This window comes from Xyrauchen texanus, chromosome 17 (genome assembly GCF_025860055.1).
Source record: "Xyrauchen texanus isolate HMW12.3.18 chromosome 17, RBS_HiC_50CHRs, whole genome shotgun sequence".
NCBI classification, from domain to species: domain Eukaryota; kingdom Metazoa; phylum Chordata; class Actinopteri; order Cypriniformes; family Catostomidae; genus Xyrauchen; species Xyrauchen texanus.
In genome coordinates, this window is record NC_068292.1 from 2,268,065 (window position 1) to 2,405,662 (window position 137,598).

The window sequence follows — 137,598 nt, forward strand, 5'->3', positions numbered from 1 at the left end:
AGTCTGACTTGAAGAACGAACGACTCGAAACCGAAGAGACGAACTAATCATTTCTCTTTCCGGTACTGACAGCAGCATAGTCTCTATGGGACTGACAGGAAGAACGAAAGACTCGGACCCGGCCGAACCCGAAGACTCGCGAAAGATGAACTAATCATTTATGACTTCATGTACCTTATGCGATGTTGCGCGCATGCGCGGTCAACACAAAATGAACGAATCACTCTCTGAGACAACTCGGTAGTCTCGAGTCATATTAAAGATTCGTTCAAAATGAACGAATCGTTCATGAACGACACATCACTACAGTTTATACAGTGAAGAATACAACACAGATATGCGTTACTAAGTGTTCAAATGTGAACTAAGGGATCTCAATTTGTTTTTAAAGATTGAGTATTAAACTATATTTAACTTGACACAGTGACCTAAACATTTAATTTTTATGACGCAACACACCCGAGACGCAACAAAAGCATGTCTGACGCAGGTCGTATGGTAGGGTGACCACCTGTTAAGATAACTACTATTATTGTACTAGGTGAATAAATATTGATTTTATATTAGATGTATTTTTGCAGTGATGTTAAATGTTAATGACTGCGCTGTGAACGTCACAAAGTTTGGCATAAGGTCTACAATACAAACTAACTTTAACAGCTCAGACCTACTCAATGTAAATAATGAAGTGAAAATAATAATCTAATCGTTAAAAAGCACATTTCCAAATAAGCACATCAATTCCATTATTAAAGACTAGAAAGATTAAATGCGTTCTTACCAGATTTAGTGCATCTTGAATAAAAACAATTTTGTCTGATCTGGCTGCTTTGAGTTGGGCCTTCTCATTCATTATGACTGTAGAACTCCTGGCAGGTGTAGGTGTTCACTTTCACCAGGAGTTCACTTTGATGAGGTCCACAGACGCTCAGTTCCTTGTCTCTGTCCACGCAGCGGTCATCAGTGAAAACACGAACGCGTTGGTGACAGGAATGCTCAAAGCCAAAGATATCAGAGCTGTCATGTTTGGGGCACTGAAATGCTTCACAGAGCTGTCTGTGAAACTTCGGTGGCATACCCTGCACTCTCCTTTTTTAGGGTCACCTGTAACTGGTTTTAACCATGTAAATATTTTCTCCAACTCTTTATTATACGAACAAAGACACTTTTTCTTCTCGGGAGCTGCGGATAGACCCATTTTTCTGTTGCAGTTTTTTTTTTTCAGTGTTTTCCCGCTCTGGCAAGAAAAAAAGGCTGCGCTGCGCATGTTCAGTGTTTTCTTATTAACTTTTTTTTATGGTGATTTTGTAATTGAAGGACGATGAAATAAAATGATGCCGAAATAATAATAAAGATAACAAATTATACAGACAAAATTGAAATGCGGGACACTGCATATGACTTGCGGGACATGGAACAAAGCTTCCAATTTTGGGACTGGGTCACCATACCATACGACCTGCATCAGACATGCTTGTGTCGCGTCTCGGGTGTGTTGCGTCATAAAAATTAAATGTTTAGGTCACTGTGTCAAGTTAAATATAGTTTAATACTCAGTCTTTAAACACATATTGAGATCCCTTAGTTCGCATCTGAACCATTAGTAACGCATATCTGTGTTGTTTTCTTCACTGTATAAACGAAATGAAAATTTGTTGTATAAACTGTATAAATGAAATTTCACTTACTGCCCTCTGGAGTAAACAGGTGGTACTACAAGCATGCAATTAAATGCGTTAATAATTTTAACGCGTTATTTTTTGTATAATTAATCGCGCGTTATTAACGCGTTAACTCGACAGCCCTAATATATATATATATAATTTTTGTATATTTGAAGATAACTATGTATAATTATTTCATCATTATGTAATGAATTATTGTTATATGAGGGGCTTTCTCAGCAAATATTTGTATTTGCGATTAATCGCGATTAATCAATCGCCATGTAATTAATTTGATTAAAAATTGTAATCGATTGACAGCCCTAGTATATATACATATCCATCATGTTGTTTTTTTTAAGGCTAATCATAATAAATGCCTTGACTTGAATAGCATTGAGATGTTAATGTTTAATGTTAATGCAATTTGGTGATGGTTTTGTATTTGACAAAGTGTTTTGTGTAATATAATATAATATAATGTTAAGAATAAGGTTAATTTAATGTATTCTCACATCAGACATCACTATTAGAATACAATCATATATGATCTACAATCAGGATGCACATTTAGTGGAATATAACTATTTTAAAAAGTATTTATTATTTCATAACAACATAATAAAATGTTAAATTAATGTTTTATGATTAGTTTACCCATATTGTCTTCTCTTCGGTGCAGCTGCTTCCTGAAACAGAGAGTCACCTCATTAAATATTTGTATCTAGTTTAAGAGTCTAATGCAGGTGTCTTTAAGTGGACAGAGAGATTGAACAGGGCCCTTGCATATTGTATAAAATCGAGTGATGAATTAAAAGCCTGCCCAATAATAGCATGCATATAATACCATATTAATGTTTTTGCATACTTAGTTATAATACATTACAAAGCCACTAAATGCATATTTAACTTTTGAGATCAAACAATAAAACCCTGTTGATGACCTCTGTCTAATGATTTAATGACTACTAACTTAACACCAGAGTAGTTGATGTTGTTTTTTCATTCATTAATGTGATTATTGATTTGAAGTCATACCTTAGAGCCACTCTCCTGTAGAGACAGGCCTGGCTTGGGCACAGTTAATGCAGGGGGGTCAGAGAGGCTTTCAGTTGCATAATGACAGAATGGCAGTCCATCAGTAAATGGGATCCCCTCTGGGTTCTGTCTCTCAGCCTATATAACAGATACTGTCACATCATTGCCTGCAATACTCTTCTCTACCACCAGAGGACTCAACCCTCTGAATATTTCCTATTTCTTTTAAAGTGTGTAATTTCTGCACCACTTGCGTCAACAAATGAAATTGCAAAAAATAAAATAAATGAAAAAAATTCACTCTTTTCAAATGGATTCCAGAAAACTTCCTCCATCTTCCACTAGCTGTACAAACAGGTTGTCTCAACCCAAACTCCAATGTTGAGCCAATGATGCTGTGCTGGGATGGTTGGGATGCTCGAAGAATGTTTTGAAAGCACCACAGAGTTAAACTTTTAGGTGAAATTATCCTACAAATAGCTTACTAATACAGTAGTTGACTCAGGAAATCAAAATAATAGTTTCAAAAAAATTATGTCATAATTTACACATCTTCATGTCATTCCAAACCTGTATAACTTTCTTTTACATCCTAAAAAAATGAAAATGAATAATTGAATGAATATTCTAGCCCATCTTTTCAATACATCGACAGCTGATAAGGGCTCACTTTAAAGGTTAAAAAGGGACCCAAAGGTATCATAAAAGTAGTCCATGCGACTCATATTCCAAGTCTTCTGAAGCACTCATGAAAACAAGGACTTACTAGGTGAGTAAATGGCATAATTTTTTGGTGAACTTCTCCTGTAATTCTTGTCCGTTTTTGTTGCACTTCTGAACAGCTGTCTTAGCGTAGCGTTATTCTCTTGGTTTGTGGATTTTTTATATTTGTTCTGACTATTTGACTATTTATGTTTTTTTCTTTTATAATTGGATTTACAATACTCTGAGAACAAGTTCAGAATGGCATACTACCATACTACTTGGTAGAAATAGTAAGAGTAGTATGAGTAGTATGCAATTCCGAACTCAGCCACTGTCTACATCCTTAGACCCTTGAGTATCTTAGCTATGTTCGAATAGCATTAGCATTAGCATGTCGCTACATGCATATTCTGAGTAAATTAGTATGTGAAACATTATAGAATGATACATTTCATGTAGTAGTATGTTACATTGTTGTTTTATCATCATCATTACCTCCAGTTATTTTGAAAATAAAAACATTTTACTTTATTATGTAAAAATGTCTGTATTTTGTCTGAATTTTAGATGGGGTTGCAAATAATGATCAAATCAAGAAACATATTTAAAAAATCGCAGCAGATATTACTTACAGTTAGTCACAGTCGAGAGCATTGCATTGTAGGATACAGTATCCTGTGCAGTGAGCTCTGTTGTACACTGTAAATTTAGTTAATTTATTTAAGTGTCACTATTCCGAACACAGCCTCTGACTAAAAAAAATTTTTCCCTCAATATTGGACAATACGTTTAAGGTTATCAATTCCTTATTTCATAAAAAGCTTGAAGTTCTTACCAGAGAAACATAATTCCTATAAATATATAATTTAACATTTATTTTGTGGTTAATATAATTGTGATTTTGGATGATAAATTAACGATAAACCTCTGTTAACAAAACAAAAACTATATAAAAAAGAAAAAAAGGGGTGAAATTATCTTTTCAAAATGTATTTATTTACACTTGAATACAGTGTTATTCTTAAAATCGTATTATTTTTTAAACCAGTATCTCTTAGCAAAAACATTCTTTTACCGGTTAATATTTCAGATTTCTTACAACTTTTATTTATATATCCTTTCTTATATTGGCAACAATTCAAAAACCTATACTTCATCTTTTTCTTCAAACTTAATAGCAAGTTAGTAAAACATGCAACAGCCACATATTTTTACATATTCAACATAAAAATAAAATAAAAATAAAGGTCAAGTACTTTCAAAAGACAGGACAATACATTGCATAAAAACAGGCAAAAATCCCAAAATGCAGTTTTGGCACAGAAAATGTCAAAATGAAAGAAAAAATGAAACTGCCATACATTAAATGAACCTAAATACATTGCAATCTGTATTTATATGTATAATGTAAAAAATGTAATCTTTAGAAGCAATGTAATAGAAGGGGTATGCATTTCTAATGCATTGTGTGTGTTATATAAAATATGAGAAGTAGAACTTAGGGATTCTACATAAAAGTCCACATTAAGATCAATCAAATGGATCCAATACTTTGATGTTTTGAATTATTTAGTGTGTGCAAGTTAAGTCCCAAGTCCAACTCCAAGTTGATGTGAAAGGAGGAAAGCCACAGTGAAGATCTATAAACAACAAAAAATATACTATGAAGCAACAAAAGGACAAAAAAGCCAACAAAACAGTGAATGAAGGGAAACAAAAATGTACTTGGTATCAAACATACATTTCTAAACATTTCAAAAACAATATATACCAGTGAAGCGACAAATATGAATGTACATCACACTACCTGAATGTCTAAGGATGTCGGCTGCCGATCAGTATCATTTATGTCGTGATCAAAACCCAAATGTGCAGCATCATCAAGTTGTCCACAACTAATATCGGATGACCTCTGTTGGAACACATAAGTCATTGCACAAACTATAAATGACACAAGCACAAATATCATATGGCTTAAAGGTGCACTCAGTAATATATTGTTAATGTTGGGCTGGTCAATATTGTAGTCACCTTGGACTTATTTTGCAATGGTGTGGCTGCAGCATCATGTAAAAGCAAACATTTTCAGTTACCGGTGACATTGCAGTACAGTGCAATGGGCTATTTGCAGTCAGCCATGGTTCATTTATTCAGAGAGTAAAAGTGTCCAATAACATGGGGTTAGCAAGATAAAGTACGCAGTATTTGGCTGGTCATGTGATCTAAAATGAAGTCTTATCAGCTAGCATGTTTACATGGACACCAGAAAGCTATTTATTGCGAGAAAGCTGCTTAAGACTCTAAAGCGGCATTTGCGTTTACGTGCACTCTGTTAGCGGCTTTCTCTTTACTATCGAATACATGCAGCCCGGTCAGTAAGCAGCTTTCTCCACAGCAACGTAATTTCCCTGCAATGCTGGAGTGAATAACAAACATGCTATCTGAGGAAGACTGCTTTTTTTCCAGAATTTCCAGAGTTGATGCTGTGTTTGTTTCCTTAAATTTCCATTGCAACCTGCAGCAGAATTTTGCTTCAATAGTGGGGTTTCCCTCTTACGTCAAACTCCGGGATTCCCCCAATGTACTTTAGCACATATACCCATATGTGAGGTATACTAGTCAATATTTTAAATTGGTGTGTATAAATTAGTACAGTTTATAGTGTGTGTGATTTTCCCTTTTCCCACTGTACTCCCAGAATAGTGAACTCTTTCCACTACGTTAACTTGTTGACATGATGTACATCCTGTGACATTAGTTATCCGGTATGTTCCATGCAAATGGAAACTCCTTAAAAACCTGAAAGAACACTGCTTATTAATTTATATGGAAACATAAGCTGTGTTCTCTGGGAGAAACCCAAGTGTGTAAACTGCTTTCTCTTAAAAGGTGTAAGGAAAACAGCACTCACGTTTACATGACATCTCAGAATGGCGCTTTCTGCAAAAACCCTGGAATATACTGTTCTCTTAAGTGTGTGTAAACAAGGTCTGTAAGATCTGTATGTGGTCACCACTATAAACATTTTATAAGTAGGCTACTATACAAATGTGTAAAACTTTTTATTAAAAAAATACTGAGTGCATCTTTAAAGCCTTTAGGAAAAGCAGAAATATTCAATTCAGCTCATAAAAAAAGAGGCTGCGCAAAAATGAATACATTTCTCCTAAATATTACAAAATCCACAGAGATAGAACAGTGTAGGAATAGATTTGAGACAATAAAGAGGGCCTTGAAAAAGAAACCAGGCAAAAGCTGCAATACATGTAAACTTACAAGTATTAAACGTCATCCAGATCTGTCCAGATGGTATGAGAGAGGAATGGATCAGACACCTGAGACATCTGAAATCTTCATTGGACAACAAACCAGCAGGGGACTGACCGTTAATATGGGACTTGATGACTCTTTACAGGGAAATCCGGAGTAATGAGTCATTTTGCAATGGACTTTGGAGATATATTGGATCCAGTAATTGACAAATGAACTTCCATAACAGAAGATCCAGTTTCAAGGGACAAATATATTGGTGTTCTCTCCTCCTGTGTTTGTGTATAAATGTAGTGTTTTGTTTTGCATTCTGTAAAAAAACTTGTATTTTCTATGACGGAAATATTTTCTACAAATATGCAAAAATAAAACCATAAATCTGCACTCTTTGTTAATCTAATAAACATTTCTACAAAAAAGAAAATGGGTATATTTATCTGATTAATTAACTTGGAAAACAAAAGTATAATTGTTTTTTTTTTTAATAATGTAGAATGTAGAAATATATGTTGTTAATAATATTATATCAAATCTAGTAATCTCCAAAATGCTGAATGTATCAAGCAGTGTTCTAGGTTTTGCTGTAATCAGATGTACTAATGTATACAAATAAGAAAAGAAAAAAAAAAAATCACTCTCAAGATACATAAAACATATATTTGAACTGAAAAAAGCTAAATTATGTAACTATGAAATAAGCTAACCAGGTAATTTATAATTCTTAAGCATCCAAACTACAAAAAAATGGGAACATAACTGTCCCCATAAAAAGATACTGGTAGTTTTTGGAATGCATAGTCCTATAGCAAAACATGCAAAGCAGAATAAAGTAATTCTTTTTTAATTAATTAATTTAGTGTATTATGTAAATGTAGTGTGTAGAGTCAGGGCAGATGTGAAAGCCCTTTTTTTGAAAGCTGCAGAACAACATGTGGCAAGTCCATTGTGGGGTTCAGCTTTAAAATCTGCGACTATAACCAGAGGAAGTGTAGGAGGACGAGGAGAAGTTCATCGTGAATCCAGAAGCAGTGGCATCAAAGCTACCTCTTCTTGATCCTGATCTAGAGCCTGTCCTGGACCCAGACCTAGAACCAGAGGCAGACGCAGCACCACTGACATTGTAGGGACTATATAGACCTTTACTGGATGTTGATGAAGCTTCTAGAAGTCTAAGGCCAGTTCCCTCCTCAACCATGCTTCTGTCCATGGCATCTTTGTAGGAGATCTTCAGTTTTGTTTTGGGACAGGTAAGGTATTTAGTGTAAGCACTTATATCTCTTAGCTTTTGGGCTGTACGGCCATCAATAGAACCTTTCCTGATTGCCTCTTCTAGAGAGATTCGCTCCTCTGCCTCTGGCTCAATAAGACCACCAGTGAGGTACTGCACCTCCAAGAAACGCTGTCCTGCCTCATAATAAAGCCAGCCTTTCTTCAGGGCCTGGGCAGCAGACATTTTCACTTTAGTTCGAGGATCATCAAATCCATGGAAAGCTTTCTGGGCTAAGTTTAGCCTGTCGACCATTATTTTATCCACAAGCCCTTTCTCAGTTGCTTCGGCAACTGAGAATTTTTCTCCAGTAGTTGGTTCTATTATGCCACCAGTGCAGGCCTGTGCTTCTAACAGTCTCTGGCCACTTATGGAATCCACTAAGTTCCTATGCATGGCTTCAGTGATTGAAACTTTCTCTAGGCTATCTGTATCAAGGATTCCAGCCACAGGACCAGTCTCCTCAGTTGGATCATTCCATACAGTTGCAGGAGTTTTGATAGAAGGTATGGGGCTCATTGGATAAGAGGAGGTGGATCCAAAGGAAGATGATCGGGAACGGGAACCACCCATGTTTCCAGATAACATATCAGCAAATTCTGTGATAGAAATGGTGCCAGAACGGTATTGGTCAAGTGTAGTCTGGTCAATAAGGCCTCTTGCAATAGCATCATCAATGTCATACTGTCGACCTGATCTTCGGTCAATGAGTACAGACTTTTCTACTCCATCTGATGATGTCATTGTGATTTCTTCCCATTCGCACTCTTGCTCTGAAAGTTCAAGGTATGTCTGATGGTCAATTAGCCCTTTGCGGTAGGCTTCATACACAGACATCTCTTTGCCTGACTCAGGATCTACGATGACAACTCTACGTTTGCGGACAGAGGATTTGGAAGAAGTCTTTTTCTCACGTTTCTTTTCCTTCAGAAGCAAGAGCACAAGACCTGTGTCTGGGTCTATAATGCACCTCTCCATCAGTTGCAGGTAGGTAAGATTCTCCTCTGTGTTGGGGTCAAAGAAGCCTTTGGTGTCATCTGATGGGTCACTGAGGATTTCATTCATCTCCTCATCGAAAAATCCTCTGTTGTAGGCCACTTCAACTGGTAAACGGTGACTTTCCTCTGGGTCAATGATTCCTCCAGTGGCAATCTGAGCCTCAAGAAGACGAATTCCGTGGTCTCTCAAAATCAGACCCTTTTTCATAGCCTGGAACAGCGAGATTGTTTTGCCTGTATAAGGATCCCTATAGCCAGTCACAGCCCTCTCAGCAGACAGAAGCTTGTCTTTGAACTCTGGGCCAACAATTCCCATTTTAACAGCTTCACTAACAGTCAACTTGAGGTTCTTTATAGGGTCAATGATATAACCTGTAGCTGCTTGAGCTTCCAACAGTTCAAAAGCAGTACCTGGCCTGATCATGTTCTTTTTCATGGCTTGGTAGATGGATAGACGGTCTTTTGTGGACTCCACAAACACGCCAGAAATACAACTTGAACCCTGAATATATTTATGCAATCTACTGCTCACCTCCTCCACTGTTATTAGTCCCTCATTTAGTAGAGTGACTGTTTGTTCATCAATAATTTTTGAGCGAAATAACTCCTCCAATGTAATTTCTTTTCGGAGGCCTTTGAACAGCAGCCTTCTGTCTGCTAGAGACAACAGATATAGCCCATCTTTGTCAACCTTGCATCTTTTGAGAAGCTGAGCATACGAGACCTTCTCGTCAGTTAGTGGGTCAACATAGCCTTTAACCTCATCTGACAGCTTTTCATATGTCTCTTTGTTGATGTATCCACGTTGTGTGGCAGTGTCTGTTGGCAGGTGGAAGTTAAATTCTGGATCAATAATACCACCTGAAGCTATTTGAGCTTCAATAAGCCTTAAGGCATAGTCCTCAGGGACAAGGTCCTTTTTCATTGCCTGGAAGAGGGAAATAACTTTTCCACTGTATGGATCCTTAAATCCAGTGACTGCTCTCTCTGCTGACAGAAGCTTATCATGAATTTCTGGACCAACCACACCTTTGCGCACTGCTTCATCCACTGTGAGCATTTCAATATTAATGGGATCAATGATGAATCCAGTGGCTGCTTGGGCCTCTAGAAGACCAATTGCAATGTCTGCCTTCATTAAATCTCTCTTCATTGCTTGATAAATGCTGATCTTGGCATTTGAATCAGTCACCACTCCAGAAACACTGCCAGTCCCATACAAGTACTGCTTAACACTCTGCATCTCCATGATATCACACATAGTCTTCTTCTCTTTCTTCAACAAGTTGAAGGTTTCAAGGTTAATGATTCGGGCATTATAGAGATCTTCAATTGTGATTAGCCGTCTCCTTGTGCTGTCACTCTGAATGTTCCCCCCTTTTACAATTTCTATCTGCTCAAGAATCTCAATTATAATGATTATCATGCGTTCTTTTGTTATGCTGCCAGAGCGATATTCATCCAGAAGCTGAGCCCTCTGCTCCTCAGGCAGCAGATTTGAGTTCAAGACATCCCAGAGAGACATAGAGCCATGATCTTTAAGGGGTAGATCAACCTGGGTGGTGGATAGATCACTTTGGGTTTGTTCTTCATTGTAAAGATAAGTCTTTTCCACAATGGTTGGGGCCTGTGGTTTGGAGAGTTTTAACAGATTTAATCCTGTATCAGTGTCTGTCATACATTTGTCTTTTAACTGTTTGTATGATATGTTCTCATCAGTTGCAGGGTCAGAGAAGTACTTGCTTTCAGCAATGCTGCTGGCCAGCTGTTTACTAAAATATCCCTGCTGGATTGCAATATCCACAGGAATGCGATGACTGTTTACTGGATCAATAATTCCACCTGTTGCCAATTGGGCCTCCAAGAGTGGCATGGCATGTTCCTTGAGGATAAGGTCTTTCTCCATGGCTTGGTATAGGGAGATCTTATTGCCTGTAAATGGGTCGTTGAATCCAATGACAGCTTTTTCAGCAGCGAGAAGTTTCTCATGAAGCTCAGGACCAACAAGGCCTGCTTTAACAGCATCATCCACAGTGAGAAACTCATTTCTTGATGGATCCACAATGAAACCTGTGGCAGCTTGAGCTTCAAGCAAGGCAATACCTGTGTTCTGTCTGAGGAATTTCTTTCTCATTGCTTGGTATATGCTTACTTTCTCTTTTGCAGGTTCAAGGTAAACGCCAGCAATGCTTTCGGAGCCTTGGAGATACTTGTTGACTGAAGTGTTTTTGCTGACCTCTTTTGGAGTCTTTTTACCTTGTTCCAGCAAATCATATGTAGATTTATCAATGATTTTGGAGTCAAACAATGACTTGGATGGAACTGGAGCCCTGAGCCCCTTGAAGCAACCCTCTTCTTGTTTCTTGGCCTCTTTCTCATAGACAATTGTAATCAAAATCTTTGTAAACTTCTCAATTGTTGTTTTCCCAGATCTGTATTGTCTTATTAAGTCAAGCCTCTGCTCCTCAGTGAGATAGTCAGAGTTGATGAGCTCCCATATGGTAACTTTTCTCCCTTTAAAAGATCCACTCTGAAGTTCTACAGTTGCCTGAGTCATTGCATCTTTGGTCTGAGCCTCAGTGTACTTCAGCTCCTCCTTTGCATTGATTGCTTGCTCAGACAAAGGCAAAAGTTGAAGGCCTGTCTTTTTGTCAGTAACACACCTTTTATGAAGCTGCAGATAAGTGACATATTCCTGCATGTTTGGGTCAAAGTATCCTTTAACATCATCAGCTAGACTGGTCAAGAACTTGTGTGTTGCATCATCAAAACAGCCCCTCATGCAAGCAATGTCATGTGGAATACGATGACTTTGAATGGGATCGATGATGCCTCCTGTTGCCAGCTGTGCATCAAGTAGTCGAAATCCTTGATCTTTCATGATCAGATCTTTCTTCATTGCCTCAAAGAGAGAAATCGTTTTTCCAGTGTAAGGATCTTTGTAGCCTGTGACGGCTCTCTCTGCAGACAGTAGTTTTTCATGAAGCTCTGGACCAACAATACCTGCTTTGACGGCCTCATCTACTGTAAGTTTTAGATTTTTGACAGGATCTACAACATATCCTGTGGCAGCTTGTGCTTCCAAGAGATTAAAAGCAGGCCCAGGTCTCATCATGTCCCTTTTTATGGCTTCGTAGAAGGACATTGTTTGTTTGGTTGAGTCAATAATTACTCCTGCAATGCAGTTATTGCCCTTCAAGGCTTTGTGCACATGCTCCATTTCAGACACTTCTTTTATGGACATTTGTTCTCTTTGCAACTTGTTATACACATCTTTGTCAATAACTTTGCATTCAAGTAGTTGTGTGGCGGAAACAGATGCTCTCAATCCATCAAAGGCAAGTTCATTCTTTTTCTCTTTTTCTTCTGCCACAGTAAGAACAATCCTGATTATTTTTTCAACTGTAATCTTTCCGGTTTTGTACTGACGGATAAGATCTTTTCTCTGGTCCTCAGTGAAATACTCAGAGTTTATTATCTCCCAGATGGTGACAGTCTTTCCTTTAAACCTGCCAAATGGCACTGACACCGTTGTCTTGTCAAACACATCCTTTGTTTCCTCATCAGTGAATGTTCTGGCATTAAGAGCAGCCTCCTCTGAGATGGGCAAAAGAAGCAGCCCTGTTTCTGGATCAGAGATGCACCTTTCCATTAGCTGATGGTATGTGAGATTTTCTTGGATGTTTGGATCATAAAAGCCCTTTACATCATCAGAAGGATTTTGAAGGATTTTATTGGTGGCTGCATCAAACAGACCCTGCTTATAGGCTCTTTCAACTGGCACACGATGACTGTTGATTGGATCAATAATGCCACCTGTTGCTATCTGAGCCTCGAGCAATCTGATAGCATGATCCTCCCCAATGAGACCCTTCTTCATGGCTTCAAAGAGGGATATCTTTGCTTCTGTGTATGGATCCTTGTAACCAGTGACAGCTCTCTCTGCAGACAGCATTTTGTTGTGAAGTTCAGGCCCAATTATACCCTCTTTAACTGCTTCATTTACAGATAGTTTCTTGTTTTTAATTGGGTCAATTATGTATCCAGAGGCTGCCTGTGCCTCCAGCAGCACTAGGCCTGTCCCAGGAGCAATCTTCTTCTCCTTGACAGCTTGATAGATAGGCATTTTTTTATTTGGATGAACAAGCAGGCCGCCAATGCAGTTCTTGCCCTTAAGAATCATTCTAAGTTTGTCTGTCTTGCTAAGTTCTTGGACTGTAGTGTCACCTCTCTGAAGCTTATCATAATCCATTTGACTTAAAATTCCTATCTCAAAAAGTCTGCTTGCAGGCACCTTCTCACGAATGCCATCAAAAGGTAATTCAGGGACACCAGGTTTACCATCAACATCCTCACAAATACTTTGACCATTAAGGACTTTTTTGTATTCAGTCTGAATCTGAATCTCCTGGGTGAGTTTTTGAGCAACCTCAAGGTGCTGCAGTTTCTCACGCAGTCTCTGGTTTTCTTCTGCAAGCATTCTCTCTTGTTCAAGCTTTTTCCTCTCAAGGTCTTGCATCTGTTTTTGCTTGTTGAGCATCTCTTGTTCAGCCTCTTTCTGTCTCTTTAGAACGGCATCCATAGTGGCCTGAAGTTTCATTTTTTCATCCTCCATCTGTTTTCTTTGACGCTCCTGCTCGTCTTTTAAGGCTTTTGACTTTTTGACCTCCTCTTCAAATTGGCTCTCTAATCTCTTCTTTTCATCCTCAATTTCTTTTTCTTTCTTCAACAGCATCTGCTTTTCTGACATGAATGTCTGCTGGAGAATGGTTTTCTCTTGTTTAATTTGTTCTTGCTGAGCATTTGCAATCTATTAAAAACAAAGAATGAACATGGTTAAAACAATGTTGATGAAAATAAACACATCCAGACTGAACAATTTAATTTAAACAAGTAAATATCTATTTTAGTGGAGTGGACACTGATTTGAACATATTAGAAAAAAAGGAATAAACTGAACTATAATTCAAGGGAAACTGAAAGTGGCAAGTGAAGGGTTTTCTTGACATGGTAATCAAAGCAATGTTAGTTTTCAGAAAGGGGGTTAACAATGACATAAGCAGCAAATGTATACAATCTTTCACACAATACCTCTTTGGACTTTTTCTGTAAATCTTCAGCCTCTTTTTTTAATTTTGCCTTCTCATTCTCAAGATCAGCAATGGCTTTGCGTAAATCATATGCTTCTTTGTTACTGCTCAACCTCTGTATTTCCAGTTTTTCAACAACTGTCATTTTCTCTTTGGTGGTGAGCTCAGTCTCATGAAGCCGGGCACTAATCTCATCTGCCTGCTTTTTGAATTTCTTGGCTTCCTCTTCAGCTTTGGATTGGGCATCACTGAGCTGTGACACCTGAAGTCTAAGTTTCTCTGCCTCGGCTGTAATCTCCAACTGTCTCCTGCGCTCAGCTTCTAACGATTTTTGGAAGCCCTCCATTTCCTCTTCAAGCCGTTGCTGCATCAACTTTTTGTCTTCAAGCAGCTTTTGTGCTTGCTCTTGAGCAAGGTCTTTTTGTCTCTGTAGCATTTCCGCCTCTGCTCTAAGCTTAGAAGCCTCCTGAATAGCTTGTAACTTTTCTTTAAGCATCTTTTCAGCAAGTGCTCTCTGTTCAGCGAGGTCAGTCTCTGCGATATGCCTCATATGAGCGGCCTCCTGGGCCTCAATGCTGAGTCTGGCAGCCTCTTCAGCAAGCTTTTTCATGTTCTCAGCCTCCTCAGCCAATAATTTTGGAGTATTATCCTTGTCCTTCTGAATAAGACGTTGGTTCTCCTCTTCAATTCTGAGCTTAAGTTTAATAAGCTCCTCCATTTGTATTTTGACTTTGAACAATTCATCTTCTACTTGGGCCTTCTGTTTCACAGCGTCACTGACCTCATCTTTTAGGCGGTGGAGCTCGTCATCAAGGAGAGACTTCTGTTTGTCTGTTTCATCCAAGCGCAGTTTCACTTTAGCAAGCTCTTGCTCAACCTGAGATTTCTGCTTAAGTGTCTGCTCTGCAAGTTTCTTGTGTCTAGCCATCTCTTCATCAGCCAACTGTTTCTGTTTCAGTGCTGCTGCCTCAGCCTGAGCTCTCTTTTCTGCCTCTAGCTCTGCCTCTTTTCTGAGCCTCTCAGCATCCTCCTGGGCTATAGCCTGATTGGCTGCCTCAACCTCGGCAGCCTGCCGCTGACGCTCTGCATCTTCTGCTTGTTGGCGAAGTAGGGCAGCCTCTCTCTCTGCTTTTTCTTTGGCCTTTTCTGCTTCTTGGGCAAGCTTTTTGGCCTTCTCAAACTCCTCCTTGAGCTTTTTCTGCACAAGGATGTCCTCTTTCTGCTGAAAAAGAACGCTTTGGACTTGCTGTTCAGCAGTAATCGCTTTCTCGGCAGCCTCTTTGGCAGCAAGTATTTGCCTCTCAGCCTCTTTATCAGCATCTTCTTTCTGCTTTCTGGCCTCATCAGCTTTTCTTTTTAGACGTTCCACTTCTTCTTGGGCAGCCTGGCGCTGTCGAGCTGCTTCTTGCTCTGCAGTAGTAATCTTTTTCAATTTTTCTTCAGCCTCCCTTCTCCTGTTCTCTTCCTCAAGGGCAAACTTGCGGAACTTCTCGGCTTCCTCCTCAGCTCGCAGTTTGCTTTGTTGGGTTTCCTCTGCAATATTCTTAAGTTTATTCAGTTCAAGCTCCAAATCAAGTTTGCCAGACGAAGCCTTCTCAAAGTTAATTTTCAAGATACAAATTTCCTCTTCAACTATTCGTTTCTGTTTAAGAGTTTCATCCACAATTGATTTCTGTCTTTCTAATTCCATTTCGGAGGTCTTCTTAAGTTGGTCTATCTTCTGCTCAATGTCTTGTTTGTGCTGGCTTGCCTGATCTTCAAGAGCTTTTCTCTGGTAAGCTTCATCATCAGCTTTTCTTCGAAGACGTTCATTTTCTGCTTCTTTCGCTTTAAGTGCTATTTCTGCTTCAGTTTTCAAGCGAGTGGCCTCATTGATGGTGGCAAGTTTTTCTTTGAGAATTCTCTCTGCTTCAGCTCTCTGTCTCGTGGCTTCCTCCTCAGCCACCTGCCTCTGCCTTTTTGCCTCTTCTACAATGGCACGGAGCTTGGCTGCTTCGTCCGCAAGATCCCTCAGTTTAGCAGCTTCAGCTTCCAAGAGCTGTTTACTCTTTTCTGTGGTAGACATGCTATCCTTTTCGGCCTTAGATTTCAGCTGCAAAAGTATGTCCATTTCACTTCTAACTTTGGAAAGCTCATCTTCAAGCTGCTTCCGCTGTTGCTCTGCAGCAATGACCTCATTCTTAAGACGGTACAGTTCATCATCAAGCAGGTATCTCTGCTGCTCTGCATGTTCAAAATCAGCTCTTAAGCGGATCAGCTCATGTTCTGCAGAAAGCTTCTGTTGTGCTGTGCTTTCTGCCAGCTTTCTCTGCCTCTCTAGCTCTTGTTCGGCCATGTCTTTCTGTTTTAGGGCAGACTCCTCAGCTTTGGCCCGCTTCTTGGTCTCACGCTCAGCGTCTTCTTTGTGTTTTTCAGCCTCTTCCTGTGCAAGAGACTTTCTGTGGGCCTCTTCCTCTGCCTGGAGCCTTAGACGAAGGGCTTCATTGGCTTTTTGCCTCCATTTTTCCAGCTCTTTCTCAGCCTCCTCCCTGGCCTTGTCTGCCTCTTCCTGTTGTTTTTTGAGGCTTTCCGCCTCCTCCTGCAGTTGAATGACAGTGCCGTGCTTTTCTCTGAGTGACTCCTCAAGTTTGGATGTCTTCTCTACAAAGGACATACGCTTGCTCTGCATCTCAGCTGCGGCACTTTTCTGAGCAGCATCTTGAGCTAGCTTGATTTGCCTATCTTTTTCAATCTCAGCCTGTTTCATGTGTCTCTCTGCCTCCTCTGCCTGCATCTTAAGTTTCTCAAGGTCATCCAGGGCTTTTTGCTTCTGCCTAGCAGCCTCTCTCTCTGCTTCAGACTTCAGCTTTAACTCTTCCTCCGCCATCCGCTTTTTCTGAGTCTCCTCGTTAACCTGCTTGCGGAGTTTCTCTGCCTCCTCCTGAGCAATTTTGCGAAGTCTCTCTGCCTCTGCAGCTTTGTCCCTTAGCTGCCTCAACTCTTCCTCTGCAGTGGACTTCTGCCTTACTGTGGTTTCCAACTGAATTCTAATAATGCGTATTTCCTCCTCTATTTTGGCCCGGCTCTGCAGAGCCTCGTCCACTTGTTGACTCTTTGATTTGATCTGTTGTTCCGAGAGGTTTTTGAGCTCATGTAGCTCCTGCTGGATATTGTGCTTTTGCCTTTGAGCATCCACTGCAACAACCTCTCGTTTGTTAACCTCCTCTTGCATCATGAGCTTGAGTTCCTGAGCCTCTTGCTCTGCTTTGGCAATGGCCTTGGCACGAGCTTCAGCTAGCTGTTTCTGTTTCTCTAACTCTGCCTGCATCTCAGCCATTTTTTTCCTCTCTTCCTCTTTAAGTTTCTCAGCAGCTTTCTGTATTAGTGGAAGTAAATGGTAAAGAAAATTATGATTAGGATCAAGCATGACAGGCTGTTAGGTGTTATGGTTACTGTATAGCTCAAAGAAAGACAGGTTTAAATGCATACATGACAAATAGTGTTAAGGTAAATTTAGCAAATAATAAAACAAAATGTGCAGTTATTTGAGTTATGGTCACATAATATAATTAATGTATGGAGACACAAGAGATTGCTTAAAAAAACTCCACTCCACTCCACATTCTCACTACATGCGAGGGAGTAGCTCCCGAATGGCAGCTACCTGAAAACTACTAGATGCATTCCAATTAGACCAAAATATTCCAATGTTGCTCTGATAGCAAGGAAAATAAATTAGCCTGATTATTAGCTATAAACTCTTCAAATCTGATTGGATGAAAACTTAGCACTTAATTAAAGGTGATATGTTTTTTGTTTTTTTGGATGTTAAATCACTTTCTACTAACCCCGATTCATATGCAGAGACAACTAAAAGCCATTTGTAGGTGGATACCCCTTAAAAGTGTAAGTACACCGGTTCTTTCACGCTATTAAAACATTGATCTGTGAGCATTTTAGTCAGCCTGACACTGCAATATTGGCACAACCAATGGAAAGAGTTTGGGGCGGGACTACCAGACTACCTCTTTGTCAGACCAATGGAATACGTTGGGAGTTCTTAGGAAAGCTGTTTTTTCTTCTTCTCCCTTTTTCTCCTTAATTTGGAATGCCCAATTCCCTATGAGCCATCCTCGTGGTGGCATAGTGACTCACCTCAATCCAGGTGGCAGAGGACAAATCTCAGTTGCCTCCATGTCTGAGACGTCAATTTGCGCATCTTATCATGTGGCTTGTTTAGCGCGTTGCCGTTGAGACACAGCACGTGTGGAGGCTTCACGCTATTCTCTGCGGCATCCACGCACAACTCACCACGCACCCACTGAGAGCGAACCACATTATAGCGACCACGAGGAGGTTAACCCATGTGACTCTACCCTCCCAAGCAACCGAGTCAATTTGGTTGCTTAGGAGACCTGGCTGGAGTCACTCAGTACGCCTTGGATTTAAACTCACAACTCCAGGGGTGGTAGACAGTCTTTACTCACTGAGCTACCCAGGCAACATAGGAAACCTGTTTGATAATTTATGTTACTTTTAGTGGCACAGAATTTACACACTTCACCTTTAATGCAAACTATACAAGTGTTAAAAAAATCTGTTCATTCTAAGGATATGTTACGAGAGGAAAATTTTATTTATTTGGTGGCTTGACAAAACAGTGAGAAGAACAAGAATTTAATACCAATAGTATTAGCAAATACCTAACAGTTAGCTATCAGTAAGCTGTAATAGTCAGCTTTGGAGAGTAAGCTTTACTGTTAAAGGCAGTGATTCAAATTGACAAGTCTCCATCATGCCCAAAGTGAGGAAAGTTGCAAATAACTTAAAAAAATAAAAAGCAGTAGGAGTCTGATTCTCAAAGATTTGCATATGCAAGAATTATTATATATAAGAATTATCATGAATCATGATGTTATGTTTAGAACAAACTAAATTATTGCATATTCAATAAATGAATACTACTTTAATACAATACTAAACCTACTTGTGTTATGTAGTATGGAGACAATTTAATTTCAACAGTTAAGTAAATGGGTTGTCATGGGCTATGAGAATCAGAAAACCACTATCACATTTAAGGAGAAAGACTAAACAATATAAGCTTAAACATGAGAGGAAATACAGAATGAAGAGGGATATAGCAATATGGATATGTAATTAATAGAGCATTGTGAAAAGTTTTACCTCTTTAGAGCCCAAAAAAGTTCAAGCAATCACCAAGACAAAGCACTGACAAGCAGTTAAGAGAAGCAAAGAAATCAAAGGTTAGGGTTTCAAAGACATAGGGAGAGAAGAGAGAAGTATGTAGGTAATGTGGGCATCATACAACTTGCTTTCGCAAATATGTTTAGGACACTACCTTATTTAATATGTCCTGTTCTGTTAAAATACCTGTATGTACCTCAAATGTACCTCAAACCAATGAATGTATACACTGTATGTATACATACATTTATTTAACAATCCAACCAATGCGTGTGTGTATATATATACATCTCTCTCTCTCTCACTCTCTCTCTCTCTCTATATATATATATATAAATTATTTGTATACTAAATATTTCAAGCTGTTCTATGACATATTTGTAAAGAAAATAACATTTGTAAAAATTCATACTATACATTTCAAAAGAGAACTTCTTAATTTCTAAATGTACAATATAAAAATGTCTTATCATTTAAAATGATTACCTAATGATTGCAAATATTTTTATTTAATTGATGTTTTAATCAAGACAATAAGGAGATCTTTAAACAATTAAATAACCTTGGATTTAAGTGATTCCACTTTTCCAAGTGGGAAAATTACATCACAATCTGCCTGTCACTTATTTCTGAAATACTTGCAGCTATTTGTTTCAAAATTACTCTAGTCAACCATACATTAAGTATATGTAAGTAAATGTTTCTTTGATGAATGGTGGGTTGGGTTGGTTAATGTTAGTGTGTTGAATTAGTTTGGTATGATTAGGGACCTATGATGATGTCACGCACCTCCTCATCCTCTAAGCGGCCCTGCGTGTCTTTGATGAACTTGATGTATTGACTAGTCAGCGTCATTAGTTCACTGTAGCGAGTTCTCAGAGTTACATACTAGGAGGGAAAAAACACAACATTTTCATTTTGAAAGATTATCATTCAGATGATTTCAGCTTCTAGATTCAATGGATAGAATTACTATTTACTACACTTTACTATTATACTATTTTTTTATAAAATATTATACATTGAAAATCATAAAAAAGGGAAGAGTATGACAATGACACATAAGAGTGAATTATTAAATAATGCACATGTAAAACATTTTGCTGGGGCCTGTACCATAAAGCCGGTTTTGGTGGCTAGCCAGGTAAGTTTCAGTTTAGTATGTGTTAACCCTGGGCTTTAGGTACCATGAAGGTGGGTCGGCTTTTACTGGTGTTCATCGCCATAGTAACTTAAGCTACATGGCTAACCGGCTCCATAGCAGGTTTTGCTCTGGATAACAGATAGCAAATAGATACTGAACCAATCAGCTGTGAGTAAAGTGATGCAATGAAGTCACTCCCCATCTCATTTAAGTGCACTTTACACAAAACTCTTTATGATAAATGATTTATTGGAGAGTCTAAATATAAATTTACGGCAGTCTTTTATTTGATTTAAATACACTATAATTGTTGTTCATTTACCTACTCGCCATACAAATAAAATATCTATGAAAATATAAACATACATTTTATATTAGGGTTTCTATAAAAGAGCTAGTAAGATGGCTTAAAATAATGCCAGCCAATAATAATCCATTTTAAAATATTTAAAGCTTAATCACTCTACAAGATGGCTATAAAAAGGGATGAATGCCTCGCAAACTCCTTTGTTTAATCGACTAGAGTACACGTAAACATACAGTATTTCATATGATAAAATAATATTTCAAAATAAGCGGTAAACAAAATACATCTTAAAAAACAACAAATTTGTCTTAACTAATTATTGTATACAGTATTCCAAGTGTACACTTTTTATTTATTCAACAGCCTATATTAAGATAATTGTAATAGTATTAAATGATGTTAAGCTAAAATATTTTTTAAACGAATATAAAAACGTTTATATTTTAAATGAATTTTAAGCTTTTAAAATGAATAAGCCTGTGTGTTTTTGTTGTGGATCTATATGAATTCACTTGTTTTATATTTTCATCCCATTCAGAATTTGTTTCCAGCAGTCCTCTTGAGCTCTCGCAGCAGCCGATGTGTTTCATCTCGCTGTGTAAATGTCTTTAATTTCTTCATAATTGTACAGTGATCCTTGTGCTGTGTAAATCACGTGATTTAATGCATCATGATTTCATGGTGATCTTGTGCAGTGTAAATGCTTTTTAAGTTTTCATATTTTTATAAAAAAAAAATTGTGCTGTTTAAATGTATTTAAATTCTTCATATTTTCATAATGATGACAGCAGACAGGTTAATCCCGCCGACTCTCTCACGAGAAGTAAATCTGAATCGCGCTCTTTCTCTCCATGTTCCACACAATTGGCTGTTTGCTGCAAATGTCACTCATTCATGTGCATGAGCGTGTGAACGAATTTTAAACTCAGGATCAAAGCCTGAGTTGTCATAGAAAGTTGATATTCAGCATCATGGTACGAATTAAGCATGTTTGGATGGATTTGGTTTTTTCAACTCAAAACCAATCTTGGAACCCTGAATAAGTTCAACTAGCTTCTTGGTACAGGCCCCCAGAGGGGTCTAAGATCTATGACCATTTTCTAACCTCCTGAATGATGTTATCTGAGGCAGACTCCATCTTGGTTTTCTTCAAAGGGGATGTCAAAGGTTCTACCTGGGCTTTATAAGCAACCAACTGCAGTTCATAATCCTGAAAAAAATCAATGACTGGTTAAAACAAAACAAAACAAAACAAAACAAAACAGACAATCTCTATGAATCAGTCGCTCTTACCTTGATGGTATCAATGTAAGCTTTGGCATATTTTTGACACTCATCAACTTTATCTTTGTTTTTCTCAATCTCTTCTAGAAGTTTCTGTGGGAAAAAGGAAAAAGCATGATATACTTCATTTGTACTTCGTACTACTTCAAGGAATTACACTTTTTTTTAAAGCCTATTAGGACCTTCTCCTGGGCTAGTTGTTCTTTCAGTGTCTTGCTGTCAATGATCGGCACTGCCTGGATCTTCTCCTGCCGCTGTTTGGCATCTGCGATCCAGCAGATGAGCCAGTCGTAGCTCTCACGGTAGTAGCCTTGCTGACGGCCCAGCTGCTCCAGCTCACGTTGACGGAGACCAATCTGAGCGAAGACGGCACGCCAGCGGTCCTGCAGGCTGCCCAGCAGCTGTCTGTAGTGGTCCAGTTCAGTGTCCCGCTCAATGTGAATCTGCACCATACGCTGGCTGACCGCTGTGGCCTTGGATATCTCTCCCTCCATCCCGTCAAACACTGGCTGCTGGGTTTCTGCCTCAGCTTGCATTTTCTATAAAGGTGAAGAAATTTACAAGTTTTCTGTTGAGTCCTAAAATAAAATTCAATTCAATAAAATTTTATTTGTATAGCGCCTTTCACAACACACATCGTTTCAAAGCAGCTTTACAGAAGATCAGCATTAAAGTCCCCGTGAACCGGAAGTTGCAAACGACTTTTCTCCATTGTTGTGACGTATTTCCGAGAGAAACGGAATACTAAATGAGGCAAAATAGTGTCCGTGGCTTTTTTTTTCCAACTAGCACCTGATTGGATCTAAAAAAGTAGGTGTTTCATTCAGAAATGGAGGCAGATCTTAACGCAAGTTTACAATCGGTTGTTGAGGATTACTCGCCGCCTGAAACACCGCCAGCAGTCCCCTTCCAGCAGCAGGAGGAGGAGGAAGATGAAGAAGAACAGGAACACACGGAGGATAATTTCGTCACGGGGGGAATCAGACCTTACATGTGTGAGCCGTTACATGCGGAGAGTTCGAATGGTAAAAAGTGTTCCGTGAGTGTCACAACCAAAAATGCACCTCCTCGCCATCTCTCCTTTCACACGCTGTCAATGCTCGCAAACACACAGGCAGCCTGTCTACTGTCAGTTGGAGGGGCGTGGTTACGGATGTTAAGGAGACACCTAAACCGTCAAACCTACGTCATCAGGCCAGGTCCTCCAATGCAGAGGCGCGGGGAATTTTCAGATTTTGATTAAAGATTACGAAGCCAAAAAATGTTTTTGTGTGGATTGACTTGCATGGATGAATTGTTCACCACAAAACGATCAATTTAGGCAAACAAAGTAAGTATGGTCAATTTTGAATTCATGGGGACTTTAACAGACGGTAAAAACTGTAATGTCTATAAAGTCGATGAATTGTGTAATTTAGATAAAATACGATTCTTAATCGTGTTTAAAAATAATTAAATAATTATTGTATATATAACCCCATGTTTTAAAATTATTAAACTAAGTGTTAAGGGTCAGTGTTTAAACATCAATTGTGTTTGAACTGTAAGTTTAATGACCAAGTCTTTGAAGTCCATCTTGATTAACTGCAGAAGTTCACATAGATGCAATTGTCCTTGTTAATTGGCTGATGAAGGATTTTGTTGGCAATAGTTAGTCTATGCATTCCATTTCAAGATCACATTCACACACACTTGCCGAAAAGCAGCCATCCTCCATTGCTAGTTATAAAGTGACGATTTGCAACAAAGGCTTGAGCTGTATCAAAGCTAGATATACTTGAAAAATAAAACTTCTATATTAACTGAAATATCTGTGGGAAACACCCTCGCCCCCCTCCCCATCTCTTTACACACACTCCCACACATGTGGACACTTACTCGTGAGCGAAAAACAGAGCTGTCATGTCAGCGCACACCTGCATCTCAGTGCAGTTGAAATCAGTTGTTAAGGTTTACAAAGGAGTAAATGGTGACACTTGCTGCTGCTGAGAAGTGCTTAAACTTAAAAGCGATGTTACATCTGACGAGTGTAACTCTAACTTTTTACTCCAGCATGAGCCTCGCAATCCTTCGTTGCTAGTTCTAAAGTGATGTTTTCAAACTAGCAACTAAGGCTTGAGCTGTATCAAACTAGCAACGGAGGATGTTTGGCATGTGTGTGTGTGAGCGAGAGAGAGGGGGAGGGGTAGCGCCAGACTTTCCACTAGAGTTATGTGAGGCTGATTAGGGTGAAATACATAAAAGTTTCACTTATTAGAAGTTATTTTGGATAATAGAAATTGTTGTACTGATCAAGTAGCGGGGGTGCGACTCTATTTTTTGGTCACACCACGAGTCTCAATGTGTGTGTTTGTGTGTATTTATGCGTGTGAGCATGTGTAGGTGCGGGGGAGACGAGGGAGCTTTTCAACCAAAATTGAAATAAATGTAGGATATTACAGACATTATTTGACGTTATAAAATGATTTACTTTAACTAATGTTTTTGTTTTAATTGGTTATTTTGTTGTGGTAGTCTGTAGGGCTCTTTGAAATAATCTGGCAAAGTGATAGGGAACCGTTATGTGGTTAAAACTGGAACTACTTCATAGCTGTGAGTAGCTGTGTGTTTACTTGAAAAATAATTGAACAACTTAAAATGTCCGTCAAACAATCAGAATCAAGCATTCAACATACTCGTGGTAAAAGTAAAAATAATTGAAGAAAGATTGAAGTTTCACCCATTGTTATACAAATGTTTACCCAGTGAACATCCCATATTACATCCCAAGTTACCTTGAGCTCAGAACAGTAGTTCTTGACTTCCTGGACATTTTTAGGAACTGTGTGAACATCACGGAGGTGATTCTCATATTTCTTCAGAACCTCTTCTGCCCCTTTTGTGTTCCGGATCACAAATTCTATTGTCTTAAGCCTATAGAGGGAAGAAAATCCTTGATCTTATCTTAGGCCAAAAGAAAGTTTACTTGTAAAGGATAAGCATATTAATTGAACACAAAACATAAATGAAAAGCTGTGTCCTTGACACTGCCATTCTGAATAGTGGATCTGTTACGCTAAAGACACAAATACAGCGTAGATGAAAGTGAGTTTTACTTCTCCAGGTACACAGAGGACAGGTTATAGGTTTGGTCCATCTTCTGCAGGGTGATGTCCAGCTCTGAACGCAGGACTGGAGTGCTGGTCTGCTCTGGAGATGCCAGGAGCTCCTCAGTTTTCTGAGACACTTTATCCAGGGTCTTCTTTATTCCTTCCAGCTCAATGTGCACTTTCTGTTTGAGACAGCGACACAAAATCTCATCAAATATAAATCTTCTTATATTTGTCTTATCTCAGAAACTCTGGATAAGACAAATATAAGAAAAGGGGGAGACGGAGATGGTGAGATTTCAGTCGTACCTTCTGTTCAGCAGTCTTCTGGATGCAGTCTTTGAGTGGATCTTTTTCCACAGGTTGTCGGATTCGGGCCACCGTGCGAGACTCACAGCCTTCGATCTGCAGACGCAGGTCTCTGATCTGAGTGATGTATGTCTTACATATTGACTCATCCTGTTCACCTGTGAAGAGAAGAGAATTGTGACTACAGTTTTATCAACAATACAGGAGGAAATACGACAGTTTATGGTAAACAAATTAATAAATAACTTTATTTCAAAGCGCTTTACACTGCGTCTCATTCAAACACACATTCACACACCAATGACAGCAGAGCTGCCATGCAAGGTGCTAGCCTGCCATTGGGAGCAACTTGGAGTTCAGTGTCTTGCCCAAGGACACTTCGGCATGTGAAGTCGTGTGGGCCGGGAATCGAAAACCAACCCTGCGATTAGTGGCCAACCCGCTCTACCACCTGATAGTGGGTGAATCTCATGAAAACATGCCCAGGTCACATGTCACCACAAAAGAGAAAAATAAGAAATGCTATTTTGCACAAGGAAAATTAAGCCTAGCTTTAAGACCATTAACCGTGACCATATTTCTGCAGTGTAATGCATCCCGACATTTTGTTATGACATTTTGTAATTCTATGGAATGATATTCATCTCATTTTTATTAATGAATGCACACACAATTATACATGTACCGTAATTTCCGGACTATTGAGCGCACCTGAATATAAGCCGCACCCACTGATTTTTACAAAAAATATGATTTTGAACATAAATAAGCCGCACCTGTCTATAAGCCGCAGGTGCCTACCGGTACATTGAAACAAATGAACTTTACGCAGGCTTTAACGAAACACGGTGTGGCAGCGGGGGCGTGGTCAAGCGCCCGTCCGGAGAGAAAAGCGGTAAGGCGCTTACACCTGAGCTAAATTATGTCTAACACCGGTGTCTAATTTCAGTAAGCATGGGGAGAGCGGCATAAAAAGGCAGCAGCCACAGAGCTGAGAGAGTGACACATGTCAGTCTAGTGTTGGCGCATAGAAGAATTGAGAAACTTTATAAAATTGATTGTAAACATTGCTGTGGCCATTAAAAGCCTTACCTGGAACGTCAAGTGCCCTCCTGAAAACTGTCACACTGGTGCCCGTGTGACAGTTTTCCCAAGAAGGACACGCGAAGCAGGGCACTTGAAATTAGACACCGGTGTTAGACATAATTTAGCGCAGGTGTAAGTGCCCTTACAGCTTTTCTCTCCCGGACGGGCGCTTGACCAGGCCCCCGCTGCCACACACGGCTTGTAATAAAACATTTGCAGTAAACAGTAGCCTACCAAGAAAGTCATTGGTCATTATCTTCCTCGTCCTGTGCACTGAAACCACTGAAGTCATCTCCTTCGGTGTCGGAGTTGAATAGCCTCAGAATAGCCTCAGCTTTAGTTTAGAGTCAATTCCTCACGCTGCTGTTTCCAGCGTCTTATCATCGACTCATTAAGACCAAGCTCCCGTGCAGCAGCTCTATTTCCTTTTCAACAGCCAGATCAATCGTCTTCAACTTGAAAGCAGCATCATATGCGTTTCTCCATGTCTTTGCCATGGTGAGGGTGACACAATTACTACCGTAATCAGAATGATGGGAAGTTTGAGCGCGCTCGATTTAATCTAAACAGTAAACAAAAAAAGTTGTTTTGACCTTAACCCGTTCGGCAATTTCATTGGTCTAATGAAAGCTTCACGCTGCCAAAAAACTGAGCACGTCACAGAATGTTTTTTTTTTTTTTTTAATAAAATTTGAAAGCGGGAAAAATCCATATATTAGCCGCGTCATTGTATAAGCCGCGAGGTTCAAAGCGTGGGAAAAAAGTTGCGGCTTATAGTCCGGAAATTACGGTACTAGATACATTTTGTGAATGTATTTTACTAACCACAAACAAATGCCATTTGATTTGAATCTGTGGAATTCGGGATTAAATGATTGTGCAGTGATTTGTACAAATACAGACATGTTTGCTAATAAACATGTTCTGTTCTACATTAATAAATCAAAAATTGCTCATGCAAAAATGAATCCGTGCATTTGTGGATCAGAAGACACGCGTGCATTTATTGACATCTTGTTCGAATCGATCCTGTTCGGTTCAGTTGGATTTTGAGACTTCCTTTTCACAGTTTACAGCATTCCACCCACACATACACACATATACACACACACAACTAACGAACAAGCCAGTGCTCTTCATTAACGTGAACACGATTCGTAAATGGGTGTCACTATACAATGAAACAAATGCTTTTCAACCGGTGTCTGTAGAATTAAGAATTACATAAATGTATAGCAATTTGTACAAATAAAGTCATGTTTGTGAGTAGGCCTATAAATGTTCTGCTTTGTATTAAAGTGTGACAATTTCCGCGTGCAAAAATGAATCTGTGCATTTGTGGATCAGGCGACATGCGTGCATTTATTGATTCCTTGTTCGAGTCGATCCTGTTCGGTTCATTTGGATTTTGAGACTTGTTTTCCGCACTTTCAGCATTGAGGATCCACACGCAACTGAAAGGCAAGGCAGGCAGCTACCACTAGATGGCAGTCGCAGAGAATTACAGAGTTGGCCTGCCCTGGTTTGAGAACAGATGATAATGGACATTGTTCGCATTCTCCCGAAGAACCTTTAAAACATGGATAATACCATTTTAAACCAACAAGCTGGTTGGGTAAGTAACACTAATCTTTTTTTCTTTTTTTTCTTTTATTGCATACTGAAAAGAAGAAAAAAGTAACTTCCTATAGACTAGCAAGTTAAAAACAATGTACATTTGATATATTTGACATATTAATTATATTTTATAAATATTCATTTGATGAGATATTAACAAAAACATGTTGGCTCTTCATTATGTATGTTAGATTATTGTTTAGAGTGCGAGCTGATCAGGGAGGAGAGAATGTTGGCGTGGCTCGTCTGATGTTTTCTGTACGTGGAGAAACTGCAAGAAAAACAAAACTAAGGACACTTGTGACAAATGTCAAAAGGTAGTGTGTGTGATCTACACATGGAAGGTAGAGAGTACATGTGTTGACTGTGAGTAATCGATCCACAAGCGTCAGTGAATGATGTGCGGGGTTTGCCCCCAAAACAACCAGATGCCTTGTTCAAGTGAGCCCACTTGAAATATGACGACAGACATTAGAAGCTTCATTCTAAAACCTCAATAGAAGTTTCGAATGTAAATATGACATGACATTTGGTCCAGTCTAGTATGAACGGTCAGAATGACCACTATGGCCATTCTAGTAGTTCTAGAATTCCAGTAGTTCTCGTGTTAAATGCAAGTACAAGTCTATTGCTTGATTAGTGTCCTTTGGAAGATCAAAGCGTGTCTCAGCCATGACAGTATTACAAATGTCATAGACAGTAATGTCTTTGAAGGCCAAGTTTAAAATATATCTCTATAAATTCATGCGCATCCATGCTCTCAGTCTCTTTGAGTAAATGAATGATGCAATGACACAATCGGAAAAGAGCTATACACACACCGGAAACTGTAACGCGTGCGCACGCGAAAGTCTCTTTGATTTTTTTTTTTTTGCACAGGTCACTTCGGGGGCTCCGACCATTAGGAAGATGCTCGTGGAAATTCTATAACTACTAGAATGGCCATAGCGGTCATTCTGACCGTTCATAATAGACTGTACCAAATGTCATGTCATATTTACATTCGAAACTTCTATTGAGGTTTTAGAATGAAGCTTCTAATGTCTGTCGTCATATTTTATGACGTCATCACCCTAAAAAATGTCAAAATCCTCAAACAAAATCCTCAATTAGAATAAAATAGAATAATATGGATTAAATGGAGCGCCAAGCGAACGCAGATAGTCCAATATGATACAATCTTTTTTTGTAATATATAATAGTGCTAGACTATACAAAAAATATATGTATATTAGCTGCTAGACTGCCCCGGAAGGTGCGTGCCTCGCTTTGTGTCCAGCAAGTTTTCACCACAGTGAAAATGTTTTTGAATGTCTAAACGCCAACAAACATGGATTGAGGCGGAATATTTCGTTAGATAAAAACATGTTGTGAATTTAGGAAATTATTAAATCTATCCTTTTTCAAAACATGTTGACTTTTGGACTTTACAATGCTCTGGAGTTATTGGAAATGTTTGGACAACACGAATTGGAAACAATCCTATGCAGCCACCACTGGAATCGAAATCCATGAATAAATTAATCTGTTATATTAATAATAAACACCAGGACACGAAATTTAAATTCTAATGAATGTGAAAATGTATTAGTTCATCGAAAATCACAGAACTTGCTATTGTAGCTGATTACAGATGCAACTTTGATTATTTATATTAAATTATTCTCTTTGTAAAATAAAAACTCTTTTAGCTTATAAAAACATCACCAAAGTGTATTTCAATGCATAGTAAAAACCTTAGACATGTTTTAAACACATATAGGCCAAACCCAAAATGGCCAAAACAGTTAATAAAGAATATGAACATTCGCTAAACTGTGGGAAAACTGATTTAGAAAGCAATATTTGTTTTACTGTGAGCAAAAATATCATGCTGTAAAACTATAATGAAAATAATATGCTATAAAATCATTATGAACGAATTCTCCTAAAAGTGGGCTCACTTGAACAAGGCATCTGGCTGTTTTGGGGGCAAACCCCGCACATCATTCACTGACGCTTGTGGATCGATTACTCACAGTCAACACATGTACTCTCTACCTTCCATGTGTAGATCCCACACACTACCTTTTGACATTTGTCACAAGTGTCCTTAGTTTTGTTTTTCTTGCAGTTTCTCCATGTACAGAAAACATCAGACGAGCCACGCCAACATTCTCTCCTCCCTGATCAGCTCGCACTCTAAACAATAATCTAACATACATAATGAAGAGCCAACATGTTTTTGTTAATATCTCATCAAATGAATATTTATAAAATGTAATTAATATGTCAAATATATCAAATGTACATTGTTTTTAACTTGCTAGTCTATAGGAAGTTACTTTTTTTTCTTCTTTTCAGTATGCAATAAAAGAAAAAAAAGAAAAAAAGATTAGTGTTACTTACCCAACCAGCTTGTTGGTTTAAAATGGTATTATCCATGTTTTAAAGGTTCTTCGGGAGAATGCGAACAATGTCCATTATCATCTGTTCTCAAACCAGGGCAGGCCAACTCTGTAATTCTCTGCGACTGCCATCTAGTGGTAGCTGCCTGCCTTGCCTTTCAGTTGCGTGTGGATCCTCAATGCTGAAAGTGCGGAAAACAAGTCTCAAAATCCAAATGAACCGAACAGGATCGACTCGAACAAGGACTAAATAAATGCACGCATGTCGCCTGATCCACAAATGCACGGATTCATTTTTGCATGAGCAATTTTTGATTTATTAATATAGAACAGAACATGTTTATTAGCAAACATGTCTGTATTTGTACAAATCGCTGCACAATCATTCAATCCCGAATTCCACAGATTCAAATCAAATGGCATTTGTTTGTGGTTAGTAAAATACATTCACAAAATGTATCTAGTACATGTATAATTGTGTGTGCATTCATTAATAATAATGAGATGAATATCATTCCATAGAATTCCTATTATTCTCAATGGTAATTCACAATAGATTCTTATTACTGTAATACAGTAGGCTACTAAAAAAATAAAATACAAAATAAAATGTAATAAAAAAATGTTTTATGTGAGTAGTAAAAATGTAAGACAATTTAAAATAAATAAATTTAAAGGTAAAATAAATACTAACATGATCAGCCCTCTACATTGCGAGTAATTCACTCACATACAGGTGAAACTCGAAAAATTAGAATATCGTGCAAAAGTTCATTAATTTCAGTAATTCAACTTAAAAGGTGAAACTAATATATTATATAGACTCATTACAAGCAAAGTAAGATATTTCAAGCCTTTATTTGATATAATTTTGATGATTATGGCTTACAGCTTATGAAAACCCCAAATTCAGAATCTCAGAAAATTAGAATATTGTGAAAAGGTTCAGTATTGTAGGCTCAAAGTGTCACACTCTAATCAGCTAAACACCTGCAAAGGGTTCCTGAGCCTTTAAATGGTCTCTCAGTCTGGTTCAGTTGAATTCACAATCATGGGGAAGACTGCAGACCTGACAGTTGTGCAGAAAACCATCATTGACACCCTCCACAAGGAGGGAAAGCCTCAAAAGGTAATTGCAAAAGAAGTTGGATGTTCTCAAAGTGCTGTATCAAAGCACATTAATAGAAAGTTAAGTGGAAGGGAAAAGTGTGGAAGAAAAAGGTGCACAAGCAGCAGGGATGACCGTAGCCTGGAGAGGATTGTCAGGAAAAGGCCATTCAAATGTGTGGGGAGCTTCACAAGGAGTGGACTGAGGCTGGAGTTACTGCATCAAGAGCCACCACACACAGACGGGTCCTGGACATGGGCTTCAAATGTCAAACGTCTTACCTGGGCTAAAGAAAACAAGAACTGGTCTGTTGCTCAGTGGTCCAAAGTCCTCTTTTCTGATGAGAGCAAATTTTGCATCTCATTTGGAAACCAAGGTCCCAGAGTCTGGAGGAAGAATGGAGAGGCACACAATCCAAGATGCTTGAAGTCCAGTGTGAAGTTTCCACAGTCTGTGTTGGTTTGGGGAGCCATGTCATCGGCTGGTGTTGGTCCACTGTGCTTTATTAAGTCCAGAGTCAACGCAGCCGTCTACCGGGACATTTTAGAGCACTTCATGCTTCCTTCAGCAGACAAGCTTTATGGAGATGCTGACTTCATTTTCCAGCAGGACTTGGCACCTGCCCACACTGCCAAAAGTACCAAAACCTGGTTCAATGACCATGGTATTACTGTGCTTGATTGGCCAGCAAACTCGCCTGACCTGAACCCCATAGAGAATCTATGGGGCATTGCCAAGAGAAAGATGAGAGACATGAGACCAAACAATGCAGAAGAGCTGAAGGCCGCTATTGAAGCATCTTGGTCTTCCATAACACCTCAGCAGTGCCACAGGCTGATAGCATCCATGCCACACCACATTGAGGCAGTAATTAATGCAAAAGGGGCCAAAACCCAGTACTGAGTACATATGCATGATTATACTTTTCAGAGGGCCAACATTTCTGTATTTAAAATCCTTTTTTTTTATTGATTTCATGTAATATTCTAATTTTCTGAGATTCTGAATTTGGGGTTTTCATAAGCTGTAAGCCATAATCATCAAAATTATATCAAATAAAGGCTTGAAATATCTTACTTTGCTTGTAATGAGTCTATATAATATATTAGTTTCACCTTTTAAGTTGAATTACTGAAATTAATGAACTTTTGCACGATATTCTAATTTTTCGAGTTTCACCTGTATGCGAGTTAATGTCGCACTATGTGACCAAACAAATGTCTGTTTTTAGCCACTGGCAAGTAAATATTAACACTTCACTCACCAGTGATAGTGTAGTATGGAAGCACCGAGGCCCTAATGAATAAAAAGCAGTTGATTAAGAAGCTGGATTCAGCCTCGTCTTTCCCTGCATTTTGTCTGAGGAAAAAGCTCTTGTGTCTCATTCAGCTGAACTCGGAGCACCTCAGAGAACCGCACCGCTGACATCACAGGAGCAGCTCTCTTGAGAGCGCGTGAAGATGAACCACTCCTCAAGCGCTCTGATGTGCACGCCGGCTACAGAGACTTGCGCCAAACTCCCGCGAAAATTAACAAGGTATAAACTTATTCATTTTGTGAACGCAAAGCGCTTCAGTTTCACTATGTCAAATATCCGTGGTCATTGTGGGTTTATTCACACACTGTTAATAACAGGCAGTGATGTCTACTCTATTTCTGTGGAGATAACATCCAAGAAACAGAATCTCGAAGTCTTCCTCCATGAGAAATAAGGGCTTGTGAGTTAATCAGAGAGCCTTAAAATAATGTGTGAAAGTGAAGAATTTAAGGCAGAAATATTTTACTATTGCATAATATAATATAATATAATATAATATAATATAATATAATATAATATAATATAATATAATATAATATAATATAATAGCTAAACAGGTTGGCTGGGTTACAAAAGAAGCAAAAGAAAACAAAACATTGAAAAAGTCCAATGGATCAAAAGTAAATCGGACAAATAAGAGAGATATATTTTAGTTATTTAGACATATTTTGATAATTAAATATATAAATGTTATTTAAATTATTTTAAAATTGATACTTTTTTATTTGACTGTCCTTCATATGTTTTTGAAGCCTGAAAAGGAAATCATATACCCTTATTTTATTATATGACCCAAAATAAATGTGTATAAATGACTTTGTTGTGTGCATGAAGCACACAAAGCGAGTTTGTATGGTAATTAATCGTCATATTCGTGAAACACCTCAAACAGGCAATTCATTGTCTGCAAAATTTCACAATCGTAATTTTCATTATTAGGTTCCACCTTGTGAATTGTTTTGTTAATAATATGTATGAAATTTCAAAGAGTGAAAACAGCTTGTCTCATTAGTAAAAATATCAAAAAAAATTATATAATGTGAATTTTTTTTTATTTTTAAAAAGCTAAATTGTGATTAAAATCATAAAGCAAAATTAAATAAAAAATTACAATATACTATATTGTGTGAATATATATATATATGAAGAGGCCCCCTCACTCAGTTTGCTTTATATATTTTTGTAGTTCATTATGCTTACATGTCATCAAACGTCTGGCGAGTAAAAACTAAAATTTACCAGCCAATGACGATTCTCTCTCCAACATGATCGCAGAGGGTTGATGATGTAGAAATACTTAACAATTTAAATATAAGTTTTATCATTTTGTAGTAATAACATTGATATTTTTTTCAGAATGAGATCATTTTCTTTATGCAAACTATAATTTCATATTAATTTCTATAAGAAAGACACTTATATTAACTTTCCACACCGGCACCTGATTCTGAAATGACATCAGCAGTAGTCTACCAAGGATGTGTGTTTTTCCTCTGTAGTGTTGAGAGCTATACCAAAAATCAGTCACAGATAATAAAAAATAAATCCTATAATAAATGAATAAATGATAACAGATGACCTAAAACATAACAAAGACTACTAGACACAAATAAACAAAAGAAAAACATGCTCACTCCGTAGAGATGCACAGTTAGCTAAAGCACAGAAATCAAATACCGACAAAAGCAGACATAGCGAGCTGAAGTTTTAAAACATTTTAAGCAGCTTTTAACTGTTGCTCATCACCGCCTGCAGAGCATCACTTTATGACTCACCTTGTGATCTGAAAACTGCTCCTGTAACGTGAATTTAACAGTTACCCAACATCTGTTAAAATGCCAACCTCAATTTCAAAAGATTTTCTTGCTACCTGATGTGAACAATGGGCTTCGTCGGGCGGGGGATATATTTGTTGCAGGGGTAAAGTCTGTACCTTTCTCCAGGGAGCGGTGCAGGTTGTCGAAATGCTGAGTTGTCTCATTGTAGTCCCTCTCGATCTGCATGAGATAGTTTGAATCGAAGAGTTTTGATTCTCGACTATCTTTGAGGAAGTCTTGATAATGAAGCTGCAGGTTCCTCAAAATCAGTTTGTACTCATCCAGTTTCATTGTCTTGAACTGAAACATAATTATATCAAAAGCAAATCATGAACAACCAGGGCAAATATATCCAGGGCATAAGTCCTGCGTTTATGTTCAAAACGATTATATTTTATCTGTCCTTAAAATAGAAAACTAAATTAAAGGAATTTTCCGGGTTCAATACGAGTTAAGCTCAATCAAGAAAATGAGGGACAAGTACAAATATTTTGTGGTAATCAACATTATGCCACAAATGCTGTCGATGGAGCTTAACTTGTACTGAATCCAGAATATTCCTTTAACTAATCCTAATCATGTAGTAAATCATTATTTTGACCCCTGGAGTCTCGAGTTCGAATCCAGGGTGTGCTGAGTGACTCCAGCCAGGTCTCTTAAGCAACCAAATTGGCCCGGTTGCTAGGGAGGGTAGAGTCACATGGGGTAACCTCCTCATGGTCGCGATTAGTGGTTCTCGCTCTCAATGGGGCACGTTGTAAGTTGTGCGTGGATCGCGGAGAGTAGCATGAGCCTCCACATACTGTGAGTCTCTGCAGGGTCATGCAAAATGAGCCACATGATAAGATGTGTGGATTGACGGTTTCAGAAGCGGAGGCAACTGAGATTCATCCTCCGCCACCCGGATTGAGGTAACCGCACCACCACGAGGACCTACTAAGTAGTGGGAATTGGGCATTCCAAATTGGGAGAAAAGTAAAAAAAAAAAAAAATAAAAAAAAATAATGATTTTGTTTCTTATCTCAGATAAACAAACTGCAGCACAACAGTTCCCAGCCAATTCATTTCCACAAATCTGTTTAGGTGGGCCCTTGAGGTCCCTATAATTCAATTAAGCTATTTTGTTTTGTTTACTGGTTACTGACTGTTTCCTACTATTAAGTTTATATAACTTAACCGTTGCAAACTGAAAATAAAGTTAGCGAGGGTTGCTTTTTATACAGTATTGAAGGAGTTCCAATGTATACTGGATACTTGCTTTCCCATAAAACTCAAAAATAGTAATAATATACATAAGCCTTTCAATCTAAAGGTTTTAAAATCATGAGGAACAAATTCACTCAAATGTGTCTAAACTTTTGTCTGGTAATTCAGAGGCAAATCCATTTTAACGATTTACAATTACATTTATGCATTTGGCAGATGCTTTTATCCAAAGCAACTTACAGTGCACTTATTACAGGGACAATCCCCCCGGAGCAACCTGGAGTTAAGTGTCTTGCTCAAGGACACAATGGTGGTGTCCGTGGGGATCGAACCAGTGACCTTCTGATTAACAGTTATGTGCTTTAGCCCACTACGCCAACACCACTCCCATGATTTGAACTGATGGCTCGATCATTCACTCTCAGATGTATCTAACTGAGTAAAGGCAGGAAACAAACCATAGTGATGTTCCATGAGCGGATAAGCTGGAAGTCTTTCATCAGGTATTGCCAGGACAGCACACTCCTCAAGTCAGTGTGCAGTCTCTGCCACAGAAGAAGTATCTGCTGATGACCCACCTCCAGACTGTGAACAACATACATACAGCATAAATGTAAAAATCTAACATTTCATGTGTTTTAGGTGATTTTGTTTCTACAGGGTATAATTATATACCTAAAGGAAAGATAAATATCCTTCAAAATGTATGACACTTGACCCTTGAGCTGCCTACCTCAACAGCATTTTAAGCCATCATCATCAAGACTTAAAGGCAAAGACTGCATAATGCTGCCTTATAAGATATCTTGTTTCCTAAGGATAACACTTCCTATTTAAATTGGCATTCCTTGTACAAGGACCGGATCTTTTGCTATTTAATCACAGGTTTGGCTATGTGAGACTTTCATTTACCTGGACACACTCTCGACAGCTTCCTTGTTGACGGGCGGCACCAGGAAGCAGACAGACGGTACTGTGGCCTCGTTTCCTGAACGGTTTAGAACCTTCCACTTATACGGTTGAGAGTTATTGATGAGCGCACACTCATCACCTTTGTGCATCACAATCTATTATGAGGGATAAGATTATAAGCATACCGTACAAAGCAAATGGTGCCTAAGGATGACTAACAGTGAATATTTCTATGTCTACCTCCATCTGTTTGAAGTCGCACACAGCCTGAACGGGCAGTTTGCCTTTGAAGGGGGTGGTGGGGTCCCGTGGCTTCAGCTGGATGATGGTTTTGGCTCTCTTGTTTAGGCCAGCGATGTGAGTCTTAAACTCGTTCAGCTGCTCTCTCTCCTCCTGAGAGAAAACAGTCTGGTTAGCTAAAAGCTACAAAGCATTTGACATCTAGATTCCACATCCAGATGAGGACGTTAATTAGCAAATACATCTTTCAGATGAGAAGACATGTCTGTGAGGTTTCTGGCATTTCATCTTTAAAAATATATTCAAGAGTATTGTTTGAGACACCCGATATTCTCTTAGGGTTTTATCAGATTTTTCCAGCTCTACACATCACATGTCAGTTATAAATAGGAGGTTCTTGGCCAGAATAAGCTGCTATGTGGACTTCATACTGACTCAGGTACCTACAGGGCATGGTGCCGATGAAACATACCAAGTTTCAGCATTTTACGACAAAATTCCAAATGGCTGAGCCCAAACATGGGGTATCATTCTACTCTGTATGCCTCAAGGAATCTGATTTGACCAGCCTCATGATTATAGGCCAAATTATACAGAAGTTATAAGCAAAAATAGCCATTTTCATATTTCTTGACCAGTAGGTGGTGCTGTGCCGAACCTGCTTAGATACCTCAAGGTTATAGTTGTGCTAATATTTACCAAGTTTCGTTTCAATATGCCAAAGTGTGGCTAAGATATAGCGCTCTGTCAAATCCATTGAAACGTTATATGAGAACAATTCAGTCTATCAAAAATCTTTTAAAAAATGTTTTTTTTTTTTCAAGAATGTCTCTAGATTATATATGCCAAATTTCAGGCAAATCAGATATGTGTTCTAGAAGGAGTTAAAAATAGTATGTTTAACTGCTGGAAAATCTAGAAAGAAATTAAAACCAATGGTACACGTTCAACTCTGCAAAAGCCAAGGAAAAAAAATACTTTTATCAGCATAAACAAGTGCAAATTTGAGATGTTGGTGATGCTAATGTTTGCTCTGGAACATGTTCAGACTGTCCTCAATCAGTGTGCCAAATTTCATAATCTGGGTAAACTTACGACAGCGTCCTGGAGCAAGTCCTCCAATCGAGTGGCAGTGGTGGTGCGGTCACACGTGTACTTCTTCTTCATGGTGTCCTGCATCTTCTTCATCCTCTCCTCAGCCTCTCTCACATCAGCAAAGAACTACGATTGAAACAGATAAGGAACAGTTATAATAGTAAAAAAGATCTGAAAACTGCTTATTCTTCATTAAGGCTTTGCTGTACCTGGAAGTATGCTGTATTCTCTTTTAGATGTGTTTCGATACAACAGCATACTTGGAGGATCCAGCTCCACTGGGTCTGTAGAGCTGCCATGAAGGCCTGAGGAACACATATATAAGATGTATGTAACATATACATGTGTCTATGATATCTTAGTCATGTAATGGAAGAAGCTCAGTTCAGTCTATACCTCAACAGTCTTCTTGCCTTGATGGCCATCTTTGATGAGTCTGTCTCCAGTGGCCTGAATGTCACTGACTTTTTTCTCCCGGACCTCCAGCTCTCTCATAAGTCCCTGAAGAATTAATTAGACCATGAAGAACGCTCCGACATTCTTTGTGTGAAACAGTAAAACATCTTGATCCAAATGAAATGTCTTGACACTCATCTCACAACATTATTGAACCATGTTTTGCTGGTCCTTGTATGTTTTACTGTAGATTCAAAAGAACTGGCTCAGAAGAGTCATTCGTTCAGGAATCTGACTATACTGGTCGCACTGTGTGTTTCGTGCTGTAGATAAAAAAAGGGCCTCACAAGGGTCTTTTGTTCTGGAGTCTGTCTGCACTATTCATGCTAAATGTTTTGCAGTCCAGATTCAAAAGAACAGGCTCATAAGAATCATTCATTCTGAAATTGGGCTACACTGGTCACACTGTATTTTTAATTCTGTAGATTAAAAAGAACAAACTCATAAGAGTCAAAAGATCATAAGAGTCATTTGTTTGGGAATCAATCTATACTGGTCACACTGTATGTTTTATCTGTAGATTTAAAAAACAGGCTCAGAAGAGTCATTCGTTTGTGAATCTGACTACACTGGTTACGCTGTATGCTTCACTCTGTAAATATATATTTTTTTAAATGTCTCATTAGGGTCATTCATCCGGGAGTCTGACTGCTTTGGTCATGGTCAATGGTCATGGTCAGTGTTTTGAAGTGTAGATTTCAATAAATCGACTCATAAGTGTCTTTTCTGGGAATCAGGCTGCAGTGGTCACAATGAATGATTTGCAGTGCAGATTCAAACGAACCGTTCAGAATAGTAATTCATTCAGGAATTTAACTACACTGGTTGCGCTGTATTTTTTTGTAGTTCAGATTCAAAAGAACCGGCTCAGAAGAATCATTCATTTCTGAATCGAACTACACTGGTCACGCTGTATTTTTCATAATGTAGATTTTTTTTTTTTTTTTAAACTCATAAAAGTAAGTTGCTTGGGAATCTGGCTACACTAGTCGAGCTGTATGTTTCACTCTGTAGATTCATTTGAATAAGAACCGTTTAATGTTTCCCAACCCTACTCGTGAGAGTGAACAACAGTGGTGCCACACTTACGGAGTAGTTCTCTTTCTTAGCAGTCATGTTGGTGTTGCGTTCACTCCAGTCGTAATTGGTTTCCTCTTCCTCTTTGTCATTAAGCCACATCAGTTCTTTAGTGGCAGCATTCACAAAGTTGTACAGATTGTCAAGATGTCTCAGTCGTGACTTGGATGAGTTCTAGACAGAAAACAAAATAAGTGCTGAAACTCTCCACTTCCACAGACTTCATGATTGTTAAGAGTTTTTTGTAAGAGTTTTTAACTGATATTAACACTCACCAGCAGTTTGGTGTACTGCAGATCAAGTCTGCCCAGATAGTCTCTGTATGTGCCTTTACTAAGAGGTGAGAGCTGATTCTGAAATAAAAACAGATGTAGAGACACCACAATACAGTAATCATTTTATTACATAAAGTGACAGAGTATTTGCTCATTTTGAGATTAACACATTGGCCATATTCAATATTAAATTTAGTGCACATATTCTTTTTTCGTTTCGATATATGTGGTTGTTGTTAAAGTATAAGTTGTCTGGTTCACTGTTTTTAATGGTATTTTACCTCATCTGCTCGTGCTCGTTCAATCTTAGCCTTAAAGTCCTCAATGGTTTGGTGAAGGCCTCTGTGACTTCCCAGCTGAGACTCTACAGAAGGAAGGTCAATGCCCCACTCTGAAGTGTCAATCTTGCGCTGGTTCTCCTCCACCCAAGCTAACAGGTCCTGTGCATAGCGGAGGGTAACCTCATCCAACTCAGGGCGTACACGCTGCGCAGACTTCTGAGAGACGTGTGCGATAGAGACTTGAGTAGCTGAAGTGGCACTGGACTTGAGCCTCAGACTGTACTCAGTGCGCAAGTTCACCAAACGCTCATGCAAACGGTAGACTCTGAGAAAAGAAAGTCAAGAGTCATTCTGTTGTCTTTATTTAAAGATGTTACCGTTAGCTTTAAACAATTAGCTTGTTGTATAATTTTTTCTCTCTCTCTCTCTCTTATGAATAATGTAACAATAAGAAAATTGCTAAAAATATATATTTATTCCAATTGCTTGATTACCAAAAGTCTGTAGGGTCATTAGTGACCCGAGATTTGTAACAGTCTCGAAATATACAGTATATTTGCACTTACTGTACATACTGTAAATCATGTTTTATGAATATTTCATATTGTATGGAAGTTTACAATGGCAGGATAGCTATTTCTTTTTTTATTTTCTGTGCATTGATGGTGAATTATCAGTATCCATATGCATGTACACATACAATACATGATATGTGATTTGTTACTCAAGGTGGCACTGCTGTTTCAGTGAATTTGACACTGCTATTTGACGAAGAAGAATTTGACTATAGCAAGTACATGAACACATGAAAAATATAATAGCGTAAAATATGTGTAGCGTATGTGTTGTGTGTAGCCCAATATGTGTTTGACAGTCAGTTGCGTCTCATAAAATTTCAGAGTGAAAATAATACATTCTGTTCTATCATTTGTTGCATTACATCTCTTTGATAAAGCAATAAAATATAACATAATAAATTATATTCCTTTATTTTGTACATTTTACACAATCCGGTTAATTTGAAGATCTATTTTTGATAGATAATCATCCTGGGTCACTAAACCCGAGGTACGTAATAATGTCCTGCGAAACCAGCCTGAATCTCATGAAACGTACAGTACGTGAACATGACAACATTTTTGCAATTCAAACTTTGCGTGCTGTAACACGTTAGGCTGCAGGTTTCCAGTGAAATACTCGACAAAAGCAAAAATAAAAAATCTAATTTTCTGAATGAACCACATAATTTTGCTATGACTCTGTAATGTCACATGTCAGCTTGAGTTCATGACTGGACTTGAACCGCCCCTTACAAAAAATCTATACTAGCCGCTCGTTACTTTCACATGCAAATGAGCTTGTGATTCACCACAAATGTTTTCCAGAAGTTTGCAGCTCTTCACCGGTAGTGGTGAACCTCCAGCAAACCTTTGATAATACAGGACAATTTGCTGCAAGTTTGCCACAATGCTCATTTGCATGTGAAAGTAACGTGGCGAATTTGTGGGACGTTTGCGGAAAACTTGCAGTGAACTCTCAATGTTTGTAAGGGTGGTCCTCCGACTTTAATTCCAACGCCCTATCAGGTGAGCCACCGCGCAAGCTATCCATGTTGGAATACGTGTATAAATGTAGGTGGGTCTGTAATACAAGCATTACATTTCTATTTGTATTTTTTTTTCAATAAATGCATTAGAGTAAAAGTGTGTTGATATCATAAAACAGCGAGTAACAGAGAGAAAAATATGTTTATAAATTCATAATCAGCCATTAAAGTCATGATCTGATTGAAAGTGAATAAAAAATATTCACTTCACCTGGAATCTGCAGGGAATTGTACCTGGAGACACGTATAACACGTTTTCAAAATGAGCAGGTTGGGCAAAACACTCATGCATGTAGGAGTTAACCAGCTTCACCAGCTTCACCAGCCAAGCTTTGATGGTCTCACCTGCGATACATCTGCTCCGCCTGCAGGTGGCGCCCATCTTTCAGAAGCTGAACATCATTAAAAAGGAGACGGATCATTCCGTCTGCTTTATCCAGATCACTCTCCACCTCAACTGAGTGTTGAGCTGGTTTACCGGCTGTCAGAAGTCGAATGTCCTGCAACAAGAGCGATAATGCCATTCAAAAAGTTGAGTATACTAAATACAGTTGTGTTGATCTATGAAGCAACTTCACATTTGATCTAATAACAGCTGTAAAAGAGTCAATGGTGGTGTGAATGCTTGTGAGTGTTCTCACCGTCTGCAGCAGAGTCTCGAGCTGGTTGAGCTGTTCCTCACACATGCCTGATTCCATCTGTACTTTACTAACAATCTGCTGGAGACGTTCAAACCTGGAAGAGATTGGAGCAAGATACACAGAACAAAAATACATTTGGTCAATGTTGAGGTTTCAGTGGACATTTACATCTCTGTTGCTCATGAGGAGAAGTTCTTAATCATTCAAACTGAACCCGAGATTACTTTCGCAAAAAGTACATTTCCATAACGATAAAACCCATGACACTGGTGTTGCTAACATCGTGCCAGAGACCGCTTAGCATGAGATGGAGCACCTGTTTTAAAATGAATGGGATAAACTGAAACATCCAATATAGCAGATGTAGAAAAGGAAGTCCCACCTTACAGGTAAAAGAGCCAATTACCTTTTAGATACAGACATCATCTGTCAGTCAGCTTGAAAATGCACATAAGCATTAGCTGGACAAGCCTGATGCCTCACACTTTTTTAAAGTGATCTGAGCTAAAGAAGCACAATTTATGATACTATTGTTGAGAGTTGAAGTATATTCTTTGATTATAACCTTGACCAACCGTTTTGAAGATTTTGGTCTTTCCCCATTGAAGTAGATAGGAGCTGCACTTTAATGTTACGTTTGTCCAAATAAAATAGCTGCCTGAGAGTGCTCCAAAGTTGGACGCCGAGTTGACTGACTTGCGTTTAAAGGGAATTTCCATTTATTAATTTCTTTGGCAAGTACTCATGTAACAAGCGGAATAAAAAGCAGTCAGATTGTCACATTCACAATATAAACACCAACAGAAATCCAGAGGTGGAATTCAGCTATTTCTGGTGACTCTATGGTCTCTTTCTTCTAACATAATAATGCAATTTCAACTCAAATTTTTATTTTATTTCCATTTAATTCCACTTTAATTAGTAAGTAGTCATGTTATAAGCAGATACTGTTCAGCCAGCTGGTCATTATCGCAAAATAAACCCTGTCATGTGAATAAACCCTTTCTGGGTTTATTTTCCGATAAGTTTCAGCTGACTGTACAGAACCATTTTGCGAAAAAAAATATACCCCAAATGAGAAAAACATGATGAGAGAAAAACAACACAAGCCAATATATAGGAAGGAACTCACAGTTTTCCAGGACGAAGCAAATACACTAAATGGTAGGGGTCTGTTAAAAAAGCCATTATTTAGAGTCCAAAAGTACTCAAATCTTTCCCCATAAAGCAGAAAAAAACATGTTTTTGCAGTTATAATCCAGTCATGGGACTCAAACTACAGCCAGGAAAAAGCCAAGTCGTTGTAGCACTTGGTCAGCCATTCCACAGCGCTGCCCATGAAAGAAACTGTGTGCTGAATATTCCTCTTGTCCAGAATCAGGCAACATTGTCTTGTGACAGGGGTTGTGCCCTGTATTTGACAATTCTACATGAAGATTATTGATAACTGAGATCATAATTGTGTCACTGATTCTCACCATTTCATTCTTTTGCCAATGGGGTAAGAAAAATAAACTTAATTCAAAGGGAAAATGAAAATAAAATGTATTGTGACACTTCACAGTTGTCAAACGTTACACATTTTAATGTGTATCACTCTGCTAGGACACCAGTGTGAACTTGAGAGGAACTGACATTATAAATCCACTAAAAATCACCTTGACAACAGTTAGGTAAAAGTCATTATAAAAATGGCTCAGAAAATTTAAGCTCGTTCCGAGAAAAGCTCAGCATTATTTGTTTGCAGGTGCCGCTTGGTTTGATATTTTGTCATCTGATGCAATGACATTGAGAAGACTGAAAAAGTCTGACCTTTGTCATTGTTTTTAGGAGTGCTACTGTCTTATAAATGAATCACGTACCTTTCAAACTCTATTCTGAGAAGCCTCTCCCTCTCTAGAATGGTCACATGGAGTCGCCCCCATTCCTTCTCAACATCAATGGGGTGGTAACCAGGAGGAACCTTAATCTGACCGGCCTGAACTGCACTCTGTGGAGAAATTTAAGATGCAAAATCATATTATGGCATAAATAACAGTAATTTACAGGAATAAAAGCAAACATTTCTCAAGTTAAATCTCCAAGATCAAATATGAATTGACATTAAGTCTTGTATTCAAACCTCAAAGGACTGGTAGAGGTGTTTGGAGCGGATCTTATCTGACTCTTTAGGGGGCAGCTCTGTCTCTTTAAACATCAGAAACTGACGCCACAGAATCTACAACATAAAAGACAGTAAATATGTAAATAATTAAACATACATTTAGATATCTAACATGATGTTGAGGCCAAAACATGCTCTATACAAGTATGTGAAAGCAGACGCTTCTAGCTACACACAGGCTCAATTTCACACATCGTTGCATTCTGAAATGTGTCAGATCACATTTCATTACACAACGCAACTATGTGTTGGATTCTCGATGTTGCCACAAGAGGTGCTATAGTGAGATTAGTGTGAACTGTCTGCATCTCTGGTGAAATTGCATGGCAGAGCAAAAATTTTAAGAGAATATTGCTGTGCAAGTTGAGTTAAAGACAATATATACAGCAGTTTACCAAAATAAAAACAATTCCAGTTTAATGGCATTGACATTTGAAGGTAATTCTAACGCCCCCTTGAATACTGAGGTTTGTTTTGTGCGGTAATGCAAGAACACGTGTTAAGCATGTTCCACCTGACCGCATGTTGGTAATGTGGTGGCCAAGCTCTCACATCTGTGTTCACGTATTTGCGTAGAGTATGTTTAGGCCTTAAGAATGCACAAGATGTACATGTAAAACACTTAATACAATTAAACTATACATTTAGTTATATACATTGCACTGTATTCTCAGCGTTGACCAAAGACTTCACCTACTGTTGCACTTGTGTACATGGTAGTGTGACAATAAAGTGATTTGATTTGATTTGAAGAGGCGCTACAGCGGGCATTAGCAAAACTGTCTTCATCAACAGTAAGTCGGAGCAAGAGTTTGAAAAGAATATTGCTAAGCTAACTGCTTGTGTAATAACACATCCGTTTTCATGACACAAACATTTAAAGGTATCTCTAAAGGCAGGGCCGGCCCAGGCTCTGTTCGCGCCATAGGCGAGATTTTAGATTGCGCCCCAAACTGATGGGACCATTCTGTGATTGCTGAAAATTTTGCTGCTACTTTTCAGTAAAACTGAATAAAGGCTGAATAAAATTATTAATTGTTTATTTTACCATTCTTCAATGCAGTGCTAATTTGTTATTCAATTTAACACTATATCAGGAGTCTGGTTTAATAGTCAAATAAAATATTCTGACGTTATAGATTCTAAACTCTTATTTTAATGTTTGCTGCAAAGAGGACAAAGGTGTTTTATTCTCAGAACATTATCAACTTGTTTACACGCTCATGGGTCATGATGTGGGTCTCGTCAATGGTTTATTTGGCATCCCATTCAGCACAAAACTGAATAAAACAGGCTGCATGACACAGATAAATGATTACTGCCAGAGTAACATTCACATATAGGTATGAGGGACTTTAGCATTTCATAAATAACACAAAGAACAAACATATTCCTCTCTCACTTGGTTTTGCTAGTGTGTCCCCTCTATGTGTGAATGATGCGAAGATCTATTGGGATTTTACTAAAGTTTATCACTTGGTTTGCTTGGCACTAAACAGCACACGCAGCCTCACAAATGGACACTGAGTGGCTACATCACACATTTCTTTGAGCATAATATTGCACTACTGAGCACTACGTATTTTATTAAATTTGTATTTGAAGTGGAGAGAGAGATTGCGCACACTCACTAACATGGTTGCCACATTGGATATTATGATGTCACATAAGGCGAAATATTTCCTATTTGTGCATGTGTAAAATTCTGGGGTGTTGCATGTATTATCTGGCAACCCTGAGCATATTAAAAGCTTGTGGATGCGCGAGATGTCCCATTGCCAGATAAATGAAAGATCTAATAAAAACATTCATGGTAAATCAACCCACGGGCAGTAGTTTGCTCTGGTTTGCAATTGAGGGTGCTTAGCATGAATGCTTTAGACTACAGTCCTTATCATGGTCTCTTTTAAAAGAAGACACTAAGAAGTGTTTTGGTGAAGTGAAAGCAAGCAGCAATATAACTGAAATTAAAACAACATTATAGAAGCTTAAGTATATTTGAAAGAAAATACACTGCACTTTTCAAAGTAGGCTAGTAAATAAACATCAATGGCTGACATGAACAGTCATTAACTTGTGATTCTTACCCTTATATTGCTCTTTTCTCTTCTTTGTGCCACTTCTTGTCTTGTGCACCTGATAATGGTTCTTTTTTCACTCATTTTGTCCACATATAAGGATCTGATTATAATATAATCACATAGCGCTAGTGCTCAATATATGGGTAGAGGGGTGCACAGTCTTCACGAGAGGGTGCACTTCAGACAAAAACAATTATCTTTCATTATGCGGCACCTATCAGTCATTTTGCACCCTAGGCAACTGCCTATGCCACGGGCTGGCCCTGTCTAAAGGTAAGTCATTTGTTATCACTGATCCACATTAGGACAGCACACATGCAATGCGCTGGTGCAGCCTTTGTGGCTGCATATGAGTACTTGCGTAATAGCGTTTTAGCCTAAGTCTGGTTCAAAATTTCTGCATTCAAGCTTTATCTAATATTCCGTATTCAAAACAAGTTAAGCTTAATGTGTCATAATGTTGATTACCACAAACATTTATTTAGACTCCCTTTCCTTAAAAAAGCAAAAGTCGAGGTTACAGTGAGGCACTTACAATGGAAGTGAATAGGGGCCAATTTTTGGAGGGTTTAAAGGCAGAAATTTGAAGCTCATAATTTTATAAAAGCACTTACATTAATTCTTCCGTTAAATCTGTATTATTTGAGCTGTGATGTTGTTTAAATTTAAATTTTTACAGTAATGTGAGGGTTTTGTTGATATTACATCGTCATGGCAACAAAGTTGTAAAATCATCTATAACTTTACACAGAATAGGTTAATAAGTTATTTTATCTCACTTAAATCATGTTTACATGCATATTGTTTATTTTTTGTGTCTATACTTTTAAAACAGTGAGTATTTTAACATTCAAAAATTGGCCCCCATTCACTTCCATTGTAAGTGCCTCACTGTTACCTCGATTTTTGCTCTTTTTAAAGAAAAATTTACATTTATGGCAATCAATATAATGCCATAAATGCTATTGAAAGTGCTCTCTGAGTTAAATCACTTAAAATGAAAGAAAATAATTATATACAAATAATGCAAATAATTAAATATTTAACAATTCAGGATTTGACATAGGAAATTAATGGGCACTAAACATTTCAGTGCAATCAGAACAGTTTAAACTTTCTTCCTTAAGCAGGTTCATTTAAATTGTTCAGAAAACATTGCAAGTTTTCATTGTGCACGTTATGACTTTATTAGCAAAGAGTGGCATGGAGATTCTTTCACAAAGCAGGTCAAATAAATACCTGCCCTCAGACCAAAAGTACTCCTGTTACATAGCCGCCTCGCCCTAACGGCACAGAGCCATACAAATTCACACAAAGTTGTTCAAAGACAGAAAGCCTGAACTTTCTGATGTGGTGTCCTATATTCATGCAGTATAATTTCTTCCAGTAACATGCGATTGGATCAGGAGGATATAATTCTATGTATGTTATTCACAGTGTTGGGGAAGCTACTTTGAAACTGTAGTTTGCCAAGCTACAAGCTACTCAAGCTACACTTTTTAAAAAGCATTTAGCAACACTACAAGACAAAGGGAGAATACACAGAGTATAAATTGTGCATGGTAAAAGCCCCATTTTTTATAAAAAAAAAAAATTATTGCAAACTTTTTCTGTGCTGGTTTACTGCATGATTCACTAAAGGAATTCTGCAGATCAGACAACGGATAAATATAAAATATATAGTGATAAATAAGAGCAGTACGTGTCAGTTTAGAAGAGTGTGTTTAATTATTTTCCCAGTTCGCTTGGCTATAAAGCTCCATGCTCAATACATTGTGACTTAGAAAACAGTGTTTTGTGAGGCTACAGTGCAATTTGTTGGAAAAAGTAACTTGTTTCTGATACACTTTTCTGGCAATATCTTAGCTACTGTCTCACTAGCATCGCTACATTTATTTAGTCACTCCCCAACACTGGTTATTCGTCCCTGTGTGCTTTTTCTTTACATGACTGTAAACAAGTTACCCATCCTCATGAAAAGACAAGCTTAGACCAGCATGAATTTCAACAGTTTATGCTGGTTAGCACTGGTTTGTTGCTGGTCTAGGTGGAATTCAGAAGCCTGGTGGGGACACCAGCACAGTAGCATCCCATTCCAAAACACAACATACAATATACTGGTGACCAGCTATGCTGAGGCAGATCATTCTCCACAAAATCCAGACAATGTGCATCTTATAAATCCAGACAGTACAGCAGACAATAAGACTGCATTTCATTCAATAACTGGATACGAAAGGGGTTACTACTAGCAAACCATGTCACAAAACAACAGCAGACTTCAGATTAGCGTTCCTCACCTCAATCTCCTCATAGTTGGTGGGAAACTTCTTTTCCTCAAAGATGATGACATGATGTCTGATCCACTTCAGTAGAATGGTGACCAGCTCATAGTATTCCTGCCAGCGCAGTTCCAGCTCCTACAGCCAAAGAGCACAAAAACATCTCAGAGAAGAACAGGAGAGCTCTTTTGCCCATGTGCTAACTCGCTAAGTCACTTACCACACATACTCAATTAGGCTTCAACAAACTTAGACTTGTCTGATAACAACACATGAAGGAATTGAGAAACATAAGGAGTCCAAATATAAGAATAGCAAATGTAGGGGTGGATAGGTTTATTTTTTATTGTTTAGTTTATGGTAAAGCTCATATGAATTACATAGTTCTCTTTCTAAGTAGGCCTAATGAGACACAATTGATGCTAATGGTGTGAAGGACAAATGTGATCATCAAATACATTTGACAGCAGCTCAATTAAGATACATGAGGGATTTTGGCAGCTATTGTCTAGTGAGATCCAGATCACACAAAATCTATTACTTCTCAAGTTTATTTTAAGCATCCTTCTTAAGGATGTAAACATGGAGGTGAAATAATGTCCTGACACCATTCTGTAACTACAATGAGGGTCAAAGAAAGACTTGATGTTATTTGAATGTACATGAACACAAATGAGATGTGAGAGCTATGGGAATTTTAAGAGAAATCTCTATCCTGGTCTTATGACAAGTCGTAATAATTAGTAGATGGCAGTCATAAAAAATCATACAAAAATGGACTTTAACTTTTAAAATAAACAAATCAACAAATAACGTTCTTAGGTTTTTCCTAAGTTTAACCCCAAACCTTAACCTAACCATAAAGTCTAACCCCTTACCCAAACTCTAAACCAAACCATTATTTTAAAAGGGAAATTACATTATTACAGGTTATTGACAGACATCAGTCATTTGAATTGCAGAAATAAACATGGGATGAGTTACCAAATTTGTTCACAGATGCTTCCTTTTTTTAAAAAGTGTTGAATAGGAGGTTAGCTTAATTTTGATGCCTGTTTTGTATCGCTTTGAAATTCTGATTGGTTGGACTTTTTGGGATTAAAGTACGAGACAAGATATCTAAAGATTTTGCCAACTCATACAAATTGCTCTGAGTTGTCATGGGACTATTTTGGACAACATAGTCTCATAGAATGAACGTTACTATAACTACATGTTTGCTAAATTTTTCTACATTTTTACGTGCCGCATTCTACGTTTGGCTGCAATTTCCTGGTGAAATAAACACTAGAGGATTAGTGACTTTATACAAACTTACTTAATTACTTACTGCTGTTATGTTTACCTTGTCTTGTTTCACTGTTGCCCTTTTGTTTGTCATTTTTTGTCACTTTTGTTATTCCTTAGTTTTCACTTTTGTCACCCTTGTACCTCCATAGTCTTCCTGTCAGCCCTCGTGTTCACTGTTCATTGTTTTCACCTGCCCTCGTTTAGTTTCCCTTTGGTTTCTGTTTATCACCTTATCATCTTGTTTGAGTTCTGTTTGTTCATTGGTCCCTTTTTCCTATGTTCATGTATTTTAACCCTGGTTTTTGGTTCAGTCCTTGTCTATCGTTGAGTGTTGTTAGCTGGTATGTTTTCCCTTCCCGTGTGTTCAGCTTTATGTTTATTTCCCCATTGAGGGTTTTTCCCTTTGTGTTTGTTTAACGAATAAAGTTAACTGCATTTGGATCCGCACCGCCTCGCTGCTTACTCGTTACAGAACGATAGACCAAAATATGGATCCAGCGGTTATCCAGGCATGCTGCCGCCTCCTGGACCGGAAGCAAGGAAGCCACCCGGTGGAGGAACACATTAGGGACTTCCTGTTCCTAGCGAGCGCCACCGACTATCCTGACTCCTCCCTGGTGGTTTTCTTCCAGGCTAGCCTGACCGGTTCGCTCCAGGAGCGGTTGCCGCCGGCGACGCGTGGCTGGACGCTCTGTGAATTCATGGAGACACTTCTGGCATGCGGCTCACTGCTTACTGTGGAGGTGGTTGAGAATCCTGCCTCTACTCCCACGGCGGTGGCCCTCCAGTCGTCCTTGGCTCATCCTCTTCCACCTGCCCCACCGGTCAGCGAGCTCGCCCCCACGCCTGGCACGGTGAGCGAACCTGTTCCCACGTCAGCCACGGTCAGCGAGCCGGCACCTACGCATATCACGGTGAGCGAGCCAACGCCTACGCACGTCACTGTCGAGCGAGCCTGAAGTCCCTGAGCCGGCGCCTGTAGCCTCGACCGTCCCTGAGCCGGCGCCTGTAGCCTCGACCGTCCCTGAGCCGGCGCCAGTAGCCAGGACCGTCCAAGAGCCAGCGCCAGTCGTCGTGCCCGTCCTATAGCCAGCGCCTCTCGAGTCTTCTAGGGCTCCTACTCCCGAGCTTTCCAGAGCTCCGCCTTCCGAGCTTTCCAGAGCTCCGCCTTCCGAGCTTTCCAGAGCTCCGCCTTCCGAGCTTTCCAGAGCTCCGCCTTCCGAGTTTCCCGAGCTTTCCAGAGCTCCGCCTTCCGAGCTTTCCAGAGCTCCGCCTTCCGAGCTTTCCAGAGCTCCGCCTTCCGAGCTTTCCAGAGCTCTGCCTTCCGAGCATCCTGAGCTTCCCAGAGCTCCGCCCTCCGAGCTTCCCAGGGCTCCGCCTCACAAGCCTTCAAGGGCCCCTCCTCCCGAGCCTCCTAGGGCTCCGCCTCTCAAGTCTCTCGAGTCTTCCAGGGCTCCGCCTCACAAGCCTTCAAGGGCTCCTCCTCCCGAGCCTCCCAAGGCTCCGCCTCTCAAGTCTCTTGAGCCTCTCGAGCCTTCCAGGGCTCCGCCTCTCAAGCCTTCCAGGGCTCCTCCTCCCGAGCCTCCTGGGGCTCCGCCTCTCAAGCCTCTCGAGCCTTCCAGGGCTTCGCCTCTCGAGCCTTCCAGGGCTCCGCCTCCCAAGTCTCTCGAGTCTTCTAGGGCTCCGCCCCTCAAGCTTCTCGAGCCTTCCAGGGCTCCGCCTCCCACGGCTCCGCCTCCCGAGCCTCCTACGGCTCCGCCTCCCACGGCTCTGCCTCTCGAGCCTCCTACAGCTCAACCTTCCTCGGCTCCACCTCCAAAGCCTTCCAGCTCACCGCCTGAAGAACCTCCTACGGCTCCGCCTCCCACGGCTCTGCCTCTCGAGCCTCCTAGGGCTCAAACTTCCTCGGCTCCACCTCCGAAGCCTTCCAGCTCACCACCTGAAGAACCTCCTACGGTGCCACCTCCCTCGGCCCCGCCGCAAGAGCCACCCTCGGCTCCGCCTCCTAAGCCCCCCACGGTCCTGCGTACGCCTCCTTCGACGCCGCCTCCCAAGTCTTCTACGGCTCCGCCTCCTGAACCTGTCCTTGCCCTGTGGCCTGCTCCCAGGCCTCCTGAGCCCGTCCTTGCTCTGAGGCCAGCTCCAGGCCTCCTGAACCGGTCCTTGCCCCATGGCCATCTCCTAGGCAACCTAGATCGGCCTCTGTCCTGTGGCCTCCTCCTAGGCCCCCTGAGCCGGCCCTTGCCTTATGGCCAGCCCCCGGGCCATCTAAACCTGTCCCTGCCCGGTCGATACCTCCCTGGCCCCCTAAACCTGACCCTTTGTGCCCTCGTGGACTGTCTCATTACCCTTTGTGCCCTCATGGACTGTCTCGTTGCCCCCTTGGACTGCCTGTCTGCCCCTCGTTGCCCCCCTTGGACTTCCTGCCTGCCCTCTGTGCCCCTTGGACTGCCTTCTTGTTTTTGAACCCCCCCTGGTCTGCCTGTCTGCCCCAGGTGCCCTCATTGTGTTTTTTGTGGGTTTCCTGTCCTTTGTTTTTTGTCCCTTAGGATCGTCTGGAATCCGATCCTTTTGAGGGGGGCTCTGTTATGTTTACCTTGTCTTGTTTCACTGTTGCCCTTTTGTTTGTCATTTTTTTTGTCACTTTTGTTATTCCTTAGTTTTCACTTTTGTCACCCTTGTACCTCCATAGTCTTCCTGTCAGCCTTCGTGTTCACTGTTCATTGTTTTCACCTGCCCTCGTTTAGTTTCCCTTTGGTTTCTGTTTATCATCTTGTTTGAGTTCTGTTTGTTCATTGGTCCCTTTTTCCTATGTTCATGTATTTTAACCCTGGTTTTTGGTTCAGTCCTTGTCTATCGTTGAGTGTTGTTAGCTGGTATGTTTTCCCTTCCCGTGTGTTCAGCTTTATGTTTATTTCCCCATTGAGGGTTTTCCTTTGTGTTTGTTTAACGAATAAAGTTAACTGCATTTGGATCCGCACCTCCTCGTCTGCCTCGCTGCTTACTTGTTACAACTGCTATGTTATGATATCAAGAGACTTTTACTATAATGCATAATTTGAAAAAAAAAAATGTAACTCTCTTGTATTATAGACTCACCTACATTTACACACTTATTTCAATGTGATTAGCTTACACGGTAGCTCCCCTTTTGGACTTTGGACTCGGAGATTGTGATTTGAGCACAGTCAAGCATGAAAGCTGACACGTGACACGAAAGTGTCTTAGAAAGTGACATGAAATTACGTGTTTGATTCAGAAAATGTCCTTTTCATTTCTCGTTTTGTTTTTGGACCCTAACGGTTAGGTTTAAGTGTTGGTTTAGGGTAAGGATGTCTGATTTGTTCACTTCTTATTTGCTTATAGGACACTATTGGCTAGGTTTAGGTTAAAGATTTAGGTTAGGGAGGCACGTTTTACACATTAAAACCCTAAACGTAATATTTACATTTAAAAACTTTATCGGATTATGACACCATTTCACTCACTATTGGCGCCTCCTGCTGGACATTTCAGTGGAAAACTGCACCCAAATATGTAATGAAGCGTGTAATTTCGTTTTGTAATCAGATTTGGCGCATCATGAACGCTACGAAAAGCGAGCCAATTGAGTTCGCTACTCATGTCTGACCTGGCACGATGCATCTTGACATGCTGCATTTAAATGTACACAGAAGCATGTGAGATTTAAAGAGCTCTGGAAGAGGGGAATACTTTTAATTAATAATTGAAATACTGGTCTGTTCCTAAAACTGTTCTATTGATTGGCTGCAGATGACTTGAAATATAGTGCGCGAGTCATTTGGACTACTTTCATGGGGCTTTTTTATTTGTCATTTTTGGAACTTGGCAGCTTCAGTCCCAATTCACATTCATTGTATGAAAAAAGCAGCATGGACATTCTGCTTCTCTGTTTGTGTTCCATGGAAGAAAGTTTGGAATGAAATGAGGGTAAATGACGAATTAATTTTCAGATTTGAGTGAACTATCCCTTTAAGATATCTTTGTTTGCAAGAGTTCCATTAAAAGGGCATGAAAACAGTGCCAAATGAAGACGCATATTTATTGTCAGAGAGAATACTGATACTATTCAGCAATAGCGTGGGAATGGAAAAAGTCAAGAGGGAAAGTCTTACGGAGCCTCATTCATAAAAATGCTTAATCTTATTAGATTTTGTTCTATGCCTTAATGATTGCACTATGTGCTGACTGTCTTGAGTTGGTAGCTGGAGAAATACAGCATGCTTTTTTTATAAAAACGATGAGGGAAAAACTCACATTGGCTTTGACGCCATCCTGGACATCAGGAACACGTGGCATAGCATCATAAAGGGATGACACATATGTGATTATTGACTTCTCGTCAGGATGAGGCACGTCCACATCTGAAAACATATAAAAATTAGTCCGCATTCATGAATAGTTGTTTACATCACATGAACATTCATCACAAAGCATGAGCCGGTCAATAGAGTACAGCACCCATTTTTTAACTGCTTTGGCTCAGAAACATTTGAAGTGTATTACAAAATATCCAAACAAAGAAATAAATACGTCTTGATTGTGTCGTTCACAATGATTTATGTTATGGGTGCGGGCGATCATATCATTTCCATGTTAGAGGTGAACTCTTTTTAGGGAATATGGGTAGTGTAGTTTCGATATAAACACATAGAGCTAGCTAAAGTCCACCTTGCAGAGCTTTATTTAATCTTACCTTCTGGGTCAAGCAGTCGTGTGACCCCAAGTTCTTGCTCTGCTAATGTAAACGCCTGTTCCAGATTCTCCAGGTTGGTCTGGTGGTAAACCTTCGTCATGTCAATGAGCCTGGGCCTGAAGTAACACAGATACACAATGCAATGAGGAGTTAGTGTGTAAACAATGCACCAGCGTGTCCAAGACTTGATCAATTAACCTGAATGCATTGATGTATGCAGATATTCTCTGTACTACGAATTCAAACCATAAAATTAAATGAATGATGGAATTATACGAGATTGAACAAACGGTGCCTTGAGGCAGTCAATGGATTCAAATCATACAAGATCAAATAAGACCAGTCATATTTCATTATTAGAAAGTGGGACAAAAAGAGTTATGTATACAACAATAAATCATTTTCTTAGTCTGCCAAATGCATAAATGTAAATGTAAATACTGTACAACCTTTTTGTAAACTGTTATCAAAAAATTCAAAAGTAAAAGATATTCTCAGAAAACTGAATATATCTAGAATAACAGAAACCTTGCTTCAAGTAAATTTATCTGGTTTTAAAGATATTTTTACTGGAAACGAGGCAAAACAATAGTTCAAGAAAAGTGTATTTTTTACAGGGTAAAGTGGCCACCTGCTCTATAAATCCCAAATAACATTTGTGTCCTGAGGGAGGGAGTCATAACTGGCATAAACACCCAGAGGAGGGAGGGGCGCTGAACGACATACAAATAAACTATACACATTTAAAACAAATGATTCCTACAGTCTCAAACCCTTTAGATTCTTCATCACTGAACTTCTACATCAACAGAATGTTATAAATGTACTTGAGCAACACACCCAGTCAGCCCATTGACATGTATCATAGAAGGTATGATAAAGTATTCTCCAGTGTGGCACGAAGAGTTTGCCACCATGGTCAGATCTTCCGTCCTGAGTCCTCCACGGAACTGCCTTAGATCCCTCTCAGGTAAATAGTTAGCTGAGCTCCAGCCTGTCCCATTTTCTGTCTGAAAGTCCTCGTTGGAGTGAGCACCTGGACTGTGGGAGTCCCGGCCGGAGTCCAGGGAGCTTTCGGAAGGGATATCCTCACAAATCATGACCACCCTGTTCTCCATATCACTCACAGAACCCACAGTACTGCTGGAACCCGTCCGACGCTTCACGAAGGACAAACGTCTCTTCATGTTGAGCATCATTGTGTCTGATGGGAGTGTACCTTCTTCTCCAAGCTGATCAAAATACTGCTTCCACAATGCAATACTTGATGAATTCTCAAAGATCAATATCTCCTCTCCATGGAAGTTCTGATATTAGATACTCTTCTCCTGTTTCTTAAATCCATTTAGTCCCAGGGAGCTCGAAAAAAGCAAGCTAAACTTGAGTTGAAGTTAGCGTTTTATGCTGTGCAAGTGGTGCTTGTGCCTCTTCGCCTTTTCTGAAAGGAGGCAACTCCGACATGTCCTGTGGGTATTTCTGGTTGACAAAAGCATGAAACTCTCCCACTACAGCTCAGCAGGGTCAGTGGGGCGTACCCAAGCTTTGCAGGTACATGTCAATACTTCGGGAAAGGTGCCCTACGGCGAGGCCTGTCTCTGAGCTCATAATAACACGCCTCAGTGTATTTCTTTTCAACTCTCACTGTAAGTTTACCTTCATTGTATGTTTCTTTATAAAACTTCTTTCTCATTCAGTACCTTCCTGCCCTTTATGTATGTATGATGTATTTTTCCTGCCTTTGTATATATGGCACACCCTGATTGCAGGTGTGGCATGAGAAGACAGTTTTCCCTTTTTTTAAAACACGTTCCAGTTCATTTGTTCCATAAGTGATGTTTCTAAATTTTGCTAATGTTCAAATTCACTTACTGTACACATTATTAAAGTAATTGTTCATCCAAAATGAAAATTCATTTATGATGGCTTTATGTGTGAATTAATGTCAGAATTAAAGTTGTTATTCACTGAAAATCTTCCCCTCTGCCATAGCTCTCAAATACCATTCACGTTTGTGTAAATGTAAATATAGTTTGATGCCATTTTTGATGTCAATTACATTAAATGCCATGTGTTGAATAACCGTTCATGGTGCACCAATTTTTTGAGATTCAAAAGCTACAGCAGTGTAAAAACTATAATTAATATAGCTCAAGCTCAAAAGTAGTCATAAAGACAACTTTTATGATACTTAAAACATATTTTGGCGTAATTTTAATAAGCTTGACAGCCCCTGGACAATATATGGTTTCATTCGTATTTGTATGGAAAAGAGCAGCTTTATTGTTCCACAGAAGAAAGCAAGTCACACTGTATGGGTTTGGAACAACACGAGAGTGAGTAAACGATGACAGATTTGACATTTTTGGCTGAACTACTGTAAGTGAGATGCCAGTGCAAACTGTCAGTCGTGTGCACAAAGCTGATTTGACATCGCTCAGGGCAATTTCTCTGCTAAAATATGAACTTTTTACATCTTGGAATCAAGGACAAGTTTGATCAAGAGTGAAACTCAAAGTTAAGTCAGATTAGTCGCTTGTTAACAAATTGCCATATGCCAACGTCATCTGATGCCTTTCAAATGAACACTGCCATTGTGACTGACAGTAAAACCCTGTGAATAGCCATAAAAAAATCAAAAGACAACCTCTGCAAAAAAATATGATTTATCTGACTATTTACTGTGGCCCTAAAAAGTGTTTGGACACTTAAAATGTGTGCATATATTTGCATTATAAAACAAAACAATGCCATTTATGAAAAAAATAAACTAAGTACTTAAGAGCAATTTAGGAACTACACAAGCCGCCATGTTAACAGTTTACTCACTCGTGTTTGTGTATAACAGCGTTGAAGAGTTTTCCGTCCCTCCAACTAGTGGTGAAGTTGACACAACGGATGCCTTGGTAACCCTCCACCATCCGCTGAGACCAGAGGAGCAGTTTTTCCTTGGCTGACATGTCATCTGACTGACCGTTCACCTGGATATCTGAAATCTGCCAGAGTTTATGGATTTAGTGAAATTGTAGTAGAAGTGCAGACAGTTGCAGTGTTTAATTTTTTGCATGTCAAATCAATAAATACTCAGAGATAGGGTAGATGTATCATGCATGCATTTAAGAGATGGTCTTTGAAAATAAATTCCATAAATACAAACACATCAAAACGTCCCACTGAATACCATTCACCTCCTGGCTCTGAGACCTTCATTCCACAAACTGTGAATATAGGTAGAAAACAATGGCACTGTATGGAAATGGGTTTCCCACCAGTGTTGGGGAAGCTATACTTTAAAACTGTAGCTTGTCAAGCTATAAGCTACTCAAATATTGAAGAAGTTACCCTTTTGAAAAAATAGTTAGCTACATTACAAGTTACTAGCAAAAAGAGGCTAACCACAGTATATAAAGCTACTTTAAGGGGACAATATGCTTTCAATTGCACAATTTAATTAGATTTATAAATCATTACAGTATATATCTGACATAACTGTGACAATTTCAATTCTCGTGACTGCATTAAACTTGAACACATACATTTTTACCTTAAATATAACTAATAAAGCTAGAAAAGACCCTAATTTGGATAACCGAACTGTAATAAAGTGATGAAGTGAAGTATTTAAATCACATGAATTTTGGCAGCACAATGTGACAAACACATGTGGTGTTTTGTTATGCAAAAAAACAGTTTGTAATTGGAGAATCTAGACTATATTTAAAACAGTTAAACTACACACACTAATATAAATGAATTTAGTGGCACCACTACTTTTAGTTACTCTCCAACTCGTTTTAAGGCTGATATTTGAAATTACATAAAAATTATATATAAACCATCGAAGTTCAACAATCATTTAATAATGTTGTAACACTTCACAATAAGGTTCCATTTGTAAACATTAGTGAACAGTATTAGTTAACATGATCTTAAAATTAACAAAAAATAATAAGCATTTATTAATCTTAATTATTGTTAATTTTAACATTTACTACTACATTTTTTTTTATCAAAAGTTGTATTTGTTAACATTATTTAATGCACTATGAACTAACGAACTAACAATGAACATTTGTATTTTTGTATTAATGTATGAACATTAATAAATGCTGTAAATAAATGTATTGTTCATTGTTTGTTAATGATATTTTATGCATTAACTAATGTTAACGAATGAAACCTTATTGTAAAGTTTTCCCAATAATACTTAATGTTAACCAGGCTAGAAAATGAGCAATCAAGAGGTTGCAAAACCTAAATAATCTTAAAGTAGTGGGTGGGCAAAAAGTATGTGAACACAGACACTTCTAGCTACGCAAGCTCAATGCGCAGCTGACCACAAGTCATAACACAACGCAAGTATGTGTTGCATTCTCAACATTGCCTCAAGGGGCGCTATAGCATGATAAATGTTAAAATGTTCACCCAAAAAAATAAATAAACGCCATTCCAATTTCTAGGCACGGTCATGATTTCAAGCTCGATTACACTTCCTAGTGCTTGACATATGCATAGAGTGCAAGATGGCACCAGGAACTGTAATCAAGCTTGAAATCATGATTGCCAAGAAGACTGCTGATGTCAAGAGTTATGACAAAAACCACTTCAGAAGACTTTTATGCTGCCTTTATGTGCTTTATAAAGCTTCAAAATGTTGGTCACCATTCACTTGCATTGTATCGACCTACAGAGCTGAGATATTCTTCCACAAATATTTGTTTTTGTGTGTTCTGCAGAAGATAGAAAGTCATACACATCTGGGATGGCACGAGGGTGGGAAAATAATGAGAGAATTTTAATTTTTGGGTGAAATATTCCTTTAACTGTCCGCTTCTATGGTGAGTTATTTCTTTCAAGCCAATTACTATCATGGCGGATCGGCGCTTTGAAGAGAATATTGCTGAGCAAATAAGTTAAAGTCAATATATAAATAGCAACTTATCAGAATAATAACACATCCAGTTTAACAGGGTGGGGTTTAAATTAAACACTTTGGACAACAGATTCACATAAATTAGATCTCAAGAAATTGGTCTGGAGATTAGATTATGAAATAAGACTACATCAGAGAATCTACATTCGACATTGAACAGATCCGTGTTTAGGATGCTATATTTGAAGGTATTAAGATCATTGTGGTTGGCTGAATCATGATGAATATTTACAATTCAACAAATGATTGATTGAGGCAGATTGTCAAATTTGAAACATATCTGATTGCATGAGGCAGAAAATGGTTTGAAAAAAAAGAAGCTAATCTTGGACCACATTGATGTTTGATTGGAAGATACAGAGGCCCCTAAAAGTATCTGTATACTTTTGGACACTTCAACCACACTTAAAATGTATGAATGTCAATGCATTCATTACAAAACATACTGTATAATGCAAACAAGCCTACATTTTAAGTGTGGCTGGAGTGTCTAGGTACTTTTTGTGGGGCCACTGAATATAATACAATATGACCCAAGACACCCAAAGACAGAAATGATTGGCCAGACTGATTTGGAGCCCAGGAAAAGGAGGTAAATGGTAAACCAGAAACTCAACACTGACAGAATGGGAGACCTGGAAGTGGAGGATGATGGTCCATATTAGACCCAGTGTCAGCTTGGGATTTCCATCTGCAATGTCATCATTCCTGATATTCACCAGCTTGACCTGTGAAAATCAGAGGAGCAACATGCCACATTTGGTGAATTTGTATTTTTTTGAAGATTCTCCTATAAAACACTATAAACACATACTGTTATAAAAATAACTGCTTAAGTTGTTAAAGGAATAGTAGTAATTAAACCCCAAAATCACCTTCCTGTCACTCCAAACCTATATGACTTGAAAATACATTGTGAAACACAAAAGGAGAAATGTTGAAATATCTACTGGCTGCTCTTTTCATATAATGAAATTGAATGGAGACCCTGGCTGTTGAGTGGAAAAACAATAAATCAGCTCCATAAAAGTAGTCCATGTGACTTAGGTGCTTTATTCCAAGTCTTCTGAAGCTATACAACATTTTGTGTGAGGAACAGACCCAAATTAAAATGGCTATTCACTTATATCGAAGCTCTGAAATAGATTACAATGGTCGCATGCACGACAAAATGGTGCATCGACACCAAACATCAATGTTCTCATGTGTTTTTTGAACTAAAGTAATTGACGTCAAAACTGCAGATGCAGACATGTACAGCGGAATGGAACATTTTCAGTAAAAAAAAAAATATTTTAATGTTTAAAAGGAAATCCTCACACAAAGCACACATAATATATTGCTTCAGAAGACTTGGAATATAGTACACATGTCTTATGGACTTACATTTTTCAGCTTGAATCCCCCAGTCCCCATTTATTTCCATTATATGGGAAAGAGTGACCAGGATATTTTTCAGAAATTCACCTTTTGTGTTCCACGACATTTTGGGGTGAACTGTTCCTTTAAGAAGTTAAATGTGTGTTTTACCTGCCGGTGTCTGAGGAAGTCCAGTGCTATCTGTACATTCTGAAGTTTATGAAATCGCATGCGTCCTCTCTCACGAGGCTGTGGAGAGACACAGAGAGAGGTTAAGACATGTATTAAGGTACATAAAGAAACACTGAGGCGTGTCGTTGTGTGCTCAGAGAAGGTGGCAGTGAAGGAAGACAAAAAATGCAAGAAATATGAGGCTAAAACTAGTAAACATTGATAACAGGAAGAAGACATAAAGACTAAACGATGGCCATAAAAGTGATGATGTTTTGACCTCAGGGATGTCATATGGTATAACACTGTGGATGAATACTAATAGACTGCAAACTGTATGTATTATAGAAATCAACCCAACTGTTTAGTTGAGTTAAACCTTTAGAACCGAACACTTAATAGGTCTGACACAACAAAAATACACAATCTTAAAATGCAATCTTGAACTAAATAGGTATGCCTTGCACAAACATTTTGTTCGGACCCACTAACCCATAGTACGAATACTGCTCCACAATAAATGTATATTACATTTATATAGAGGAATCTGTTAAAAACTAAATTGGCCGAATTGGTCACACACCCAAAATATGATTAAAAGGTTCATATACAAGATGTCATAAAGAGAAACAGCATCGGTCATGTGCAAGCTGAACTGGTTAAGAGGCAGACAGTGGAGCTCAGCTACTTGATCTTCATTCATTATGTTATTCTTAACAGCAAACTGCCAAAATAAAAGTCCCCGACTTTAGAAAATAAGCATGCATTTATTAACTTATTTCAAAGACAGTCATAGTTTTATGTAAGCACAGAACTCTTAAATCCTAAAGTCTCTTAACCATCAGATGCCAACTTGTTAATTATTTGCTCAGTATTTTTTTGCTTATTTTCATCACACACATTGTCCTTGACACCTAGCATTGTATAGATTTCCTTAAAGAAAAGTTCACCCCAAAATTTAAAATCGTGTTTGCATGTCGTTCCAAACACGTATGAACTCAAAAGGAGTATTTTTAAAGAATCTGCACACAGCTCTTTTCCGTACGTCAACAGTGCATAGTGACCGTGCATGCCAAGCTCCAAAAAGGACAATAAAAAGCAACATAAAAGCAGTCTATACGACTACGTTTTATACATTTTAAATCTTCTGTAGCCATGTGAGAGCTTTGTGTGAGCAACAGACCATTATTTATCTTGTCATTCCCTGAGAATCTTCCCCTTTACTTCAGTTCTTAAAATTCATGATCCATTTCACATATTTGAACTGGTGCATCACATTGGGTTGTGACACATGTGAGAAGCAGTTTTGGCATCAAAACCATTTTTTAAACATGAGCGGTTATGCACTTCAGATTTCAATGTGGAGGGGAAGATTATCAGTGAATAACGACTTAATTTTCAAACTGTTCCTCACATATAGATATTGTATGACTACAGAAATATTGTAATATATATTTTTTGTCCTTTTTGGAGCTTAACAGCTCCTTGAATATCTCCGTATGTGTTCCACCAAAAAAAAAAAAAAAAAAAAAATATATATATATATATATATACACACATGTATAATGAACAGAATAAGGGTTTGGAATGACATGAAGGTGGGTAAACAATGACATGATTTATTTAATTTTTGTGGTTAATTATTCCTTTAAAATCACTGAAATGTATACAGCACTCTTAGAGAAGGAAGCTAATTAAATCAAGACTGCAACACACTGGTGGTCGTGACATCATGCACAGGCCAGCCACAGTGAGTGACCCATGCCAATGAAGCATCTACATGTTAAACCCACTCACCAACCGTACGCTCCGCACAACGTCCCTCTCCCGCTGCTTGACCCAGCAAGAGAAGCGCAAAAAGGGCAGACACAAGTCAAAGGGCAAAGGTCAGCAAAGATATGGGGGGTCAGGATCAAAGGAAGATGGAATGATGACGAATACATAGCCATGACATCACGTTATAGAAATTGCACTCGAAGAGAGCAATTTTTGCAAAAGAAATATTATAGAGCCCAGCATTACCAGAAAAAAAATTATGTTTACTATAGAAATGCTTATGATTTTTCCATGACATTTTAAGATTTAAAAAATTTACATTTGATATGTTTCCAGGTTTTTCATGACAGTGGGAACTCTGTGATAGGCAGAGGACGATGCCACACAGTTTCATGAGAAAAGCCAAAGTGTCAGGTTTATGTCTCAGCAATATCATGGAATGATGTCAGGGTCGAGATGGCTGGAATATCTGAACCCGGTATTTTGGGTGTTTCAACAAAAGTTTATACTGTATAGCAGTTGGTATAAATTACATATTTTGATATTGATTTTATCCCAAGGCATTCACCATAAATATGGCTGAGTGTACAGGTCTCTGTTGACCTGGAGGTCTAGATGAATATTTTGGATTTGTTTGAAGGCTAGGGGGAAGATTGGAGGTAAGACGGTGGAGTTGGAGAGGTTGGAATCAGAATGATGAGACTTCTTTTGATTAGCTGATTTTGTTTTGACTGTTATTTATTAGTGAAGGCAAGGTAATCAGTGAAACTCACCAGCGTCTCTCCGGACAGCACCTCCAGCAGGGAGATCAGGTTATGTCCATCTCGGAGATCTTCATACAGGTCATTCACATGACGCTGAGCCTGAGGGGGGGAGAAAGGACAATGGTCAATTTCTGATGACTATAACTTCATCACTGAAGGAACAAAACAACAACAACAAAAAAAACAGTATGAATGATGACAGTAGAAACTTATTGCTGGTTACTAGTATAAGGCATTTTTTGGGTACTTTCTTGCTAACTTTGGTCACGAATCATGTTCTCACTGGTCAAGTTGGACATAAGGGTTATAGGGACAAAAATGAAATTGTTTTCATAATTTACTCACCCTCATGCCATTCCAGATGTGTATGACTTTCTTTCTTCAGCAGAACACAAATGAAGGTTTTTAGAAGAATATTTCAGCTCTGTAGGTCCATACAATGCAAGTGAATGGTGGCCAGAACTTTGAACCTCCAAAAAGTCAATGAAGGCAGCATAAAAGTAATCCATATGACTCCAGTGGTTTAATCAAATGACTTCGGAAGGGATCTAATCAGTTTTGGGAGAGATATTTATACCAAAATATAACTCCTTTTTCACTGCATATCTTGACAGCAGTTTCCTTGACGATCATGATCTCATGCTCGATTACGCTTTCTATAGCGCCATCTAACACTCTGTGCATGTGTCAAGCACTAGGAAGTGTAATCCAGTTTGAAATCATGATGGTGCCTAGAGACTGCAATGGCAAGGTGTATAATAAAAAAAGAGTTATATTTTGGTTGGTTCTAGGTTTGCCACAGTATACGGTGTTACCGGTTTTACTCAGTACAAGGGACAACACAGGTGTGAAATTTTATACCGGGTAAAAGGGGAAAACATCCTTGGAATGGAATAGAACAGCCTTAAATAAAGATTGAATTTTTTTGTTAAAATAAAATTCAAAGTTTGAAATCAAGCTGCCTTGCGTTCTTGTGCAGGCTATTGTTTAACGAAAATTAGATACCACTCTGCATCCAACCAGCGGTAATATTTAGTTGGTTTTAATGTAAACACCGCACCGGTGTGAAAATTATGATATTGTAGCAAGTCTAGTTTGTTCTTACCCACCATTCACGTGCATTGGATGGATCTACAAAGCTGAAATATTCTTTTAAAAATCTTTTTTTTGTTCTGTAGAAGAAAGACAGTCATACACAAATGGGAAATCATGAGGGCGATTAAATGATGAGAGAATTTTTATTTTTGCGTGAACTATACCTTTAAGTATGAAGGCCGATAAGTTAAAATACAGATATAAACTCACAATTGTGACTATATTTTTCACAATTGCAACAATATATCTTGTAATAAAGTTATTTATTTCCAAATAAAATTAAGACATAAACTTGCAGTTGTGACTATTTCTTGCTACTGCAAGTTTATATCATGCAATTGTGACTTGTGTTATCAACTCAGAAATAAAGTCAGAATTGTGAGAATTAAAATATATATTTTTTATTTTGGTCCACATTGGACTAAGATGTTTTTGGAGCAAGGATGCTTCTAAATACAAAGTACATTTACGGCATATCTTCTTAAGGAGGGGAACAACACTGAATTCAAAATGATTCATTCCTGATTTGCTTAGCAAGGACAAGACGGGACAATGCAGTGCTCCAGGCAGAACAGCAGGCCACCTTTCCCTTGTCAAAAACCATCTTTGACAAATGATTTACAGGCTGACAGTGTCTAATATTACATCCCGAAGCTTTCTTTTTATTTTCATTAGGTTATACAATAACAGTATCTGTACGTGCATTGACGTATTCATTGGGTTAGATATATGCTTGAAAAAAAAAATGTACAGGACATTTTTTCAGCTAGACTACATTCTGGGCTTCCTCTGGTATTCACCATGCAGCTACAACATGCACTGCTGCCAAACATTGAAATATACAGGAATGCTGTTGCCTAAATCTACAAAGAAACAGTTCACACAAAAATGAAAAGTAATTATTTACCCATACTCACTCTTGTTCCAAACACATGTGGTGTTCATTTATGGGTGAACTATTCCTTTAAATATATAGATTTTTTTACTATTATTATCATTTTTAATAAAGCAAGGCCTAGCCATGTTGCTTCATACAATCTGAGACATTTGATGTCATTGCTCATATGGGAGTGACAACATTATGTGTGCCAAGCACAGAACAAAGGATTGTGAGTGATTTGGATTTCTTTTGCTGTATTGCAAGTGATTAAATCAAATTGTAACAATAAACCATTTTCTAAGGCTAAGGCTCCAGCCGTGAGCATCATTGCACATTCTTCACAGTGACAGCAGAAGAAACGGCCAGGATGAGTGCCTGAGGAAACACATGCATGGGAGAGAGCAGGGCCTGCCGGGACACATGGGCAGATGGAACCTACCTCTGCTCTCCAGTGCTGATGAACGAATGAGGGATGAGAGGAAAAGAGAGAGATCACACCGATGGAAGACATGAAATTGAAGAGGAGAGAAGAGGAGAGAGATGAATGGAGTTATATTGTTTAGAGATGAAAGATGGGAATAGTTGAATAATGAAGGACAGTGTTCAGATTATTAAAATGATTACTAAAATGTGCCACCTAAACTACCTCAGTTATTAGACCACTTTATAAAAGCTTTTAAAGAAATAGCTGACACAAAAATGAAATTGGGTGGGTAAATTATGGCAGAACATTCATTTTTGGGTGAACTATTCCACAGGATTCATTCTGTTCACAATTCCATTTTTTAATTCTTCGTGGAAATCTTATTTTAACTTATTAATTAAATTAACATTTGTAGATCATCAAACTTATTCCAAACCAAATAATTTCTAAAAACCTTGATTTAAATTGAACATGAATACAAAATATTGAAGCTATCATATACACAAAACCTGTAATATAAAATTAAATTCAAAACCTTGTTATTTTGTTACTCTGTAATTCTAAACAAAAAAAAAAGCAAATGTAATAATACAAATAAAAAGTAACTGAATGTTTTTTAATCCCCTTTTCTCCCAATTTGGAATGCCCAATTTCCACAATTTAGTAGGTCCTTGTGGTGGTGTGGTTAGTCACCTCAATCTGGGTGACGGAGGATGAATCTCAGTTGCCTCCGCTTCTGAGACCGTCAATCTGTGCATTTTATCATGTGGCTCGTTGTGCATGACACCGCGGAGACTCACACCGTGAAGGCTCATGCTACTCTCCACGATTCACACACAACTTACCGCACGCCCCATCGAGAGCGAGAACCACTAATCGCAACCACGAGGAGGTTACCCCATGTGACTCTACCCTCCCTAGCAACCAGGCTAATTTGGTTGCTTAGGAGACCTGGCTGGAGTCACTCAGCACACCCTGGATTCGAACTCGCAACTCCAGGGGTGATAGTCAGCGTCAATACTCGCTGAGCAACCCAGGACCCCGATAAAAAGTAACTGTAAGTAAAGGGTAACTGTGGAGCTTTTTTTGAGCTGCTGTTTGAAACAGAGTACAGGGAATGGGTTAAAGCTACTCTGATTAAATATAAGCCAAATTGGCATTACTTCTGAAGTTCAGCACAATGAAATCCAATACAGCATGAAACCTCTTTTTTTTCAAACAAACATCTATTCATCCAACTGTAATGAAAGTGAAATGTCAACAGAAATCCTCAGAGAAGCAGAGCTCTTATTTCACCACTAGACGTCTCTGTTGATGCCCTGAACCCAAGAAGATACTTAAAAACACTCTAATAACAGAACCTCAAAACAAGCTGTATCACAATGAATGATTCAGTGCTACAGTGTAATGCCATGTGTTGGCAGAACACCAATACAGACGAGCCATCATTTGGGCTTATCATACCATAATGTCTCATCTCTGATGCCCATTTTCGGGTTTTGGTCTTTTTTTCCTCACACGTAATCAACTCAATCGGCACAAAGTAGTAGTAACAGCTACTGAAAGCAACAAACCGCAATGCCATCTGAGTGCTCAGTGTTGTGTATATTTGACCTTCTGTGAGTGCTGGTCAAGATTAAACTCATGAGGAGATTTGATATGTTGAAATGTACACACTCCCTAAACAGAGTAGGATTTAGTCAGATTCTTATTGAACAAGGGTTTGTATTTATATAAGTCAAATTGCCACAGAGTTTCTGTCAAATGTAAGAAATCAATGTTTTTCATTCTTATCTTAGAATGAGAAAAAACTAAACAAATCCGATCACACTGTGCTGCTTTTAACTAAAATGGAATTTAAGTTGACCTTTTCTTATACCGTGGTCCTTTAAAATAATAAACAGATTTGGCTTGTGGACCATAATGAATGGGATAGATTAGCATGTTCATTCCAAACTTTGAAACTCCATTAAAAAAAAAAAGATACACACTTGCATCTATTGCATGAGCTTGTGCTACTTTAAAACTAGATCATTCGTGAAATAGTTATGCCATCTCTGCAGATGATATTACATAGAAAATAAATAGTAATAATAAATTAAATGTCAATAAAACTCCTTTTGTCCCACTGAAGCACTGCAGTTCAACCATTTCAGGTATTGTGTATTGTCCTCTAATATTATATTAATATTCTTCTTCTTATTATTATATTAGCCTTCAATTCAGTCTGACTGATACAGTCGGCAAGGTTATTGTACAATTTTCTCTACCTGTAATAAAATCTACACAATTAAGTCTTCTGCAGACTAACTTCTTTTGTTTAATACATTTTTATAAGAAAAAATCATCAGTATTGAATTGGTTTAAAATGTTTTTTAATAGCCAAAATTATATATTTTTCTGCATTTTCGTAACTATAGTAACCAGTAACCCCAACCAGTAACAAAACGTTTGTTATGTTTTGAGTCAATAAATAGAGAGGTCAACACATTTCACTGAACTGTATGAATGGTGATTTTTTCCCCCCCTTTTCACACAGTTTGAAATGCCCAATTCCCAATGCACTTTTAAGTCCATAGTGACTCACCTCAATCCGGGTGGCGGAGGACGAATCCCAGCTGACTCCGCGTCCTAGACATTCAATCCGCGCATCTTATCATGTGGCTCGTTGAGCACATTGTCACGGAGACATAGCGTGTGTGGAAGCTTCACGCCACCCACTGCGGCATCCACGCTCAACTCACCACGTGCCCCACCGAGAACGAACCACATTATAGCAACCACGAGGAGGTTACCCCATGTGACTCTACCCTCCCTAGCAACCGGGCCAAATTGATTGCTTAGGAGACCTGGCTGGAATCTCTCAGCACACCCTGGGATTTGAACTAGCGAACTCCAGGGGTGGTAGTCAGCGTCTCTACCACTGAGCTTCCCAGACCCCCGGTGATTTGGGCCTTTTAATGATATTTTAAATTCTGGCCTAAAAGGGTGATTTTTACCCTCAAAAGAATCATAATTTGGATCAAACCAATCATTGCAAGGTAAATATTGCAATATTGCTTCTTGTTGGATATTAAACACCATATTAATGACACAAAGGCTTTACAAGGTATGAATTTAATCATTATAATAAAAAAAAATTGGTACAACAGTATTTTGAGCGCTCAAAAGCAGATTACTGATTCTCATGCACATATCTGCGAATAAAATGAAAAATAAATACAAGCCTAATTTGCAACGACACATTTAAAAGTGACTGGCGGCATTTCATTTGCGGCACTTAATCTAAAAGCCCCTTTAATCTGCAGAAGCGTCTCTTGTTTTCCATCAAAAAAATATCGTCCATTTACTCTTAAGACCTTTTTTATGTTATTTAAGATATTTAATACTTTTTAAGGATCAGTAGATGTTCAAGGTAGGCCGCAGGTGAGCCGAAATCAAACCACAGCCAAACATCTGTGCAGCACATGTGCTACTGTTGCCTGGACTGAGAATGGCCAGAATACAAAGCTGCAAAATGAATCCAGATGTTCTTTACATGCAGGTTTTCTTATATCAAGTCTTTTGTTTTGGAGGAGTCTTTTTTCCCTCTTCCAGTGTTAATGAACAGGCTTGATTGATTTGTAAGAGTGCAGACGCAGATAACCTTCAGACTTGTTTGCCCAATGATACATCTGTCTACACCTGGGAGTCGTTTAAGGGGAGTTTGTCATTGTGTGTTCTCTAATGAGAAAGTCTAGACGGAATTGTTTGTCTAAATACTGTCTTTTTACACTAGGCAGTATGCATAGTTGATGCAATTCTGAGGTGTGTTAAAACAGAGGGGCTTTGAACTACTAGGTATCCTTTGAAACATATATATGTTTTGGGGAATGCACATTTAAATCTAAACAAACTAAACTAAACTAAACTAAACTAACTAGACACAACATTTCAAGTTCAGGGCATCCAGAGCAAAATGACGAAATCACTGCCAATCAGAGCATATGTGATGTTTAAAGGAATATTCCGGGTTAAGTACAAGTTAAGCTCAGTTGACAGAATTTGTGGCATAATGCTGATAACCACAAAAAATGTTTTAGACTTTCTCTCCTTTTCTTAAAAAAAGTAAAAAATTGAGGTAACAGTGAGACACTTACAATGGAAGTGAATGGGGGCCAATTTCTGGAGGGTTTGAAGACAGAAATGTGAAGCTTCTAATTTTATAAAAGTGCTTACATTAATTCTTCTGTTAAAATTCATGCATTTGTTGAGCTTTAAAGTTGTAAATTGTCATTTTTTACAGTCATTTTAGGGTTTTAGCAACAAAGTTGTAAAATTGGCTATAACTTTAGACAGAAAAGGTTAGTAGTCATTATCAATATTTTGCCACAAATGCTGATCTTAAATTGTATTGAGCCCAGAACATTCCTTTAATATACATCTTTGTGATGTGGGATTTTGGACCAATGAGACTTTACTGTGGGTGGGGCAACACAGCACACTGCCACACAAATTGAAACCAAGCAACAGATAAAATGCCAGACGTGTTGACATCCACAACTGGTTAGGACAAAACCCCGTCAATATCAATGAAGAGGTGTGAAATATTGCGTGACACTTGTCACATGCTTTATTGTTTGTTGCGTTGCACCTGGTTAGTGTAAACTTAACGTAGTGTAAAGTTTTACAACGTAAAACTTAAAAAAAAAAATTTGGTTGATTTTTAAAAAGCTACCCTAATAGTTATGTTATACATGGTATGAAAGCTGCACACAACTTGTCATTCAATGTAGTCCTGGCTTGAGTGGACAGAATATGATCTACAATGTATCCACATCTAAAAGAAGTCCAGGGCTGATTCAAACAGAAATAATGCTCAGTCCAGCAGCAAACCCTCAGTACTCCATTTCCTAAACTGGGTTGTCAACTGAAAGGTTTTAAGCCTTTTAAGTATAACTATAACTACAGTAGTTCTATAACTATAACTAGCTCAACAAAGCAAAATACAAACATCCAAATCACTAAATTTGGCCCCAAGTGATTCTGGGGCAATTAGAAGTGTGATTAAAATCGCAAGTTACAATGCATGACTAATACTGTGTTCAAGCACTAGATCTACAAGGATTATTATTCAGAGGCATTACATGAGGACACGTTATGGATTAGCATGTTACAAGATGTAAACATAAGAAGTGGACATGATTTAAAGGAAATTATCAAGATTTATTTACCTTTATTAGGTGTTTGTTCACCCATTTTGTGAAAGTCTTTTTCTGCACTCGGTCCCGTTCATCTGTGAATGAAAAAAGAAAAGTTCATACATTTCATCATGTTTTAAAAGAACAGTTTTTTAAAACACGTATATACTTCTCATATACCAGTTAATGAGCTAGCCATTTGCAGGTACTGTAGGTTTAAAGCCACCATGACAGTTGTCTCTGTATCAAAACATTGCTCTATGTTTTAGTATCCAGCTAAAAAAATGACCGATGGTATATGGTATTGTGTAAAATCAACTTAACTTAAAGGTGCAGTCAGTAACTTTTTGCTTGTGTCATCTTGGACTTACAGTGACACCTAGTGGTGTGGATGCAGCATAATTCAAAATCGGCAGTTTTCAGTTACAGACGCCATTGTAGAAATTCACTATTCACAATCAGGCATGATTCATTTAATCCAAGAGTGAAATTGTCCAAAAACAAGACGGTTACTGAGATTAAGAGAGTAGTATTCAGCTGGTCATGTGATTTTGAAATGGCAGCCCCCATGAGGAATCCCCTGCCCCATGTAGAATAAAACAGCTTTTATAAGGATACTGATATGACTAGAGTCCTCATCTCATGTGAGTGCTCATGATTTAATACATATGTTTCAAAATTAAAATGTATTTCTTTAGAAATAAAACCTTTTTAATGGGGAAAAATTACTGAGTGCACCTGTAAATGCAGTAACTTTTACTTACAAATTGAATGTACATCATACTTCAAAAATTGTGCTTCATTGGTTGAAAGCCTCCCACAGGGAAGCGTAATGTGTATTATGTAATCTAGGGACACAACATCATCTTGCATTAATAAAAACTGTACAGCTGCTTACACAGACATGAACATTTGGTGCACAAAACACGATGACAGTGGCATTCAACAAACAATTTTTTTGATCATGAATGGGAAATTTTTAGTGAAACCTTCAGACTGCACAAAACAAGAAGCTACCAAACGTAACAATAAAATTAACAATACAAGTTGTGTAAATCAACTTGCACACAGTGGAACCATGCAAGCTCATTATCTATTCAAGCCCAGTGCATGCTGGGAACACCAGCTTTTGAAAAGTTTACTTGAAATCTTTACCAGCAAAATGTACATAAATTAACAAATAAATAAGACAAGATTTTCCACTTCAGGATTGAAACATGATGACACATTCTATAACTATCAATCATAAATAATATTTACTTATAAGCTACAGCATTCATTTTTACATGTTTGGATAGAATTTACTGAATGCTTTCAAATTCACGTCCTCCTTTCTTCAATATTCTTCACCACAAAATCATTTTTGCTTTTTAGTTTTTTTCAGTGTGACCAGCCTGACACATCATCTAATGGGAAACCATGGTTTGGGAAAACTGTTTGAATAATAATGTTTTTGCTATTCCATGTGGTGACACTAATGAGACCAACATTATACACTTCTTTGAGTATCACCCGAGGAAAACGGCCAATTCCTTTCATTTACTATTACTTTAATCAAACCACAGTCCGTCCTTTAAAGTTTTAGTACTAAAAGCACTTACTAAGCTTTTCTGTGGAAAGTTATAGCCAATTTTACAACCCCATTACCATGACGGTGTAATGTCAACAAACCCTAAAACCCTAAAATGACTGTAAAAACAACCATTTAAATGTTCCAAAAATTGGCCCCATTCACTTCCATTGTAAGTGCCTCAATGTAACCTCCATTTTTGCTTCTTTTTTTTAAAGAAATCTAGGGACGAATCAAAATTTACTTTTGTGGTAAACAACATTATTCCACTAATGCTGTCAACAGAGCTTAACTTATATCGAACCAGGAGTATTCTGTCAATAAGTAAAATACAAATTAAATACAAAAATAAAAAGTAAAATAAAACTGTCTGCATAAACATTCAGTTGAACTGTTTTCCCGGGGAAAAAAAAAACTTCAGGGCTGACGTGTCAGCGGAATAAAAACATTTTCTCAAGGAAATAAAACCAGCACAGTCCAATAAAATAAGCTTTTAGAGACAGTGGACTTGTGTGTTTTATAATTTTTAAAACTTTTTAAAACTGTTACTAAAGATTCTGATGCAGTCTATACGCAGTGCAACGAATGAAATGGAACGCAGGTGTCTCGATGTGTTTTTGAAACCTGAAGTTCTTATTAATTCGTCCAGCGTGCTTACACAGGAAAACAATGAAAAAACTGAGCAGATGCACAAATTGTTTTTTGGTGTTAACGGCCCCTAACTCATCCATTCCTGCATATCTGAGTGTGTGAGTGAATCAAGTTCAGAAGGCTCTGAGAGTGCTGACAACGGCGTGTTCGCGCATGTACCCAGAACAACATGTCACCTCAAGCGGTTTTTGCATAGCTTTCCTATGGGGTGGGGGCCCTCTCGACATCCTTGGGCCCCATGCAATTGTGTGGTTGTTAAAACTGAATGGATAATCAAAATCTGTGCCAACAGTTTGATTCAAACCTTTACGAGTCACACTAAAAAACAATCCATCATCAAACAGGAAGATGATCCAACAAAAGCCAAACAGTAGTGACTAGAACACTAAATACCGTTGATAATGGTTTTTAGCCAGCCAAAACACTCCTGTGGAATGACATGACGTGTTCTCCAATGGTACACATTCAGATTGATGGTGAGCAGTAAAGTCAATTACAATAGGGAAACTTGAATGCAAAAAACTGTTAAATCCCTTCATGAATGGATAAAGTTTATTCAGCAGGTACTGTGTATTAGTGTTTGACGAACAACAGCAATTAGAGTCCTTTAAAACCCACAGTTATTTACAGCAGAAGAGTTGAGTGTACAGCTGACTCAAGCCCACATAAACACACCCACAGGCTGGACTTCTGTTTCTCAGCTGACTTGAATGTTGTGATATAACATTAACATGGTGACTATCCATGGGTGGATCTCTGGCAAACCTTTACCACCACCGTTCAACACAAGACTTTTTTTAAGTGATTAAGTTCTTATTGTGGGTGATGAACTATTGAATAATTATGAACACCAGTGTGTGTGGGTGTGCCCTTTAAGACCCTGAATGGCCACCTGGAGTTGTCAGCAGACCACGGCCCTTTGACCCCGGTTCATTGTCTTCTGTCAGGTATCATTTTACAGTGCTAATGCCTTGTGATTAACTGTACATGGCTGATTCTCATGAAACCTGTTAAGGTTTGGAACCCTATTTCATGGCAAAATCAAAAGAAACAAATAAGAAATAATATTTCATGCAACCAACTGACAAATAAGATGAAAATGCATTGCAATGCTAACAAACGCGATGCCACGCATTCTCAAACTAAATGGTAAAATGGTCTGCACTTGTACAGCACTTTTTTAACCTTAGCGGTTTTCAAAGTGCTTTACACTGTGACTCATTCACCCATTCACACACACACGCGCGCAGCACACACACACACACACACACACATGTTGTGTTTCCATGTTTTATGGGGACTTTCCATAGACATAATGGTTTTTATACTGTACAAACTTTATATTCTATCCCCTAAACCTAACCCTACCCCTAAACCTAACCCTCACAGAAAACTTTCTGCATTTTTACATTTTCAAAAAACATAATTTAGTATGATTTATAAGCTGTTTTCCTCATGGGGACCGACAAAATGTCCCCACAAGGTCAAAGATTTCGGGTTTTACTATCCTTATGGGGACATTTGGTCCCCACAAAGTGATAAATACACACACACACACACACACACACACACACACACACACACACACACACACACACACACACACACACATACACACACACTCACACACCAGTGACGGCAGAACAGCCATGCAAGGCGCTAGCCCACCATTGGGAGCAACTTTTGTGTCTTGCCCAAGGACACATTGGCATGTGGAGTCATGTGGACCAGGAATCGAACCACCAACCCTTGGATTAGTGGACAACCCGCGCTACCACAGCGTGGTACTAACTGAAACCTGAGCGTACATCGCGAGGCATATGCCAAGCTATGCACGCAACAGGTGACAAAAACAAGAGAGGACACCTGTGCGAGAGTTCGGCCACACACAAAACCGAAATCACACACCCGTGTTTAAGCTCGATGCACCAACGTCAGTAACAGACAGAACATGGAGCATGAGTGTCCGGATCCTGACACAGACCTAAACCGAACCAGACAGGAAAGGGTCCTGAATATAATATATCACATTGCAAAAAAACATAATGATCCTATTGGATTAATTTTCTATATATTTTCTACTATTTATGTAATATATATATATATATATATATATATATATATATATATAGGTTTCATGATAATCATCCACAATTTATTATTCTGGGTTATATGAGAATCTCAACACTTATTAAACATCCAGACAGTAAAGATTGACATTAGTTTTGTGCTACATACATTTTTATTATATAAAAAAAGATGCATGAATACAAATATACATACTGTGATGATCAGGGAAGACAGACAAGAGTGCGGATCCAAACGCAGGCTTTATTGGGATAAATAAACAAACACTAGAACAAAGGAAAGTCCACGATGGGAAAACAGGCAGGAACGCGAGAACAGCAGGGGAACCTTGGACGGACGACAGGGTAACCATGAACGGGTAGACAGACTGACAGGGAACACGGACAGAAGGCGTTTAAGCAGACATCGGAACTGATACACGGAAACGTGATACTAACATTAACGAACGACAACCACAACACAAACAGACAGTGCTTAAATACACAGACAGAAAACAAAGGAACCAATGAGCAAACAAAACCAATGACAGATTAACGAAGACAGGTGATAATAAAATAGACGACAGCTGCGGACAATAACGCTGTGACAGCGGTGATGAGGAGTGAGGACGAAGGGAAGTGTAGTTCTAACAGAGACAGTGAAACACAGGCGGGCAACAAGGAAGACATGACAGGGAGCGTGTTCGGTGAAACAGAAAACACGGGACGGATAACAAGGAAGAGTGACATGGAACGTGACTGGCGAGGGTGAAACAGAAAACACGGGATGGACCACATGGAAACGTGACATGAACGTGACTAGAGAACACAGGGATCGTAACATAGCCCCCCCTCAAAGGACCAGATTCCAGACGGTCTAAACAAACTTAAAACCCAAAAACACAAAATGTTCCAGGCGAGGGGGGCTAGAAGAGGGGGAGAAAAGACAGACCAAACGGGGCACAAGGGACACAGGGACAGATCAAGGAGGCACAAGTGACAATTAGGCAGACCACGGGGGAAAAAAGGGAGATGAGACTGAACACTGGGGCAACTAGGCAGTCCATGGAGACACAGGGGCCAGACAGGCAGACCGGGGAGGAGAAAAGGGAAATTACACAGTTCACTGGGGCAACTAGGCAGTCCATGGAGACACAAGGGGCAGACAGATAGACCCGGGAGGCCGAGAGGGAAGGCAGGCAGTCTATGGGGTTGCGATATCGGGCTAGGGTCAGGTGGTCTTGGAATCCTCCACCAGGAAGGAACTGGTTTAGGAGGCCAGGGAGGTATTGACTGGGCAAGGACAGGTCTAGGTGAACTGGGAGGCGGCCACAATAGGTGAGCAGGTTTGGATGGCCCGGAAGTTGGCCACGAGACAGGGACAGGTTTAGGTGGCCTGGGAGTTGGCCACGGGGCAGGGACCGGTTCAGGAGGCCTGGGAGGAGGACACAGGTCAGGAACAGGGTCAGGGGCCCTGGGAGGAGGCCCTAGGATGGGAGCAGGGTCAGGGGGCCTGGGAGGAGGCCACAGGACAGGGACTGGGTCAGGGGCCCTGGGAGGAGACCACAGGTCAGGAACAAGGTCAGGAGGCCTGGGAGGTGGCCACGGGACAGAGGCCGGTTTAGATGGCCCGGGGGCTGACCACTTGGCAAGGGCCGGTTCAGGGGACCTGGGAGGTGGCCACAGGACAGGGACAGGTCGAGGAGGCCTGGGAGATGGCCACAAGACGGGGACGAGTCTAGGAGGCCTGGGAGGCGGCCTTCGGACAGGGACAGGTCTTGGTGGTCTGGGAGATGGCAGTAGAGCAGGGGCCGGTTCAGGGGGCCTGGGAGGAGGCCATCGGACAGGGACAGGTCCTGGAGGTGGAGCTAAGGGAGGCTCCGGAAGCTCAGGAGGCGAAGCCGCAGGAGGCTCGGGAGGCTCTGGTGGCGGAGCCGAGGGCGGTGAAGCCGTAGGCAGCTCTAGAGGCGGAGGCCTGGAAGGCGCTGGGGACAGAGCTGAGGAAGGCCCAGGAGACGGAGCTGAGGAAGGCGGCGCCGTAGGAGGCCCTAGAGGCAAAGCCCTGGAAGGCTCCGGAGGCGGAGCCGAGGGAGGTGGCGTCATAGGAGGTGGCGCTGTAGGAGGCTCTAGAGGCGGAGGCCTGGAAGGCTCTGGAGACGGAGCCGTGGAAGGCTCAGGAGACGGAGCAGAGGAAGGCTCAGGAGGCGGAGCAGAGGAAGGCTCAGGAGGCGGAGCCGAGGAAGGGGGCGCCGTAGGAGGCTCTAGAGGTGAAGCCCTGGAAGGCTCTGGAGGCAGAGCCGAGGGAGGTGGCACCGTAGGAGGCTTTAAAGGCGGAGACCTGGAAGGCTCTGGAGTCTCTGGGGGCGGAGCCGTAGGAGGCTCTGGGGGCTGGGGGTGGAGCCATAGGAGGCTTGGGAGTCTCTGGGAGAGGAGCCGTAGGAGGCTCAAGAGGGGGGGCCATAGGATGCTCGAGAGGCTCTGGAGGCGGAGCCCTGGAAGGCTCGAGAGGCTCGAGAGGCTTGAGAGGCGGAGCCCTGGAAGGCTCGAATGACTTGAGGGGCGGAGCCCTGGGAGGCTCGAGAGGCAAAGCCCTGGGAAGCTCAGGAGACGGAGCTCTGGGAAGCTCGGGAGGCAGAGCTCTGGAAAGCTCAGGAGGCGGAGCTCTGGAAAGCTCGGGAGGCGGAGCTCCGGAAAGCTCGGGAGGTGGAGCTCTGGAAAGCTCGGGAGACAGAGCTCTGGGAAGGGAGGCAGAGCTCTGGGAAGCTCGGGAGGCGGAGCTCTGGGAAGCTCGGGAGGCCTGAGGGGCACTGGCTCTTGGACGGTCCTGGTTACTGGCATTGGACCTGGGACGATCATGGCTACTGGTGCTGGCTCTTGGATGGTCATGGCTACTGGTGCTGGCCCTTGGACGGTCATGGCTACTGGCGCAGGCTCTGGGACGGTCATGGCTACTGGCGCAGGCTCTTGGACGGTCATGGCTACTGGGGCAGGCTCTGGGATGGTCGAGGCTACAGGCGCTGGCTCAGGGATGGTCGAGGCTACAGGCGCTGGCTCAGGGACGGTCGAGGCTACAGGCGCTGGCTCAGGGACGGTCGAGGCTACAGGCGCTGGCTCGCTGACGTCGGAGGCGACTGGCGCTGGTTCACTGACGTCTGGGGCTGACGGCTCGCTGGCCGTGGCAGGCGTGGGCTCTGGCTCGCTGGCCGTGGCAGGCGTGGGCTCTGGCTCGCTGGCCGTGGCAGGCGTGGGCTCTGGCTCGCTGGCCGTGGCAGGCGTGGCTCCGGCTCGCTGGCCGTGGCAGGTGCGGGCGCTGGCTCGCTGGCCGTGGCAGGCGTGGGCCGGGAGGCGGAAGCCTGTCTTCTCCTCCTCCTCTGGGCAGATGAAGTCGACCGTGCAGGCTCACTGACCAAGGCAGGCGTGAAGGGACGAACCACGGGTGAATGGAGGGTTACCACTGTGGGAGGAGTGGCAGGGTTCTCCTCGATGACGCCCACAGTAAACGGCGAAGCGCAGACCAGCAGAGTCTCCTCAATGAACTCGCGGAGCGTCCAGCCACGCGTCGTCGGTGGTAACCGCTCCTGGAGCACACCACTCAGGTTGGCCTGGAAAAACGCCACCAGGTCGGAGTCAGAGAAGTCAGTGGCACCCGCAATCAAGAGGAAATCGCGGGTGTAGTCCTCCACCGAACGGTCTTCCTGCTTGAGGCTCAGCAGCTTGCAGCTTGCACGTAAAACCGCTGGATCCATGTTAGAGGGTCGTTCGTTCTGTGATGATCAGGGAAGACAGACAAGAGTGCGGATCCAAACGCAGGCTTTATTGGGATAAAAAATAAACAAACACTAGAACAAAGGAAAGTCCACGATGGGAAAACAGGCAGGAACGCGAGAACAGCAGGGGAACCTTGGACGGACGACAGGGTAACCATGAACGGGTAGACAGACTGACAGGGAACACGGACAGAAGGCGTTTAAGCAGACATCGGAACTGATACACGGAAACGTGATACTAACATTAACGAACGACAACCACAGCACAAACAGACAGGGCTTAAATACACAGACAGAGAACAAAGGAACCAATGAGCAAACAAAACCAATGACAGATTAACGAGGACAGGTGATAATAAAATAGACGACAGGTGCGGACAATAATGCTGTGACAGCAGTGATGAGGAGTGAGGACGAAGGGAAGTGTAGTTCTAACAGAGACAGTGAAACACAGGCGGGCAACAAGGAAGACATGACAGGGAGCGTGTTCGGTGAAACAGAAAACACGGGACGGATAACAAGGAAGAGTGACATGGAACGTGACTGGCGAGGGTGAAACAGGAAACACGGGACGGACCACATGGAAACGTGACATGAACGTGACTAGAGAACACAGGGATCGTAACACATACATTATGTAGCCACGAATACACGTCTGTGGTTTGCTAATGTTTGCTCATCAAAGGCTGCAGGAGACATATGGACCAATCAGGTGAGATTGCTTAAAGGCTAGTATTTCAAATTTGAAATTGAAATTAGAATTAGAAATTCAAAAATAGAATTTGAAATTCCTGGAGTATGAGACCTTTTATAGATAAATAAAATAAAACACATTCAAGTGTTTTGCAAGTTTTTCTGCTTCAGTTGTTGTGGTGTTGATTCACATTGTTTCTAGATTATTGTGCAGAGTGATCAGATGTGTTTTAAATAATTAAATGCGAAAAGCTTAATTGGCCAAAAAAATTTACTTTTTCACAAAAACCCAAATTTCAAAATGTTTTGGTCCTGGCACAAAATGACCAGCTGACATAATTTCACTAATCATATCAGCAGCACCTGGGAAAGTGTGAACGAGTACTAGTCAGGTGAAATCACTCTATCAGACTGATTGCTATAAAAGGAGGAAAGCGGTGCTTACAATCATTGTGTTCTTGTTCGCAATGTTCACCTCTAAAGAAAGACAAGCAGCCATCATCGTTTTGCATCAAAATGGCCTCACATGCAAGGAAATTGCTGCAAAGAATAATTGCACCTGAATGAACCATTTACATCAAGAACTTCAAGGAAAGAGGTTCAACTGCAGTGAAGAAAGCTTCAGGATGTCCCAGAGTGTCCAGAAAATGCCAGGACCATCTCCTCCTGAAGAGTCAGCTATGGAATCGTGTCACCACCAGTGCAGAGCTTGCTCAATATTGGCAGCAGGTTGGTGTGAGTGCATCTGCACGCACAGTGAGCCAAAGACTTTTGGACAACGGCCTGGTGTCAAGAAAGGCAGCAAAGAAGCCACTTCTCTCCAAGAAAAACATCAAGGACAGACTGAAATTCTGCAGGAAGTACAAGGATTGGACAGCAGAAGACTGGTGCAAAGTTATTTTCTCTGATGAAGCCCCCTTCCGACTGTTTGGGACATCTGGAAAATCGATAGTCCGGAGAAGAAAAGGTGAACACTACCATGAGTCCTGTGTCGTGCCAACAGTGAAGCATCTTGAGACCATCCATGTGTGGGGTTGCTTTTCATCCAAGGGAGTGGGCTCTCTCACAATTATGCCCAAAAACACTGCCATGAATAAAGAATGGTATCAAAACGTCATGCAAGAGCATCTACTCCCAACGATCCAAGAGCAAGTTGGTGATGATCCGTGCATTTTTCAGCATGATGGAGCACCATGTCACAAGGCAAGAGTGATAATGAAGTGGCTCGTAGATCATTACATTGTAATTTTGGAACCGTGGCCAGGCAACTCCTGGATCTTAATCCCATAGAGAACCTGTGGTCAATCCTCTAAAGGCGAGTGGACAAGCAGAAGCCCACAAATTGTGATCAACTCTGAGCACTAATAAGGCAAAAATGGATCGCCATCAGTCACGATTTGGCCCAGAAGCTGATATCCAGCATGCCAGAGTGAATTGCAGAGGTTATGAAGAACAAGGGTCACAGTAAATATCGACTCTTTGCAAATACTGTATGTTTTTGCCAATAAAAGCCTTTAAAACTCATGAAATGCTTATCATTGTTTTTCAGTATACCATAGAAACATGTGAAAAATAATCTACAAATACTGAAACAGCAAACTTTGCAAAACACAAAATGTATGTCACTGCCAATACTTTTGGCCACGGATGTATGCACACACACACACACACATAATATTATATAATCACAAATGACTATCACTGGTATGGTAATGCGTGCTCACTAAAGGCTGCTGGTGACATATAGACCAATCAGATGAGATGGTGTAAAGGCTAGTATTTATAAACCAAAGTCCTGTAGTGTAGTGTTAATTACTGACTTATTAAATGCAAAGGTAGGCACTCTGAGAAAAATGAAAACAAAGAAACTCTGTAGTGTAAAATGAATACGAAAGATGCTGCACTATTTCTAGGTCACTAATCAAATGTAAGCAAATTTGTGCCTTTGTTGATCTTGTTAACACCTTGCTTCCATTGAAGTACACAAGATGCAGTTTGAAGCATTACACTGATTATCAGGTTTTGTGCAAATGTATGTAGCTCAAGCACATGCTGTTCTTAAACAAAAGGGAAATGTATTTTCATTTCAAAATTTCACTCAAATTGTTATGCTGGAAATAGAATTGTTATTAAACATTAGTATAGTAAAAACTGCAAAACAGGAGCATGTGAAGTGGAAGAACAAATAGGAACACATCTATCTAACTTATGAGGCAATGACCACTCATCTCTAAATAACTGCGTCTGCGAAGACAAGTATCCACAAACTACAACTAATTACAAATAAGACTGAATTGTGCAGAGAGCGAATTCCTGACACTAGTAGGTGTATTTGAGAGCTCTCCAAATTACCTTTCCTGCCATCCATGGCTTTCAGCATCCCCTGATAGTGCAAGTCATCTGAAGGGAGTCTGTCCCTCTCCAAACTGTCTGTCGAGTACTCCCTCATTCTCTGTTGAGAAGTCATCTTCCTCCTGTCTCACTTACAGCAAAATATCAACTTCTGTCCCAAGTTTGTTTCTTAAGCCAACACCAATCGATGTTCTTTATAAGTCCCTTTTCCTTATGTTGGTAGTCCTCACTTTTCCAAGAAAAAACTTGTAACAATGCAAAAACAGTTAAGATGTAGGTTTCTCTTCTCTCTGTGTTCCTTTCTTTCTTTCGGTTTAATTCCTGTTGATGTTCTATTCTCTGCCTCCTGTAAAGGTTATCTATAAGCTACAGGTAAGACATGGTGGTTGGAGGACATTGCGAGCTGCAGTCGGTCCCAGCTCACTCCCTGAACTGTCATGTTGGTGGGGGCAAGGCAGGAAGAGTGGTTGTATTCAATGAAAGGGAGTGGGAAGGTGTGTCCGACAGTATGCCTGATCTAGAAGCACACCCTCTCCAAACAGACACACTAAACACATTAGGCACATCTCAGCAGAATCAAGGAGAGTGACAGAGTCGTGCAACTTCTTAAGAGAAATACTGTAAATGAGTTTGTGTACAATGTGTAACTGGTGTAAACGCAATAAAAGGTCCAGGAGTGCCATATAACCATTGCATAATCACACTCTAAAACGACTGATGCCAACAAACACTACACCAAACACACACAGATACACACACCCCTTTAATGATTAACCTCTAATAACATTACCTGAGCGGTTGGCAAGTATACAATACAAGTTAAGCTTAGTAAGCATTTGTAGCTTAACAGTGATTAACATTGGACATAATTTTGACTCGTCCCACATTTCTTACAATAAGGCATTTACAATGGAAGTGAATAGGGCCAATCCATATACATTAAAAGACACAGTTTCAAAAGTATAGCCACAATACGTAAATTATATGAATGTTAATGTGATAAAATCACTAACTAACCTTGTCTGTGTAAAGTTATATCAAATAATACAACTCCATTGCTAGGACAACAACAGTGGTAAACCCTGTGAGTTTATCACCCTAAAATCAGAGATTTTATTAGACTAAAATCATGTTAGCACATATAATTTTTTACATTATGTTGCTATACATTTGAAACAGTTTGTATTTAAATGTTTATGGACTGGCCCCATTCACTTCCATTGTAAGTATATTACCGTGACCACAATTTTTGCTTCTTCAACACGGGTTGAGTTAATAATATTTTTTGTAGTGAGCACTATTATGCAACAAAAGCTGTCGATTGAACTTAAATTGTATTGAACTCTTAATCTTCCTTCAATTGAGAAAACACATGGAATATTTGTACTCTTAAAAATCTATTTGTCACACTGCAGGATCATTTAGAATAAAGTATTGAAAAGAAAAAGTGGTTTAAAATTGTGAAAAAAACAACAACAAGAAATGGTGATCAGTTACAGGACATAAAATATACACATTCCCTTATCCATTAATCTAAAATCTTGATGTTCATTAAGAAAAAATCATTATGCGTCAACTTTACATACGCAAAGGTATATAGATGGACATTTTATGGAAACTTTAGGTAATGAGTGACAGCTCTGCCTATGCTGGAGGTCTTATCAAAGAGCCAAAGTACGTGAGATGAATTTGGAGATTTGGAGGATATACAGTAGATAATGGGGTGTTCACAAACCTGCAACATAAACTTCAAGAAGCTTCTCGTTTGATGAATTGTTCAGGCTCGCCAGTGAGTATAACAGTCTGAACTTGTCCCTGTGTGTTTGACTGAGAGTTTATTTTACGATTTCTTACACTTTCTTAGCAGATATGGAAAGTCACATCTTTATACTTTTATGTCCTGTATGTGTGTTGATACAGGCGTGACAAGGTGTGACATGACTCAGCCTTTTTTTTAGCTGAACACAGGGAACACCTTACATAGTAATTTGTACAAGATGGCAAAATCATAAGATATTGTATGATTAATGAAAAATATATTTAGTCAACCCCTATTGCATGTAGCTTTTTTTTTTTGATAAATGTATTTATGAAAATATTTATGGCTACACAAGTAATTTTAAGTTTAGCGTTGAAAGCAAAAATGTATTTCTATGCAGAAAATGCCATTTAAAATAAGCTGTATCAATAGCTAATAGAGGAGATTAGTTCATTACACAAGAAAGGTAATGGCTAAAAGTACATTTCCAAGGCACTTCAATTTCCAATAGACAAAGTTGGCAGCACCATTCGTACATTTTTTAAATATGGTACAACAGCAACCTTCTTCGGGTGTGGAAGAAAGCAAAACTTCACCAAGGGAAATATTGACTCCAGTTGACCGAATATTCAAGAAGTAATTAGGAAAGACCTGTGGAGTCCTGGAAGGTTTTATAGACGAATGACACAAAACTTAAAAATTAGTTTTAGACCCAAGGTCAACAGTACGTCTAGAGTAAGATGACAAGGTGATGACAAGAACAACACCATCACCACAGTCAATCATGGAGGTGGGTCAGTCCTGTTAGGGGGGTGTTTTGCGGCTGCAGGAAATGGCTATCCTGACTATGTGACTGACACCATGGATTATTTCAGGTATTAGGCCATTTTGGCATGAAAAATGTGATGCCTTCAGTGTGTAAATTGAAGCGTAGTGATCACTGGACTTTCCAGCAAGACAATAACACCAAGGACGCATCCAAGTTGTCCAAAATCTGGTTCAGTTATGGGTCGTGGAATGTCCTTAAATGGCCCTTTCAGTCATCATTAAAATCCCATTGTAAACCTTTGTTGGGATTTCAAAGAAGAAGTGGCAGCACAGAAACCAAAGAATGTCAATGAGCTGGAAGCTTAAATTCTAATAGAGAGGTGTGCGAAGCCTGAGAACACTTACCTGAAACATTTATTTGCTGTTATTAAGGATAAAGGATCCTCCACAAATGATAGACTTTGGGGGGCTGAATATTGTTTACATGACATTTGAGGAGAGAATTAGATATTTTTTATTTTCAAATTTGGGTAACCTGAACTCTTTGATCTCAAAATCACTCAAATGTCTTATTACACAGTGCACAGCAATTTTCTGTCTACAGCAGCTTTCTCGCATTAAATGTCTTTCTGGTGGATGTGTAAATGACCTTTTATAATGTAATTTTCCTGGAAGTTATTACTCCACCCCCATGCCTCACACTAACCACGCTTTTTGTTTTGTTTATTAATAAAAGGAGTAACTAGTTGAAATATATTTTTGTGGTAATCAACATTATACCACAAATGCTGTCGATTGAGCTTAACTTGTACTGAACCCAGAATATTCCTTTAACTTGAATTGAACCCAGAACATTCCTTTAAAAACACAAAAACAACCAAAATCTAATATGTAATACAGGCATAGGAATGCATGGCGTGCCCTGTAACAAATGAAATCAAATTGGTCATAGGTAAGGTTGAAGATTATGTTCAAAGATGTTAAAAAACAATGGTGTAATATGGTAACGCCTCACATTCTTTGGCAAGGCGTAACCACACCAAATTAGCCATGAAAGAGCCTCCCAATACTATCCACAACTCTCTCTCCCTCTGGATCCTTCTGTTTCCCTTTTATATGTGAGAGCATGTAGAGCGATGACTGTCACGCCCAAAGAGAGTGAGAGAGAGGAATGTGGAATCAGTGATCCTGCTTTGATCACACCTGACTCACAGTAGATCTTGACATTTAACAACCACAGAGCTCACGGTAGCTCTCTCAAAAAAGGCTTGTACATTATCTGTAAAAATCAATAACACTATTGAGAAAATTAATGGTATTTTTCCTTTCGGAACCCAACTGTTGTGCACTATTGGACAGTCAGAAGACGCCATTGGGTTACGTTATGTGCCTTTCCATTGGCTTATGATTCTTAGAGCAAGTGAATGCCTCATTATGCAGTAATATCCAAGCTTACTTTCTAAATCCAGGAATCAAGTTATGATATGATTGTCAGCAACGGATTAGGAGAAATCTCAGTTTAGCTTGAGATTCACCACAGAACATCAACAGCAGCAGCTGAAGTCTAAAATAACATATTAGATGGACAGCATGGAAAACATAGTGACCTGCCAAAACGTTTTGTCAACTCACTCGTAGGTATTTCTGGAAGAAGAAGAAGAAGACATGAGTAAAAATGTAATAAATAGATGTCTCCCTCTTCTGGCCAATAATCAAGTAAGCTGTAGTTATAAATTCATAGCCAAAAGTATGTTGACCCCCCCATCCTTGAAAAGAACAGGTTTGGCAATTTCAGCTATACCTATTACTAACTTGTTTTATAAACATGCACCCATACAATCTCCTTAGACAAACAGAACTCCCTATTAATTGCCAACGGTTTTATAATTAAATGTTCAATGGACATGTTTAAGGGCATATGGGTGTGGTATATCGGTGTCAACATACCGATGGCCATGTAGTTTAACTTCAGCAAAGGCAATTTGCTGAGAGAAGTATCAAGTTTAACTTCTTTAAATGACAGATATTAGGACATGAAATGATCTCAGCTGAAATCTATGACATGCTTTCTTATTTTGACTGCATTGCCTCAGTGACACAATTACATCTGAAATGCTGATGGTGCAGAGACTTACTGACGGTGGGATGGTGGAAATCTGAGATCAGTTGCGTAAACACACAGTAGCCATGGCAGCAGAAGAGAAGTACACACACTTAATCATTTCTGTATTTATAGTGTAAACTTAAGACTGATTCTCCGTAGCCATAAGGACTTCTTAATTATTATGACTTTTGAGTGTGAGAGTGTGAAGTGAAGGTGAAGTTACCTCAAAAATCCAAATAAATCTACATCACACAGTGAGTGGACAAAATACAGTACTGTGAGATTATACCATTTCTAATAAACTAATATCTCCCTCCAGTCATACAAAGTTTGTGTATCTTTGCTGCTGTGTTCTTTGTTGTCTTGTTATTCATTAATGAACCCCTACATGGACTCTTAAATAAGAGAACATTCATGTTTTTTTGTTGTTTTCATTTGCAAATCAAAGCACTAGCCAATCAGAAACGCTCTCTACCTGTCAATCATACTCCGTGTTCTGGGTTGCTAACATGTTTTTGGATGGCCTGTGTTTGAAGGGATGTTGGTGGTTTAATTCAGTGGCAAAGTCTTTTGAAATTTATCAAAACAGTTGAAATCACTTACAAGTTGATAAATTGGTTGTTGCGAAAAAAAATCTGTTCAGAGGCTGAAATAATTTCTGAATCGTCAACTGGTGGTGTGGTGATGTTCTTGCATCACTACACAGTCATAAGCATAGTTGTTAACAGCACAAAAAGTTAAACAATGTCTAAATATCAACTTAAAGAGCCATACTAACTCTGTGTTTACAAGCCTAATGCAGGATTAATTCACCTTAACTTCACAATGATTCAAAACACCTCTTCAACAAAACAGGATTAGGATGAATAAACTGGCCAGACATTACGAAACAGGTGATGATGTTCACAAAAGAATAGAACACAAATATAAATATGAATAGAGGGAGTGACTTGAGTATCAAACTCCTCCCAGTCATGAAACTTCATTTACGGTAAACATCTCACTTACCAACACAGCACATCTTGTTGTACAAAAATTTCATTCTGTCTCCATAACTTCCATAACTTCTCTGGAAATGAATTCCATTATTGAAAAATCCATCTAGCTCAAAACATCCCGAGGCATTGTTGGGGTCTCCTGTGGTCATCTTTATAGTGTGTTGTGGGTAAATTATTTCCCACGCTTTCCCTGACCTCATTCACTGGTGATAATGAAAGTAAAAGGAAGTCACTCTTATCCAATGGGAAAGCTGTCTGAGCAATATATCTGTGTGGCAGGGCGGAGGGCGGGGCCGGGTCGTGATCATACACACCCGGTCCCTTATCAGGCAAATTAAGCCTCCGAGAGGGATAAAGGCCAATGACAGACGGTGGTGCAAGGAGAGAGAGATAGTTTATGGACATGTCCGTCATGTGTATGTGTTTGTCTTTTGTTTAAGTATTTAATTAAAATATTATTTACAAAATACGTAATATTTATTTACAAAAGACAAACACATACACATACACATGACGGACATGTCCATAAACTATCTCTCTCTCGTCGCACCACCATAAATTATATCACATCTAATAGTGGAATGCTGATTAGTATCACTAACTGATCATTAGTTAATTGATGCCTTCAAACATTTAAAAGTTATGAAATTGTATTCATGAAACTTGTAACACTTTACAACAAGGTTCTTTAAACGAACACTAACTTGTTAATACATTAGCCATAGCTAGTGGGGTGAAAGGTGGGAACAATTCTAGGGGCCAAAATGTCCAGAGGGCCCCACAACAAATTCTAAACTGTATTTGTTTAATAGTAAAAGGGCCCAGAGCAATATAGAGTCAGGGGCCCAAATTACCTTGCTACAACCCCGGGTTTCATTATTTAATTTAATAATTCAATAAAGGTTTTACAAGTAAAACATTTATACTTTCATTGATAATGTATAAATACATTACATTTAATTAATGTTGAGTTTTAAATGTAGTTCATGATAAGATTGTGTTCATGATAGATATTGTATTTACTAATGTTAACATACAACCTTGTTGTAAACTGTTACCATAAAACTCTGATACAACACTGAACGTAATCAAATGTATTTTATAAAGTTGTTACTGATTGCTTTCTTTATTTTACAAATATTTAAACCATTGTGAAACTTTGATACATTAAACTGGCAACACTTTACAAAATGGTTCTATTTACTAACATTAATGAATGCATTAGTTATAATAATTGTATTTAATTTATGAATTTATAAATTAATTAATATTTTTTACACTCAAAAAATCATTTTAAGATTTACGCATTTCCAATTCATAAAACAATTCATCAGTTTAAATTGAGTAATATTTTATCAATAAAAATACATAAATAAATATTTAATTAATGTTTTATTAATTTAATTATAAACACACCATGTTTAGTTAATATTAAGTTTTAAATATACGACTCATAGTTAATTCATGTTCATTATTGTGCTTACTAATGTTAACAAAATAACACTGATACAACATAATTAACAAAATTCAATGTACAAGAACTATTATACAATACATTTGAACTTTTATACAGTTTAACGTGATTATTTGATCGATATTACCTATTGAATTGGAAAATGTAGAAGATATGTCTTAGATCTTCAGTTATTTAATTGCGTTATTAAGTAAGTGGCACATAAGATCAAGACTGGATCACTGCATCTAAGTAACATTCAGACCACTGAACTAGTTTTGAAAAACACAGGAAGTAAAAATAGGGAGGCATTATTAAAAAAAACTGTATCAGAGGGGGTTAAAGAGTTTAGAAAAGTAGAATATTGTAACATCAGTGATCATCTTTCAAATAAGTAAGAAAAAAAAGAACCTTGGTAAGATAGATAATAAATACGATAATTTTAAGATAAATGTTATAAGATATCATAAGGCAAATGACTGGTTAAAACCCTGGTAAAAAGTAATTGTTGTAGGACGTACTAAAGGGCTAAAAATAACAGCTGAACTAAAGCAGATGCATCCCTTTGGTCCTGAGAAGTCTAAATAGCAGGAAGCCACTTTATGAGTCCTAAAGGCCCTGTATAACATATCCATGCCCTCTGTAGAGATACTCATACCCCTGCTTTCCCCAAAAGAACATAGTAATATCCAAACATCCAACAATATCCAAGCACCAAGACATCACACACCCCCTCATGGAGCCCTTGAGCATATGTGCTCTGTTTACATCACAAGTCTGGAACTTTCCATTATGGCTGTTTAATGAGGCCCACCATATAGAGCTGTACAGAGTGACAAGTGAACATATACATTCTGATGGCACCATTTTTCACAAGACATCTGGGAGCTATATTGGGAATATGGTGGGATTAGGAATTTGACTAGGAAATACATACAGAATATTTCTGATGTACTTTAGCGTGGAGTTTTCCCTTGATTAATATATTTATAAATGTACAAGTGGAAAAACAGAGGCTCTGGACTTCTATTTGTTATTCAAATGTAAGATTTCATTTGCAATTCAAAGTTGTGAATTAAAGCCGTACTACAGCCTTTAAAAGTGCTCTGATGAATTCACAATCCCTTGCTCCTTTAAATGAATACGGCCAACTCTATTAGATCAATGAAGGATTTAAAGTACAGTTATTGCTACTGCACCAACATTATCTTGCTGCAACTAATCTCTGATTAATCTCTGACTGATTATGTGTTCACACATTCTATCAATTAAAGAACAAACATTTATTGAGGAAAAATCATTCAGTACTTTTATTATAAAAACAAATACAAGAAAATACAAGAAACATACAAGAAAGTATAATTTAAATAAGTACCCAGGTTTGATGGAGATGAGACACAGGGGAACATAAACACTAAAAAATTGTCAGCTAATGGGGTTCCACATACACACTGCTGAAGTTAAATTCTGGGTTCCCACAATAATGAAAAACCTGTACATTTTGAAATGGGGATTTTCAGGTTCGGAAAAGTCCAGAGTGTTCTCACACTGAAATTTGAAACACTGCCCCCAGTGGTAAAAGTAGTAAGTGTTGTTGGGTGTATTGGCACACGTGAGCTCCACTTTTAAGATTTAATGTCCACAGAGGGGTGCCAAAAGTGAGTTGTAATGTGAGTTGATTTCAGCTGCACAAACTGTAATACAGTGAAGAGGAATGCATATTTTATAAACTGAACCCCCAACCCAAACCGCAAAACTAAACCTGACCATCAGTGGAGTAAAAATCTTATGTTAGAGGGTAAAATGCAACTTCCAAATTGCACTTGTCACTGATTACGCAAAGGTGATTACTTCCTGGTTTTAATGCGGGATCAGAACCCGGGTCTCTTATGCTGCTAACACAACACACTTGCGCCAGAAGGGAAAGTAAACACACTGGTGCCGATCCAAAAATATCTGATAGGAGATGCCACTTGTCGCTGAGTCGACAATAATCACATTTTTTACTTATTTTCTAAAGTTTGATGGGTCAACAAATGTAGATGCACAAAGGGTTCACATTTGCGTATGAAGCCTACTACACAGAACACGGTGGAGTGGAGTCATTACCTCATACACATCATACATGTAGATACACCACATTTACTCAGAATGATATCCTCCCCTTCAAAACCCACAATTCATAGAAAGGAGAAAAGGGTGCTATGGTCTTTGATTTGCTAAAGAGTGATGCCTTATTGCGGTCATATGATCGGCACAATCCTGTTTATGTGAGCTTTACGATCAAATAAGCAAGTGCATGAAAGAGGAGGGGAATAACTGTCCTCCAGGGCAGTGTTACTGACAGAAGCCACCTGCCAACCGCTTACAGAGGTCAGCTCTGTCACAAGAACACCATGGATCATTCCCAAGAACTGCTCCTTATTTACAGCCACTGTGAGATGAGACAGAAACACTGAACTCATATGGCCTGAAATCCCCCTTTAAATGAATTTTGACACTATCTTGCCATGAACATGTGTACCACTAAGACGTTTCAGGTTCAAAGAAGTGTCCAGCTCCTTGATCATACCTAAACACAATGCATAGCCCTAATCTGACTCATTTGAGGCAGGCCTGAAGGTGTGAATGAAAGTATGCTTGCATGAGACCTTGCAAAATTCTTCACAAGCCGTCTTTCCGTCAGCCACATTAACATTTGAGAGGTTGCAGACCTTTAATGACAAATAACAACAACATCACGCACTTGTAGTTCTGTTTATAGTGCACACACATGCACAACATAATGAGATTAAAGCTGCATGAAGGTCAGTCACTCCACACAAGCCACTCTGACACCTACAGAATCTTACTGTGAAATATGCACAGAAATACACTGAAAAAAGTGTTTAACCTTGGGAGACTCAAATGTTTATTTTGTTCAAAGCTTGTTTACAGCAAATTATACACTATTTATTTTTATTAAAATGGGGTTAAACAGTAGTAGTGACACTTTCCCCATTGACTACCTTAAAATTGACCCCCAAAACAATATATGCTTTAAAATCAAGTTCCCCATCTGTCAAAGTGCCCTTCCGCCCCTGCGTAGTTCCTGGATGCGGTAGAGTGCTCTCCGCTTCAGACGTCACAGGCCTTGTCTCGGTAGAGTGCTCTCCGCTTCAGACGTCACAGGCGTTGTCTCGTGTGTCTGGGTTGCGATCACACCAAGGCAGCATTTGTAGATGGTTCATGTTCTCACTGCGAGAACATGATCATGGCAACGTTGCGGTCGTGGCTCGCTTTCAACAGAAAGCATGCCACTCCAGACGCCCCCCCCCGCATCGTCCCCTTCTTCCCACGGGATTGAGGACGATCTGGGGACAGCAGCGGGAGCAGCTCCGCCAGGTACGCCCCCTCAGACCACCCGCCCCCCGGCACGCTCGTTGACTCCCGTCCATGCTCGAGGCAACAGCGGCTCGCCTGCCTATCCTCTAGAGCTCGAGATGGATGAGCTCGCCACTGCATCAGAGAGCGCGGCGTCTGACGCTGAGGACTCCCCTGGTCTGTCGCCTTCAGGCCAGCACGCCCAGGCTGAGGCTGACGCGCAGATGTCAGATATGCTTGCCCGGGCTGCAGCCAGCGTGGGGCTGGACTGGAACCCTCCGTCCTCCCCACAGGCATCGCGGTTGGATGACTGGTTCCTGGGGGCTCCGCGCCACTCACGCGTAGCCCTGATCTCGACGTGCTGCAGGAACTGCGCTCAGTGACCGACCTCGCCCTCAGAGCCACGAAGGTCACAGCGCAGTCACTCGGGCAGGCGATGGCCACACTCGTGGTCCATGAACGTCATCTGTGGCTAAACTTGGTTGAGATGCGTGAGACCGACAAAGTGCGCTTCCTCAACGCCCCTGTCTCCCAGTTCGGCCTCTTCTGCGACACAGTCGAGGACTTTGCCCAGCAGTTCTCCATGGTGAAGAAACAGACGGAGACCACCTCGCATATCCTGCCATGGGCCATGCCCCGTCTGCTCGCCGAGGGCGTCCTCCTGCGGCAAAGAAACGCCCTGCTTCACCTCAACCACGTGTCGAGCACCCAACAGGAAGTCGACGCTCCCCATCTCATGGACCCCCTCGAGGACCCGCATGGCTCCCAGGCGCTCCGGAGACGATTGTCCCAGGGACCAAGATGTTAGCTCCAGAGTGGGTAAGCAGACCGTTCCATCCCCGGAGGACGGCCAGGAGGAGAATCTTTTGTTGAATTTATTTAATTTGCCGTACTGCCTACATGGGGCTGCGGTTCCCACATTCTCAGCTATTTCCATTGTCTCTGGGTCACCTGGCCCGCAAATGCCATTCTCACGGCACTCTGCCACCACACCTCAACAGTCCTGGCATGCTGGAAGCGGACCCTCCACCCTCAGCCCTACGACTGTTCCCCGGCCAGCCAGTTCTGACGAGTCCAGAGGACACCGCTACAGGACCTCCTCCTCAGTCACTAACCCGCCCCCTGCTGGGTGTGCTGAGCAAGGTAAGTGCTTTTCCCAGCACCAGAGCCTCGGGATGCGTCCGTGCCTCCCGACGCCATACTACCTGCTCCGGCCCGCTGCTCCGCCCCGCCGGGTACATAAAATATTATTGTCTCTTTGGTGCCCCTAGCATGGAGCTTGGATACGTGGATGCGTGACCATTCGACTCGGTTATGCAATTCAGTTTGCCAGGCCCCCGCCCCCCTTCGCGGGAGTTTGTTTCTCTGCAGTACACAGCGAACATGTCAAATCCCTGCGCGCGGAAATCGCTACACTTTTACTCAAAGACGCGATAGAGCCTGTCCCTCCAACCAAGATGAAGAAGGGTTTCTACAGCCCTTACTTCATCATACCCAAGAAAGGCGGTGGCTTACGACTGATCTTGGACTTGCAAGTTTTCAACCGGGCCTTGCACAAACTCCTGTTCAAAATGATCACGCAAAAACACATCATAACGTTGCGTCTAGATTGGTTCGCAGCGGTAGACCTGAAGGATGCGTACTTTCACGTCTCAATTCTGCCCCGACACCGACCCTTCCTACGGTTCGCGTTTGACGGCCAGGCGTATCAGTACAAAGTCCTCCCCTTCGGCATGTCTCTGTCTCCTCACGTATTCACAATAGTCGCAGAGGCAGCACTTGCCCCGCTCCGAGGAGCCGGCATCCGCATACTAAATTACCTCGACGACTAGCTCATACTGGCCCACTCCCGAGTGTTACTATGCACTCACAGAGACCAGGTGCTTAGTCACCTCAGTCGTTTGGGCTTTCAGGTCAACCGAGAAAAGAGCAAACTCAACCCGGTTCAGAGTATCTCTTTTCTCGGCATGGAGTTATACTCAGTCTCAATGTTAGCACGTCTCTCAACGCTCAACGAGCGTGCGCAGCCAGTGCTGGATGGTCCCTTTAAAATTTTCCAGAGGGGCATCGTGTGCAATGGCCACGCAGCTGCGAGCCGTTGGAAAGGGGCCCCGCTGTGCTGGCACATCATTTGCCTAGAGTTGCTGACTGTTTTCTTTGCCCTGCGGAAGTTTCTCCCGTTAGTTTGAGACAAACATGTCCTAGTCAGGTCAGACAGCACCACCGCGGTAGAGTACATAAATCGGCAAGGCGGCGTACCTCCCCGCCACATGACGCGACTCGCCAGTCGTCTCCTCCTTTGGAGCCAGCCGTGACTGAAGTCGTTGCGTGCCACTCACATCCCCGGCGACCTCAATGTAATAGCAGAAGCACTGTCACGACAACGCTGGCCCGGTGGAGAGTGGAGGCCTCACCCTATGTCGGTTCAGCTGATTTGGGACGATTCGGCAAGGCCCAGGTAGACCTGTTTGCCTCCCGAGATACCTCCCACTGCCCGCTCTGGTATGCCCGAACAGAGGCTCCCCTCAGGGCAAACGCGCTGGCACACAGCTGGCCCTCGGGGCTGCGCAAGTACGCATTTTCCCTGGTGAGCCTTCTTGCACAGGTGCTGTGCAAGGTCAGGGAGGACGAAGAACAAGTCACCCTAGTGGCTCCTTACTGGCCCACCCGGGCCTGGTTCTCGGACCTTATACTCATCGCGACAGCCCCTCCCTGGTGAATTCCCCTGAGGAAAGACCTTCTTTCTCAGGGACAGGGCATGCTCTGGCATCCACACCCAGACCTCTGGAACCTCCACGTCTGGCCCTTGGTCTAGCTAGTCTACCACCTGCCGTCGTAGACACAATCAGCTAAGCCAGAGCCCCCTCTACCAGGAAACTTTACGCCCTGAAGTGTCGCTTGTTCACGAATTGGTGGGTGGTGGACACAATTTCGTTGGCCTATCAACCCAGGCAGTGCCCCCCCTTACGGGTCTGAGCACACTCAACAAGGAGTGTTGCGTCCTCGTGGCCACTGGCCAGGGGCACCTCCCTGGCATACATATGTAGAGCAGCGGGCTGGGCAACACCTAATACCTTTGCAAGATTTTACAATCTCAGGTTTGAGTCAGTATCGTCCCATGTTTTCTCATGTCCGAGCCGGTAGAACTCAGTAACACACTGATGGACTGGCCAGGTGGATCGCTTGCACCTAGCGCCCTTTCCCTCGGTAAACCCAGGTAAAACTATGCACTTTCTCTCCCAGGGGTCCCAGCCATTTGGCTCTACGCGAGAAACATAGAGAGAAAAGAGGCCCGGCTAGGCTCGGCCCGTTCACAGGTTGGCAAGCGTCGCCTTGTTCCCCTAATTAGGGTAAAAGGATTCCGACGACTTTTTATGGGGCATTGGGGAAGGGTACGTGCAGTCTGACACAACTGGTCGCCTATGCACATAAAATACCTGCCTGCTCTTTTGTCAGAAGTACACGTGCACGGCTCAGCACATGGCGTGATTTGAATTGGACCCCTACTGTCGCTTCTTCGACACCACTGTAGTGGCCGGACCATATCCAATACCAGTATGCAAATACTGTCTGCCTAATTCCCATTGGCCTTTTTTCATAGATCAGAGGCATATTCGGTGCTCAAGAGAGACCCCTAGTGTCGCTTCTCTGACACAACATCCGTAACCTAGACGATTTTTATATTAAGAGGCTTCCTAAAAATATGATCAAAGAGAAAATAATATAACATCAATTTCTATGGGTCTCTGAGAGTCTCTTTTTTTAACTTCTAACTGTTCTGATTTATGCATACATACAATTTTATGATTATCAATTATTGCTGCATGCTGAATTGTCATGCATTTGATACATTTTGACCACTTTTAACTTAAATTTTGGTAGCTGGAAGTGTGATGCAATATTCATTGTATAAACAAAGAATAAACAACTAAATGAATGACTACACATTTGATTAGCTGTTTGCAATTATAAAAAGCAAACATTTATCCAATAACTAATTAGGGCTGTGTTCCACAAAAACATTGAACACCCAAGTAAATCATAGAAACCATAGGCACCAATTTTATCTACAATCAACTTAAACTTGCGATGCTTTTGGAAAACGCAGCCCTAATTCTGTCATTTCTATTTCCGATTTTCTTCCAAACTTGCACACATAACATTTTATAGCCTGCAATCACTGCTGCATGCATGATCAATTTGATCAATTAATATTGGCTTGACTCAGTAATTCCTCAGTAAAGCATTTTGTAAACAGAATTGTGGTGCAAAGGAAATGGCATAAATATGACAAGGTTAAATATAAATCTGGTACAAAATAAAGAATAAACAGATAAAAACATGAACGAATGTGCATCAGATCTATGTAACCTTACAAAAACAACATTTATCCACAAGCCACTCCCCTTTCTCATTATCTGACAATATGCTCTCACAAGAATAAAAAGGTTAAATTTACTGCACCAAAAAGCCCTAATATAGCAAGACAGGGCAAGAATAATGTCTACAAGACAGGAGAGAGCACAAACCCAGCAGAGAAATCAAAACTAAGCTTGAGAACAAACAAGATCTTTTAATATTCCACTGCTATTAAATCTCTTACCTTTTCCTCTGCATTGCCTTAAACGCCAGACTGCAATCAGGGTAACAATTTGCCTTAACCTCTTATGCTTTGCAGGGTTTTTGGGCTGCTGCATGAAATTTTCACTCTCAAATTTAAAAATTCCCTGTTCAAATAAAGTAATTTCATAAAAAATAAAAGTCTCATTTTACAGATAACCCCCAACATTTTAAGAAATGATTGAAATAATTAATAAATAACATATGTTATATGTTTACAATTTTATAATAGACTAAAACATTTTTTTTTTTAATGTCTAAAGTTTAAAAGCATGCCATTTCAGTTCTGTGTTCTCAATTTTCAAGCAAAAAGTCTTATTTTTTTTCACTGGATGGCAGAAAGTACTAGAAAAAAAAAATGTCCTCTATCACCTTCCATCACATTATACATTATACCACATATCCCTAACTTATGCATACAGGGACTTCAGGGTGTTAAGTGTTAAAATGGCTTGCCATATAGCACCTCTACCACGGACCTGCCGGTGGGTCTGCAGAGTGTAAGAGGTTAAAAGGACCAGAGTGGGGAGAGCAGACTCTGTGCGGCTCAGTGGCATTAGGGCTGAGATAAACCTGCATGAGTCAGGCAGCCGGAACAGATGGGAGGGTATGGGGTGACAAGGGTGTGTCCTGGAATTGTAGGGGAACTTTAAGGGGAAAAAAGATGCCATGTGTGGCTTATCAAGGCCAAACCTGGAGTTAAAGGGGAATAAACTTGTCACTTTCTCCTTCCTTTCCTTTTGTCGGGTTTTCATGTCTACATTCCATCTATATCATTCTCACAACCCTTCCCATGTTCTGTTACCTGTTCTACAGCTCAATACACAGCTGAAGCAACTTAAACTGTGCATTCCATACTGCAAAAATCATGTCTTTTTAGCAAGACATCCTTAAAACAAAATACACTTACAAAGCTATATGAGATAATAAAACTTGTTTTCAAAGAATATAAGAAGTTAATTTATTTATGTATTTGTTTTAAGAATAAAACAAGAGAAAACAATGTAAAAAAGGTACAAAAAATACATTGGTAACAATTTACAATAAGGTTCTATTTGTTAACATTAGTTATTGCATTAGGTATCATGAACTAACTATGAACAATATGTTTTAATAATAATGAATGAGGAATAATATCATAGTTATTATTAATTTATGAAAATACAATTGTTCATGGTTAGATCATGTTAGTTCATAATGCATTAACTAATGTTAACGTTTACAACTTTTCATTTAAAAAATGTAGTAATTTGCTGAAATGAACATAAACTCAGATTCATAAGTACTGCTAATATTATTGTTTATTGTTAGTTCATGTTAATTAATGTAGTTGACCAATGTTAATGAATGTATAGTGCTAACAATACATTTGAAAATAAACAATTCATGATATATATTCTCTATACATTTTCATTTAAAAATGCATTAATTGCAAACTTTAGAAAATCATGATGTTAGGAATCTGAAAATGTGGCCTAAATAATTTGCTTATCATGTAAATGTATCTTGTTTTAAGGAAATGTAGATATATTTAATGTAAAACATGCAAAAAAGATGTAATGATTATTTTTCTGTATTTTTTGCTGTGTAAACACATTGTCTCTTTCTGTCTATAATTGTATTTCAACACAAAGTGAGCAGGTTTACATTTGGCATAGTATTTCAATGAATGTTCTTCACGACACTCTCCAGTTGAGTTCTGAATTAAAAGGTTGCACTCTTTAATGATTAAAGACAGGAAGGAATTTAATCAATTCAAGGATAATGATCCACCCAAAAGTAAATGATGAAAGAAATCATCAGCTCTTTAAAACAACACTCCACCTTCATTTCAAAGACAATGTGTATTCAAACACACACATTCAAAACTAATCACGTGTTTAAAGAAATATTCTGGGTTCAATACATGTTAAAGTGGACAAATAAATAAATAAATAACCATATTTACTTTTTTAATATATATTCAAGGTTTAATGAGTTCAAAGAGTGTCTTCATTCAATTTAATTAATAATGCAATAACTTGCTCCGCCTCTAAATAAATTATTCATTTTAGGTGACATTACCAATTTCTCCTACTTTTCGAGCACTTCCTTCCAATGAATCAAATTCAATCAGGTATGTACACCTACTTGGGCTGTGAATGCCATTTTATGATGACGGCATCTGTTAGATGCTCTTGATTACCACAGACAATCATTTTGACATGTATTTCAGCAAAAACAAAGACAAAATTGATTTGACAGTTATAATGGCTCATTTCTGTACACAATTTGTGTTTGTTAGATTGTTTTTACACAGTTTTTGTCTTGTTTTCAGTAAAAAATATCGACGTATCCTCACAACACTATTTAAAACTAAACAAAAACAGCAAAATTGCATTGTATAATATTATATATAATATATAATGATATTTCACTGAATACTTAATATCATATGTAATAATGCTTCTTAAGTAAATGTAACTTGTCACAAAGACATTTAGATATTTTTTTCTGGAAAATAAGGCAAAAATATTAATTATGAAAATAATTTCTTTTGCAGTGTAAAAATTGAGGTATGAGTCTAAATCTCACACACGCATTCACATCCAGTTTAACATGTATTGAATCCAGTCTATTTCTTTAATACGGATTGTGCATGAGCTATTTCTGCAGCAGAAACATCACCGTAATGTTTTGAAATCAAACAACATGGTGTTCGTTGACATTTCCTCCAATGGCAGCCCACTTAAACCCCAGGCGCTTTCTGTTATTACAAAGCCAGAGAAGTCTTCATCACACCAGAAACAGGTGGGAGCATTTTTACCATTCTCAGAAATAGCACAGATCTGGAACACTTCACATTTCCAAAAAGATCATTTCCTTCTGAAACCCAACTCTCTTCCTCTTTTTCTACCTGTCCACACAGCTTTGTCACAATGTAACCATCAGTTTGTCACGGTAGCACCTCCAGGTATCTGGAGAATGAGGACTAGTAACACTGCATCAAACGTAGGACAACAAAAAATACATAATCCAACTAACACCAAGCCTCAAATGTAATTCAAGTGTGAATGTGTGTAGATACGGAATAGAAGTTCAAACTTAAAATATTTGAAATTTAAAGCATCTGTGTACTGTATGACAATACAAAGCATTACCCCTCTTATCTTGTCCAAAACAACATTTCACATGCCAAACAAACACATAGAATAAAGACGCGCTATTGATTCGTTGACCTACCAGGTACGACCTTCATGAAGTTTCTTAAACACAAAGCAGGTACTGGACGAATAAAGAAAAAGTCTCAGTTTGTTTGGTCAGTGCTGTCTCCTTATTTTTGATGGCCCATGCCTGCTGTTTGGATATGTCAGCCCAGCTCCCTGGTGGCTTTGCAGTTAGGTGGGCGGAGGCAGAGGGGACCGGGGCGGGGGTCGGGGTGGGGGTTGAGAGGGGAAGGGTACAAGAGTCGCTGTCAATATAAATATCAAGCAGGGCGAGCAGCTCACACTGGCACAGTTAGAATCTGATGAAACACTTGTGGCCTCTTTTTGGCTTCAGAGGGCCTGATAGCATGTTCCTGGATGGTGGCTATTTGGAGTTATTTTATGATACTGCATCACAGATATCTAGGCTTTGCCTTGCCTCGCTGTTTGCCATCCCTACTGCTGGCAGACACCAAGACGGCAGCTTACATGGAACTATTGGCATGAACTGGCCAAATAAAACATTATCACATTTCGATACACTACAGCATATTGTACAGTGCTGGACAGTAGGGATTCATTAAACAATTGCAATACTAGAGAATTTCCAAACCGCAACCAAGTGCCAGTGTTCATCATTTTTGTATTTAAATATGGAATGTAGTAATGGGATGCCTGACATGGCTAGGAATCTTAGCCGGCCTCTTTTGCCATATTGTGAGTCTTTCGAGACCTCCCATGGAGCCAGACTTGCTAAATATAGTATAGTTTTACATAGCAATGGACTGAAATTAGCATATGGCAGTGCGAATTATGGTGTTGACAGAGAGTCAATTTGTTTTCCTCTCATGATTACAGCACTTATGTCTGCTCTCAAAAGGTATGCTTGAAGGCAGTTAATTTGCAGCACTTGGCATGATTCACAACATTGTTGAAAATAAGATGAGCACTGACTGATCAGCACTAGTAATCAGTGCCAGATTCAATCTTACTATAGTGAGGTTGTTCAATATATTATAAATAGATGTGAACAACAGTGGGTCACATTTCCTATTACATTAACAAAGAGGACTGCTAGGATCACTGTGACTGCTAGGATCACGATGGTGGAGTGCCACAGGCGGTTATATGTATGTAAATGTACCAACTTATAAGACCTTGAGAAAACCTGAAATAAATTATTGAAATAATAGCATATAATGGGGGCGGCTGTGGCTCAGGTGGTAGAGCGGGTTGGCTGCTAATCACAGGACTCCACATGCCGAAGTGTCCTTGGGCAAGACACTGAACCCCAAGTTTCTCCCAATGGCAGGCTAGCACCTTGCATTACAGCTCTTGGTGAATGAGTGTGTGTGTGAATGGGTGATTGGGACCTCTAAGGTTAAAAAAATATTATCTCCCGTACATTCAATAGCCTAGAAAAGCTGCTTTATTTTACAATAAAGACCAGCTGAATACTACTCACTTTATCTCGGGTGCTCAGCACTCTCAAGCACCTTCGTAGAGCCGGGCCTGTGCATCATTTTGCAGGCAAAAATTATGTTTCTGCATTGATGGTCATTTAAAAGTAACCATGTATTCTCACTAAATAATATTAATTGCAAGATACATATAAATCACAAACATTTCATTAAAGTAGATGCTTTGGGAGGCTTTTGATTTATTTATTTATATACTGTATTTTCCCCTGTCTGGCAAGTACTGTATTATAGACCACCTTGCAAAGTGCACCTTTACAACTGATATAGTAACCATTATTCTTGCTGAGGAAAATATATGCCAGCAGGGAATTCAAGAATGAGTTCTTGTGTATCATTACAGATGCTCACCTAAGGGTATTTGACAGAAAAGCACATCAAAGTGACATCAAAACAACTGTTATTTCAGAGGAATGCATCATAAATCTACTACATACTGTATAACTGTCAGTAGAAGCAAAGATGTTTAGTTGAATTTGCATGAAGACGCCTAAGACAACCATATTTTAAAAGCAAAAGTGCTTTACATTGGGTTCCTTTCACCTATCGGGGTTATACGTTAATTGGCATTACATTATCCCTTATAATTATTAATCAATATTGTAAAAAGTATTCATGTATTTTAAGCGCTTTATAATCTGTTAGAGACAGCATATGATCAATGTTTGTTTATATACACACCATTATGCTGATAACTACCAAAAATCAGCTCATTATAAAAATCAGTCAACGCAAGAAAACCAAGTTTACATGAGATTTTAAATCATTGGGTAATTCTCTGTTCTGACGTGTTTGTAATGGGCAAAAATCTACCTGTGTCGATTGTTTCTTGCTTCAAACATTTACCCTCACCTTATACTTTGTCAGCTTATCAAGCATGATAATGCATGTAAACATGTTCAATGCTAGCTGATGGCTACAGCAAGTGGTGTTTTGTTCTTGAACAAAGTGATTTGAATGAATATTTTAGGTGAACTAATCCTTTTTCCATTGTTTCGGTCATGAATGTTTCAGTCGTGTTTATAAACGAATCAGTTTAATCAATGATTCAATGACTAACTCATAGCAAAGACTCTCTAGCAAGTCAGTCCACTCAGCGACCATCTTTGGAATGCTCCTGTGCAGCTAATTTTCAATATAAACATGCGGCATACAAGTGCATCTCAAAACTACTTGAATGGCAAAAGAACGTAATCTCCAAAACAGTTGGTTAAGGTTATGATCAAAGAACATATTTCAAAATTTGACAACACTGGTATCACAAATTGTGCTTCTTTACCTGAGATTATGCAAAAAAATTCAATTTTCTCAGCTTGTGGGAAAAATTTTCAAGCTAATACTCATTCTCGAACAGATTGACAGGCAATGTCTGCATCTACAAGGTGATTGGCTCTTTTGTCTGTAAGGCAGGACTTCCTTTTCAACATCCTTTGACCATTGGGCCTTCCAGTTTCTCACATTCAATTTAATAGAAGTGACCCATCTCTGTTAAATAGTCTCTGTTCATAGCATACAACATTTATCTGGCATAAAGATGTAATCTGCAGAAATGATCACTGAGCGAATCAGTTAATGATTATGAACAAATGTTCAACACCCCTAGCCACTGCTACATTCCCAGAACCCTCCCAGGTGTTAGAATAGCTCAACTCTTCATGACTGCAAAAAGTAACTCAATACACATCCAACAATCAGACATTTTTTACAATTAAAAGCTGAATTCCCAATTTAGAATTTTAGAAATATAGCAGAAACCAAACTAATTTGTTTGCTAATTTCTTTGAAGTCACAACACCAGCCATTGATAGAATGAGTCAGACAAGATTTCAGAATCATTTGGCATCACTGAGTTCGACACTGGATGACTCGCATACTACCCAACAATCATGTGGCATTGAGAACATCAGAGAGGCTCTGTCACAACATCACACACATGCAGGAATTTATGGAGGAGAAAGCAAAAACAGCACACTGAAACATTGCATTGTTGCTTGAACTGAGTAGGCCCTACATTGCTACTAAACATCTCAAAATAAACAATTATTAAAGTATTGCATTCAGGGCATTAGAGATGAGAATAGGTTCCAGTCTCCATTACTAATCTGTTGAGCCCCTGTTGAAATGTTTCAGCTGAAGGTGTTATAGAGGCAGAGGCTCTTGTCATATAGACAGGTCTTTGAAGATACAGCAGGGGGCAGCAGAAAATTACAATGCATGAATCTCTCAAGTAGGTCTGACTTGAGTGTGTGTTGTGGTAGTTTGCTATTGATCTGACATCTGAGCATAGTTAAGTATAAATTATGCTTCCTGTTTAAATCTAGAGTTTGGCTGGAATATGGGAATTGTGATTTACCAAAACTCCTCACATGATGAAATGACAAATCAAAATAATTAAACAAAAAGCTAGTTGCCTTAGGATCTTTTCGATACGAGACACCTACTTAACACACCCACTATGATGTGCCAAATCTGACTACTTCTTGGAACCTACAAGCCTCTCATGACTAGGTCAAATGTTTCACTACTTTGCCTGTCAGGCTTTGAAGGCAGATTCTTTAGCCGGTTGCTCTGATACACAAAATGCTAATGCTAATCATTGCTAATCAACATTAAAAACTTTACAATTTTACAAGGTTTAATTGAAAAAAAAATGACATGCACCCTGACATGCATTGAACTTTTGGGTTCATACATTTATAAACTAGTATGACAGTTTTCTTCAACTGAAATCATATAAAATTGAGAACTGGCACAAACTCTTTTTTTTGTCTTTTTCTTTTTTGTAGCATGAGCTTTTTTTTTCTTTTTTTTTTTGCATTGAGAAGAGATTTACTGTATTGGGTTATGTCTGGCAACAGGGAGGGGAGAACTGACTAAAGTGAAACAAAGTGTTGCTTAACTGCCTATTACCACCAGTTTGATATTCCCATTTAAGATAAATAAAATAAAATAAAACCCCAAAATCACAAGCTTGGCAGTCACATTATGTTGAATCAAAAAGGATGATCCCTTGCAGACATAATTAGATGTTACGGGTGTGGATCTGGTGTGATTCACTATAAGGAGTTTATTTCACAAATGCTTGTAGAAAGAAACAGTAACAAACAAGGCAACCCTCCAAAAAACAATTTGATAGAGAACAAGTTCCAGGGGTGTTTATACAGCTCTTGTCTTTTTACTTGCTAATGTGAATTGAAACCACCACAATATCATTTGAATATGCTACAAAGCATGTGAGCTTCTATTTGCACTAACAACACTACTGCCTGTAATATATGTGGTGTGGTAGTTTATATATATATATATATATATATATATATATATATATATATATATATATTGATATTTAAGTCAATAAATATAGAACTCATGCACTGTTCACTCTAATAAGGTGCATACAATGTTACATGCCTCTCAAGCATGCATAGTGCAGCTATTCTGACACCACAGCAGTCACCTTGAACCTCCCACACAGCAAACACAGATGGTAACTGAAGTAGTACTACTGACATCTAAAGCACATGAGTGAAAGAGAGTGAGATGGAACTGTAAAGCTCTTGTACCTTCAATAAAGTTGGGGAAGGTCTTGTCCTCTGGCTCTTGTAGTGAATGATCCCAACTTGTCTCTTCGACACTACCCTGCAGGAGGCCACGGTCTATGGCCAATTTCTCCAAGACATCGTAGTCCAAATCATCTCCTGCAACTTCTGGCAGTGGGGATGCAACAGGTTGGCCCGCAACAGGACTGGCGATCTGTTGCACTTCAATCACTTCCTCAACCACAACAATCTTCTTCCTCATGGCGTCGTCGGTAGGCTGCTTTTGCAAGTCACAAGTGATCTCTTCAGTGGGAAGAGGGCCAGTGATGACAGGCTGCACTGTGGCCTTGCTATCCGAGAGCCGTCTCTGCCTCTCTTTACTCTGCTGTGTGTCGGGAGCGCCTGTGTGTTGTGCAACGCTGGGAGGTTCCCCTGGCTCAGGGTGGGGGCTGGACTGGGCTGAGGCTGCTGCTACTGACGCTGAGGCTGCCGGTGCTTCCCACTGCCTCTGTGTGGAGGATGTTTTTCCTTTCAGAACCTCCCGTTTTTCAGCCAAAGGCTGAGAAAGCTCCACCTCCTCTTTGTGTGCGAGGGCCTCACTTTGTACAGCTGTTGGCTGCATGCTTTCTGCAGTGCTCATTCCTTCAGGGGATGTCTTTTTAGAATATTGTGTTGCAGCTTGCTTGGGGGATTTGACCTTAAGGAGATCAACTTTGAAGGCATCCTGTTCAGCCGTCTTTACCTCCACTGCTTTTGTCTCAACCACAGGTGGTGGAACTTGTTTTGAACCAGAATCAGTTTTGTTTGCAAATTTATTTTTCTTTTTTCCTTTTAAAGGCTTTGAGGCATCTTCCATATAGCTGTCATTTTCCACTTTAGCTTCTGCAACAGGATTCTCAGTCGGTTTTGCTGATGATTGAACAGAATCTATCAGTTTGGGTGTTGTTGTTGGAAACTCCAATTTCATTACAGTTTTTGCAAATACTTCTGAAGTCTTAACAATGTCATCTTTGTTTATCTTGGCATCAGGACCTGTAGATGGGGACTGGGATACAAGGGTCGGCTCAGGCTTGTGACCTTTAACCTCTGCCTTGACCTCAGCAGCAGAAATGGCATGAGGAGTCTCCACCTTTTCATGAACTTTTGATGGCAGAGTTTCATGATCTCTGGAGGCTTCTTGAGCTCCCTCAGACTTTTGGGAACCAGGTACTCTCTGTTGCTCCTCAATTTGAACAGTAACAGGTGTTTTGTGCGGCTCCGCTGTGGAGGATGAATCCCTAAAATTTTGGGTGTGTTGTGGTACATAAACCTCTGATTTCTTCTCATCACTGTGTCTTGCAAAATCTTTTTTTTTCATAGCCAGAGGCAGCACTGATGATTCAAGAGAAATCTGAGTGTTGATGGAAGTATTTGGCTCAGCTGCATGAACAGCAGTCACATGTTTTGGTGCAATGGAGGTCTCCATTGAAATGGCTGCTTTTTCATTCTTGATTGGATGTTTGTATACACTTTTGGATGTTGTTTTTTCTTGTTTTCTCCCCAAGTTTGATTTTGAAGAATTAGGATGAGGAGCATCCTTAGCTGTTTTGCTATCACCTGTTACTGTGGATGTGGTTTCCTGAGAGTCCCTGAAGCATACATCTTCTATGGCCTTTTCATTGGCCATTGTTGTTTTTGGTGTTTTCTCTACCTTTGGATTAGAGGGCAAAGTTTGAGTAACATCCTTTGTCTTTTTGCTATCATCTGTTACTTTGGATGTGGTTTCTTGAGAGACCTTTATACACACATCTTCTATGGAATCTTCTTTGACTGCTTCAGTTGGTACAGATGACACAGAGGATTCTGATGCTATTGTCGCCATTGTTGATAAAACAGCTGGCACATCCTGCACATTTTTTGTCACAAGGGTTTTCTGTGTCTTCTCCACCTTTGGTTGAGAGGGAGTAGGATGAGCAGCATCCTTAGCTGTTTCACCAGTTACTGTGGATGTTGTTTCCTGAGAAACCTTGATACACACATCTTCTGTGGCATTTTCCTTGGTCGCTGTGATTTTTGGTGGTTTCACTACCTTTGGTTTTGAGGGAGTTGGCTGAGAAGCAACTTTAGCCATTCTGCCACCACCAATTACTGTGGATGTTGTTTCCTGAGAGACATTGGCACACACATCTTCTATGGCCTTTTCCTTGGTCATTGTGGTTTTATGTATTTTCTCTACATTTGGTTTTGAGGAAGTAGTATGAAGAGCATCCTTATCTGTTTTGCTATCGGCAGTGAATTTAGATGTGGTTTCATGAGAGACCTTGATATACACTTCATCATTGGGCTTGTCTTTAACTGCTTCATTAGGGACAGAAAATATGGGGGATTTCACTGCAATTGCCCCCACTGCTGATGAGATGGTTTGCATATCCAAGCTGATGTTAACCTTTTGTGATTTATGAACAAGTGCTGTCGTAGTGCAGTCCCTGAGTTCCATTTCCATAATCTTTTCCTGTTTAACTGGCTTAGCATGGTAGGTTTTAACAGGAGACATTTGAGAAATTGTATCCATAGCAACCTTCCTCCTAACAATTGATTCCATTTCTTTGGTGTAACCACGTGTATCTGAAAGCATGGGCTGGTCTTTTGATTCCCATGATTCATTGGGTTTGATCTGACTTCTAGCCATTGGACGACCTCTAAATCTTGCCATTCTCTCATTGGATTCAATCATTTCTAACTCATCAGTGCTCATCGTTTTGTGGCGGTACCCCTGCCGATCCAACAATGCCTCTTGGTTTTCTGTACTCATCCTGCCTGGCTTGGGGACATAAGAAGTTGGACCCTCAATAGCTTGTACCCGTGCCGCCCTGTGGGCGATGGCCAGAGTTTCAGCTGGGCGTCGCACTCTCTGTAGCGGAGTCGGCACAATCTCCACCGGCAAATGCAGGTAATCACGCAAGTAAACAATCCCTGTGTTAGTAAGGTACCAGTAGAAGTGCCTCCATGCAAAGGTTTCCTTCACATATCCCCTGGACTTCAGTGAACCCATGGCTCTAATTACCTGCAGGTTTTCCACACCAGGAATCTCGGGATGCTTGGTCTGGGGCCGCTTGTCTTTCTTGGCCACCATGACACCATCCCGAAAAAGATGCTCATAGATGGCCTTCAGGTTATCAAGGGGCATTACCATTCCAGCAACCATTGTGCTTCCTTGGTGAGTCTGAAAGCGTCTCAGTAACAGCTACTCGAAAAAGAAGAACAAATCACTGGATGACCTCACTCTTTAGGGTCCAGAGGCAGAGCCTGCTGACACGTGCTACCAATGTAATCAAGAAGGAAGCTAAAAATAAATACAACCTGCTATTTTGTGCTTGTCCGCTGTTGTGTAGGTGAATTCCCTCCTCATCAAGACAGCTTCTTTCTCCTTAAACTTTCTCAGAGGCAAAGGAAAAACTTAGAGGTGGAAAACTGTTCTCTTCTTTCCACAGCCTTGCTTGGAAGTGAGTCCGGACTGGCAGAGCTGCAATGAGAGGGGGTGTGTGTAATAGGGAGAAAGAGAGCAAGTACTGTGATCCAGGCAGCTCCTCCCACCTCACACAAGCAAGGAAGAAACTGTTAGAATCAAAAAGCCCAGTCGGCAGACTCTAAAAATGTGTGACTGGATTGTAGAAGACACTTGCAAACACAATGTCCAAAAGTACTTTAAGTAAAAAATAGGATTCTAAAAATGGTACAAAGAAGTGTCCATTCAGCACACCTTTGTCACACTGAGGCATATGCACAGCAATGTCTATTAGGAACCACCCACAGCAATGCCCAGCACATGTTACACATCCCAGGGTGTGTTGGACAGACTTACCAGAGGAGAGAGTAGATTGGTCAATGAAAACCTGGGTTTACAAAAAGGAGACACCCTTCATGTATGTCATCCAATAGATGAAAGATACAGTTATTAACATCCACTTTAGGCAAGTAGGGTTTACACACTTCATATTGTCTGACAGCACACACCTTTTGCCCTACAGGCACTTGAATTCCTAAAATAATTCCTCATAAATCTTTAAATTTCAGGAATGCTTTTTACATTTGGGTTTTCAACCACATTCTATGTGCAAACAGACGTAACAGTGACCCATTTTGATAAGAGATACATTTACTGGCATGGCACAGAAGATATGAACATGTATTACATATAACTGATGACTTAAACTTGATGCTGTAGAGCAAGACAGAACGTAGTGAAAGTGACAGGGCTTGAAGGAAAAAAATAAAGCTTAATGTCATCTCTTGATGTTAGTATTGTAATAATATACAGTACAATACACAAATTCTCACAGAAATATTGCCATAGTTATCATAGACACTAGAACCAAGATAAAGCTAGCAGAAAACATAAAGGTTATTGTTTAGTTTATATTGAACCGAGGCTAATTTAAATCACTGATCTAAATGTGATACACTTCATTAACAATGTGCAGAACCAAGAATAGACCAGAACAAAAATTTGAATATTAATGTTTAGTTCATAATTTAGCATGAGCATTTTAGCATTTAAGCAGAGAATGTAAATGTTTTTCTAATGTAAAGTTAGTAACTGGTTGATGATGCACTTCTTTGACAATAAAATCCATCTTTATTTGCCTTGTCATTTGCAGAAGAAAATAATGTAAAATCCTGCAAACACAACAGCATTACAGCCATCACTTTTTCAAGCACTGTTGGAAGTACAGTGGCATGATGCAACAGTCAGAAAGAACCAAGGAAGAATTCATTTAGGGCTCTATATATCTCAATATAGCTGCTGAATTTTAGTTTCCTATGAGAGAGTCCACTAAATAAAGAACTGTGCTTTGCTGATAACCTTTCAAAGGAACCAAGACCATGGTGTGTGTGACATGAGAGGGAGAGTAAGATACAGACAGACACAGACAGATGCAGATACACTGAGCAGAAAGTGAGATGGGTCCAGTTCCACTGATTGTCTATGATGCCTTTTTCTGAAAAAAAATTTTAGATCTTTTTTAATGCCCATTGCAATTACCAATTTTCTGGCCGTGTATCTGGTAGGAAAAAGTGGTAGACAAATTTATACTCAGCATCTCAAATGGGCCACTGACAAATGTTTTTATTTTAATCACTATGGAAACAGACAGTGTGTCAGTTCCGGGAAAGTCAAATATCCTCTTTCACGGCACTCCAACGCTATGAAAATAACTTCTGGGCAGCTGTGCGGGACATCTCACCACTCTTAACCAAGAACAACCCAATTGATTAAGCGCACAGACATCTTACCTGAATTAATATATTCCATCGTTCATTATTATATGCACTGTTTAAAGTCAAAAGTAATGGCAACAACTGTGACAAATACTGTTTTAATGGACTGAAATAATTATATTAATAATAATACATTTATCACGTTAAAGCTTTTTAGTTAATTTTCATTTTTCAACTTTCCCTTTTAATTTTGACAATATTGTAATTGCACATATATTTTTAGTTTTAGTTTTTTTGCACATACATTATTTCTTGTAATATATATACTATAAAATAATACTAAATTATTTTAATAACTTGGAATTTTGCACTATAAAAAAGCTGTGTGACATTGAGTCTCCTTAAATGAAGCAATAGTATCATTTACTTTCTTTTAGATTATTAAATGTATATATACTAGTAGTATTTTTATAGTATTCTATTAAACATATACTGTAGATCATCTTTCTTTCTTTCTGATATTATCATATTTATATAAAAACTAGTAGTATTTGATTATATTATACTATTCTATCTTCTTTCTTTTTCTTTCTATCTCTTTCTTTCTCATATATAAATTATTATAATTCTATATAGCAGTTTATAATTATATTATAATTTTTTTTTACACAGCTCTCTGGAATACTCTATTCTGATTAGTCAATGGCGCCATCTAGGGGTCTGATATTGCTCAGTAACAATCGTACATCCACATATCAGACCGGTCATCCGGGTACTGCGAGCCATCGTAGCACAATCTCTACAAGTAAGATTATAAAATAATTTAATCTGGAGTAATCTCATGTGCATTTATTTATTTGACAAGTAATCTTTTAATAAGATGCATAATGAGCAATGTTTACAAAATAAACACCAACAGAACTCCTGGCCAATTTTTTATGGATTTAAACACAATTCTGACTCAATCTGTAACAACACAAAATCTCCACAAGAAATGTATCCAGATGTTTGGACAAATTATTATTATTTTAAATGAGTCACTCACAGGAAACATGAAATGTCTTGAGACATATTACACAAAAAGTTTACATATGACAGACATGAAGATTTTCCGTAAAAAGTAACTTTTGTACAAACACAGGGTAACTATAGTCCAAGCTATCAACAATAATGAAGTTAACAAACTGCAGCTTACAGCCAGAGCCAAATGGTGACACTTCCCCAATGAAACACTTCACCACCTGAAGACTGTTCCAGATTCAGCTCTGGAAATTAATTAACATACAGTAAATCTACAGTAAGATTTTCCAAGCAAGTGACATTTCTGCCTTTTTCACTGAGCAGAAATAATTCACTTATCATATATGTCCACACAATTGCACTGATTTGTTCATGCTTTATTCTTTTGTGAATTATCATAGGTGCTTAGAGTAACTGGCATGTTGTGTAGCAACACAGAAAACTTTAGTAGAGGGTCATGAAAGAATGAATAAGAGGTCATCTAATCTGATTTAGTCCAGAATATAGTTCTCCATTTGGATCATTTCAGCTCATTGTATATGTGCCCGGTTGTCCCAAAATAGACATTAAGAGTTGGCTCTCTGCCCACTGTAAAGTGTTCACTAGAGTTCAACAACACGTGCCTTCCCCCTTTAGACAGCTGACAAATGTCGACATGCTCTAGAGGTCAGTTTTGCATGTGTCCAAGGCAAAAGAGAGACTCCACCAGGTGGATCGGACTTGAACATACCTATATTAAATTTAATTCAAACCTCCACACACTTCATCCAAGTCACCATCAGGCCTTGCAGATGCAAATAGTTTAATAATGCAAATTCTGGGGAGATCAAATAACTAAATGGTATGAGATTTTACTGGCAGTGGTGTAAAACAGTGCCACGTGAGTATTTGTCACACCAAATGCCTCGTCTTTGTTACATGGATCTAAACTACAACAAAGTGCATCAGATGTTTGTCTGTGATTAATATTCAGCACAACTTTTGAGTAAATCTAAACTGCATTCTCCTAAGATTTGCTGTTTGAACTGTGTTGTATATGCTTTGAAATATGTTCTAGTAAGCACACAGTACATACCCCTTTGTAGCCTCTCTAAAGTACACACTATACAGTATGCATACTCTACATCTGTCCTACCCCTTATTTGCAAGTGTTTGAGAATCACACATAGATATTGTGTTAGTCTTCCTCAAAATACTGTAAAAATAATAATAGATATGTAAAAAATATTGACGCTCAGGAGTGATTCATGGTTCAAATACACAAACAGCATTCACAAATGTATTGAGTTCAGAAGTTAAGATAATAAATGACCTAAAAACTCTGAATCATATGAACAATGACTGCATCCCAATTCACAAACTGTGCTATTAAGGACTACTTGATGAGCCATGATGAGCGACAGGACATTTTGTGGATCACCTGGTATCCATTTCTAAAGTTTCTCACTGAATAGCCCCACCCACTGTAAAATCTCATTGGTTTTAAATCCCACTCCTCATAACTGTACATTAAACATCAAATTGGCTGAAATTGTGTCACGTTGAGCAACAGGTTTGTATTAAGTGTGGACGTATAATTTGCTTGTTGCTAGAAAATTGTTGCATATCACCTAGTTATGACACAGTTATTACAGGTAGTAGTTATTAACATCCATCCATCCATCCATCCATCTTCAACCGCTTATCCGAAGTCGGGTTGCGGGGGCAGCCGCTGCAGCAGGGGGCCCCAAACTTCCCTATCCCGAGCCACATTAACCAGCTCTGACTGGGGGACCCCGAGGCATTCCCAGGCCATTGTGGAGATGTAATCTCTCCACCTAATCCTGGGTCTTCCCCGAGGCCTCCTCCCGGCTGGACGTGCCTGAAACACCTCCCTATCTTACCAGATGCTCAAAACCACCTCAACTGACTCCTTTCGACGCAAAGGAGCAGCGGCTATACTCCGAGCTCCTCACGGATGACTGAGCTCCTCACCCTATATCTAAGGGAGAAGCCAGCCACCCTTCTGAGGAAGCCCATTTCGGCCACTTGTACTCACAACCTAGTTCTTTCGGTCATGACCCAGCCTTCATGACCATAGGTGAGGGTAGGAACAAAAATTGACTGGTAGATCGAGAGCTTTGCTTTCCGGCTCAGCTCTCTTTTCGTGACAACGGTTCGATAGAACAAGTTCAATACCGCCCCCTGCTGACACGATTCTCCGGCCAACCTCCCGCTCCATTGTCCCCTCACTCGTGAACAAGACCCCGAGGTACTTAAACTCCTTCACTTGGGGCAATACCTCCTTCCCTACCTGGAGTACGCACTCCATCGGTTTGTTGCTGTTATTAACATAGTTAGTGTTAAAGTAATTCATTTAGCTAGATGCTAATGCATACATGCAAAAGCAACCTGGTCTCAGAATCACTTTACTGTACCTACATTTTTGCAAAATTATTTTTACGTGGCTCGTTGTACATATCGCTGCAGTTTCCTGGTGAAATGAACAAAAACAATGACTTTTCTTTACTTTCACACAAATAACAAGTACAATGGCAGATTAGCAGTTTATGAACACTGCTCATGCTATTCCTCACACAATGCTAACAAGGCTATTACATAACCAGCTTCATTTACAAGCTAATTCATGTGGGAACAACTGATAGAGCATTGCTCTTGTTATGCAAAGGACAAGGGACAAGTCCAGAAGTTGTGTTTTTTATCTCACATTTGCTTTTTATGACACTATCGGTTAGGTTAAGGTTTAAGGTTAAGGTTTTGTGCTTTTCGCACCACACACTGAACATTTCACCTCGAAACTGCAGTGATATGTGTAATACATCTAGGATTACCACCTGTCCCATATTTAAAGATAAAATTATACTATTTCTCCCATATTTAAGCTGGTCAGATGGCGTCATGTTGAAATCGTTCCAGATCGCTAATTTAACATTGCTATAAGTTGGAAAATTTGCCTACGGTGGGCAAGGGTCTATCTGAAAAAGTCCACATATTGTGCTAAAACGTGCTAATACTGTAGAGATGTATCTTTTATAGGTCATGGTCAGGAAAGTTCTAATTTTAGCATATAAGAAAGGATATAATGTTTTTATTAATAAAACATTAACTCTTAACGCAAAACAGTAGAGGATGTGGTTAGGAGCTGTGATCACCAGAGAAGTACTGTATTGTAGTGAGTAGTTGACGAATGCAAATTTGGATGGGATACATACATTCAGACTATAAAACAATCAGGCTGTCAGCGCGTGGCTGGTGACTATGCTGACCCTGGAGTTGGGGACAGAGTTTCAGCTGTCCCCAGTGAGAAAGTGTTGATACCACTGTGGCCTATACCATCAGAAGCCCCGATATCACCTCTAACCTCCAGCACCTGTTCACAACCCGGAGGAAACTGGATCTCCTGTTCTCAGTTGATCAGGAGCCATATATGGTCTATAAAACCTGGACAATGTTATCCAAAAGTGTTCCTATTCATCTCACTGACAATTGATTGGCTGGTGCATGCATCCCTGGAATTACACATTTTGCTTGATGCCATAAGTTGGAGCCGCAGGAAAATAATGTCAAGCCATCGTGATCAGCTGATGACACCACAAGATCTGGCTTCATTGGCAAGCTATCCTGAGCAATTTAAGAGCCTCATTTATCAAGCTGCTTGATTTAGCCAGAATACACCAAATATAATCATGTTTGATCTTAAGAGATAGTTTTAATGAATCCAAAACTGACTTATGTAAGGCAAAACTCTTATTTGTTTCTGCTGCTTATCACATGATCTTGAGATAGTAAACATAATTGGCAACTCTCAGAAAACTTGCCCTGAAGGTGTTTGTGTTGAACCAACCCCAACCTAATAAAACAGCTGAGGCCAAGTATTCCTTATCATGCAGTCTTTCAATTTCCTGTACTGCTTATATTCACAGCACTCAAATCACATCCAACACTTAAAACAGCCAATTGTCACTTGGTGCTAAATGAGGCACAGAGTAGACAGCATGTGTATTCAAGAATCTCTAGTAACTGACATCCAAATGAACTAATGACCTCTTTATATTTCAGATTGTAAATGCATATGCAGAGACTCACACTGGGCCAAATGCAAATCCTAATATAGATGTTACATTATACACCTACTTCAAGCATAACATTTTAAAGTGGAAGCTTAAAGGAAAGTTTATATTCAATTCAAGTCAATTTAATTCATAAAAATAAGAACAAATATTACTGGATGGACGGAGAGACGGACGGATTGATGAATGGATAGACAGAGTACTTTACACAGAAGATAGATAGACAGATAGACGATTAGTATTGATAAACACAAAAAAATATTTAAACTCATGTCTCATTAATTAAAGAAAAAGATGAAAAATCTTTTGATTGGGGCCAGTCAATAAACTAAAAACACACATTTTCAAAAGTATAGCAACAAGATGTCAGTATTATAATGTGTGAACATGATTATAGTGTGATAAAATCAGGTACTTGCCAGTGTTACAGACAGTCTTTAGCAGATCTGTAACCCGCATAAGAAGAGACAGTCACAATGTAAGTCAAACTGCGTTTTATTGCAGGCAGGCAAAAGTACAATCAAGGGGCAAATCCAGTGAAGAATGGTCAGGGTGAGCGTTAAATCGAAGCCAGGGAATCAAGATAGGGTAAAGGGGCAAATCCAGGAGAGAGTGGTCAACGAGAGCGTAGGGGGTCAAAGCCGGGGTAATCAGAATCAGCGAGACGGGACTAGAGGGAGCAAAAGACAGGGGAACAAGGGGTGCTCGAAAGCCGGGAAATCAAGAGGAAAATGACGAGACTAGTGGGAGCAAAAGACAGGGGGACAAGGGGAGCTGGCAAGGTAAGAGGTGAACGAGAGGAGGTCAAAACTAGACGAGACTAGCGGAGGGCAAAGATACGGGAAACTAAATACAATAACCAACAACCGTGAGACGAAAGGGTAGTGATATATATAGGGGCGAGTGCAGGTGTAAACCATGACAGGTGATGAGACGAGTGCAGGTGAAACTAATATGCAGGAGTGCAGATGACGCAAGTGCAGGTGGTCATAATGTTCTGGGGGATTGGAAATGCGTGAGAAACTCGAGGAAGGGAGATTGCCTACGAGCATGTGAGCAAAGGAGCAAAGTGGGCGTGAGGGCTTGAGCGAGCAAAACGAGCGTGCGAGCTCGAGGGGGCGGAATGAGCGTGGGAGCTCGAGGGGCGGAACGAGCGTGGAAGCTCGAGGGGGCGGAGCGAGGGAGCGGGGTTCATGACAGTACTCCCCCCTCTAAAACGGACGGCTCCTGACGGCCGCGCTCGGTTGCGAGGAAGTGGTGCTGGACGAACCCAACAAACAAAAAACCCTGAACAGACAACCCACAAAACACCCAAACAAAATTGAGGGCAGTCCAAGGGGCACAGAGGGAAATGAGACAGTCCATGGGGTCAATGGGCAGTATCAAGGCAAGGTCTGGGGGAACATAGTGGACAGGCGGGTGGTCGGGAGATCTAGGGGCAGCCGTAGGGCAGAGACTGGGTCAGGGGGTCTGGAAGGCGACTGGAGGACAGGGACTGGGTCCGGGGGTCTGGAAGGTGACCACCGGACAGGAACAGGGTCAGGAGGCCAGGGAAGAGGCCACAGGACAGGGAGAGTGTCAGGGGGCCACCGGACAGGGTCAGGGGGCCAGGGAAGAGCCGTGAAAGGCGGTGCCGTCAGAGGCGGCACTGTAGGCGGCTCTGGAGGTGGGGTTCTGGAAGGCTCTGGAGGTGGAGCCGAAGGAGGCTTTAGGGGCAAAGGCCTGAAAGGCTCTGGAGGTGGAGCCAATGGAGGTGGCGCCGTGGGAGGTCCCCGAGGCGACGACCTGGCAGGCTCTGTAGTCTCGGGGGGTAGAGCCGTAGGAGGCCCGAGAGGCGGAGCCATAGAAAGCTCTGGAGTCTTTGGGAGCAGAGCCGTGATGGGCTCGGGAGGCGGAGCCGTGGGAGCCTCGGGAGGAAGAGCCTAGGGGGCTCGGGAGGAGGAGACATAAGAGGCTCGAGAGGCGGAGCCCTAGGAAGCTCTGGAGTCTCTGGGAGTAGAGCCGTGAGAGGCTCGGGGAAAAAGGTCGTGGAAGACTCAAGAGGCTCTAGAGGTGGGGCCCTGGAAGGCTCGAGAGGCTCGGGGGGGAGCCATGAAAGACTCAGGAGACGGAGCCCCGAGAGGCTCGGGAGGAGGAGGAGCCCTGGAAGACTCGAGAGACGAAGCCCTGAGAGGCTTGGAAGGGGGTGGAGCCCTGAAAGACTCGAGAGGAGAAGCCCTGAGAGGCTTGAGGGGAGGAGGAGCCCTGAGAGACTCCAGAGGGGAAGCCCTGAGAGGCTTGAGAGGGGGAGGAGCCCTGAGAGACTCGAGAGGCGAAGCCGTGAGAGGCTTGAGGGGTGGAGCATGAAAGACTTGAGGGACGGAGCCCTGAGAGGCTCGAGGGGAGGAGGAGCACTGAGAGACTCGAGAGGCGAAGCCATGAGAGGCTTGAGGGGTGGAGCCATGAAAGACTCGAGGGACGGAGCCCTGAGAGGCTTGAGGGGAGGAGCCCTGAGAGACTCGAGAGGCGAAGCCGTGAGAGGCTTGAGGGGTGGAGCCCTGAAAGACTCGAGAGGAGAAGCCCTGAGAGGCTTGGGAGCGGAAGCCATGAAAGACTCGAGAGGAGAAGCCCTGAGAGGCTCGAGAGGAGGAGCCCTGGGAGGCTTGGGAGGAGGAGCCTTGGAAGGCTCGAGAATAGGAGCCCTGGGAGGCTTGGGAGGAGGAGCCTTGAAAGACTCGGGAGGAGAAGCCCTCAGAGGTGGCACTCTGGGAGGCTCGAGAGACTTGAAAGGCAGAACCCTGGGGGGCTTGGGAGGTAGAGCTCTGGGAGGCTCGAGAGGAGGAGCCTTAGGAGGCTCGAGAGGAAGAGCCCTGGGAGGCTTGAGAGGAGCCCTGGGAGGCTTGGGAGGAGGAGCCTTGGGAGACTCGAGAGGCGGAGGCCGCGAGGGCTCTGAGGGGTGAGCAGAGGCTGGCAGAGCCGTGGAAGACTCTGAGAGCAGATCAGAGGCTGGCAGAGCCGTGGAAGACTCTGGGGGTGGAGCAGAACCCGGCAGAGCCGTGGAAGACTCTGGGGGCGGAGCAGAACCCAGCAGAGCCGTGGAAGACTCTGGGGCGGAGCAGAACCCGGCAGAGCCGTGGAAGACTCTGGGGCGAGCAGAACCCGCAGAGCCGTGGAAGACTCTGGGGCGAGCAGAACCCGGCAGAGCCGTGGAAGACTCTGGGGCAAAGCAGAACCCGGCAGAGCCGTGGAAGACTCTGGGGGCGGAGCAGAACCCGGCAGAGCCGTGGAAGACTCTGAGGGCGGAGCAGAGGTCGGTAGAGCTGTGGAAGACTCTGAGGGAACCTCTGCGGTCTTGAGCACAAGACGAGACTGGGGAGAAGGGGCCCTCTTCCTTCTCTTGCGTCCTCGGCCAACAGGGGACGTGGCCATGGGGACGGTCGAGGCTACAGGCGCTGGCTCGCCGACCGTGGAAGGCATGGGCGCTGGCTCGTTGGCCGTGGCGGGCATGGGCGCTGGCTCGTTGGCCGTGGCGGGCATGGGCGCTGACTCTCTGGCCGTGGCAGGCATGGGCGTTGACTCGCTGGCCGTGCCAGGCTTCAAGACTGGGGCCGTGACAGGCTTCGGGACTGGGGCCGTGACAGGCCTCGGGACTGGGGCCGTGTCAGACTTCGGGGCTAGGGCTGTGTCAGGCTTCGGGACTGGGGCCGTGTCAGGCTTCAGGACTAGGGCCGTGACAGGCTTCGGGACTAGGGCCGTGTAAGGCTTCAGGCTAGGGCCGTGTAAGGCTTCGGGGCTAGGGCCGTGTCAGGCTTCGGGGCTAGGGCCGTGTAAGGCTTCGGGGCTAGGGCCGTGTAAGGCTTCGGGGCTAGGGCCGTGTCAGGCTTCAGGGCTAGGGCCGTGTCAGCTTCGGGACTAGGGCCGCGACAGGCTTCGGGACTAGGGCCGTGACTGGCTTCGGGACTAGGGCCGTGACAGGCTTTGGGACGGGGGCCGTGTAAGGCTTCAAGACGGGGCCGTGGTAGGCTTCAAGACGGGGGCCGTGGTAGGCTTCAAGACGGGGGCCGTGGTATGGAACGCTGGTTCAGTTTCTGCCTCCCCCACAGTAAACGAGGAACCAGCGTACAGTAGGGCGAGGTCAATAAACTGAGCCAGGTTGAGAGAGCAGCGACCACCAGGCATGAATGATGAGGCTGGCTCATTCAGTCCAAATTGAAAAATGTCTTTCAGAGCCACCTCATCAAAATTCACCTGGTACGCCAGGGCACAAAAATCCATTATATAAGCCCCTCCCCTGGCGCAAACCCAAGAGTCGGGCCGCTGGCTCCATAATGTCAAGGACGGGGTTATGAGTTACATAACCACTGCCTTGCACGGAAAACCCTTGGTTCGCGTCCGATGAGCCATAAAACCTCTCCGGGGATGGAGAGCATATGGCGCTCGCGGATGCGTGGAAAGCATCAACGGGCTCAGGGGCAGACACAGGTGAAACAGGGTGACATAAATCAGACAAAGAACATACCTGCTGCCCCTGGGCCGTGAGCGCTCGGTCCTGCCTCCAAACTGTAGCTCCTCGCGCCGAATGTGATGTGCACCTCCGCTCTAGTGAGCTGCGCGAATCCTCAGTGCGGGGCATTGTGACTGTCTTCGGTAACGGTTGGTTATTCTGTAACCCGCACAAGAAGAGACAGTCACAATGTAAGTCAAACTGCGTTTTATTGCAGGCAGGCAAAAGTACAATCAAGGGGCAAATCCAGTGAAGAATGGTCAGGGTGAGCGTTAAATCGAAGCCGGGGAATCAAGATAGGGTAAAGGGGCAAATCCAGGAGAGAGTGGTCAACGAGAGCGTAGGGGGTCAAAGCCGGGGTAATCAGAATCAGCGAGACGGGACTAGAGGGAGCAAAAGACAGGGGAACTAGGGGAGCTCGAAAGCCGGGGAATCAAGAGGAAAATGATGAGACTAGTGGGAGCAAAAGACAGGGGAACAAGGGAGCTGGCAAGCTAAGAGGTGAACGAGAGGAGGTCAAAACTAGACGAGACTAGCGGGGGCAAAGATACGGAAACTAAATACAATAACCAACAACCGTGAGACGAAAGGGTAGTGATATATATAGGGGCGAGTGCAGGTGTAAACCATGACAGGTGATGAGACGAGTGCAGGTGAAACTAATGTGCAGGAGTGCAGATGACGCGAGTGCAGGTGGTCATAATGTTCTGGGGGATTGGAAACGCGTGAGAAACTCGAGGAAGGGAGATTGCCTACGAGCATGTGAGCGAGTAGGAGCAAAGTGGGCGTGAGGGCTTGAGCGAGCAAAACGAGCGTGCGAGCTCGAGGGGGCGGAACGAGCGTGGAAGCTCGAGGGGGCGGAGCGAGGGAGCGGGGTTCGTGACAAGATCACAAGGTTTACCACCGTTACGTTGTCATGACAGCAAAGTTGTAATATTAGATATAATATTACACAGATGAGGCAAGTAAACATTTTTATCACACCAAAATATAACAAGTAATATTTTGTGAAGTGTGGCATTATTTTCCTGACATTCCTGTCATTACTCAATGTGAAAAAATTTCAGTAAATTCACATTACTGAAATATCATAATGAAACTCATCCTGTCCAGGAACAATAATTTGTTGTACTAAAATTAACATAAATTAAATTCAGTACAACATCGACTTCTGCTTTGGTATACTTGATTGCACTTATAAAATTTTACTGTTGTCTTTTTCCTAATGCAAAATAGTCATCGTAGAGGAAATTATCTGCAAATCCGCTAGTGACCAAGGTGGATTTGAAGCGTGTCTGGGAGAAGTTGAAGGACATCGTAGCTGGCGGAATAACATCGGAATCGTCGGAATTCCTGAGGCCGAAAAGGTCAGGATATGGTGAAATTCCTGGACGGGCTCTTTCTGAATCTGCTTGACATAACAGGCCATCAGCTGGAAATCATGCAAGCTCACAGGGTTTTGACACAGCGATCCACTGAGGGCCCAAATCAGTTCTGGCCAAATTTCTGAAATCACCCGATAAAGATCTTGTGTTACGTGAGGTGAGGAGTAAAGGAAGGCTTTTTTGGAAGAACCACAGCATTTTCTTGTTTCTCCTCAGGAGGGCCGTAAAACATTCACATGTCCCCAACAAGCAATGTCCTTCATGAAGTCAGTGGAGTGGGTACGTTATTTTGTGGTACTCACATTGTTTTGTGGAGTAACACACCTTTGGGACAGTTATGTGGATGAATCTACACGTTCTTTGTTTATGCCGCCTATTGGCTGGAGTTTGTTTTATAGATTATCTTTTGTTGTGTAATTCTGTTTTACAGAATTTGTATCGAAACACCGGACTTGAGCAATCCAATTGCAAGTTGTCACCGGGGCTCTCGTAGGCGTATAGGGACTTTTTGTGTGCAGAGGATGGACGCCAGTTAGTGCTGATTTGCACGGGGTTAATTCGCACATTTTTCTTTTTTCTGTGTTTTTGGTTCTGGGGGAACTTCAGAGTTTGATTGTTGCACTAATGCTGGAATGTGGTCTTTATAATTTTGTTTTGACCCACAATCTATTTTAAAAATATGACAATATGTCAAAAGTTATTATGAGTGGAGTGTCTCTCTCCACGTGCAATGTGAATGGGTTGGAGCAGCCTGTAAAAAGAAGGTTATTTCTCTTCTTAGCGTAAGAAATACAATATAACGGCAAGTTCTCCAATGTAATGCAGCTGCACAGAGATGGTGCTCTGACATTTTGCAAATACATCTCGCTTTGATTTCTCCATCCCCATTTCATTTGCTTGCATCATCCTTGTTTCTTAAGAGGGAGGATCTAAGACGCAAGGAAAGGAACCAAGGAAAAGAAACTAGGATGCACTATTTTAGAAATGAGAAGCAACCCAAGTTTCTGGGTGAAATGTCTGAAGAGTGACACCAAAATCTTGTTGTATTTTTAGTTGTAAATGATGCATACCGTGAACGGGAATTAATATTTTATTAACTCTGAGAAACAGATAAATATTTAACTAATTTTATTCTCTAAATCTCCAATTTAACTTTTACTTTCAGATGTAAAAGTGAAAGTTGAGATTTAGGTTAAAAAAAGGACTTACATTTTGATCCGTTTCTCACTCACACCTAAATCACTTCTGAAGATATGAATTAAACACTGGATTCTATGGATTACTTTTATATTTCTTTTATGTGATTTCTTAAGCTACAATGGTCTGAACGCCATTCACTTGCAATGTATGGACCTACAAAGCAGAGATATTCTTCTAAAAATCTTAATTTGTGTTCTGCAGAATATAGAAAGTAAATGATGAGAGAATTTTCTTTTTTGGGTGAACTATCCCTTTGTCCCCAAACATATTTCTTCAATTTCTCTAGAAATGTCACAAAAATGCTTGAAACTACCGTTTGTGTGTGTTGTCACTTTTTGTCTTTAAATCTTTTTGCTTTAAAATGAGGCACATTTAAAAAGCCCTGATGTCAGAAGCACTGTTCATTCCTGTTTTTGGCATAAAAATTTGGGAAATAATAATGGTTGTTTCAGGTCTTTCAATGGCTGCTTGTGTCTATGGAAAAGTAGTAAAATGATGTAACGTGGCAAAAAAGACAAGTCTCCCTTGTGTTCTCCACAACATGAATCATGGATCACCCTGGCTTGTCCATTTCCTCAGTGGAAAGAAATATAGCTTTTCAGATTAGCCCCCACAGAGTACAGTCAGACACCTGGTGACAACACTGTGCTTCAAATAACATCCAGCACAATGCTCCAAAAAACTATACTAAAGAAGTGCATTATTGTATATAGAAGTGTGTAATTTCTGTGACAATATCCCCCATCTTTTATTGGTTGTACTAGCAGATATGACACTCTCTCTTAGGTTCAAATCACTTCCTTTTAGTTAATAAAGTTAAATTAAGATGGGGTACGAGAAAGAATTTTAACATCGAAAAAATTACACGAATTACAAATAAACATAGTTGGAAAAACTGAAATTAAATTAAAATAAATTTTCCTGATTGCAAAACTAAATTAAAATACAAATGACCACAAATTAAATTTCATTTTTTTGATACACAGTATATTAGAACATTTGAACCGTTGCTATCTGATGCTATTAAACATGAAAATGCCACTAAATAACTTCATATAAACTAAGTTTAGCGGTATTGAACATATTTAAATGATATGAAGTTAATCCATTGGCTAAAATACTAAAAGTGAAATTAAACAACATTTTGTGGAAAAACTCAAACTAATCAAACTAACAATTATGGACTGCAAGTTGAAAATAAATATAAATAAAAAACGAAATAAAATAAATTAAAAAACGTAATAATTCTGCTTGAGGGTCCAACAGATCTTTAACCCATACTCATTAGGGAAAATAATGGAAACTACAAGTGTGGGGAAGATTTTTCCAGTTGTCCCAATATTTGTATATTTATTACAAAGCAAATAATCAATATGTTAGTTACATTTTCACATTAATATTTTTTTTGGGGGGAAAGAGATCACTCAGAAGAAGTGTGTGAGAAGATTAAACATACTGTGGCATCAGGTCAACAAACACTGTTTGACCAAAATGCAGGATGTCCGGGCAGATCCTCCAAACAACAATACTGCAAAGGTTTTTGTGTAAGAACCAAGGTCCTCTATTCCCTTAAGTCCTTCTTTACTGGCATTATATGTTCAGTAAAAGATCATATTCATTTACAATGAAGTAAAGCAGGAGGATCAGTATTTATCCAGAGAAGATTAATAAAAAACGAGTAAAAGATTGAAATACACACAAACACGCAAATAAAAAACCAAATGGCAATAGTATTTTATTGTGACCCAGATATCAATATAATGTCCTATAACTAGATCACTGCTGATTCCCACCCCTAATGCAAACAGCAGCGATATTTTCACTGGTCTTATGTTTCATGCGTTTTCAACAATCTAATCGCATACTACAAGTCTACTAATATGACACAGGTTTGGAGTTGGACCAGGATAGCATGGAAATAATACCCAAGAATACTTTCTGGGCAGTAAACAGCTCCAGGAGAAAAGCTCCCAGTTGAGGTTGTTGGGAATTTGAAACAGGCCTGATTTCCAGCTCAACCTCAAAAAATGACAAAAGTACCATAAAAAAGATCCATGAAGAAATCCATGCTTTTTGTGCACTGTATTCTAGATCATTTGATGCAGTGTGATTGCTTCTGTGAGGAACACGTCCAAATGTAAGCATTTGTGCAACAATCAGCATCCCCATCTGCCATAACACTCAAATCCCACACTCTTTTAACCGTTTAAAAATTGCCACCGCAACAAGTCATACGACAGCTCTGACGTCACTGATGTCAAATGCCATTAGCTCTCATGTGTCATGTGTCCGATTGCGACATTCTAATGTTGGGATGTATAATTTTTCAAGAGATGCAACTTAAAACATTAAATATCACTTTAATCCTCACGCAGAGCTATCATATGACTTTGGGGGACTTTATAGCATGTTACATGTTGTTGATAGGTTATATTGTTGTTGTATTATTGGTTAAGTGTAGGTTTAGGGGTGGAGTAAGGTGCTAAAAAAATCTATATTACAGTGTAATGAAAAAAATATACTTTGATTGCACTCAAATTATAATTTTGTCACAACTTGATTCCATTGTGTTCTATCTATGTACATTTGTGAAATGGAAATGTACTTGATCTATTTGTGTTGGGACTACTAGAATACTTTTTGTTGAATTGATGAAACTCGGTGGGGGATTTCTGTTTCCCAGCATGCTTTCGCTTAGGGAGAACAACTGTTGAAATGAAGCGTTATTTTATAAAAGATTTGTTCATGTTTAATGCTCTGATATATTTGTATTTTGGTAAGACTGTCAGTTAGGCTAAAGTTATGAATTACAACTGTGGTGAAGAATTTTTATATTAAAAAACCTTAGTAAATCGAGTTTGATGAACCAAATGAAGTTATATATTTATATATAAACATAAGCAATAGTAATGGTACAGTTTGCTTTACCAAACATCCCAAATAAACTGCTGTAATCAACATTGTAACATGTATTTACCTGTAAAATGCAGTATTACAAAATCAGTGGCGGGCCGTGCATTTGAAGTCTAGGCCTGTGTGTCTAGTGTGATTCATGTCATTAACAAAACACAGTTTACAATGAATAAGACACCCTATGCCTTTGGGAATTGTACATTATGTTGCAGCTAACTAATAATACCAATTGACATTTTAAAAACACGTCCACACACGAAAGCCAGAATTGAAATGACACTAAACTGCTGCATGACTGTTGTGAAATGAACATCTCCCGAACAGATGTTCAAAATCATAATTTTTCATATGAATCTACCAATGAGGTCTATAATACCTGGAAAAATCGATCTAATAATATTTGCGATTTAAATGTTGCTTTCAATAAATGTTGTTTCGTCAGGCTTCACTGTTATGCTGCGTTCAATTCAAGTTGAAAGTAGGATATTCCTACTTGATATCTCCCCGATTCCCCGATATTCGGAACTGCAATGCTCCCGTTCGCTTAGCAGGGGTTTGACTCTCATTAGAGATGTCTCCTAGCAACCCAACTGATAAACAATGCTGCAACGCTGAATTCATTGAGAATGAAATGATGAAAAATATGTATTTATTTGGCATGTCTGGCCAGCAGAGAAGGCTTTGCTGGCCCTGAGAATTCGCCACAGAACAGAATGAATGGCTTATTCTGGGTATTTTTTCTTGTTAAAAAAAAAGGGAATCTCTGCCTAGCACATGGACAGAGGCTTGCATGTCACCCCATAAGAATGGAATGCACTCATAATGACCTTTTTTGTTATTCCAGAATGCAGTGAACCCACCTCTGTCCTTATTAACTCAACTCCCCATTCTAGCTGATGAAGTCACCAACTACCCATACACTACTCTACAGCTACCTACCTTTCTTGCTGCTTCGCCAGAACCGATCCCCCAAAAAATCACCCATGTCCAGACTCATCTGATTCAATGGGCCTGTGTGAGCAGTCTAACTGCACCACCACCACTCCTTCCCCATGTGGACAGCACCACCCCATCTGAAACCTATTCTCCCCATAGCATGCATGACAGGGGCAAGCTAAGTGGAGAGGGCGCATGGAGGAGAATGACAGGGGAATGCAGTCGAAGAAGAAACAAGAGCTTCTTTTCATGTTCTGCCCATTAAACACACTAAGTCATGGGGTCTATAAATCTGCCTCTTCCTGCCACCTCCTCCCAGGGTCCCATACATCTAACCCTGTTCAAGCATTGTTCTAGGAACATTTGGTTCAGGAACAAACACTGGCTTGTTCCTGAACCAAATGTTGCCCTGCTCACAAATGTAGCTCGCAGTTATTGAGAACAAGTTTATTGAGGTGTTGTGAAAGAGTGAGTATGGCTTGGGTTTGATGTTTAGGGATTTCAGAGGTTGTGACCCAATTTGGCAGCTCAACCAAATGAAACTTTGATTTTAAAAAGTAGTACTGATCTGGACAAACTTGCATGGGATAAGGATGAACTAAAACCATTCCATATGGGAGGATAAGACCTATTTATAGTTCAAAAATCATAATTTGGATCATCATTCAAACTCTAAAGAGTTTGGTATAACAGGGTGGGCAAGAGGGATTTGGTTGGACTGTTGATATGCATCATTAAAAAGACAAGGTCTTACCGGCATGATTGTTTCCCCCATAGCAACCTCACACCCAGACAGCTAATTTACCACCGAATCTTTTGAGTTAATTTAAGCGTCTTGCTTTCTCTTCAAGGAAAGGCTTTTTTCAAAAACGTTCCCATGATACACATGGGATGCGAACACAATCTTGTTTGGCATCTTTATGCATGTTGTTGTTCTTTAAGAGTTTATAATGCTAAGTAGAGTAAGTAATGTTTAAAATAGGTTATTTTTTCTTTTTCTTTTTCTTTTATTACATGTTTAAGGTAATTTATGGTAATTTACACAAGGGGTCTAGGTTTGGCTGGATGGATGACATCAATAATGACTTCAAAATAAAAAATATATTATTTATCCAAGAAGCACAAGGATAAAGTGACATTTTAAATAAACATATAAAAAATACAACGGATTTATGAAGTTTAAACCTAAAGAATGAAAATGCGTATGGTAGAGATTTCAGATCTCGGCTCTATTTGTGGTCTCTGTTAATTGTGTACGTCTGGAGCTTATCAAGTTTAACATTAACTAAGATACAACATCGTGTAGACTTTCCACTTCTTGAAATGTCTTTGTTAATGTATCACACGATTCACACGTGATTCCCATGTATTTATTTATAGTCTAAACCTGAGCGCGATATTCAATTCCTGACCTGAAGTGATGATTTCACATCGAGCCGTGTATCCGTCTCTTAAAGTTGACCACATTTATATTCACATCAGCGATAAGGAAATTATCTGGTTACGACTTAATTCCGAAGTGTTTTTTTTTTTAAATGCTCCACAGAGTATTCATCTATTAGGAATATTCCTCCTTATGTAAAACGAAGAAACATTCTTATTATAATTATTATTATTAATTAACTAAATGATGGTGTCTTATCATAACAATTCCTGACAGATTTACGGGATTTCACCTGTTTGTAGACTATAGAAATTTTATTTAATTTCTTTTAATGTTTGAATTTGTATTTATTATTAACTGCAAATGTGTGCTTGATATTTCACATTTTGCTTGACACCTCGTGTCTTCAGAATAATGTTGTTATACATGAATAGACAAACGAAAATTCTGTTTCAGTAGATATTAATATCTGAAATACCAGGAGAAACCACAGTTAACAACATATTCCACAGTTAATGTAGCAAACAAATTCAGCTTCATCTGGTATGAAAAAAGAAAAGAAGAAAATAATAAATATTTGTAAATAATAATTTTATAATGATAATAATAATAATAATAATATAAAAAAAAAGCCAACAAACAGTGTCCAGGATTCTTCTTGGTGTCACGAACATTGAGAGCGCCTCCCCCTCCAGCCGTTGGAGATCAGATTCGCCGGAGTTTTGATTATAGACTACATTTCCCATAAGCCCACATACCTAGGTCTGATTACGCCTCAGCTGTTCCCTGTTTACCAGTCACTATTTAATCAGCTCTGTACTCACACACTTTGCGAAGTCTTGTTTTGCTCCGGCTACAATTCCAAGCGTTTATCCCTGGTTATCATTCTGTCTATTGAGTATCGACCCTGCTTTGTTCCAGTACCTCGTTTGTTTGCCGCCTGCCCTATATTACCTTTGCCAGTTCATAGTTTATTGATTGTTTGCTGCCTGCCCCGATCTTCTGCCTGCCTTCACGTTGATACTGCCTGCCTCCTACATTCCTGTTTGCCGTGTTTGACCATTGCCTGTACTACTTCTGAGTGTTCATTAAAATACTGTTTATGGATCCCAACCAGCCTGTGTCTTCGTTACACTTGGAGTGGTCCGTCAAAATAAAATAACAAGTCAAAATAAATTAAATGGAAATTAATCACTATTGTATAATGACATTTAATTAATAATAATAATAATAATAATAACAATATTGTAATATTATTACAATAAAAAAAATACATTTGAAATTTTATAAATTATAAAAAAAACTATTTAAGTTGACTGGGTTACAAAAATTACTATGTGATTGGAAAGTGACTGATATCTTATTACAACTAAAGTGAACAAAAATGAGATATGAAACCATTTACAAGTCCAGATAGAAGTTGAAAAAAAGAGAAATGTATTCTTTTCTACTGACGATTTATGCTGGAATTATTGTTAATTTTGTTGCTGCATTCAGCAGACTGGTTAACCAAAAAATATTGCTTAATAGGCTGCACATGTTGTTATATATTTTTGTTTTGTTTTCCTATAATAAAATAATGTGTAGTAATATCTTTTTTTCTTTAAACATGCACTGGCAGCCAAAAGTTTGGAATAATGTACAGATTTTGCGGTTTTGGAAGGATTAAATTCAACTGATCACAAAGTATAGTCAGGACATTACTGATGTAAAAAACAGCACCATCACTATTTGAAATTTTTTATTTTTGATCAAATCTAGACCGACCCCATATTCAGCAGGCATCACTTCAACACCTTATCCTTGAGTAATCATGCTAAATTGCTAATTTGGTGCTAGAAAATCACTTGCCATTATATCAAACACAGTTGAAAGCTATTTGATTCTTTAAATTAAGCTTAACATTGTCTTTGGGTTTGTTTTTGTGTTGCAACAGTATGCAATAAACTAACATATCTTAAGAACAATATGAGGTCAAAAATGGCAAAAAATAAACAACTTTCTCTAAAAACTCTTCAGTTAATCATTATTTTGAGGAATGTGGGGTGAAATGTCACCTGAGTATCTGGACAAACTGACAGCTAGAATGTTTAAGAAGTTCTGAAATTATTTTTCACATTTTAATAGTAATTTTTCAGGTTATTAATGTTCTGACTATACTTTGTGATCAGTTGAATGCCACTTTGGTGAATAAAAGTACTAATTTCTTTCCAAAAGAGCAAAATCTGTACATTATTCCAAACTTTTGGCCACCAGTGTAAAAGAGTACTCCCAAGCAGTTCCACACAATGAGTTATTCTAAACTCATCAAGTAAAAACAACAACACTGGAATCGGACTGGGACCGGCATCGGCTAATTCTGAGAGGTCAGGTAAAAATGTATCGGTGCATCCCTAGCATACACAACATAACTGAAATAGTTTAATGTTCCTTTTCTGTCGCTCTCTCCAGGTGTGTCAGAGAAGCGACACTATGGGTCTTTCTTGAGCACCGATATATGCCTCTGATCTATGAAAGAACGCCAATGAGAAGTTGGCAGACGGTATTTGCATACCCCGCTCCCGGACATACGGGTATTTAAGTGGCCAAATACGGGAGTTCATTCAGAAAAAGTCTTCGGAGCAATGGTCGTGTATACAGTTTGCTGCGTGTCACACACCAGTTCCTGCTATTCCTCTAACGCTCTGCATGCTGTTGGATTCGACAGCGCACAACAGCGGCTTTCTCCTTCTTGCACGGCTGTTGCCCTTGGGCGCTTCGACAGCGCAGACAAACTCGAAAGATTTCCATACAAAGAGTGATTTTATTAAAAGAGTATTCCTCTAAAAGAGCAAAAACACAGGGCGTTGAAAGTTCTTTTCAGGACGCGTCTTTCTCAAGATGCCTTTCTGCCCCTGTGTTGTTCCTGGATGCGGTAGAGTGCTCTCCGCTTCAGACAGCCACAGGCAATTTGCATACCTCACTGCGAGAACATGACCTTGACAACATTGCGGTCGTGGCTTGCTTTCAACAGAAAGCAAGCCACTCCAGCCACCCCCCGCACTGCTCCTTCTTCCCACGGGATTGAGGATGATGCGGTTGGCGATGGAAGCGATCTGGGGATGGCAGCGGGTGCTGATCCGCCAGGGACGCCCCCTCGGACCACCCACCCCGGCACGCTCGTTGACTCCTGTCCGTGCTCAAGGAAACAGCGGCTCGCCTCACAGCCAGTCTGCCTATTCTCTCGAGCTCGAAGCAGATGAGCTCGCCGCTGCATCGGAGAGCGTGGTATCTGACGCTGAGGACTCCCCTGGGCTGCCGCTTTCGGGCCAGCATGCCCAGGCTGAGGCCAACGCGCAGATGACCGACATGCTTTCCCGGGCCGCCGCAAGTGTGGGCTTGGATTGGAACCCTCCATCCTCCCCACAGCCATCACGGTGACTGGTTCCTGGGGTCCGGGCTCCGCTCACACCCTCGCTGTGCACCCCTCTCCACTCGTCACAGCGCCACTTGCTCATCTGTTCTCGCTACCCTCGACGGCGGAGCGCACCACGGAGTCACTCGGGCAGGCGATGTGGTCCAGGAATGCCATCTGTGGTTGAACTTGGTCGAGATGTGTGAAGCCGACAAGACTCGCTGCCTGAACGCTCCTGTCTCCCAGTTCGACCTCTTCAGAGACACCGTCGAGGACTTCGCCCAACAGTTCTCCGCAGTGAAGAAGCAGACAGAGGCCATTTCTCACATCATGCCCCGCTGCAAACCTGCCGCCCCAGGCCATGCCCCATCTGCTCGCCGAGGGCGCCCCCCTGTGGCTAAGAAACACTCTGCTCCACCTCAACCTGGGCCAAGCTCTCAGCCCCAGGGTGGAGCACCCCACAGGAGGCGCACGCCCCCTGTCTCATGGACCCTTCGAGGACCCAGAAGGCTCCCAGGCGCTCCTGAGATATCCGACCCAGAGTCCGAGACGTTAGCTCCAGAGGTGGTAAGACCGCTCCGTCCACTGGTGGAGGGCCAGGAGGAGAATCTTGTGTTGAAATTATTTCACATTCTCAATAACAGAGCTATTTCCTTTGAACGCGGTACCTCCGCCCTGAGCCCCACGACTGTTCCTCGGCCGGCCGGTTCAGACGAGTCCAGAGGATGCCAACATCGAACCTCCTCCTCAGTCACGAACCCGCCCTCTGCCGGGTGCGCGGACCAAGATAAGTGCTTTGAGTCTTTTCTCAGCACCAAAGCCTCGGGACGCACCCTTGCCTCCTGACGCCGCATTACCTGCTCCGCCCTGCTGCGAAGCCCCACCGGGTACGTCAAAAATACTTGTCCCCTTGGGGCCCCTAGCACGGAGTTTAGTGGTGTGGCTTTCACTGCCCAACCCGTCACGCTGGCTGGGCCGGACCATTCGACTCGGTTACGCAATTCAGTTTGCCAGGCCCCCGCCCCCATTTGCGGGCATCCATTTTTCCGCAGTATACGGTGAACATGCCAATTCCCTACGCACAGAAATCTCTACTCTTTTACTCAAAGACGCGATAGAGCCTGTCCCTCCAACCGAAATGAAGAAGGGTCTCTACAGCCTTTACTTCGTTGTACCCAAGAAAGGCGGCGGCTTACGACCGATCTTGGACTTGCGAATTTTCAACCGGGCTCTGCTCAAACTCCCGTTAAAAATGCTCACGCAAAAACATATTCCTGACTTGCGTCCGGCATCTAGATTGGTTCGCAGCGGTAGACCTGCAAATTGGTGTTCTTCCCGAGCTGAAGACCCACAGAGGTGCGCAGTTAGGTCAGTGCTTTTATTTTTACAGGAGAGGTTGGAGGGGAGGCTGTCCCCTTCCACCCTTAAGGTGTATGTCGCCGCCATCGCGGCTCACCACGATGCAGTAGACGGCAAGTCTCTGGGTAAGTACGACATAATTATCAGGTTCCTAAGAGGCGCCCGGAGGTTAAATCACTCCCGGCCAAGCCTGTTCCCCTCCTGGGATCTCTCAGTGGTCCTCACGGGCCTCCAGAGACGCCCCTTCGAGCCGCTAGATTCAGCTGGACTCAGGGCCCTCTCTCTCAAAATGGCCCTGCTGATCGCACTCGTCTCCATCAAGAGCGTTCTCTGTCAGCGACACTTGCCTGGAGTTTGGTCCGGCAGACACATATGTGATCCTAAGACCGTGGCCGGGCTATGTGCCCAAGGATCCTACCACGCCCTTCAGAGATCAGGTAGTGAGCCTGCAAGCGCTGCCCTGGAAGGAGGCAGACCCAGCCCTTTCGTTGCTGTGTCCAGTACGTGCTTTGCGTACCTATTTGGACCACACACAGAGCTCTAGATGTTCTGAGCAGCTCTTTGTCTGCTTCGGGGGACAGCGGAAAGGGAACGCTGTCTCCAAACAGAGGCTCTCCCACTGGGTTGTCGATGCCATTTTATTGGCTTATCACACACAGGCCGTGCCCCCCCACTTGCGAGTTCGAGCGCACTCAACCAGAAGTGTTGCGTCCTCATGGGCACTGGCCAGGGGCACCTCCCTGGCAGACATTTGTAGAGCAGCGGGGTGGGCAACACCTAATACCTTCTCAAGATTTTACAATCTCCGGGTTGAGTCAGTATCGTCCCGTGTACTCTCAGGTCCGAGCCCGTAGAACTCAGTAACACACTGACGAACTGGCCGGGTGAATCGCTTGCACCTAGCGACCTTTCCCTCAGCTGAGGTAAAACCGTGCGCCTGTTTCTCCCAGGAGACCCTACAAAGACTCCTATGCGGACTCCCCCTGTGTGTATATTCCACAGTACGGTCCCCTTACAAAAGTGGACCCGCGTTTTCCTTTGGCAGTCCCCGTTGCTGTAGCAACCCCGTTGTTGTAGCAGTGTTGTAGCAACTCGCCCCTCCTTGAGGCTGGATCTACCACCGCGCCACTTTCCACATGTCGCCTAAAGAGCCCATGTGATGTATTTACCAAGCTGACCTCCCCTTTTGGGCAGGTGTGGTCTCCGCAGGGTCTTTTCCCCCTGAAAGAATAGGAAACTGGGTAAGACTCCCTTCCCTTGATGCATGTAAGGGCCCCGGCCGTGATTGCTCTATACGAGAAACATAGAGAGAAAAGAGGCCCGGCCAGGCTTGGCCCGTTCCCAGGTTGGCAAGCATCACCTTGTTCCCCTCATTATGGGGCATTGAGGAAGGGTACGTGCAGCCTGATACAGCTGGTCACGTTTGCACGTAAGAGTACCTGCCCGCTTCTGTATCAGCAGTTCACGTACACGGCTCAGCGCATGGCACGAACCAATTGGGACCCCTAGTGTTGCTTCTTCGACACAACATTGAAGTGAGCGACAGACGGGGAACGTCTAGGTTACGTATGTAACCTCAGTTCCCCGATGGAGGGAACGAGACGTTGTGTCTTCCCTGCCACGTCACTGAGCCGAGCCACTGTTGTGGCCGGACCATTTCCGGTTCCTCAGAAAAATCCTGAATGAACTCATAGTATTTCCTTGCCTTTATACCCGTATGTCCGGGGGTGGGGTATGCAAATACTATCTGCCAACTTCTCATTGCCCTTTTTCATAGATCAGAGGCATATTCGGCGCTCAAGAGAAACGTCTCGTTCCCTCAGTCGGGGAACTGAGGTTACATACGTAACCTAGACGTTTCTTTTTTAAAAAGCATAGACAATAATGGGTTGCAAACGATTCTTGTATTTAATTAAATGTGAGGTGCTGCAGTTCAGTTTCTCCAGTAAAACACATCAACATTCACCAAGTCTTTCACCATAACACTGTCTGAAATGCATTAGATTCCTGTCTACATGTGTTAATCATTATTCAAAAGATGTATTGTGAAATACAATATAAAGCTATTGCAATCCTTCTGAAAAAGATGGATTTTTTGCATTACCCTATGAACATTTACCCTGGTTTTACTATAGTATTGTACTGTAAATAGTAACACACTTTATTTACTTTTAATCATTAATCATTGATCATATATATGAGAGAGAGAGAGATTATGTATCGGATTACAAAATTCAAGTAAAGTTACTTTAATTTGCATGAATACATAATAATCAGTCAATGGCAGTAAATTGTTCATAATTGCTCATAATATATGATATACGTAGGTATCACTGGGGAAAATATTGTCATTACACAAAAAATAAAAAGTGAAGTATACTAAAATATCTGAGAAGAAAAAGCAAAACAAGACTACATATTCATCCTGTGAGTCTGAAAGAAACAGTCTCACCACATGAGGGTGTGGTCAGCCCGGTCCTGTGGTTGCTATGGGATCATGAGTCACAGACTCATCAGGAAAATATGCCGCCTGTACTGGCGCTAGGTCAGAGGAACTCTGTCGTTCGTTACCCCAGCAACAGCAAAGCAAAACTAAAACACATGCTTGAATTGAAAGAGGCCAGTGCACATTTGCATCCTAACCTGACCTTTATAAACTGGCATACAGAGAAGCCAACAAATTCGCCATCTGCAACAAATGCACACAAGATACCTAAACAAATTTTTATGGAAAAACAAAGTTCACTACATTAAGAAATCAGTAATACTAAATTCATATGATAAAGGTGGTTTAATTTTTATCGACTTTAGCTCTATGAACAACACTTTTAAAATAAACTGGCTTAGACAATATTTTCAAAACCCATGGTCTATTTGGAATACAATCCCTCGACATTTGGGTGGTATATTTTTTCTCATTTGGGTGGTATAGAATTTCTATTAATGTGCAATTGATATATGTCTGCACTCTCTGTCTGTCCTCCCAGACCTGAAAATACCCCAGTTGGTTCTATTTGCTTTTCCAAGTTAAAATCTAACAATTATAAAATTAGATCCATATTTCTGAAAGAGAGTATCTCTACTCCTCATGTTATTTTCTATTGGAACAATCTCTTTAATAATGTTAACTGGACTCAAATTTGGACGTTGCCCCAAAAATGTCTCCTTACAAATAAGGTTAAGGAAATCTCATAGAAAATAATTCATAGAGTCTATCCTACAAAGCAATTTTTACAAAAATGTAAAAGTGATATTGATTTCAAATGCTCTTTCTGTGAAAGTTCTACGGAAACTATTTCTGATATGTTTTGGTCCTGCCAAGTTACACAGTGTTTCTGGAATGATGTTGAGAGATTCATTGCTGTTAATATCTTAAAAACTTTTCTCTTATCCAATAAGTATGTGATATTAGGTTATTATATTAAGGACCATTACTCAAAGGATGCTGGTTTCATTATACATTTTATTTTATTTTTATGTAAATTGCATATCCATACATATAAATTCTCAAATGGCAAACTTAACTTTATAGTGCTTAAGAAGAAGATCAAAATGTGCATAGATGAAATGTCAAAATCAAAAAATAGCAAAGCAATTATAACAATGGAAATATGTTCTTTATTTAACATTTTTATATAGAAAGTATTTACTTATGCTTATTCAATAATACACAGATATGTACCCTCTCTATCTGTTTGTTTTTGTTTTTTGTTCTCTTACTCTGATTTATATTGTATTGTGAAGAATGTGATATGCTCCTTTGCTGTAATATGGAAATTACTATTGTACATGTTATTTGTTGATAATAAAAAAAAACATAAATCATAAAATAGAAAGTTTGCAGACCACATATTAATATGCATCTCTGTCACCAATATATGCATGCCAGTATGCATTAAAGTATGATTTATGAGGTATCCTCTGCACATTTAATATTGTTTTTTATGTGAGCAAAGAGTATAGACATTTTCAAAATAAGAGTCCCCGGTGTAATGCTTGCTTGTTCTCAGTTAAATGTCACACGTTATGCACCATCTTTTCCTCTTTTTTTCTTATTTTTTCTGGGTATTATTGGGATTTCTCTTCTTTTTTTTTTTATTTTTTAGAATAGATGTGTTTATGATCACTGCAAATTTCCTGCACAATGGATCCTTTCTAAAACCCTGCCCATTTCAAAGAATGCCAAGTATTTCTATGATCTCAATATCAGTCTAACACAGCCAAGGTTTTCATTAAAAAAAATAATAAATAAAAACCCTGTTTTATTTTCATGAAAGTACGTTTTGTTTTTGTTACTCATCT

At 40.4% G+C, this 137,598-nt stretch overlaps 1 protein-coding gene across 1 annotated transcript; it reads right to left on the bottom strand.

The window, feature by feature from the left end:
- Positions 1-4,366: 4,366 nt before the first annotated feature.
- Positions 4,367-106,266, bottom strand: LOC127657569 (plectin-like). The gene is made up of 35 exons (XM_052146426.1): positions 105,978-106,266; positions 71,621-71,682; positions 64,018-64,107; positions 63,266-63,298; positions 61,469-61,546; positions 60,574-60,666; positions 57,835-58,001; positions 55,009-55,124; positions 54,570-54,676; positions 49,020-49,139; positions 44,597-44,692; positions 44,337-44,464; positions 42,475-42,568; positions 42,179-42,333; positions 40,228-40,552; positions 39,947-40,024; positions 39,684-39,845; positions 38,535-38,639; positions 38,348-38,443; positions 38,139-38,264; positions 37,044-37,196; positions 36,804-36,958; positions 36,350-36,476; positions 34,802-34,985; positions 25,353-25,510; positions 25,050-25,225; positions 24,729-24,867; positions 22,137-22,493; positions 21,964-22,047; positions 21,776-21,880; positions 20,009-20,107; positions 14,034-17,387; positions 6,684-13,752; positions 5,215-5,319; positions 4,367-5,047 (listed from the first exon to the last, which is right to left on the bottom strand). Exons 1-33 carry the CDS (start codon positions 106,213-106,215, stop codon positions 7,636-7,638), a joined length of 13,677 nt encoding a protein of 4,558 aa, XP_052002386.1. The 5' UTR covers positions 106,216-106,266; the 3' UTR covers positions 4,367-5,047; positions 5,215-5,319; positions 6,684-7,635.
- Between the last annotated feature and the right edge of the window lie 31,332 nt (positions 106,267-137,598).

What these genes read in the sequence shown, in the direction of transcription:
- LOC127657569 (XM_052146426.1), bottom strand. Translation starts at nt 106,215, where the DNA reads ATGAGGAAGAAGATTGTTGTGGTTGAGGAAGTGATTGAAGTGCAACAG. An exon ending in CCAACTATGAGGAGATTGAG is followed by an intron (nt 44,693 to 49,019) that starts GTGAGGAACGCT and finishes TTTATGTTGTAG; the next exon opens with ATTCTGTGGCGTCAGTTTCT. An exon ending in TCGAGACTCTGCTGCAGACG is followed by an intron (nt 42,334 to 42,474) that starts GTGAGAACACTC and finishes CTCTTGTTGCAG; the next exon opens with GACATTCGACTTCTGACAGC.